The 140,000-nt window shown below is 42.5% G+C and overlaps 2 protein-coding genes and 2 long non-coding RNA genes across 5 annotated transcripts in view; 3 read left to right on the top strand and 1 right to left on the bottom strand.

Moving 5' to 3' along the window:
- Positions 1-10,467, top strand: part of LOC121306773 — a 17,392-nt gene extending 6,925 nt beyond the window's left edge. Inside the window, exons 2-3 of the long non-coding RNA XR_005948244.1 lie at positions 10,042-10,098; positions 10,339-10,467. This is a non-coding gene — a long non-coding RNA (uncharacterized LOC121306773). The remainder of the gene's footprint in view (positions 1-10,041; positions 10,099-10,338) is intronic.
- Positions 10,468-43,904: 33,437 nt separating this feature from the next.
- LOC121306759 (nuclear factor of activated T cells 2 interacting protein) lies at positions 43,905-49,244 on the top strand. Of its 2 annotated transcripts, XM_041238669.1 has the most exons (9): positions 43,905-43,946; positions 45,501-45,617; positions 45,773-45,821; positions 46,679-46,808; positions 47,016-47,096; positions 47,186-47,399; positions 47,583-47,727; positions 48,509-48,636; positions 48,733-49,244. In XM_041238669.1, exons 1-9 carry the CDS (start codon positions 43,935-43,937, stop codon positions 48,892-48,894), a joined length of 1,038 nt encoding a protein of 345 aa, XP_041094603.1. In that variant the 5' UTR covers positions 43,905-43,934; the 3' UTR covers positions 48,895-49,244. The 2 variants fall into 2 exon arrangements, with proteins under 2 accessions (XP_041094603.1, XP_041094602.1); XM_041238668.1 differs by lacking the exon at positions 43,905-43,946 and having other exon boundaries at positions 45,432-45,617.
- Positions 49,245-60,132: 10,888 nt separating this feature from the next.
- On the bottom strand, positions 60,133-61,370 carry LOC121306774. Its single transcript, XR_005948245.1, has 3 exons — positions 61,000-61,370; positions 60,347-60,488; positions 60,133-60,178 (listed from the first exon to the last, which is right to left on the bottom strand). It is a non-coding gene; the product is annotated as an uncharacterized LOC121306774 (long non-coding RNA).
- Positions 61,371-63,797: 2,427 nt separating this feature from the next.
- On the top strand, positions 63,798-113,071 carry spns1 (spinster homolog 1 (Drosophila)). Its single transcript, XM_041238694.1, has 13 exons — positions 63,798-64,006; positions 82,726-82,953; positions 83,181-83,246; positions 83,430-83,566; positions 84,054-84,205; positions 85,695-85,750; positions 86,007-86,175; positions 86,461-86,616; positions 87,004-87,193; positions 92,228-92,293; positions 107,810-107,908; positions 111,339-111,513; positions 112,825-113,071. The coding sequence occupies exons 2-13, from the start codon at positions 82,737-82,739 to the stop codon at positions 112,893-112,895; spliced, it is 1,554 nt and encodes a 517-aa protein (XP_041094628.1). The 5' UTR covers positions 63,798-64,006; positions 82,726-82,736; the 3' UTR covers positions 112,896-113,071.
- The last annotated feature ends 26,929 nt before the right edge of the window (positions 113,072-140,000 follow it).

Genomic DNA, 140,000 nt, shown 5'->3' with positions numbered 1-140,000 from the left:
GCATGGAGAAATGCTGGCTCTGTATGGCTTTATTGAGTTGTCTGGGGTCTAAGTAAATGTGTAAGTTCCCATTCAATTTATTTTCCGTGACGACTAGACTGTTAACCCATAGAGTGGGCTTGGTGACCTTGCGAATGACCCTGCGGGTTTCTAGTTTTGTCAAAGCTGCTCTGAGCCTGTCCAGCACAGCTAGCGATATCTTTCTGCAGCCGTTTACGACTGGGGCTACACTGGGGTCTACATAAATGTGACGAGTACCTGGGAACTGCCCAAGGTCATCAAAAATATCAGCGTATTCCTTAAGCATCTGTTCTTTAGTGATGTCAGACTGACTGGGGGTGCTGAAAACTCTGCGCACAAGATCTACAGCTGTGCATGCATCTCATCCTAGAATGGGGGTGTGTGACTCATTGGTGACAAAAAGTAATCATTTTAGCACAGTACCGTCCCATTTCATGACAGCCAGATGTGTGGTACCATGGGGTTTTACTTTAAGACCTTCATATGCTGTCAACATTACGATTGTGTGTTCCAAGGATTTGTTTGCAAAGCTTACTTCATATGATGCCAAGGGGAGAAGACTGGCATCAGCACTAGTGTCCTTGTTTTGGACTAGGAGTTGAATTTTCCATTGATCCTGTGGGCGTGTGTTTGTATCCTCTTGTGAGTCTGGCCAGGGTTCCAATAAAAACCTCACTGACCTGCCGTGTGAGAATTCTACCGTTATATGTCGCCCTACATACACTTCAACATGATTTCTTTTGTTACACTACCTGCATGTTAAACTATATGTGGGCCAAGCTCTGGGACTGTATTTGCCCCCTGTCTGATTTTCTGCGTTTTTGTGATAGTTGTCATGTATGTTTGTGTCCAGCAATGTGGTCTATAGCTGGGGCATCGACAGTGTCTGATGTTTGAGCCGCAGGCGTCATTACAGTCGGAGAGAAGAGGGCTCTCGCAAACATTTGTTTTGATTGTGCATGTGAGATTTCTTTGGCTCTGCATTTGTCTATCTCTTTCAATAAGGTTACATCGGAGACGGTTTTGTGATGAAAGGACTTATCTGCTTCACTTCTGACGCCATGTCGTGTTCATAAGGACATAAGAACATAAGAAAGTTTACAAACGAGAGGAGGCCATTCGGCCCATCTTGCTGGTTTGGTTGTTAGTAGCTTATTGATCCCAGAATCTCATCAAACAGCTTCTTGAAGGATCTCAGGGTGTCGGTTTCAACACCATTACTGGGGAGTTGGTTCCAGATTCTCTGTGTAAAAAAGTGCCTCCTATTTTCTGTTCTGAATGCCCCTTTGTCTAATCTCCATTTGTGACCCCTGGTCCTTGTTTCTTTTTTCAGGCTGAAAAAGTCCCTTGGGTCGACACTGTCAATACCTTTTAGTATTTTGAATGCTTGAATTAGGTCGCCGCGTAGTCTTCTTTGTTCAAGACTAAATAGATTCAATTCTTTTAGCCTGTCTGCATATGACATGCCTTTAAACCCGGAATAATTCTGGGCGCTCTTCTTTGCTCTCTTTCTAGAGTAGCAATATCCTTTTTGTAGCGAGGTGACCAGAACTGCATACAATATTCAAGATGAGGTCTTACTAGTGCATTAGTAATGCAAAAATACAGTTTTAACATTACTTCCCTTGATTTAAATTCAACACTTTTCACAATGTATCCAGGCTTATGGTTGGCCTTTTTTTATAGCTTCCCCACATTATCTAGATGAAAACATTTCTGAGTCAACAAAAACTCCTAGGTCTTTTTCAATTTTTCAATTTCAGTATCTCCCATATGATATTTATAATACACATTTTTATTTCCTGCGTGCAGTATTTTATACTTTTCTCTATTAAATGTCATTTGCCATGTGTCTGCCCAGTTCTGAATCTTGTCTAGATCATTTTGAATGACCTTTGTTGCTGCAACAGGGTTTGCTTGTAATACTGGAAAAACATTTTGGAATCGGTTTTAGCCCCCTTAGCAATGTTCATTTCTATTTTTCTCTTGGCCTTTCTAACTTCCTTTTTGACTTGCGTTTGCAGTTCTGTGTACTCTTTCTGCTTACTTTCTTTTTGGTCCTTTTTAAACGCTCTCTCTTTATCTCAGTAAAATGACAGAGGGAGAATAAAGTCACGGGGATAAAAAATTAAATCTGTCATTAATAAAAGCATATTGCGGCGTTGGTGCGCACAGGTTCAGCAAAGAAGGACGAGGCAAGCAAATGAAATTTCAATGTGTTGCTTTTTTATTTGCTCAGCAGTGGCGACTACAAACTAACAGTAGCGTTTATAAGCGCTGAACTGAGCCGAGAGTAAAGACGCAAACAAGGGAGAGGAGAGCACATTAAATCAAGAGCAACCGTATGTAACCGGTCTGTGTGTGCGTCTCTTTCCCTGGCTAGTAAGAGCCGAAGGCCGCGTCTCTCTTTGCCTGCCTGCCCGCACACTCCGGTTTTCTTACATCTTTGTGTTGATCTTACTGAACGGTTTGTTAAAAAGGACCACTGGAGATCAAACGCTGGAAGGCGGCGACGTTTATTTCTCTCTGTACAACAGAAAATGAAAGAAAATAAGCAAAAAGATGGCTCGGTTCAGACAGGGGGCAAATACTTTTTCTTTGCACTGTGTGTGTGTTCCTTCATGTGTGTGTATATTTCCCCCGTTTATGAAAAGAACGTGTATGTTTTTCATCCCCTATACTGCAAACTATTTCTTATATAGTCTGCCCCTGGTGAGATATGAACATTTTAAAAGGGGGGCTATTAATAATATTCCATCGCATGTGTATGTAAAAATTTTTAACTACACCCAAAAATTTACTTCAAAAAAAATATATATATATAATATAGATATATAATATATATATATACTACAGTGCAGAGCATCGACCTACATGCCTCTCATTAAACTTGAAGTGATATAGATATCAGTTTTGCATTTTTTTCATTCTATCAACCTTCATTCGTGTACACTGTAATATAACCTCTTCTAATATATATATATCACATTTCAATGAATTGTGTTTTGGATTTTTTTCATTCTATCAACCTTCATTCGTGTACACTGTAATGGTTGAACCTCTTCTAATATATAAATGTTTGTATAACAGTGCAGAGCATCGACCTACATGCCTCTCATTAAACTTGAACTGAAAAAAGCTATCTGGAGAGATCTACTGGCTTAAACCATCTACTGGCTTTTGGGGGGGGGGGGGGGGAAGGGGACAATGAAAGGAAGTAAGCATGTGACATTACCAACTTGGAGAAGATTATATTGATTTAACAATAAACATATATGTCACCATCGTAGTCTGGATTTCCGCGGAAAGTAATTTGAACGGTGGACACTTTTGTTTTTGATAGCCCTCTCTAGATGAAACATTTGACAACTTAGAATCAAGGTAGGTTCATTCGTGTACCATTGCACTGGTGGAGATGGGGGGAAAGCAATGAATAACATGGAATGACAGGAATTAGCAATTCCAACCTGTAGAAGCCAACTCCCATTGTTAGTTTTAAATAAATGGTACCCCAAACCAAGAAGAGCGAATTTTCAGCTGGCTCCTGTGAAAACAAAAACTATTCCACATCTATCTACCCTTTGGAAACAGTTGAATCGTAGTTCATCGCGTTTGCTGATCTGTTTTCGTCTTGTTTTCCTGGCAGGAAGGCAATCTACCTGTTCATATACATTTTGTTTTCACAGATTGACTCCTAAAGTATTGCTTCAATTTTCTGACAAAGTGAAAAAAAAAAAAAAATTAGTTTGGAAAAATGTTTAGCACAACACTTCTGAGTATAGAGACCAGTGTGAGCGCTTTGCCTCCTCGACCTGGGCGTGATGAAGGTTAAGCATTTAACTTGCAAACAGAGTATGGTGCATAGTGACATGTACAGTACTATTAAGTGTTATTTAGTGTGAAAATTGGAGCATTTATTATGAATCATTTTAGAACATTAGAACATAAGAAAGTTTACAAACGAGGGAAGGCCATTCGGCCCATCTTGCTCGTTTGGTTATCAGTAGCTTATTGATCCCAGAATCTCATCAAGCAGCTTCTTGAAGGATCCCAGGGTGTCGGCTTCAACAACATTACTGGAAAGTTGATTCCAGACCCTCACGATTCTCTGTGTAAAAAAGTGTCTCCTATTTTCTGTTCTGAATGCCCCTTTATCTAATCGCCTTTTGTGACTCTGCCCCTTGTTTCTTTTTTCAGGTCGAAAAAGTCCCTTGGGTCAACATTGTCAATACCTTTTTAGAATTTTGAATGCTTGAATTAGGTCGCTGCATAGTCTTCTTTGTTCAAGACTGAATAGATTCAATTATTTTAGCCTGTCTGCATATGACATGCCTTTTAAACCCGGAATAATTCTGGTCGCTCTTCTTTGCACTTTTTCTAGAGCAGCAATATCTTTTTTATAGCGAGGTGACCAGAACTGAACACAGTGTTCAAGATGAGGTCTTACTAGTGCATTGTACAGTTTTAACATTACTTCCCTTGATTTAAATTTAACACTTGTCACAATATATCCGAGCATCTTGTTGGCCTTTTTTATGGCTTCCCCACATTGTCTAGATGAAGACATTTCTGGGTCAAAATAAAATACTAGGTCTTTCTCATAGATTCCATCTTTAATTTCAGTATCTCACATATGATATTTATAATGTACATTTTTATTTTCTGCGTGCAGTACCTTACACTTTTCTCTATTAAATGTCATTTGCCATGTGTCTGCCCAGTTGTGAATCTTTTCTAGATCATTTTGAATGACCTTTGCTGCTGCAACAGTGTTTGCCACTCCTTCTATTTTGTGTCATCTGCAAATTTAACAAGTTTGCTTACTATACCAGAATCTAAATCATTAATGTAGATTAGGAATAGCAGAGGACCTAATACTGATCCCTGTGGTACACCGCTGGTTACCACACTCCATTCTGAGGTTTCTCCTCTAATCAGTACTTTCTGTTTTCTACATGTCAACCACTCCCTAATCCATGTACTTGTGTTTCCTTGAATCCCTCCTGTGTTCAGTTTGAGAATTATTCTTTTTTGCTCATATTGCAAAATGGAAAATATCAAACAAGCAAAGAACAAAACAATAAAGAAGAGACAGCAGAGGCAGAGACTAATTTAAAATCGCAGATTGAGCAGCACCTTCACAATCTCTTCTGGAACTGTACATTTGCTCAAGCACATTTTGCAATTTGATTATACTGCTTTACTCAGAGACTGAAGATGCTGTCTCTTTTCTGTTTCGTTCTTTGTTTGTTTGATATTTTCCGTTTCACCAAAATAATTTGCTCAAAAACCGAAATAACCTTTCCTTTGATTCTTTGATAATTTGTAAATGCTCAGATCGTGAAACGTCTTTTTTGTCGGCGATTAACTGAATCCTGACACACACTAATGTGGACTTTTCAGGCCCATAGCACAGGTTGTTTGGGCAGTAAATAATTAATAAATACAAAAATAATAACATTTTGCAATCTCACTGTATCATACTATAAAGGGACTTTTGACTGGACTCTTATGTTATGTTATGTTATTTTATTTATGTCTTTTTTCTGTGCTAGTATCAATAAAAGTAATACTATGAAACAAAATTTAATTTTAAAAAAAGACTGACATCTAAGATTCTTGAAACATTGATTTATGAATACTGTGACGTGTGAAAATGAAGACGGATGCTACAGGAATTGTGATTTTTTAATTCAATGGTTTATTTTTTACAGATACTATATTTATTTAATCACTGTCAGCCGTGACCCATGCTTCCAAAATAATAAATGGCTGGTTATTGATGTCTTTCTTTTAAGAACTATTGCATTTAACACTGTCTTTGGCTCCCCTCTCTCTCTCTCTCTCTCTCTCTCTCTCTCTCTCTCTCTCTCTCTCTCTCTCTCTCTCTCTCTCTCTCTCTCTCTCGCTCTCTCTCTCTCTCAAGCACCAAACCTTTCTGCCATTTTTACCGTTGTCAGCCTGAGCTCCCATATTTGAATCTTTAAGACTCTGGAGTGTTCGCCTGCCCCATGCTGCTTAACACTCTCCCTGTGTCCGAAGAGCAAACAAGTCCTTTGAGTTAGTGCAGACTGCTGGGTCGTTACACAGCTCCCCCCTCAGAGTCCCTTGTCCTGAGGGGACCAACAAAGTCCCGAAAACGACCCGGGAGTCTGCGCCAACCCTTGCCCTCTGGGAGGTAGTTGAAGCTGGTAGACCACCTCCCCGATTCTCTCCAGGACCCGGCATGGCCCAAGCCAGTCGCTGTCAAGTTTGGGACAGTGGCCCCTCTCCCACTCGGGACTGTAGACCCACACAAGCTCCCCGTCTTCAAAATGTTTCCACCGTGTCATAGTTCCACTTCTGCTGTCACTGCAGCCCTCACTTGGTCCCCTGCAAAAGCGTAAGCCATCTCCAGGCAGTCCTGTAGCCTGCTCGTGGACCAGGGGGCTCGACTGGGGCATCCAGCAGCAGGCCAAACGTGAATGCAATGGAGTCCAGAGCTCACATCCCAACATGAGCAAGGCAGGAGTGCAGGAGGTTGAATCTTGTTCTGCTGTACAGCAGAACCAGACACTCCCCTGTCCCCGTCACTCTGGTTACTAGTGGTGCTGATCATGATTTTGACTATAAGAGTATGGTTAAACTGCTCTAAGAGACCATCACTCTGAGGGTGGAGTGGAGTTGTGCAGGTTTTGTGGATGTTCAACTGCTCGAAATTACAGCCCTGGTAGCTGTGAATCTCCTTTGGGACCCCAAACCGGCTGAAAAAACCCTCCAGTAAGGCATTGACCACAGTATCAGCTTCCTGGTCAGGCAGGGGGTACGCCTCGAGCCTCTTTGTGAAGTAATACATGGCCACTAGTATGAACCAGTTTCCTCTGTCCGACCACAGGAATGGCCCCAGGATATCGATCCCATGGGCTCGCCATGGGCCCGCCGACAGGAAACTGCTGGAGGGGTGCATGGGACTGGTCTGTGGGTCCCTTGCAGACTACATCTTGTCTGCACCGCCCCCAGGGACGCAGGTCCTTGATGACCCCAAAGTGTCCCGTATCAGGAGCTCCATGGTGATCCCTCAGCACAGCTTCCTTCAGAGCTTGGGGGACCAACATTTGCCACCTTGCTTCGCCAGTAGCTGGCTCCTGCCCCTATATCATTGCGATGCTATACCAGATGTGTCTGTCCAACTCCCTCCTCAGTGAGGGCAAAGCTGCCCTTGTACTCTTGCAGCAGCTCCCACAGCTGATCCTGCTGTTCTGGGCTAAGCCCCTGACAGCTGCAGCACCAGACAGCGTTCACTGCTGCATGAGTTGCATCCCCTCGCTGGCTTGGCTGCTACTGTGAGGAGGCGGTTAACTGTGGGAATGGCTCAGGCTGGACTGGTGAGGGTTCACTGGTGGGGGATATTCTTGTTCGACGCTGACCCTGGGCATGGCTGGGATTCCCCGAGACGAGGCAATCTCTTTTTTTCACTAGTTTTTTTTTTAAATCTTTGTACAAACGTTTGTTTAATTCCTTCTACTCTCCATTAACGTAGATTAAAGACTACAACAAAATATATATTTTAATGTACTTCACACACACACACACACACACACACACACACACACAATGTGGTTCCCTGAAAGAGAAGATGACCACCAATGACATTATGTATGGGATATGCCTGCCCATTGGGTTGGTATCACTGAGCTCTCTATACCAGAGCTGCCGATAGGCCCCTTCCTGGGGTGACATCCTGAGGAAGCGATTTCTCTTTTTCTATCAAACCCATGAGGGCGACCAAGTGTTTGGTGGTCGTCTTCTCTTTTAGGGAACCAGGGTTACGGTAAGTCACCTGACATTCCCTTTCAATCGGAAGATGACCACCAACGACATTATGTATGGGACGATGTATACCAGAGCCGTCACGAGGAGGAAGGAACAGCAGCATATGAGAGAGGCATCAGAACCACATAACCCCAGGGTTAGCGGTTTGAGCTTACGTAAGAACATAAGAACATAAGAAAGTTTACAAACGAGAGGAGGCCATTCGGCCCATCTTGCTCGTTTGGTTGTTAGTAGCTTATTGATCCCAGAATCTTATCAAGCAGCTTCTTGAAGGATCCCAGGGTGTCAGCTTCAACAACATTATTGGGGAGTTGATTCCAGACCCTCATGATTCTCTGTGTAAAAAAATGCCTCCTATTTTCTGTTCTGTTCTGAATTACACCCTCAAGCCTAATGAAGACAGGGCAGGATCTACCACATTAAGGTGGTAGAACCTGGAGAAAGTATACGGCATAGCGCAGCTAGCCGCAGTACAAATATTGGACAGTGAGGCCCCTCTGAAGGGGGCCCAAGATGTAGCCAACTCTCTAGTGGAGTGTGCAGCTACCCTCCCAGGTGGGGGGCAAGCCAGCACCATCATTCACAGTCGAGACTGTGTCCACAGTCCAGTATAACAGACACTGCTTAGAGATGGGCAGTCCTAGGGTCCTTGTCTCATGTCAGATTGGCGCAGAGCGCTTGTCCTGCACGTAGCATCTCAATGCCCGCACTGGGCAGAGGAAATTCAATTTCTCATCCTCCATTGAAGAAAACGGGAGTGGATGGAAGAACTCCATTTCCACAGATTGATTAATGTGGAAGGCTGTGATCACCTTGGGGAGGAAAGCAGGGTTGGTGCAAAGAGACTCCCTGCTGTCATCCTCCCAGAGTCCCATGCAGGAGCTGTGCACAGACAGCACCTGCAGCTCACTGACCTGCTTAGCAGAGGTGATAGCCAGGAGGAAGGCTGTCATAGACAGGTGCTTCAAATCTATGGAGTGTATGGGCTCAAATGGGGCCTTCTTAGAGTCTCCAGTACAATATTAAACCTCTGCGGTCCTATGTCGGACCAGGTCCGACATGACAATTTATCCTTTCCGACCCTGTCCGACATCATCAAAAAGACGTAAAACACAGGTCTTTAGTCGTTTTTTCTCCGGAAAAAGTCGAAAAAACCTTTCAATAGCCAAGTGAGATCGATAGGAGCCGAATGAAGCCGAAAAAAGGGCGTATCTCATAGCCCCGTCCCCTACAGAGATAACACAGATATGACAAAGGAAATAGATTCTTCTGCTTTTTGAGGTGTTACAGTAATAAAATAATGACTTGGATCGCATTATTGAGGAGTTTGGTGATAAAAACAAGTGACCAGGAGAGGATTTTTCAGTATGCACATCTATAAAGAGCTATGTGAAAAATACAGTGAACAAGGGGTGGGGCTTGGCTGGAGATGCAGTACTGAGTGTCCTTTTGTGATTCAATGCCTTTTAAACCACGCGTGTGAAAATAAATTGACTCTGATGTGCCTGACAAGCATTGAATAAATGGACCACAAAGGGTTAAGGCTCTATTCAGGGAGAACAGTCCTCCTGGGAGGGCGAAATCGCTGATCGCTGAAACAGGTCCTGCAGAAATTGTACGATGACTGGCATAGGGAAGAGATTGGGTCATGGCTTCTAGCCAGACACCAAGCTTGAAAATACCTCCACTTGTAGGTGTACAAGGAATTAGTGGAGTCTGCCCTAGCGCTCTGCAACATACCCACAACCACATCAAATAGCCCTAGGGCTAGCCAGTGGTCCATTTCAGGGGCCAGACCCATAGCCAGAACCTGCCTGGTTCTGAGTACTGAGAGCCCTTCGCCTGACTGAAGAGATCCATGTGCAGTGGGATCTCCCAGGGCTGGCCAGACAGACAAACAGACAGAGCCCCTTTCAATCCTGTTCAGTTCACTACAATATAATCCCTTCTTGGTGTCTGTGTTAGTTTATTACATTCTTCCAGAGTTTAGTTTCATTAACGCTGCAGACAGACAGACAGATAGGCCGACAGACGGACAGACAGACAGGCAGACAGACATACCCAATCCTGTTCAGTTTGACGCTACAATATAATTCCTTCTTCTTGTCTGTGTTTCTTCTGGGTTTCAGCCTGTGCAGTTTCTGATTGAAGTCAGGGTTGAATTTAACCCCTTGTGTTACCTGCCTGATTTTCCCATTTTTCTTTCAGAAATGTCAACGATTTCAGAAGAGGATTCCACAACTCTGATAATACAGCAACAAAATGGTGAGAGACTCACAAACGCACACACACACACAAACAGGCAGGCAGTCAAAGAGACAGACAGACAATGGCATTACTATGTCAATAATGGTTCTGTATTACACTGAGGGGCAATAGCAGCACAACTGTATATTTGTATGTGTCTTTAAAGCATTTTGTATTTCTCTCCCCCATCTCTCCCCTCCTTCTCTCACTCTCCATCTCCATCTCCCTCTTTCTCTCCATCTCCCTCTCTCTCTCCAGCCTCCACTCAAATGGTACAGTCTCGCCCCCTGCTGTTAATGAAGCGCTATTGGATTCTGCTTGTGACCCCGTTCTGTGCTGTGGTTATCGGGGCGCTGCTATTCACCTTCACTCTGCACCTGCAACACAGGAGAGGTGAGTACAGACTAGAACACGAGGAAAGAGTACAGACTAGAACATAAAGAGCAGACTAGAACATGAGGAGAGAGTACAGGCTAGAACACGAGGGGAGAGTATAGGCTAGAACATAGAGAGCAGACTAGAACATGAGGAGGGAGTACAGGCTAGAACATAGAGAGCAGACTAGAACATGAGGAGAGAGTACAGACTAGAACATAGAGAGCAGACTAGAACATGAGGAGAGAGTATAGGCTAGAACACGAGGGAAGAGTATAGGCTAGAACATAGAGAGCAGACTAGAACATGAGGAGGGAGTATAGGCTAGAACACGAGGGAAGAGTATAGGCTAGAACATAGAGAGCAGACTAGAACATGAGGAGAGAGTACAGGCTAGAACATAGAGAGCAGACTAGAACATGAGGAGAGAGTACAGACTAGAACATAGAGAGCAGACTATAACATGAGGAGAGAGTACAGACTAGAACATGAGGAGAGAGTATAGGCTAGAACACGAGGGGAGAGTATAGGCTAGAACATAGAGAGCAGACTAGAACATGAGGAGAGAGTACAGACTAGAACATAGAGAGCAGACTAGAACATGAGGAGAGAGTACAGACTAGAAACGAGGAGAGAGTACAGATTAGAAACGAGGAGAGAGTACAGACTAGAACATAGAGAGCAGACTAGAACATGAGGAGAGAGTACAGACTAGAAACGAGGAGAGAGTACAGATTAGAAACGAGGAGAGAGTACAGACTAGAACATAGAGAGCAGACTAGAACATGAGGAGAGAGTACAGACTAGAACATAGACAGCAGACTAGAACATGAGGAGAGAGTACAATCTATGGTAACCCATGGTAGCCCTTGATAGCCATTGGTAAAGATCAGGTGTGTCTTATTAAACTCACATAATACCATGAATGGATCAAACTGCTATGCAACAGGAGTCTTATTTCCATCCCTGCATTGAAACTGTAATTTAATATTGATCTGATATTAATATAACATTGACGTCAATCTGACGTGATCTTAATCTGACGTACTTACCATTATTCTGAGGTCAGTGTGTCGTCACACTAGGTCAGGTCCAAAATGGTTGGTCCGACTTGAATCGGTGTCACACAGATCATTGTTCGAGTCCACAAGAATGATAATTTGAGTATCATTCTCAGAATAATCGTAGGGACATCGACTGTCAACAGATAGACACACACACAGAGTATGTCTCTAATTTATGTCTGATGTCCTCGTCTTCTTTGTCCTCTCTTACTTTTAGAAAAGCGTTTTATATATTGATTATATATATCTATATTAGTATTATATATATATATATATATATATATATATATATATATATAATATATTCTTTCAGTATATTATATTAAAGAAAGAGTAATCGAACTAATTGACTCCACAAATTAACTGGTTGAGGTCAAAATTATTGGAATGACAAACTCCAGTTTAAAATGGTTAAGGAAAATTACAACACTTAACCCTTTATTCAGACCTTTAAATGTTTTCTAATGAGCGGGACTTACCAAACAGTAAGATCTTCAATTAGATGTAGGCATAACCCTAACCCTAACCCTAACCCTAACCCTAACCCTAACCCTAACCCTAACTCCAAACCCCAAACCCCAACCCCAACCCTAACCCTAACCCTAACCCTAACCCTAACCCTAACCCTAACCCTAACCCTAACCCTAACCCTAAACCCTAACCCTAACCCCAAACCCCAAACCCCAACCCCAACCCCCAACCCTAACCCTAACCCAAACCCCAACCCTAACCCTAACCCTAAACCTAACCCCAACCCTAACCCTAACCCCAACCCAACCCCAACCCCAACCCAACCCTAACCCTAACCCTAACCCTAACCCTAACCCAAACCCTAACCCTAACCCTAACTCCAAGAACCCAAAACCTAACCCTAACCCTAACCCAAAACCCAAACCCTAACCCTAACCCTAACCCTAACTCCAACCCCAACCTTAAACCCAACCCCAACCCCAACCTAACCCTAAACCTAACCTAACCCTAACCCTAACCCTAACCCCAACCCTAACCCTAACCCCAACCCCAACCCTAACCCTAACTCCAACCCCAACCTTAAACCCAACCTCAACCCCAACCCCAACCTCAACCTCAACCCCAACCCCAACCCCAACCCCAACCCCAACCCCAACCCAACCCCCACCCCAACCCCAACCCCAACCCTAACCCCAACCCTAACCCTAACCCTAACCCCAACCCCAACCTTAACCCCAACCCCAACCCCTAACCCTAACCCTAACCCTAACCCTAACCCCAACCCCAAACCCCAACCCCAACCCCAACCCCAACCCAACCCTAACCCTAACCCAAACCCTAAACCCCAACCCCAACCCTAACCCCTAACCCCAACCCCAACCCTAACCCCAACCCCAACCCCAACCCCAACCCTAACTTCAGCTCCAACCCCAAACCCAACCGTAACCCTAACCCAACCCCAATACTAACACTAACGCCAACCCCAACCATTACTCCAACCACAACCCCAACCCTAACTCCAACCCCAACCTTAAACCCAACCCCAACCCCAACCCCAACCCTAACTCCAGACCCCAACCCAACCCCAACCCCAACCCCAACCCTCAATCCAACCCCAAACCCAACCGTAACCCTAACCCAACCCCAACCCCAATACTAACACTAACCCCAACCCCAACCCAAACCCTAACCCTAAACCCAACCCCAACCCCAACCCAACCCCAACCCCAACCCCAACCCCAACCCTCAACCCAACCCCAACCCCAACCCAACCCCAAACCCAACCCCAACCCCAACCCAACCCCAACCCCAACCCCAACCCCAACCCAAACCCCAACCCTAACCCCAACCCCAACCCCAACCCCAACCCCAACCCCAACCCCAACCCAACCCCAAACCCAAACCCAAAACCCAACCCCAACCCCAACCCTAACCCCAACCCCAACCCCAACCCTTACTCCAACCCCAACCCCAACCCTAACCCCAACCCCAACCCCAACCCCAACCCCAACCCCCAACCCTAACCCTAACCCCAAACCCCAACCCTAACCCCCAACCCTAAACCTAACTCCAACCCCAACCTTAAACCCAACCCCAACCCCAAGAACCCTAAACCTAACCCTAACCCTAACCCTAACCCCAACCCCAACCTTAAACCCAACCCCAACCCCAACCGTAACCCTAACTCCAACCCCAACCTTAAACCCAACCTCAACTCCAGCCCCAACCTCAACCTCAACCCCAACCCCAGCCCCAACCTCAACCCCAACCCCAACCCCATTGGGTTGGCATTGGGTTGAGGGTTGGATTTGGGATTGAGGTTGGGGGTGGAATTTGGGGTGGGGTTGGACTTTGGGTTGAGGTTGGGCTTGGGATTGAGGTTGGGTTGGAATTTGGGTTGGGGTTTGAATTGGGTGGGGTTGGGGTGGGGGGGTTGGGTCACCTGGGCTTTGGGATTGGGTGGGTTGGGTAACCCAAACCCTAACCCAACCCCAACCCCAACCCTAACCCCAACCCCAACCCCAACCCTAACCCAAAACCCCAAACCCAACCCCAACCCCAACCCTAACCCCAACCCCAACCCTAAACCCAACCCCAACCCCAACCCCAACCCTAACCCCAACTCCAACCCCAAACCCAACCCCAACCCTAACCCCAACCCCAACCCCAACCCCAACCCCAACCCCAACCCAACCCCAACCCCAACCCCAACCATGACAACCCCAACCCTACTCCTGTTTTGGGTTGGGACCCCAGGTTGGTTGGTGTTGGAATTACCCAACCCCAACCCCAACCCAACCCTAACCCTAACCCCAACCCCAACCCCAACCCCAACCCCAACCCCAACCCCAACCCCAACCCCAACCCCAACCCCCCCAACCCCAACCCCAACCCCAACCCCAACCCTAACCCCAACCCCAACCCCAACCCAACCCAAAACCCCAACCCCAACCCCAACCCCAACCCCAACCCCAACCCCAACCCCAACCCCAACCCTCAACCCAAACCCAAACCCAACCCCAACCCTAACCCCAACCCCAACCCCAACCCCAACCCCAACCCCAACCCCAACCCCAACCCCAACCCCAACCCCAACCCCAACCCCAACCCCAACCCCAACCCCAACCCCAACCCCAACCCTAACCCTAACCCCAACCCCAACCCCAACCCTAACCCAACCCCAACCCCAACCCAACCATTACTCCAACCACAACCCTAACTCTAACCCCAACCCCAACCCCAACCCCAACCCTAACTATGGTGGCATCTAAAAAAAGTAGGGGGGGAAGGAAGGAGCAGAGGTCAAATATCTGTCCCATTGTTGGTGTGGCAACAGAGCAGGGGCAGCAACTCTACCCCAGTTGGAGGCCAACCTTGTTGTCCATTGGGGTCGGCGGTCTAGGAGGTCTCAGACCTGGTGATGGTGGAGCGGAGAGAGGAGGTGGTGCTCGACTACTCCATTGTGCTGGAGCGGTGAGTAGGCCAACTTCTGCGCGACAACCCTCGGGCATGTATCCGGGGATCTCTGGCACTCCCAGATCCGTGCTCAGTGTGTTTCCACCCGTGATGTGGCGCAGAATGGCTTGCTTTACCAGGTCAAAGTGGGAGGCTACCAGCGCTGTGTATCTATTAGAAATAATAGTCGTGATATTGAAACACCCACACGTAACACAAACACTATCACAAGTCCACAGTGAGTGCTACAGTATAGTGCTCGTGGTGCAAATACAATTCATTGTGACACAAGTGAAATGTTGTCCAGGTTAGGTGCTGGTCTTTAGCGACAGCTCTAGATTGTGTTAACTGTCTGTGAGAAGGGAAGGATCTTGTAGGGGGTTCGGACACCCTGTTTATTCCCACGCTGTCAGGCAATGTCTTATTGACAGGAGTCAGCTGTGAAGGAATTGGCTGACTCCAGCGTGAGACAGACCCGGCGGTGCAAGCAAGCCACACAGCGGTTATTTTCTTTTCACTATCTTAGATAATTAGCGCAGCGGGACTGAGCCGTCCCACAGTGTATAAGAGAGGATACTGAGCAGGGCCTGTTTCTCTGGGCTTCCACCACTAGAGGGAGCAAGGAGCCGCAGTTAAAAACCTGCACATTTTATTTTGTAGTTTTTCCTTAAAGTGTTTTGTTTTCCTTTTTTCTTTTGCCTTTTGCTATTCAATTTGGTTTACACACCTGTGCGTTTGATTTATGAAGACGGGGCACAATACCATTGCTGGTAGAGTGCCACTGAACTGTCACGGAAGCACCTGCCAACTGAGCGCAGGCTAATAAATCTGGGCGTCTGCGCTGGCATTTCATATTCCAACTTTGTGTCTGCCTTGTGTTTTCCCACACCCTTCCACACCGTCTAATAACAAAAAACAAACAAAACACTCAACATTACAATACAGGTCCCCTTCTGGTTTAGCCTTAACCATAACAAGGAACAGAACACCTCGCTACGTCCCCTTATATATTGTCAATCATGAACCTGTGGTAAACAATTGCAACCGCTCCTCCAGTCCGTGTCTGCCACATCGTTTCCCTTCCAGGTCGATGATTTAGTGTACCGTAGCTCCACCCCCTTTCTAGATGGTAGACTTCTGCCTAACCCTGGGAATGAATTGTCTGTTCATCCAGTCCAGGGTACTCTGTTCCCTTTACACAGTGCCAAGTTGGAAGGGAGATTTATCACCAAGAATCACAATGTCTTAGTTGTTGTCCTTGTTTTGATGTGGTCTCCCTTCTGTTTTTTGTTGATTTCTCTCCCCTTCCTTTCTAGTTTAAATGCTTCCAGTATCATAGGAAAAAAAATTGCTCATTTACCCAAGGGAAAGGGTAAATTTCTACGTCAGGGGGAGCGGACGTCAAAGTTCGTCACGAAAGAACACTTATAATAAAACAAACGTACCCTTAAATTTTCGTTTAGGTACAGTTAACAGGTATTAAAAGGTCCGCAATCAAACGTGGAACCTTTTAATCCCAAAATTATTTGCTTTTGTCATATATGAGTGGAGTTGGTGGACTTTGTCTTTAATTATTAAACAGATCACAGCTGAAGGTGCAGAAAGGGAGAGTACAGGACCAGAGTTAATTTCTTACAGACAGCCTAGATAATTCAATATTTGTAGTTATGAAAATATTTTAGCCTTTTCTTTTCTTTTGGTTATGAAATACATTAATTCACTTGTTTTAAGCATTTGAAACCTTATGGAATGTTAGTTATATTGCTAAAATGACATACCATTATTTGCACAAAGTGTAATGTTCCTAGCAAGAAATTATCAATGCAGCTGTAGCCTGTTTGCTTTCTGCTTATGTGCATTATATGACAGCTGGCCTCTACTGTAGATTTTATTTGAATTACACAACTCAAATCTTGGTATAGAAAACAGCTTATTAGATATTACAATAAAGTTTGCTTAGGTGATGCGGATTTGCAAAAAGTCACAACTGTGTCTTATCCACACAAGAACGAAGAACAGGCATCAAGGACACAGCGATGCACTAGGAATGTGATTGAGATCATTGACATGGATTTTGCCTAAACGTATTTGCAATGTTGTCAGACTCTCTCTCCCCTCACCACACACACACACACACACACACACACACACACACACACACACACACACACACACACACACACACACACACACACACACACATTCATGTACAATGTACACTTTCACCTTCACACGTTTGTATGCATATACAATGTTCTTATAATACTGTAAGTGTTTGGTGGCTATTTCTAATCATGTTGAGTTTATTTATCGTGGAGGCGAGCAAAGAGTACCAGAGAAAATGCATGATTAGAAGATTCACCGAACAATTCATTATAAACAAACTGTGCATTGGATTAGGGAGTTCTATCATAATTTTAAAAGCTTAATAAATATATAATGAAGTGTTACACACATGGTATACATGTATAAAATCTAACAACTACAAACAGAAATGGCACTTCAAAGGTATTTATTTCTAGCCTAAAATCGTACCTAGTAAAATACAGACAAAAGAGAAAATGAGAAAATAAATACCATCCAATATATATAGATAGCTTACAGTGTTTCTTTTCAACCAAAGAAAGCTTGCAAAATTCACATTAAAACAGTTGTATATAGTAAGCTGTTGCAAACTATCCCCCCAAAATAGAGTAAATGACTAGTGGCGTTCAGTTTATTTATTTTTACCCACAGGCCAGATAATCACTTTTTTTTTTTTTTTTTTTTTAAATGAAGTTTACAAATTCTAAACATAGATGCCCGTTATTTTTCATTTCCATTTGGCCTCTGCTCGCTGGTGGGAGAGCCATCTCCCTGTACGCTAGCAGTTTCAATAACAGCAAATTATGCCTCCATTAATTGTTCTTAAACTCGTTAACATGCATTTTGATTAATGAGTTCCCCTTATGTAGTCATTGAGACAGGACGTGATGTAGGTGACCTGCGACAATTAAGCTTTTTAACGAGAAATGCGTTAATTAACGACCTCATCGGTTCAATTTCATAGCATTGACGGATTGATTTAATTAGCACATTTGACAGTCACTTGCTACTAAAGGTCTCGTTACTATGCCACGAGTTTGATACAATAACACTGTTTTTTGAAATGCCTGCCCATTGTGTATTTTTTGTAAAGACATGAATAGAGTCTTGTAAATATGTAAATATTGCGTTCAGGTTTCGAGTAGATGCAGCGACTGTGTTGTTTTTGCCACCTCTGAATTAATGACGTGCTTTGTTTGTGGTCGAGAGGGACACATTGCAAAGAATAGAAGCAGTCCCAGGGGGAGACAAGAGGTGACAGTGGAAACGAGGAAAGCAGCAGAATGCCAGCAAGCCAGGAAGCCGGTCCGTCGGGTGAGAGAGACAGAGTAGGTGGTAATGTGCACAGTGAAGTGGGGTGGAGAGCGGAGAGCCTGTGAATGAGACAGCAGGGGAGATCAGTGTCTGGGAGCAGGCAGGCACGGCAGCTGAAGAACAGGTGGCGGGTGAAATTAATATTAATAGTCAGGAATCACAAACAAAAACGCTTGAAATTGATAAGAGAGAAGAGCAGGTTAATGAAAAGCAGGCTGGTAATCAAGGAGAGAGGATTCCTACTGATTCAGAGTGGGGGAATATGGAAGAAGCGCACGTAGAAACTAATCTTAAAATCCCCAATTTAAAAAAATAATGAAGTAGCCTGGCGAAACGAAGCCTTCTTACAGACAGTAGCACTGCCGTTCCTACAGACACAAAGAATAATGGCACTGGTGAAAGTGTAGCGAGTCAGTCTATAAGGCTGAGTGAGGAAGCAAGCACACTGAAGACAGCAGTGAAGACAGTGAAGAGCGAGGTAGTGGTGCTGACTCATCCTTTAGCTGTGAGCTATCCGCTTGTCAGCTGCTGAGAGGGGGCTATAGCGCTGAAAGTTTCTGAGAGTTTTTAGAGTTTATTAAGGGAAAGGAGGGATCAGTGTAATAGAACACGATTTAAGTTCTGCTCAGCTGGTGATGCAAGACCGGGGATGGGGAAAAACAGAGCTGCCAAATTAAAGAATTTGCTCAGGAAGGTTCACAGTTCCCTTAAAAAGAAAAAAAAAAAAAATTTAGCTCTTGTTCTTTCCCTTTTCCTGTTAACTGGGTTTTCATTGTTTGTTTTTTTGTGTTTCTCTCGCTAGTAACGCACACAGATGAAAAAATAAAGCTGATTGGTTTTAATGAATGGAAGGGGGGGGGGTTTTCCAGCTAGGGTACCAATGTTGATGCAGGAGCTGCAGTTTTATTTACTCATCTTTTTGCTTTTATTTGTTGTTTTTTTTTGCAGAAAATAACCCAGAATAATATAACAGTTATACTGGTCATCGTAATAACATTTTGCAGTATGACAGAGAGAATCGCATTTACAAGAAATAGGTTCAACCTAGTAGAGGGTACCTTAAAGGAATTAAGCAATTACAGGAATGAAATAGACAATAAGAAAAATGAATAAGCAAATCGCAAAAGAAAGAAAGAAAGAAAGAAAGAAGGTGGGGAATACATGCTTTCTTTTACATTTCTTGCATATTTAGTATATTCATAGCTGGGGTCCATCTCTGATAGAACATTTCTTTCGGCAGTATCAACACACATGCAATTTTCTCCATTACAAACACGTCTCTAACTTTGTTCAACCACATCTCATATGTAACACAAAAGTAGGAGGAGTGGCAAACACTGTTGCAGCAGCAAAGGTCATTCCAAATGATCTAGACAAGATTCAGAACTGGGCAGACACATCGCTGTTATAATAACATTGCATACGCTCTTATTCATTCTTTCCTTGAAGTCTCTTCTTAATATTCCCACCGTACATCTTTCCATGCTCCGTTGAGTTGTTTGCAATTTTTGAGTCATTTTTGCACTGAGGGTCCAGGTTTCACATCAGTAAGTTAGCACTGGAAGCACACATTGGTCAAAGACTTTCCTCTTAATGCACGAGGGTAGTTTCCCATGCTTCATCTTCCAAGCGCACTCCAGCCCAGGTTTGCTCTTCTGTTGATTTTGCACGTTTGGTTCTCCGTTGCTGAAACTAACTGTCCTAAGTATATGTAGCTATGGACTTCTTCATTTATTCAGCATGACTTGAGTCTTCTTCAGGTCTTCAAACCCATAGTAGCCCCTCACTAAACCGGATAGGTTTAGGACATTAGGTCACCCACCCACATTTATAGTGTTCAATGTGTTTTAAGTGGATAAATCGTTGTGATGAACTAACACTAATGTGTTTTGCACAGACTACACATTACATTATATAAAAATATAACTCTGTACAGTAGGCCTATCCAGTTTACAATACAGTAGTAAAATCACATGCACACCAAGCGCACTTTCTTTTTACTTTAGCCTGTAGGCTACCGGTGTAGTGTTATAAAGTGGTACATCGTCACAATGTGATATGTGTACCAAAACTTTACCTGTTAGAAAGTGGTACGCTGTCACATTGACTGTTGCAAACTGTCACATTTTGGTACCAGTGCAATCAGTTTTGATCTGATGGGTATTTTCCTATTGTCAAACAGAGGAACATTTACCATTAATTATACATCATTTTTTTGCAAACTTAAACTGGAAACAGACAATCAATTTCTCCAAAAAGAAAGACGAACAAAATGAGAGGCCGCCGCAAAGTTGCAGAAGTAAAACAATGTACAAGACCCGATGTATTGCATATGATAAATATTTGCACGCTATTTTCTTAACGTTGGCAAAATATGATAAATTCAGTTAAAGATGAAAAAGACCAAAAACAGCATAATGTACCAGATTTGAATGGGCGCTTCCGTGCTTTCTTAGTGAAAGTTATTTATAAATTGTTTAGGAATCTGCAAATGAGGGAGTAAGCGAGTAACGACACCAGTAACACAAAATAAATCGTGCTTCTGCGTTGCACACATTGGTGAGTGATTTTAGGTTTTATTAACTAAAAATCGTTATTATTATTATTATTATTATTATTATTATTATTATTATTATTATTATTATTATTATTATTATTATTAACTGGCAGTCTGACAATTAACACAAAATCAATCATGGTGCCGCACTGACAAGTTATGATACTTGCAGGAGGACGGGTTAGTGGTACATGTGTGCAGCCTGTTGCTCCAGGTTTAGGGAAAAATAGATATTTGGGTGTTCGCCTCAAAATGCATTGAGCTCAACTAGTAATACACAAGAAAAGGAGGACTGGGAAATGCCAGCAACAATTGCAACTCTTTAAAACGTGCTTTCGAAAGTTCTTAACAAATTGATGCAATTGTCTGCAGCTTTCGTACCTCTCATTATAATATTTGAGAACACTCATCTGCACTCCTCTCTCTATCTCTCTCTCTCTTTCTCTTCTCTCTCTCTCTCTCTCTGCTGCTGCTGCAAAGCATTCCCTAAAAAGTTACAAATAGCAGTGTGCCTTTTAATACATTTTACCCAAAACTTCAGACTCGTTTGCAACTGGTTTGCGACTCTTGTGACAGGTGCAACCCAGGTAACCCCGCCCTGGGTGAGTGGGTGGGGTTGTGTGTATAATGGAGGAGGAAACACTCAAATTGTCTGTGTTTTTGTGATTGCAATGTGCTTTCTTACATTTTAGGATTATAGATCATTTAAATGCATTTTATATCTGATTTTTGGAATTATAATACAAGTGTGTTTTTGTTATTAAAAAGTATCTATCGATCTATCTATATCTATATCTATATATATATAGATATATCTATATCTATATCTATATCTATATCTATATCTATCTATCTATATATATCTATCTATATATATATATATATATCTATATATATATATATTTGAATATATATATTTGAAGCTGTTTAGTGTTTAATTTTATGAGAATAATTCCTTTCCATTTGGCTGCTTTTCCTCCTCAGTTTCTTTGCAGAGAAGTCCAATGTGAACGGCTTAGATTCACACAGCTTCCAGCATGGTGAGTGATCAACATTATATTGTTTCTGTACAGCCCTGGCTAAAACTACAGCTCCTAGCATGCTTTCTCACCTGCAGCAATGGTGAGGAATGCTGGGAGCTGTAGTTCTTTAACTCCAGTGAGCGACCATCTGGTCTGGTATCACAACAATACAGACCTCTGTTGCTGTACGATTCATCGACACAGTGACTCGGTACAGCCCTAAACCTTTTTATCAGTGATTGGCTGGTTTGTGTCATGTGGTTCATTCTGTTTTGTAGATGCTGTACACCCAGATCACGATGATGCTGTCTCTTATGAAAATGTGGAGAATGGCGGCTTGAATCTGATTCCAACCCTGCAGGCAGACTGCAACGTCTACATGAAGGAGGAAGAGGAGGGTAGGTTAAAACCACAGTTTTGTACAAAAATGTAACAGGAATTTCAATCATTCTTATAACAGGCACCTCAATCATTCTTATACTTGCAGTTTCAATCATTCCTATAACAGACTAGTCAATCATTCTTATAACAGGCCCCTCAATCATTCTTATAAGAGGCACCTCAACACTGCCCACTGTGGATTGAAGAAATACATCAGTAAGAAATACTACATATAACATAATATTTCTTTACATCCACTAGGAGGCAGAGTGTTGCAAGGTGGGGGGGGGGGGGGCAGGTTAATACTGGAATGGGTGAAACTGCTGTGCAATAAGAGTCTGATTCCCATCCCTGGCTACACCTATAGACTACATCATCCCCGACGACAGCGAGACTGAGGCTGAGGGAGAGGGGGAGCGCGAGATGGAGCGAGGGGAACAGAGGAATGTATTGCTTGGGGAGCAGGAACTGAGCTACCCAGAGTGCCAGAAGGAAAGCGGTACAAGAAGTGTGTGTGTGTGTATCATTGTGTAAATGTGTGTGTCAGTGTGTGTGTGGGTGTCTGTGAAACTATAGTAACTAAACCCTTCTCTCTCCTCTCTCTCAGATGGAGAGTCCTATGAGAATATGGAGAGTTCTGTGTATGCAGTCCCATTCAGTTGTGGCGCCCCCCACAGGACAGACCGGGTAACTCAACAGGAGGAGGAGGAGGAGGAAGGTATACTGAGCTATGCTATTGTGCTACATTGTATCAACAGCTGTGGCCAATAGTTTTGCATCACCTAGAATTTTAGGATTAAAATATAATTTTAAAAATGTATATGAAAATAAGTAAAATATCTAAGAGATACAAATTGCAAAATCATAGATGAAGAGAAAATGATAGCAAATATATTAAATGATTACTTTTCACAGTTTTACAAAGGAGGATACGGACAACATGCCCCACACGTCAACCTGTTTCTATCCAGTTTTAAATAACTTTAGCATAACTGAGGCAGAAGTGTTAAAGGGACTAGGAGCTCTTAAAATAAACAAATCCCCTGGGCCGGATGAGATCCTCCAAATAGTACTCAAAGAAATGAAAGAAGTTATTCACAAACTGCTAACCAAGATCATGCAGCAGTCTCTTGACACAGGGGTGGTACCGACAGACTGGAAAATTGCAAACGTAATACCGATCCACAAAAAGGGAATCAAAACTGAACCAGGTAACTACAGACCAATAAGCCTGACTTTAATTATATGTAAACTTATGGAGACTATAATAAGATCCAAAATTGAAAATTACCTATATGGTAACAGTATCCTGGGAGACAGTCAGCATGGTTTTAGGAAAGGGAGATCGTGTCTAACTAACCTACTTGATTTTTTTGAGGATGCAACATCGATAATGGATAATTACAAAGCATATGACATGGTTTATTTAGATTTCCAGAAAGCTTTTGACAAAGTCCCTCATAAAAGATGAATTCTCAAACTGAACGCATAGGGATTCAAGTAAATGCATGCATATGGATTAGGGAGTGGTTAACATGTAGAAAACAGAAAGCACTGATTAGAGGATAAACCTCAGAATGGAGTGTGGTAACCATTGGAGTACCACAGGGATCAATATTAGGTCCTCTGCTATTCCTAATCTACATTAACGGTTGTGGTATAGTAAGCTAACTTGTTAAATTTGCAGACAACACAAAAATATGAGGAGTGGCAAACACTGTTGCAGCAGCAAAGGTCATTCAAAATGATCTAGACAGCATTCAGAACTGGGCAGACACATGGCAAATGACATTTAATAGACAAAAGTGTAAAGTACTGCACGCAGGAAATAAAAATATGCATTATAAATATCATATGGGAGATACTGATATTGAAGAAGGAATCTATGAAAAAGACCTAGGAGTTTTTGTTGACTCAGAAATGTCTTCATCTAGACAATGTGGGGAAGCTATAAAAAAAAGGCCAACAAGATGCTCGGATACATTGTGAAAAGTGTTGAATTTAAATCAAGGGAAGTAATGTTAAAACTGTACAGTGCACTAGTAAGACCTTATCTTGAATATTGTGTTCAGTTCTGGTCACTTCACTACAAAAAGGATATTGCTGCTCTAGAAAGAGTGCAAAGAAGAGCGACCAGAATTATTCCTGGTTTAAAAGGCATGTCATATGCAGACAGGCTAAAAGAATTGAATCTATTCAGTCTTGAACAAAGAAGACTATGCAGAGATCTGATTCAAGCATTCACAATTCGAAAAGGTATTGACAGTGTCGACCCAAGGGACTTTTTCAACCTGAAAAAAGAAACAAGGACCAGGGGTCACAAATGAAGATTAGACAAAGGGGCATTCAAAACAGAAAATAGGAAGTACTTTCCTACACAGAGAATTGTGAGGGTCTGGAACCAACTCCCCAGTAATGTTGTTGAAGCCGACACCCTGGGATCCTTCAAGAAGCTGCTTGATGATATTCTGGGATCAATAAGCTGCTGACAACCAAACGAGCAAGATGGGCCGAATGGGCTCCTCTCGTTTGTAACCTTTCTTATATTATGTAATCAAAGAAACTACAAAATAATATTCTAAAAGTCTACCGGAAGGCGTAATAATAATACAGTATTAAATGTTTTTTAATTTTTCTCAGATTCCCGTTAAGTATATGGGAAACTACAAAGTGGTGTGTAATTCAATATGATGTAGGAAGCTATGTGGTCCAGTGATTAAACAAAAGGGCTTCAATACCCATCTATCTCACTGACTCGCTGTGTGTGACCCTGAGCAAGTCACTTCATCTCCTTGTTCTGCGTCTTTCGGGCGAGACGTTGTTGGAAGTGACTCTGCAGCTGATGCACTGTTCACACACCCTAGACTTTGTAAGTCACCTTGGATAAAGGCGTCTACCAAATAAATTAATAATAATAATGTAACATTATTTGGCAACTCTTGGCTGGAGCCATACATTGCACTGCACTGATGTTGTGATGCTTTGTCCATTCAGATGGGGAGTCCTATGAGAATATGGAGGGAGACAGCGCCACACACTGGACAAACAGGGGAGTTGAAACAGAGGAAGTGGGAGAAGGTGAGAGAGAGGGAGAGGAGGGAAGAAGGAAGGGAGATGATAAAGAATCCTGACACACTTCAGTTCTTTGTATTTTTCAGACGAAGATTCTTACGAGAACATGGCGCCCTCCCCTCCAGTTGGTAAGTCTACTGATTGCACTGTATGAAACTCGGCTATCCTGCACTACTGTAGTGCACTACACAGTGAGTGGGAGGGGTTCGAATGAGTGGGAGGGATAAGAACAGGGGTGTCAAACATACGGCCCATGGAGTGATGTCATGTGGTCCACAGAATATAATTTTTTTAAAAGTAGAACACAGGTAATAAATGTTGCAAAAACTATAATTGCTACAGATCATTTATTTATTTAACACTCAAAGAACATGAGTGACTGCTATGGCTGCTTCCTGACGCCTGGGACCTCTTTCTTGAACCAGCACATCAACATCTGGAGCAAATGACTGGGCTGAGGGTGTTTTGAGTATCGGCTTGAGGTGTGTGTCAGTTATTGAGAACGGAATTTAGATTTGTTGATATTCAGGACGGACAATATGTGTCACACACATTTGCACTTCCAAACAGGGAAGAACTTTTGTTGCAAAGGGTTTCAGTTTGGGATAATGTGGTCCCAGATATTATATCTATTCAGTCTTGAACAAAGAACTCTACGTGGCGATCTGATTCAAGCATTCAAAATTCTAAAAGGTTTTGAAAATGTCGAACCCAAGGGACTTTTTCGACCTGAAAAAAGAAACAAGGACCAGGGGTCACAAATGGAGATTAGACAAAGGGGCATTCAGAACAGAAAATAGGAGGCACTTTTTTACACAGAGAATTGTGAGGGTCTGGAACCAACTCCCCAGTAATGTTGTTGAAGCTGACACCCTGGGATCCTTCAAGAAGCTTCTTGATGAGATTCTGGGATCAATAAGCTGCTGACAACCAAACGAGCAAGATGGGCCGAATGGCCTCCTCTCGTTTGTAAACTGTCTTATGTTCTTATGCACATGAACAGGCAATGGTCTGCTGAAAACTGCTTCCACCTGGAAAAAAAGCTTCAAAAGAGCTCCCAAAACAGCAATGTACGATGCTCGTCACATTCTTCAGTGTAAAACAACAACCCACGATGCTCGATACATTCTTCACAACGCTGGCTAAATTTCCTGTGCTTGAGAAAAGTATTTACAATTTTAATATATTGTATATATATTCACATGATTAATTTTCCAAGTTTTACTACAAAGAGCTTCTTAATGTAAAACACAGTGGAAACCACTAAACTGCTGGTTTGGGTCAATAGATTATACTTGGTCACAACTCCAGCTTTCTTGCCCACCATTGTCCTGTCGCACTGTGGCTCTTGTCCAGTCCAGTTGACAGCTCCCATCAAGTTGTTGAAGATGTCGATTGCCATTATGTCTTTCATCTGCACTAATTCTACAAGCAGCTCTGTTCCATCCATGTTCTCATCAACTCCACGAATGAACTGCTAGCTGAGACACGTCACACCCATCTGTGCTTTCATCAAGTGCAAATGAGAAAGCAGCACATGGCTTTTCTTTGTTGTGGAATTGGCTGCTCAGATTCTAAGCTAAATCCCTGCTTCTTTCAGCAATTGTGTTGCTTGCGAGGCTGATATTTGCACAAGCTTGCCGCTTCTCAGGATACTATTTCAGCAGCTTTTAACAGCATTTCCTCAAAAACTGTCCATCAGAAACTGGTTTAGAAGAACAGCTGTTTTGTGGGCAGTCACTCAGCAGGATCGCTTATGTTACAAGCATTAGTAAACATTGATTGCTGCTTTTTCAGTGACTGGTTTGTTTCACAGTGTCTTCTGTGTTGTATTATTTCACAACAGCCACATGTTGCCTACAAATTAAACACGTTGGCTTTCCATTCAAGTCCACAAAGCAATACGAAATTCCCCATCTTGAAACACACAGCACTCTTGGTCCACATTTTCACTCCACAGATAAAGACATGATGACACTTCTCACTACAGAACCTAAAATTAACTGAAAACCTTTTTCTGGTATCACCGGTGCAACTCGAACTCGCTGAAGCACTGCCGTCTCGCCACGTGGTTACTGTTGTCAGCAATCACAGCAACATTACAATGTGTGTTGCTCTGGGAAGGAACTCGCTCCGAGGCATGTTCGCACACATACTAAGAGCGAAGTAATCAATATCTATTTTTATAACTGTTGCTTTGACTGCGCCAATATCAGATCAGGCCCTCCATACAAAACAAGTTTGACACCCCTGGGTTAGAATGAGTGGGAGGGGTTACAGTTCATTGAATGGGTGGTTTAGAATGAGCGGGAGGGGTTAGAATTCAGTGAGTGGTTGGTTTAGAATGAGCGGGAGGGGTTAGAATTCAGTGAGTGGTTGGTTTAGAATGAGCGGGAGGGGTTAGAATTCAGTGAGTGGTTGGTTTAGAATGAGTGGAGGGGTTAGAATTCAGTGAGTGGTTGGTTTAGAATGAGCGGGAGGGGTTAGAATTCAGTGAGTGGTTGGTTTAGAATGAGCGGGAGGGGTTAGAATTCAGTGAGTGGTTGGTTTAGAATGAGCGGGAGGGGTTAGAATTCAGTCAGTGGTTGGTTTAGAATGAGCGGGAGGGGTTAGAATTCAGTCAGTGGTTGGTTTAGAATGAGCGGGAGGGGTTAGAATTCAGTGAGTGGTTGGTTTAGAATGAGTGGAGGGGTTAGAATTCAGTGAGTGGTTGGTTTAGAATGAGTGGAGGGGTGTGTATTCTCATTGTTAATGCTTACTGGATTTTTTAAAAATATATATTTCCTTTTTTCAGATAAAAGTGTTTTTCAGAAATCAGAGAGTGGAAGCGTGCGCTACGAGAATTTCACACGGAAAAAACTGGAGCCACTGACATACAGACACTGATGTACAGACACTGGTACACTGAGACACAGACACTGAGACACAGACATACACTGGGACACAGACACTGACACACTGAGACACAGACACTGAGATGTACAGACACAGACACTGAGTCACACACACACACACACACACACACACACACACACACACACACACACACACACACACACACACACACACACACACACACGCTGGCCTTTTTTACTGACTTTTTTTTTTTTTTTTTTTTTACTGACAATTTAAAAAGATCTGAAACAATAAAATACATTATCAAATAGTCATTTTTATGCACCTACATTTCGTTAGGTCTTATTTCTTATGGTCACACAGGGACACATCTGCAGGCTGGATCATTTGCTTCCCTGGTCTGAAGCGAGTGTGTTTTCAACAGCAGCCTAATGGTCAGAATTCCATTGAGAACGTCTGCAGAGAGTCGATTTCTTACACCTGTTTTTACAAGGTTCATATGAGAAAAAACTTGTTCTAATTCTGCAGCGCTGCGTGGCAACATACTCAGGGCAAACTTGGCAAGTGTAGGAAAGCGTGGCTCTCCGCTAGTTGTAGACAAGAGTGCAATTCTGTGCCAGTTTTTATCAGCTACCAGATCCATCCAAAATCCGTCAAGTCGGTACTTGGTACTGCATACATTTTCTGGGCTATCCAGCATATTTCAATCTGTGATCTCGCTGTGCTTTGGCTACTTGGTTGAAGAACGCGTATACAGCACAGTTTTGTTAATTGGCATTCTTCTTTTGATACTTTTCACTGCCATCACATAAAGCCACAAAGAAATAAAAAATATACCATTATATTATATATTATTTACGGAAGTGTAACTATTTTATTGACTGTTTGTAAATTAACAGACTGTTGGCAACTCTAACACACACAGATACACACTCAGATACAGACACACACACTCTGAGATAGAAAGAAAAAGACTTGTTCAATTAACCTCAAAAAATGAAGAAAAAAATCACCTTATGCTTGTTGATTTTATTATTTTGCTTGTTTTTTTGTAAAGAAAGTGTAGCTTTGTTTTCAGTTTACTCTACTCTGGATGTAGTTCAAATCTGTATCATGCAGTTTACTCGCTCTTATATTCTTCTGCACTGTAAACTAAAACATTTTATCACACCTAAGTAAAAAATAAATACATATTCATATAAAACAATTCAAATGTGTTGTTTGTTTGTTTGTTTGTTTGTGAGTTTGAATCCGCTTTAGCTGTCCGTTTAGTTTTCTAAATAGACAGCTAATCACACCAGGTCAATTGCAACAAACTAAAAGTAGCGCACTAACGGGATGATCCCGTGGGTACAGAGGAGCGCACTAACGGGATGATCCCGTGGGTACAGAGGAGCGCACTAACGGGATGATCCCGTGGGTACAGAGGAGCGCACTAACGGGATGATCCCGTGGGTACAGAGGAGCGCACTAACGGGATGATCCCGTGGGTACAGAGGAGCGCACTAACGGGATGATCCCGTGGGTACAGAGGAGCGCACTAACGGGATGATCCCGTGGGTACAGAGGAGCGCACTAACGGGATGATCCCGTGGGTACAGAGGAGCGCACTAACGGGATGATCCTGTGGGTACAGAGGAGCGCACTAACGGGATGATCTCGTGGGTACAGAGGAGCGCACTAACGGGATGATCCCGTGGTTTCGGAGGAGCGCACTAACGGGATGATCCCGTGGGTACAGAGGAGCGCACTAACGGGATGATCCCGTGGGTACAGAGGAGCGCACTAACGGGATGATCCCATGGGTACAGAGGAGCGCACTAACGGGATGATCCCGTGGGTACAGAGGAGCGCACTAACGGGATGATCTCGTGGGTACAGAGGAGCGCACTAACGGGATGATCCTGTGGGTACAGAGGAGCGCACTAACGGGATGATCCCGTGGGTACAGAGGAGCGCACTAACGGGATGATCTCGTGGGTACAGAGGAGCGCACTAACGGGATGATCCCGTGGGTACAGAGGAGCGCACTAACGGGATGATCTCGTGGGTACAGAGGAGCGCACTAACGGGATGATCCCGTGGTTTCGGAGGAGCGCACTAACGGGATGATCCCGTGATAGGTAACCCCTAATCATCAATTTCTAAAGACTTGGAACAATTAAATTTGAGCTAGTCAAGCAGTCATTTTTTGAATTTAAGTAATTCAGAGATAATTTGGAACACAAACCCTAACACCCTGAACAGCTGAACAAATGAACTTGCTAAATTGATCAACAACTTACATTTTTCAGAAATGGATGATTAGGGGTTACCTCTAAAACCTGATGGATTGTGGCTCTCCAGGACCAGGGCTGGGAATCCCATCCCTGGTCCTGGGGGACCCCCTGTGTCTGCTGGTTTCATTCCAACTCTGAGCTCTCAATTACTTAACTATATCCTTAATTGAACTGATCATTTGCTTAATTAGACCTTTTTAATTGTTTTCAACTCTTTATCAGTTACAGAGTTCATTACTTGAAATATAACTGTTAAGAGCTGAAAACAGGCACAGGGGGTCCCAAGACCGGGGCTGGGAACCGCTGAGGATACTAAAACACAACACTAAGTTAGTCCTGCACTGTGTAGACTAAAAACTTGTGGTATCATACGAACTGGAACAAATATGAAATGTATTGCCAACTTTTATTAAACTATTCATAACCAAAAATTATATAAAATGATTTGGAATCTTCAGGGGATAAAACATATATTTATTAACTGTGCAACCTTCCAGGTTCAAATTTATTGTGCTGATTTGAAAGTAGCCTTTTTTTTTATTTCAAAATTTGAAAGTAAATGATGACTATAGTTGTCTGATGAGTAATGAGAGAATGCATGTAATCTTGTTGCTCTGTGCCTCGTGCTGTTTTGTCTGAATACACAAGTCTACAAATTATTATGCAATTATCTATACATGAGTGTGATTTGAAGTGTTGAGTCTATATAGAAGGAAACACCAGAGACTATTGCTGTTATGTCCATGTTACAAACCCAGACACTTTTGGTGTCCCTCAAGGATCAGTTCTTAGACCCCTTCTCTTCAATGTCTACATGCTTCCCTTGGGTCACCTCGTCCACCAACACAGTCTCATGTTTCACTCCTGTAAAGACGACACCCAGCTCTACCTAAAACTCGACCCATATTGGAGCCCTCTGACATGGTCCGGCTCTCTGACTGCATTCAAGACATCGAGGCCTGGATGTCTGCCAGTTTTCTTCAGCTGAACACTAGCAAATCTGAACTCCTTCTAACAGGATCTAAAGCTCAACTTAAGAATCTCAATATAGCTGCCCTGAACCTCGGAAACTGTCTGCTGCTGCCTTCCCCCACAGTACGAAGCCTTGATGTACTTCTGGGCAGAAACCTCTCCTTTGATGCCCACATCTCCTCCATGGTCAAGTCTTCCTTCTATCTTCGAAACATCTCCAAAGTTTGGCCATACCTGTTCCTCCCAGATGTGGAGATATTTTGTCATGCATTCGTCTCCTCTCGACTCGACTACTGCAACTCTCTATATGGTGGTCTCCCAGCATGCACCATAAATCGACTGCAGCTAGTTCAGAATGCTGCTGCCAGGATCCTTACCAGATGTAAAAAACCTGATCACATCACCCCCTCGTCTTGCCCAGCTGCACTGGCTACCTGTAAAAATCAGGACTATTTTCGAAAGTCTCCTGCACACCTACAATGCTCTCCATCACACAGGTGCTGAGCACCACCTCAACCTGAGGTCCTCCGACTCTGGACTGCTTGCTATCCCTAAGCAAAAGCGCACCACACTTGGACAGCACTCGTTTAGCTACATGGCCCTGACTCTCTGGAACTCTCTCCCAGCTTTGATGCGTGATACTCCCACCGTCGCTCGCTTTAAATCAAATTCAAGACCCACCTGTTCTCTCTTGCGTTCCATGCTCTTGAAGCCTGATATCTGCTATTAGCTGCTGTGTTGCTGCTGCTATTTCATGTATTATGCTACTAGCATGTATTCTGCACTTTCCACTGTATTTAAGGTATTATGTTTTTTTTTACTGTATATCATGTATTATGGATTTTCTTGTATTTACTGCATCTTGTAAAGTGCTTTGTGATGGTGCGCCGCTATGAAAGGCGCTATATAAAATAAACATTGATTGATGTTCAGTATATTCAAACAGCCAAGTCACAATATTCTAGATAACTCCCTTATTTACTGTTCCATTCTAAGCCTGTAATATTTCATATCGCCTAAGAACTGAGGCAGGGAAGCACTCATGAAATTCAGGCAGTATCTTTGTTTTAAGCTCAGAAGAACATAAACATGCTTTGAATGAAGTTAAGATCAGTAATTGTACGAAGACATAGGGGATATGGAATTGGATCGCTCATTCTAAGACTGCACTTTATATCCCCTAAGAATGAGGCAGTGAGGCTCTCTCACAAGAATAAAATGCACACAGTATATTTTGTTTTAACCCCAGAAACAGATTATCATGTATTGAATGATGATACATGTATTTACAAAAATAGACAGGAAACAGGATCAGAGTGCTATCTGACTCAGAAAGCCAATCTCACACTATTTTGGTAACATACGATTCAAATAGCTAGCTAGACAGGGTTTATATACCGGCAACACATATAGGGCCTGATCTTCAATCTTTGTGCAATCCCCTCGCTAAATTTGTGCCTCGCAAAAAAATTGTGCTTTGGCACAAAATGAGAGATATTCCAAAACGGCACAAAGCAGTTGCGAGACATTAGAATATAGCAGTTTTTTGAGCAATTCGCAAATCTGTTTGTGCCTCGCAAAACCGTCTGCATATTCACTACCAATATAGCAACTGCACACAGCAGCCAAGCGAGAATGCAGAGTGATGGACAGTCACCATTAGCAATGTGACAAGCTGCTATCATTGGTGTTGCCACAGTATGAACCGATGTGACAGCAGGCGAGACCACACAATATATCGAGCACACATACATACGGACCATTCAAATACACAATTGGCTCCATAGCTAGGCGCCGAGTTTTCAAATTACTGTACTGATAACGCCACTGTTTTATTGAATACGAACAGTATTGTATCACAAGGAAATATTATATAGGTTTCTTTAAAGACCAGCTGATTCGACATAGCTGTATGTTTTTTAAGAAAAATAAAAAAAAAAGGCTTTGGATACTGTCTTTTTTTCTGAATGATTTTTTTTATGTAAGTCGTGCTGTGACAAAGTCTACTGTGATTTGTAAATGTAATGAGTTCATTCACCTGCAAAGTAAACATCAATCAAGCATTTTTATAAACACTATACACAGAAATGCGTTTTGCTATTCATTCTACTCATTTGAACATCATGATTAAGCCCAGTTTGTAAGGATTTGAGTGTCGTCGGAATGTATTTTTTTCGTTATGCCATTTTTTTGTAAGAATCATAATTAATTCTAAATACGCTCCTAAAATGTTAATTGTAGCCTACTATGACTTCTCAATAAATGAACAGTCTCTGTACAATTAGCAACACTGACATTCAGCAAACTGGACAGAAATTACAGTTAACAGAACTGTTTGTCCCGCCTCAGCTAACTTATGATTGGACTGCTGCAGAGAAAATACAGTTCTTTGATTGGTTGATCGTCTGATTTTAGGAAAACGTTAACTGCAGCTGCCCAGCCCTCACCCGTAATGCACAGCAACCAATGGAATAGCCAAATAAAGCAATGGGCCACAAGATGGGTGTATGAAGTATTTGTACAATTAATTTACATATGTGTGGCAACAGCAAAGAGAACAGACAGGATCTCCCTCCCCTCTTCATCCTTCTCTCAATCTTCATTTCCATACTTTGATGGCACACGTTGGATGCCGATATGCCTATTGAGCAGTGAAGAACACATATAACTGTATATGTAAACACACTACTGCTGTCCATCATATCAATACACTGATAAAACTCATAACTGATCTGCCCATGTGTGCGGATGGGGGGGGGTTCTGTACTATTGTAACCAACTCCAGAGTGGACTGTTACCACACTATTGAGCCAGAGGTGAGCAGTTATTGGAACCAACGCATCCCAATTATCGCGCAGATATTGGTATATATCAGATGAATTCGGGCTTTCACCCAATTCAAATTTGATTGCGCCATGTGCATATTGAATGTCCCCCTAGAATACATTTGCATCACATTTCTAATTTCCGATGCATTACCATATGCTAATAGGACCGCACTAAAGGAACAGAAGGAAGGCAGTGTGCTGGACAGAGGCAAATGCATGTTTCCACACTCGTCTGTTGGGCATGGGAATACACTATAAACGTCACTATGATATGCACATGTTATATATGTTATGGAAACAAAAAAAAGAGCCTTATTGCTTGTATGTTTTTGCCGCAAATTGACTATGGTGATGCAAAATATATGTTTGCATCACCATCAACTTTAGGTAAACTGGACTCGCTATATCATGCAGCATTGAGGTACAATACAAATACAAGATTTAATACTCATCATTGTATATTACACGATTTGGTAGGCTGGACTCCTTTGGCTTTACGCAGGTTGAAGCACTGGTATATTCTGGTATATAAGGCTATTCAATGTAAAGTATATGAATAAACTTATTTAAATGAATACCTTATATCTTCCCATAGTAACCATAGCCTCAGATCTCATTCTTTTTTGCATTTTAAAATCCCAAATGTGCCTACTGAGGCTGGTAAAGGATCCTTTGCTTACTATGCCCCATGGTCCTGGAATGAGTTCCAGTCCAAACTAAAGCTGCAGACCAAGATATCTTTATTGCAATTTAAGAGTTAACTGCATGATTTTGTGACTGAGAGTTGTAATTGTTTTAAATAGTTGACTACTTTTGTGTATTTTGATTATTGTTTTAAATGTGATTTGCCTGTGTCTTAATTGTATTTTATTGTGTACTTTCTGTCCGATTGACTTGCTCCTACCTGCTTGGCTCGAGGTTTTAATCTCAATGTGACTACAAGGGTAATAAATTAGATAGATAGATAGATAGATAGATAGATAGATAGATAGATAGATAGATAGATAGATAGATAGATAGATAGATAGATAGATAGATAGATAGATAGATAGATAGATAGATAGATAGATAGATAGATAGATAGATAGATAGATAGATAGATAGATAGATAGATAGATAGATAGATAGATAGATAGATAGATAGATAGATAGATAGATAAAATAGGAAGAAATTACATAGTCGTTAACCAGTTTGGGGTCTGTGGAAGGGTGTGGGTAATTCACTGACACAGGAGACAGACAGATATACTTGACAACATCACACAGGTGCCCAGTTTTATTATTACCGACTCTTTGATTTGCTTTAGCCCGCAGAGGGCGCTGCTCTCCATGGCCTGACTATCACCGATGATAGACAGGACCACAGAAATATCGATACTGGTACGGAAATCAACTGCGGGCGCACTCACAGGTGCTCAAATAATAATGAAAACAAAAGGCGAAAGAAAAAGGGAAAATAAAACACGCTAATAAAACTACAAATAAAAGGTGCCGCACTTGGCAGCTTTACCCCGGTCGTCGTTACCCGCTTGACCTGGGTCACCAACCTACACTCCCCGCCTACTAGCCCAATACTTTGGGGTTTTGCCTAAGGTTTCTCCGCTACCACTATGTCTCTCTGTGGTTTCGTTTTGTTCCTTTTTCATTCCTCCCGGGTTGTTTTCTCCTGGCCGTTCTTAATCCTGGAACTGCGCTTCCGTACTCTCAGCTCGTCTAAAAGGGCAGACCTGAGGAAACAGTGGAGCGTTATCTTATAGGGCTAACAATCTCCCCAAGACCCGCCTCTCAACCATTCAGAGAGGGGAAAAGTCCACACACCCCCTTTCCCACCTCCGCGTGTCACTGCCGTGACTCACAGGCGGGTATTAGACAACTGTGCACTCTTCCTGCAGCACTATGAACACGCCAGCAGTCAGCACAGATCTCCCCCTGCTACAGGGTCATACAAGTACTAATATATTTGTGCACAGTTTTTGCAAAGGCTTTGTTGGGTACCCAAGCCATCGTCTTATATATTATTGATTGTAAACTGATGACTCGTGTGTCTAGAAAAAAAAAAAACTGGTTTTCTGAATAAGGTGTCTAGAAGGGCTAGTGTTCCGACAGTATCCTAATACTAAGTGGGTATTCGGTATCACATTTTTGGAATACTGGTATCCAGAATACGGACGGATTCATTCGGAATACCGTTTCCATGACATGGAATAGCTATTCAAATTTCTAACAATTCCAAACACAGCTGGAATCCTGATAGAACAGGACAACTGGAACAGGTACCCGGATAGCAATATGGGTGCAGTCAATTGCACCTACCACGCGCGCACGGCAAGTGCGCAACCTCATAAAAATCCTGCATTATCTCCTCCCTGTTTGCTCTGGTACTGGGGAATTTAATATGGTCCTTAGCACGTTGCAGCAACGCGGTTATGATCCGGTCGAGGTGGCGGAACATGGCTGACTGGGTGATCCCCACTGTATCACCTGCTACCTTCTGGAAGGTCCAGGTAGCCAGGACACACATACAGACAGACATTACCAATTGCTCAGACAAGGCATGACTGCGCAGGTTTGTTTCGGCGAGGTCATCATGCAGCATGTGGCATAGATGAGTCAAGACGATACCTGGGCAAGACTTGCTCATTGCTGAGCTCCTCATATGTGTGCCGAGGCCGGTGCATCTTTATACAGCATATCTTGCTGTTGCTGGGTGTGGCTTGCATCATTCACATCCACACATCGACGGACACGCTGCATGCTACCCACGTTTCCCATTGTTGCCTGTTTGTAGTCAGGGCTAGAATGGTAGTGTGTGCAGAGTTAACGCAGTCCTTTTACAATCCTTATTCTGCGCGTCACAAACCTGTTTTTTGTGCTTGATGCATACCTTCAAATATACCAGGATCATGCATATTGTCGGTCACTCCCCCCATATTGCGCGATACATATATTTTATTTCTGCACAGCGCAGAATGGATTGTGACGTGGAAAAGGACGTTTCGAATATGGCAACTTGGCACAATTTCAGCATAACGGCCATCTGCGACGCGCATACCCCTCCGAGCGGTGCGCAAACCTTTCGAATATCGGGCCCATACACTTTAGAAAATGTGTCTTTGCAGGGTTTTTCTATGTCTTCTTGTAGATAACATGGACGACAAAATAAGTTATCATGATAATGTTTCCATAAGAACTTGAACCTGAGGTAGTGAAAACAGCTTATTTTTTTTAACTGAAAGTAATTTGTGAAGTAGTATGTAGATTAATTGTATCGTTTCTTATGGTACTGAATTACAGTTGAGCCTTGTAGAGTGAATTAGTAAGTCACACAGTTACTAACTGAGGTGTGTGCTGATCCAGACCACAAGACAATGTCTGGTTGAAGGTTAGTGGTGGCAATCTCAGGTGGAAAAATAAGCCATTGACCAACATCTGCCAGCATTTTCCAGTTGTCCTGAGTGAGGCTTGGTTTTCACCTTTTCTTGGTGGTTGCTCTCCTGGACGGAGGAATATTGTCTTTTGTGTGTAATGCTTTGATGGAACTGGTGGCAACCTATTGGTCAGGTTACGCTTGTCTTCCAATGCTAAGGCCAAACATCACAGCACCTGGTCATGGCACCAAGTAAACTGTCCTTGGCTAGGACCCATCTTACATCCTGTGCCTTAATGTTGCAGGTGACGAACACAAAAGACATGAGGGATCCTCACCCACCCAGAGGTTTAGGTTCTGTGGTAATGGGAGAACATCATATGCTGATCTGATGAGGAAACTGATCCTACTCTGTTCCATTGTCCATAGGTCATGCCAGTTGATCTTGCGTTGTTCCACACTCTCCCATCTCATCCATTCTCCCTGCTTGGCCTGGGAAACGGCCTTTACACACCTGATCCTCTCCTCCTGCTTTTGCACCTCATTGACTACCAGCTTCCTCTGTTGAGATGGGGTTGCCTGATGCCATGTAGGAGGAGCTGAACTGAGACCAAAACCTCCTTTTCCATGCTGAACTTGCCCCATAACATCTCACATTCGAAGGGCAGTCTTTGCATCTTCCACAGCTTTCTTTGCCATCCATTTTCTTCCAGTTTTCAACACAGGTGTTGCATCCCTGTGGCAAGCTGACTTTAGTGGTGACATCAGAACAGAAATGAATACACAGCACATGTTGGCACTTCCAGCACGAAATAGCAATTGTTATATAATATAAATCTTTTCCTCTCTCTCTCACCCGTTCTCCACACACCGAACACACAACCCCAAGTGAGTGAAAACGTGCCTCTTATGCAGCTGAACCGAGACTCGATTGCTAATCATTCAATTTGAATCTTGGTACACCTGCATATGAATTAATGGTGCTGCCTGTAATTCAACACTAACTACCCATTTTAAAATGCACGTGGCGTGATTGTGCAATCCTCGTGCCCAAATACACATAAACACTTTAAACACTCAAGCTCAATACACCAACATTAACACACTACACGTAACATACAACACAGAAACACACACAGGGGCGGGGCAACATTGCCACACTCCCTTACGCATTTGTTGAGTAAATCTACTAATGTCATATCCAGTCAGACTTTGGCGCACTTAAACAACTCAGTTAGAGCGGAGACTGGTAGCTGCAGTATTCCTTTACCATAAAGTCCCACTCTGCTGAGGAAGCGAGGAACTCCCAACCATTTCCTGACGTATGAACTGATTAAAGCTTCCAGCTTCTCGACTGTTGTCAAGGAAACCTCGTACACAGTCAGTGGCCACAGCAGTCTTGGCAGTAGACCAAACTGAAAGCACCTTTCAGTTTGCCTGGTAAAGCGCTGCTGTCTATGCTCTTCAACCCTTCCACTGCTTGTTGTCTAACTTCTCCCACACGAACTGTGTCCTTTAGATCCCCGTTGTATATACAGTAACAGGAATGGCTTTGTGTTGACATCAGGCCAGACAGTCAAGGTACTGCAAGGCAAAAGGCACTGCAGGGCCGTTTTGTTTTTTTAAAAAAAAACAATAATAAATAAAATATTCAAATAAAAACACTTACTCATAGAGCAAAACAAATCTCGAACCCAAAACAAAACCCATACAGGCCAGGCTGGGCAATCGCCTTCACTGATCCTATCTTTCAGTAGTTTTGCTTTTACTTTTAAACTCCTTTCTCTCCTTGCTCGCTCTCGTTCCTCCTGTGAACACCCACACCGAACTGAGAGCACTGCAGGTTTATACACCGTTTAACTAGCTAGTAATTATTCCATTACCCCTCGGCCACAATCTGTTTATGAATTACGTGTGACTGCCGGCTAGTTTAACAACGCACTAGCCACAGCCACACAGTACCACAAGGTTCTTAAATACTCCTGTCAGAGGACGGGCTGCCAACCTCGCCTCTGCCAGAACACATGAAACAATAACAAAACATAGAGCTTTGCCGTCATATTTATAAATACATATATAACTAATAATAATAATAATAATAAATAAATACAAAACAGGGGCGGAGGGGTACTCCGTTCTAAAATAAATAAACAAATGTACAGGACTCCTCACCCCATTACATACATACATACATACATACTATATATATATATATATAATGTCACAAGGTGTGCTTGAGTGGCGTGTGTGGTGACGTCACAGACCAGGGAGTAATGTTCAGGAAACAGAGGTAGGGGCTGAAACTGCGTGGCAGTGCAGTTTATTTAACAACGATAAATTCACACAAACAAAATACTTTTAAACACAGAAAACAAACGGCACGTGAGCCAAAGTAAAACTGAACAAAACAAGCAATCTTTAAACTAGAACGAGTACCTAAAGGCCTCGCAGCTGGTAGCAAACATCCTCCTTACACTCCTCCTCTTAGCTTTCTCACCCCAGACAACGGCTCTCTCCTAACTTTTACAGTCTGTGGCTGGAGCCCAATTAATCAATAATTAACAATTACTCAATTAAGGATCCAGCCACGTTCTTACATGTATTTTGGCAGGGAGGAATTTAACACACAAATGCAAATTCATATTAATAATAAAAGGAACAAATACATATATACATAAAAACGGTAACAGAGCATAACAGCACAAAAATAACAAGTAAATGAATAAGATAATAACATTTGTATTATTTTCTCTCCCATTTCTCATTTTATATATATATATATATATATATATATATATATATATATATATATATATATATATATATATATATATATATATATCAGCCCCATTATTATACACGACTTTATAATCAACACAAAACATCTTGCATTAAAATATTAAATCCATTTACACAATTGTGCTGTATTTATTATTTACAGAAACACAAAAAATAATCTCCATAATAATTCAGAAAAAGTTACAGAGAGAAGTTGTAAAACTTCCATTGCACTCTTGACAGGAAACCTCTATCCCACAACATCTCTGGTTCAACCATGAAGCGGTTGAGTGCTTTAGGGAAATCTGATAGTCCGTATTCATATTGTTAGAATATTTGGAATGTATGGTACTTTCAATGGAGAGATACTGAGCACAGAGTTTAAGTGGGGTATCTTGAAATGCAGGGTCTGTCATAATAAATTGCAGATTGACTACAGGGAGAGCAAATATGACCATTTATGGGCATTTGTGAAGGGGGTTTACAGCTCTGCTCTGCTTGGTTACATGGGGGGATCTCCAAGATAACAGAATGTTTGTGAGGCTTGGAAACTTGCCACATACACAGGTATAGTGAGGGGGGGGTTCAGAAATGACATCATTAAAAGGGTGTGTTTTGGAATCTACAAAATGCATTGTCCGGGACTCAGTTCTATCAGTCTCACTGCATCCCAGAGTGAGAGACTCTGTTCAACACAATTGTCTATTCTAGGCTATACCAAAAAACATATATGGTTGACAAAAATAATATTGTTTATCAGTTTCATTATTTCTTACAGTGCCACAAACTCGCTTCACTGGTTCAGTGGACCCATGAAGCGTGCCACAAACTTGCTTCACTGGTTCAATGGACCCATGAAGCGTGCCACAAACTTGCTTCACTGGTTCAGTGGACCCATGAAGCGTGCCACAAACTTGCTTCACTGGTTCAGTGGACCCGTGACCATTAGATCCAGCAAATGCATCGTGAAAACACACAAGCAGATGACCTGATGACCAGTTCCTAGCGCCAAAACACACCTTTAATTACAGACAGTGTCCCTGTGTCTATGCTTGCAGGCAAAATAACCCTATTAAACACAAATACAATGCATCTATCACTACATGCAAGACAAACCTTTCTCAATTGGACAATGGCAATGGCAATCCTGCTTTAGGAATATTAAAATTGTCTAATTATGACTTCCTTCTTTCTCCTGTTTTCAGCTTTCTTTTCCTGCACGAACCTGGCTGGATGCTTCAATCTATACGGATGCACAATGCAAATGCAGCAGTCTAAGTTTTACATCAATAGCTCATTGGGCACATACATAAAGTTATTTAAATTTTAAATAGTGAGCAAATGGGTTTGTTGATTGTTTTGAGTAGTATTGTTCCTTGGGATAACAAAATACTGAGCTCAAGTCATGGGATTTCATAAAAACCCCAGGTGCTCAGTGTTTGGTATTTCAGTTGAATTAAAACTGCCAAAATAAGTTGATTAGGAATCTGTATAAATAGCCATTGGAAAAAATACATGACTTTTAATTAATGCAAGAACAGTGAAAGATATGACCGTACCCCACTTGAGTAATGAAGATCGCCTGGTTGCTATCGGCAAGGCGGCCTGTCTGTGAGAATGAGATGTTCTGCTTCAACAATCAGCAGACTAGTCCAGAGAAACCGGCTCTGTGAGGGACCAGCCACAGAACATCTGAGGTGGTGGCAGAGAGAGCGATGGAGTGTTTTATTCACTGAGGAATGCTGTTTTACCCTTGACAGACCTGACAGAAGTGTGGAGACGTCATGGTGACGTGGTGCTGACTGTTGCGTGGTGGGGCGGTGGAAGCGTGAAGGTTCCCAGACGCCTTTGTTGCAGATTGAGGGCAACCTTACTTCTCAGCGATACACTGACAATGTTCATGAGGCAACAGGTTTTTCTGTTCCTGCAAGCCAATCCAGAACAAGATGATGCAAGACCACACAGTGTAGGATTACAATTGCACGACTTCAAGAAAAGATTTTCAAGTTTCATTGCGTGCGTACCTAAATTCAACGGCACTGTTGAGCGCTGACTCAACAAACAGGTCACTATTGTCACACTTTCAGGTAATTAGGAACGCTTCATTGAATTCCTAAACTAAACAGTAACATTTTAAATGAGTGATTCTACATATCGGCTTGCAGCTTCAGAATCTAAAAAGAATATTACAAAATCTTAAATACAAGTTTGTATTAAATATGCTGCATTACTTCTTAAAATTATATATATATATATATATATATATATATATATATATATATATATATATATATATATATATATATAAGTAAACATTACGTCGTATAATATATATATTATATATACACTTCATTATAACGACACAACTTTTTGCTTAGGTTGCTGTGTTGAAAAACGAATCCATCAGATTAGTCCAGCTAATGCACTCGATATAAAATATATATTTTATCTATAATTAAGTTCTGTTAATTAATGCACTTAATTTAGTGATATAATCAACCAACTGATTTGACTAACAAAATCGACGCTGCGAGTATGCGACCGAGTAATATTTAAAAAAACAAAACTCCACAAAAGGAAGATCATAATGTTATTCCACAGATCTCATCTTTTAAATGTATTGCAGTGCTTGTGCAATACAAAAATACAAAGATCATAATGTTATTCCACAGATCTCATCTTTTAAATGTATTGCAGTGCTTGTGCAATACAAAAATACAAAGATCATAATGTTATTCCACAGATCTCATCTTTTAAATGTATTGCAGTGCTTGTGCAATACAAAAATACAAATCAGAAAAAAAAACAAAAAAAACAAGTTTATTAAGCATATGGTACGCTGCTAGCAGATAATAGCACCCTTAAAAACTATAACGCACACAAGGAATCGTGCCTTCCTGTCGAACAATGTTAGCAAAAGATTGCAAAATGCATCCGTGCACATCCCCCGTTACTCGCCTCAGAGCTGCAAGAGCAGAAGAGCCAGCCCAGTTTTAATGGAATGTGCTCTAAAACTACACCTCCCAGAAGACACCGCGGGTTCTGGGACGAGCGCTGTTCCGGAGGCGGGCGATGTTTATCGGAATTAAACTGCCTTTCCTCTCAGCAGTCAGGTTAAACCCGGTTTTATACGCGGATACAGTGTTTTAAAAAGCCCCGCATTTTTCCTATTTGAAATTAAAATACATATGTTTAAAAGTAGTTAAATTAAACTTTTGAACGTCGTTCCCAACCGTCACCGCTCATGAATCTATGACGCTCCCGCCGTTCTCCAATCAGATTCGAGACCTGACTGAGACGGACACGCAGTCTAGCCAATGGATGAACACCCGCTCTGGACCCAGCGTGCAGACTTTGTCTAACCAATAGCCGGGTACCAAGGAGTGGCTGTATTGATTGACTGGTGTTGAGCCAATAGCGAGAGGCGAAGCTCGAGGCGCGTGTGAGAAACCCCGCCCCCGCACCCCCTCAAATCGTCATGGCGGAAAAGGTGAGTGTTGTCTGAGTGAGAGATAGCTGAGTGAAGAGATAGCTGAGTGAAGAGATAGCTGAGTGAAGAGATAGCTGAGTGAAGAGATAGCTGAGTGAGAGATAGCTGAGTGAGAGATAGCTGAGTGAAGAGATAGCTGAGTGAGAGATAGCTGAGTGAGAGATAGCTGAGTGAGAGATAGCTGAGTGAGAGATAGCTGAGTGAAGAGATAGCTGAGTGAAGAGATAGCTGAGTGAAGAGATAGCTGAGTGAGAGATAGCTGAGTGAGAGATAGCTGAGTGAGAGATAGCTGAGTGAGAGATAGCTGAGTGAGAGATAGCTGAGTGAGAGATAGCTGAGTGAGAGATAGCTGAGTGAGAGATAGCTGAGTGAGAGATAGCTGAGTGAGAGATAGCTGAGTGAGAGATAGCTGAGTGAGAGATAGCTGAGTGAGAGATAGCTGAGTGAGAGATAGCTGAGTGAAGAGATAGCTGAGTGAAGAGATAGCTGAGTGAAGAGATAGCTGAGTGAGAGATAGCTGAGTGAAGAGATATTAATCAAAAGAGGAGAGAGAGAGAGAGAGAGAGAGAGAGAGAGAGAGAGAGAGAGAGAGAGAGAGCAGACAGCTCGCAGGGTTAATGTGCAAGCATTCCTGAAACCTAGTCACTGACAAACAAACAGCGCTGGTACTGTAATATCAAAACACTTCCGAAAACGAAACTAAATAAACTTTGTTTGCTGGTAGCAAAATCAGATACATTCATATATATATATATCGCTATATATATATATATATATTATAGATATATATACTATATATAGAGATATCATAGAAATCGTTAAAGCTAGTGTTAATATTAATTGCACGTTTGACTTCGTTGTCGTACACCGACGGGCTATAAAGATGGACCGACAAAATCTCCCTTTAGTCTTTTGCAATTTCGATCAATAATTTATTAAAATGATTATGACTTTAAATATATATATATATATATATATATATATGTCGCAAGCGATGTACCTACATGTGTGTCCCAAACACTAGTAAAACATAAATAAATAAAGTTCTGCAAAGCCTATTTTTGCAGGACTCCTATAGAAGATATATATATATATATAGAGAGAGAGACAGACAGACAGACAGACAGAGACAGACAGACACACACACACACACAGACACACACACACACACACACACACACACACACACACACACACAGAGTTTTGCATCACCTATAATTTTAGGGTTGAGACACAATAAAACAAACAAACAAAAAATGCCATCATTTGGATATTGTATTTAACATGATGATTCAACCAGAGAAACTGGAACATAGTATCGCTAAAGTAAATCGCAAGCCATAATGGGTTAGAGTGTTTCGTGTTAGATTTGGAAATGTCACATTTTCCTTTTTGGTCAGTTGTTTGTTAAGTATATGGGAAAACTACAAAGCTGTGTGCAGTTTAATAATATGTTAGCGTAACATTATTCAGCAGGCTTCACTTGCCTTTACAAAGTAAAATGAGTTCATTCTATTGCGTGGCCACTGCTGTATTTATATGTGTGTGTGTCAGTGTTCGGAGAGCAGTGACAGTGATGTGGAGATCACAGAGGCCCGGGCTCCTGTTCCCAAGCGCCGCAGAATCGTCGACCCAAGCTCCGTGTCCACAGTACCAGTGTACTCTGACCAGGTCAGTGTGTGCGAGTGACAGAATGTGTCTGTTTCTGTGCGTCACTGTGTGTGTGTGTGTGACTGTGTGAGTGTCTGTCTCTATCTGTATGTGTGTCTGTCTCTATGTGTGTGAGTCTCTCTCTCTGTGTCTCTGACTGTGTTTATTCTGTGCAGGTGAGTAGGAGTCTTCTTCTCTACCCTGCAGCAATCAGATACAACTCAGGTACCAGATTTGAAATACGCTTTGTGATAGTAATGCAGTCAGCACTCACATATCCTACCCTATCAATAAAATTGTGACTCCAGTGACGATTAAGCCCGTGTGACTCGTATCTGATTATTTCATTTTGGCCCATTCCAACCCATTTCAGTTTTTCAGGGAACGCAAAAATATTTTAATTTGGAACAATGTGATTAGGAAAATGTCACTTGCCAAAAGAAATGACACAGTACTGTTGTAAAATTCCCTGTTAACGACCCAGCAGCAAAATGAAATCCAAATCATGCTTCCCATGCACAGAACTGTATAAAATGTAAAAGGCAACGCGATTTCACAAAATATAAAAAAAAAAAAAATACAAATCTGTATTTAAAGTTGCAGAGCATAGTGCTCGATAAGGCCCTGATTTCATAGTTCACTAGCAAATGAAAATGCATGAAAACAGCCAAAGATGACAGATTTAAAAAAATACATCACAGTATCTAAAACTGTTTAATGATTAACTGTTAGTTGTCTCGTTCGCTTTGTTTTGGCTGCATTTTTGTCAGGTGAAACTGGAGGAAATGCTGTGTAACTAAAATAAAACGCGGGCTGTGGGCCGATATTCAAATAAATTGTAACACTGAAGAGATGGGCTTTGAGTCAGAAAACTGGTGACGGGTAACAGCATTAATATGTTACATATATATATATAATGGGGATTGGTTTTATTCTTAATACAAGGGCAGTAAAACGCGACTGACGTGTGTGTGGGTAACGGATATCTGAGTGCTGACTGTAATAATAATAATAATAATAATAATAATAATTTATTTTTAAAAATCATTTTTATTATCCATCATTTTATTGTTTTCTCATAGATGTTGAGCGGGAGGGGCATTTCTCCTGGGCCCAATCACAGAAGGACTTCCCGGCCACACCCTTAAAGAAGAAGAGCCAGACAACCACTTTGGAGATCTCAGACTCAGAGGAGGAGCCTAACAAAGAGCCGTGAGTCTGACCACATCCACTCTCTCTCATCTCCACTCCAACACCGGAGCTTGTTACCGAGACACACTGTAGCTAATCAAGCTGGTAGTAAAACCTGGGATGTGTGAAACTGCTGTGCAGCAGGAGTATTTCACTCCCTGCTCTTTCTGTATTATATTGTCTGTGTTATGTCACCGCCCCTCTGTGTGGCCCCGCTCTCTGTTTCAGGCCCTGGACTAGCTCGCCCTCCCCTCCCTCCACACCACACTGCCCCCAGAGACGGAAGGGGCGTGCCTTCAGAAAAATCAGGTGAGTTCTCCCCCACGATTCTCCACGGACCGCGCGCTTTGAGACGGTGTTTTCACACTCGGTACATGGCTGTGTTCTATGATTCTCAGGGAGGTGGACAGAAAACTGAATGAGGTGGGGGCCATGCTCTCTCCTGTCTCCCAGAATACCCGGCTGCGGGAAACTGCGGTCGGCAGGGATGACGACGACGATCTCATCCTGTTGACCACTCCCCCTTGGGAAACGCTGCAGTCTGATTCGCCAAGAGAGCTGGTGCTGAAAATACGCTGCAGAGCTGATCTGTACAGGATACCAGTGAAAACAGTGAGAGAGGAGGGAGGGGAGGAGGGGTTAGGTAATGAGGAGGAAGGGTTTAGAATTGTGGGAGAGGCTTTTAATGGGTGGCAGGGATTTAGAATGAGCAGGAGAGGGGTTAGAATGGGTGGGAGAGGTTAGAATTCAGATAGGGGTGTGTTCTAGTTGCTAACCCCTTCCTCTCCCTCTCAGACAGACCCTCTGAGCAGGGCAGTGGAACAGCTGTCAATCAAACTCAAGGTCCCGCCCTCCAGGATACTGCTGCTGCGGAAGGAGGCGGAGCTTCCTGTGGTCGCCACAGCAACAGAGCTGGGACTGGGCATCGCTGACATCATTGGTGAGAAAAAAAAAAAAACTTGGTTTAAAAGACAATGCATGGCAAAAGGACACTCAGCCAAGCCCCACCCTTGTTTGCTGTATTTGTCACATACCTCTTTATAGACGTGCATACTGATAAATCCTCTCCTGATCACTCGTTTTATCACCAAACTCCTCAATAGTGTGATCCAAGTCATTATTTTATTACAATAACATCTGAAAAAGCTTTGCAGATGTCTGTGATATTCTTTGAGCGCTGGGTGCGGAAGCAGCTCTCTCCTTTGTTTGTGTCCGTGTTATCTCTGTGGTGCAGGGGCTGTCTGTATTGCCCAGATACGCCCCCTTTTTTGTTTATGCCGTCTACGGAAAATCCCATTATACAACTTTGCCAAAAACAGCTTTGGAAAAATGCCAGCCAATTGGCGGACGGGGGGGGGGGGGGGGGGCATATGAACCCCAGGGGGCTCGCTTTCTTTAGCTGAGACTTTTGGACATCTAACGAGACCCCCTCGAGTTCGTTGCCGCAGGGGTGGTTGAGCTGCAGGGTAAAACAGGAGGTATCCCTGTTTCAGTGAGAATGTCTCGGCCCATCTCAGTGACGTCAGCGACACTTACGCTAAAAGCTGAACAGCATTTATTTTACAAAAACGATAAAATCTTAAAAACTACAAAAGATACAATTATGAATGCTTGTTCACCACTGCTACACCGCGTTAGAAAATTGACTTTCCTGCAGAGTTTCTAATACAAATATAGCTAAAAATAAAACAATAATATTTCTAACACATATCCTCTTGCAGACTGTGTTGTGATCTCTGAGGGGGACAGACAGGGGGACAGCGCACAGGGACAGGGGGACAAGGACACCATCACGCTGAGACTGCAGGGAAGGGACAAGGATTCTGTTCAACTCATCTCAGCCAAGAGGGTGGGTATTGTCTCTGTCTGTCCAACTGTCTGTGTGTCTGTCCAGCTCTGTGTGTGTGTATTAACCCCCCCCCCCCCCCGTCTCTGTCTCTCTCAGGATGCCCCCCTGCGCTCAGTCCTCCTGCAGTATCGCACACGCGCCGGTTTGGATCCCCAGCACAGCGTGCGCTTCCTGTTTGACGGAGAGAAGGTTCTGGAAGAGGCTTCGCCTACCAGCCTCGACATGGAGGATGGTGATGTCATCGAGGTGTGGCTGTGAACCCCTGCGCCCCAAAACCACAAACTGAGCGAGTCAAACAGCAGACGAGCATTTGGGCTCTAGCGCTTTTAACAGTGTAGTGTGTGTGTGTTCACAGACGCAGATACACACACACATACACAGGCACAAACGCATACACGCACGCACACACACATACAGACACAGACACACATTACACTGATGATGGCATTAGAGCCCAGATGCTTGCCTGCTTAACAAATACAGTATTGGACAGGGCTTTTCCACAGTGGTTTTGCTTGTTGAAATGACTATTTTTTTTTAATAATATAGCACTTTTGTCCTTGTACAGAATGATTGATAATAATAGTAATAAAGTTATTTAAAAAATATGTGTGAGCTTTTATATATATATATATATATATATATATATATATATATATATATATATATATATATATATATATAATAGATATAGGTTATCCAGCGGTAGTACAATCGCATTGCAGACAGACAACGGCACTACAATCAATCAATCACTTAATCAGTCATTCAATCTTTATCTTTATATAGCGCCTTTAACGAGGGCCAGCATGAAGCACTTCACATGAAGAAAAAACAGAAATAACAATAAATGAAATAATAACAAGAATACCCATAAAATAAATAAAACAGTCAAATAAAGCAAATAGAAATAGTAAACTATGCCATATAGAGACCAGAGAATATCATTTTAGATAACAATGCGCCAGACTATAAAAATGTGTTTTAATCGAGATTTAAAACCATCGGCTCAGGGAGCTTCCCTGACAGCACTGGGCAGTGAATTTCAGTGCAATAGAGCAGAGGCATCTATCACTTGAGTTGTGTACAGAAAATAACCTGGCATCCTCAGATCAGAGTGACGGATTGGGGACGTGAGGTGGGTAAAGATTTTTAAGTTCAGGTGGAGCAAGGCCATTAGAGGTTTATAGGTTAATAACAACACCTTAAAATCAGACAGGAAGCCAGTGTAGAGATGTTAGCACAGGACTGGTATGATCTTGTCTGTCCCAGCTAAAACTCTTGCAGCAGCATTTTGTACATGTTGTAGACGAGTGTATATTGTATTGTTCCTGAGGTCCCAGTAGCATCATTTCTGAATGTGAATTTAGCGTTAGGAAGTTTTTAACATCCAGTCAGCAAGACAAGTATTCAACATGTTAGTAGCAAATCCATCACCCTGCTTGAGGGCAGGTAAAGCTGAGTATCATCAGCATAACAGTGACATTGAACTCCATGTCAACAAGTAGTATAACCCAAGGGCAGCATGTAAAGAGGAAACAGAATTGGGACAAGAATGGTCCCTGGTGGACCCTATATCTAACCTGTGATAAAAAAAGAGGCGATGGTGGTTCTGTATTAGACTGAGGGACAATGGTAACACAAGTATAGGGCAGCTAAATGGCAAATTCACAATGGAATTGGAATTTGCATTGAAATAGAACATAAGAACATAAGAAAGTTTACAAACGAGAGGAGGCCATTCGGCCCATCTTGCTCGTTTGGTTGTCAGTAGCTTATTGATCCCAGAATCGCATCAAGCAGCTTCTTGAAGGATCCCAGGGTGTCAGCTTCAACAACATTATCGGGGAGTTGGTTCCAGACTCCCACAATTCTCTGTGCAAAAAAGTGCCTCCTATTTTCTGTTCTGAATGCCCCTTTGTCTAATGTCCGTTTGTGACCCATGGTCCTTGTTTCTTTTTTCAGGCTGAAAAAGTCCCTTGGGTCGACATTGTCAATAGCTTTTAGAATTTTGAATGCTTGAATCAGGTCGCTGCATCACCGTCTTTGTTCAAGACTGAACAGATTCGATTCTTTTAGCCTGTCTGCATATGACATGCCTTTTAAGCCCGGAATAATTCTGGTCGCTCTTATTTGCACTCTTTCTAGAGCAGCAATGTCTTTTTTGTAGCGAGGTGACCAGAACCAAACGCAATATTCTAGATGAGGTCTTATTAATGCATTGTACAGTTTTAACATTACTTCCCTTGATTTAAATTCACTATATATCCGAGCATCTTGTTGTCTAGATGAAGGTATTTCTGAGTCAACATAGATTCCTTTGTCAATTTTCTCCCATATGATATTTATAATGCACATTTTTATTGCCTGCATGTAGTACCTTACACTGTTCTCTATTAAATGTTTATTAAATGCTGTCTAGGTCATTTTGGATGACCTTTGCTGATACAGTGGGTTTTGCCACTCCTCCTATTTTTGTGTCGTCTGCAAATTTAACAAGTTTGCTTACTATACCAGAATCTAAGTCATTAATGTACAGTGCCTTTCATAAGTATTCACCCCCCTTTGGTCGTTTTCAGAGTTTGTTCTGTTACAACCATTTTTTTCCTTTGATTTACACAACCTACTCAACACTTTGAAGAGGCAACAGAATCTTTATTGTGCAAATAGTTAATGAAAATTAAAAACACTGAAATGTCTTGGTTTGATAAGTATTCACCCCCTGAGTCAATGCTTGGTAGAACCACCTTTGGCAGCAGTTACAGCTGTGAGTCTTTTGGGGTAAGTCTCTACCAGGTTTGCACATCTGGATCGTACAATGTTATCTCATTCTTGGCAAAATTGTTCAAGCTCTGTCAAGTTGGATGGGGATCGTTGGTGGACAGTAATCTTCAAGTCTTGCCACAGATTCTCAAATCAGATTCAAGTCCGGGCTTTGACTGGGCCACTCTAGGACATTCACTTTCTTGTTTTTAAGCCACTCCAGTGTTGCTTTGGCCGTGTGCTTAGGGTCATTGTCCTGCTGAAAGGTGAATCTCCGTCCCAGTCTTGGGTCTTTTGCTGACTGAAGCAAGTTTTCCTCAAGGATTTATCTGTATTTAGCTCCATCCATTGCCCTCAGTAGGGACGGTGTTACCTGGGTGATGTGTGTGTTGGGTTTGTGCCAGACACAATGCTTTGCATTTAGGCCAAATAATTCAATTTTTGTTTCATTGGACCGCAGAATCCTTTGCCACATATTTTCAGGGTTGTTATTCTGTCTTCGTTATTTGAAAGGACTAAATCAAGGCATGCTTCCCCTCTAGTCGGTGCCTTGACAAATTGTGTTAGGACACAGTCATTTGTCATTTCCACCATTTCAATTTTCGTTTGTCATGCTCCCTACCGGGTTCTTCCCATTTTATTTGGGGGAAGTTGAAATCCCCCATTAGTGTGGCTTCTTCTTTGCTACACGCATTTCTAATGTAATTGTATAACAGATTATTTGCTTGGCTTCTAAATTTGACCGTCTATAGCATGCTCTTATTATTATATATATTGATTCGGCTTTATTTTCTTTGTCCAGGTTTAACACTTTGGTTTCAAGACTGTTTCTTATGTATAGCGCTACCCCTCCACCTCTTCTGTCCTGCCTGTCTTTCCTATACAGTGTATACCCACAAATATTATATTCGTCCCCATCACTCTCAGACAACCAAGTTTCTGTAACACCTATCGCATCATAGTTACTTGTTAGTGCAGTAGCTTCAAGTTCTAGAATTTTGTTTCCGAGAATTTAGGAAGCTACATTTAATGGCTGTCTTACCTGAGTCATTGCCCTATGATGATACCTGTGTTAAGAATAATAAAGAAATATAAAGAAACACTTATCTCTTTTCAAGGAGGTTTTATTTATGGTATTAGTTTGCTGTGTTGCAGTACAGCTAGAAGAGTCTCAGCAAAATGCTTTACAGATTTTGACTCTGCTTCAGTTTTATTCTCGGTTCTCACTCCTCTTGGGTTCCGGGTTCCAGATCCCAGTCTGTGATTCCAAGTTCATTTAGCAGGATCTGTGCTTCTAGAACCCCTTGAGATGCTGCTTTCGACAGGAACCGTTCCACCTCCCTGTAGAAAGACAGACAGGCAGACAGAGAGACATGCACACACACACACACACAGACAGACAGACACACGCACACACACAGACAGAGACACAGACAGACAGAGACACACAGACAGACAGACACACACATACACACACACACACACACACAGACACACACACACACACACACACACACACACACACACACACAGACAACACAGACACAGAGACACACACAGACAGACAGACACACACACGGACTGTCTGTGTATGTACAGACACACACAGACACAGAGACAGACAGACACAGACACACACACACACACACACACACACACACACACACAGACACACACACACACACACACACACACACAGACACAAGACAGACACACACAGACACACAGACAGAGAGACACAGACAGACAGAGACACACACAAAGACAGACACACACAGACACACAGACAGAGAGACACAGACAGACAGACACACACAGTTGTTAAAACATCTGTGACATCACCCTTTGATCTCTTGATTGAGTAACTCTACGCATCTTCTAAGAAACTGGCTGCATGGTTTCGAAGAGCAGGGCAGTGTGAGGCAGATACATTGCTGATTAATGAATCTACAGTTTGTGCCATGAATCCACAGAAAACTGTTGATTTGTCAACGAAACCAGTCAGAAGAATTCAACAGAAAAGTGAATACCATTTTATTCCACAACAATCATTTCAACAATTAGTTAATTCTAGTATTACACATTTCAAACGTGACCCTTGGAAAAGGACTTGCGATTTCAACTGAGCATTTCATAGGGTTAAAGAAAATTCATACAATTACACATTAACATAATTAAAAAGTTCTCTCTCTCTCTCTCTCTCTCTCTCTCTCTCTCTCTCTCTCTCTCTCTCTCTCTCTTTCTCTCTCTGTGGGAGGGGCCTGTGAGCAAGGAGCAGTGAACTGTATTAGTAACTTTAAATTAGTTTAAGTAAATATATAAATAAATTTGTTTTCTATATAAGTTTGTTTTAATATCTGCAAATTTTTAGTCAGCGTGTGCACCCGGGGAGGGGGTTGACTCGGAGACACTGGTCGGGTTTGGTAATATTAAATCTGCCTCACGAATGAACAAAGCAATAGTTGTTTTCCTGAGTCAAGAAATTCTGGTCAGTAAAATTGTGCAAGAAGGGTTTGTTATAAATGGTTCATTTATTTCAGTCATGCCCCTGTCTACACCTTTGACTAAAGTTATTCTTTCAAATATCCCCCCGTTTATTGATAACGCCGTAGTTGCGAGAGAGCTCTCTCGACACGGCAAAATAATGTCGCCTTTTAAACAAATTCCACTCGGTTGCAAGACACCAGAAATTAAACATGTAACATCTTTCAGGAGGCAGGTTTTTGTGCTTCTGAATGTCCCTGATTTTGTTTTAAATGTTGCATGGTGTTTTAATATTGAAGGTGGGGACTATGTAGCGTTTGCAAGCACAGACGTAATGAAATGTTTTCGTTGTGGGGAACAGGGGCATCTCAAACACTCATGCCCACGGTCAAACGCAGAAGCAGGTCAGAGTGGTAATAGCAATGCTACCGGGGAGGGGGGCGAAGTGGATCAGAGAGCGCAGGTGGAAGAGACAGAGTGACCAGAACCAGGTGACTCAGCACAACAACACCCCGCCAGCAGCGAGTCTACAGCCGAGTCAAAGGCTGCTACAACGTTTGCTAATGCTGATCAGGAGAGTGAGTTCAAGGTGGTGGGGAAGAAACGGCAGCTGAAAGAGAGGAAGGCGTCCTCTGCTGCTGCCGGCGAGGCGGGCGGGGGGGAGTCAATTTGGGGACCGCTGGTTTCTCAGGGCAGTGGTGGAGGGTCTCAGCCCTGTGCTGCGGTGGAACAGAGTAGTCGGACAGAGGAGGGTGTGGATGGTGATTCCCGGCCCGCTGAGACCGCTTCTCAGGTTCAGGTATTGGGTGGGGTTAGCGGAGGTGAATCTCTGTTGGCCCCATGGCGGTACTTGGCTGTGAGGAGGAGGTCCGTGGTGCCGGAGTTCAAGCCGGCTCTGATGGGGATCCTGTCCCGGGCGGCTCCTCTTGGCCCGGGGGGTGGGCTGTGGAGGAGGAGATGTTGCTGTATGAGGAGGGTGAAGAGGATGATGGAAGTTTCTCCGATACCTCGCAGTTCTCTGACATTTCGGCCAGCCAAACCGGTAAGGGCAAATTATACACTATTAAAGAAATCAGCACTTTTCTTGATAGAAAAAAGGGTAAGAGGCGAGTAGAGGTAAAATCATTTTTCCCACTCTGCAAACGTTGTACTCAGGAAAGCAACTTTAGCTGAATTCGATCATAAAAAAAGATTCAGACTGAAAAAGCATATGAGTTCAGTGAGGAAAATGTTGAGATCTTCTAATCAATTTTAATGGCTAATTTTACCTAGAATATTTACATGTTTATGTCTTTATTCACTTTGTTGTTGAGCAATCTATTTTTACCAATGGAGGAAATTATTTTAGGCTCTTTTAACATAAATGGGGCTAGAGATTTTAATAAGAGAGCACAGCTATTTGATTTTTTAAATAGTAAACGAGCGAACATGATTTTATTGCAGGAGATGCATTCAGACTGCACTAGCCAGTCTCACTGGCAGTCTGAGTGGGGGGGGCGACTGTGTTTTAAGTCACGGCCCAAATGTTAGTGCAGGGGTGGCTGTTTTATTTTCTCCAGGTTTTAAGGTAGAAATTTTAGCAATAAATGAAATTGTTCAAGGAAGACTCTTAAAAGTAGAAGTAAAATATGGTGGTTTTTAAATTAGTTTTATTAATAATTATGCTCATAATGTTGCGGGGGAGCAAATTTTATTTTTTAAAAAGTTGAGTCAGGTGTTGGGACAATGTGACACTGGTCATGTCCTCATACTGGGAAGAGATTTTAACTGCACTATGGACTTTAACAATAATAGAAACCACAGGGAGCCCAATCCCCAATCTGTTAGAGAGCTGGCCACTGTATTAAACACTTCTGACCTGGTTGACATCTGGAGGAGCAAACAATACACATGGATTAAAGTCAATCAGAATCAGCTGTCAGGGGCACGTCTGGACTGGTTTTACACACCAAAGCATCACACAAATAAATTCATTAGATGCAGTATCTCACCCAACTCTATTTCTGATCATCACTTTGTATCTGCTACTATATCTTTACCCACCAAAACACATTCAAAGTCATACTGGCACTGTAACACAAAACTACTGTTAGACAAACAATTGACCAATTATTTTGGCAGAACTGGAGAAAAGTAAAAAATCAGTATGCCAGTTTGAGGCAGTGGTGGGATATCGGAAAGATCCAAATTAAAGTGTTTTGTCCGCAATACACCCAACGTGTCAGCAGGTCGGTAGATGCGGTGGTCAGTGAGTGAGATTGTGGAGTTTGAGAGGCAGTTGGATGTTCAACGCAGTGAGGGGCGTACCGGGGCCTGCAGGAGTAATCACTCTGATACCCAAGAAAGGAGACCTCTGTAACCTTAAGAACTGGTGCCCTGTCTCATTGTTGTGCTCAGACTACAAAATCTTTTCCAAGGCGGTGGCAAATCAGCTGCAGACACAAATAGGATCAGTAGTGCATAAGGATCAACCAGACCGATCCATTTTTGATAATCTGTTTTTAATAAGAGACCTTTTTAATGTGTCCAAACTTTTTAATATTGACGTTGGTTTAATTTCAATTGACCAGGAAAAAGTTTTTGACAGAGTTGACCATGAGTATTTGTTTCATACACTGAAGGCATTTGGTTTTGGCTCTGTTTTTATTTCTAATATTAGACTCCTCTATAAGACCGTTTTTAGCCTGGAGAAAGTAAACACTGATCTGAGTGTCCCTTTCCCTGTGCAGAGGGGGATACGGCAGGGCTGCTCCCTCTCAGGGATGCTCTACTCCCTCTCTATAGAGCCTTTCCTGCATCCACTGAGGGAGAAGCTAACCTGGCTGGCTGTTCCAGCTGCACCCAACAGAGCCCCCATCAGGCTATCTGAGTATGCTGATGACCTTAATGTTTTCATTACTAATGACAGGGACGTCACTGACCTGGGAAAACACTGGGGTTAAGATATTGGGGGTGTTTTTTTTTGGAAAAAAGCATTCATGCAACAGAACTGGGAGGGATTGCTGGATAAAGTGAAAGGGAGGCTGCAGAGCTGGTAGTGGCTCCTTTCACGACTCTCATTTAGGGGGAGGGTCCTCGTTATTAACAATCTAGTGGCATCTATGCTCTGGCATAGGCTGGCGTGTCTGGACCCTCCCCTGGGTCTGTTAAATGAGATTCAGAAGTGTCTGGTCTAGTTTTTCTGGAGTGGGCATCACTGGCAGCGTCCGGCTGTCCTGTACCTCCCCCGTGAGGAAGGGGGGCAGGGTCTGATTGATATACCCAGCAGGGTGGCAGTGTTCAGGCTACAGGCTGCCCAGAAACTGCTCTATGCCCCAGAGCTGAGCTAGAGAAGCCTGGCTCACTCACTCCTGCACAGAGCGGGAGGCTTGGGGCTCGACAAGCACCTGTTTTTAATATCCCCTGAACAGCTCAATGATAGCGGGCTGGTTAGTTTTTTTATAAAAACCTGCTTAACGCATGGAGGATTTTAAAAAACACTAGATCAGAAGAGTCACTGTGCACTAAATGGGTTTTTGAAGAGCCTCTGTTTTTTAATCCCATTTTTAAATGTGAAAGTTTTAATTCTGCACATATGTCTTCAGTGTTTTATAAAGCAGGTTTTATTAAGCTTGGCCAGCTTATTGATTTTAGTTTGTTTAAATGGAAAGCCAGTAGGGAGTTAGCTGCATCACTACAGATCAAATCAGTGCGGTTTGTAGAAAAGATCCTGAGTGATTTACAGGCCTCTCTTATTCCAGCTATGTCCCAATTCTTGACTAGTCTTTTATCAGAGCGCTTGGTTCCAGAGCAGGAGCCCCTGTTCCAACAGTGCTGGTCTCCCCCTCAGTGCCAGAGGAGGAGGAATCAACTGGGAAAATACTGCTGTTGAAGAAAGTGGCAGAGGTGGCTTTCCATACAGTAGAGAAAAACCAGCTGTATGAAATGTGCATTAAAAAACGTCATTATAATCAGCTGAAGGACCTGGGGGACACTAAGTGGAGAGCTCACCTCAGTGTTCCTGACGATCAATCCCCTGTCTGGAGAGTTTTATATAAACTACCCCTGCCCAAGCGCTCTGGAGACCTGCAGTGGAGAGTGCTACACGGAGTTATAGACACAAACCGGTACCTGAGCCCCGTGGAGCCGGGGGTCACTGATCAGTGTGGAGCCGTGTGGAGCCGAGGGTCAGTGATCAGTGTTGAGTCGCGTGGAGCCAGGGGTCAGTGATCAGTGTTGAGCCGTGTGGAGCCGGGGGTCAGTGATCAGTGTTGAGCCGTGTGGAGCCGGGGGTCAGTGATCAGTGTTGAGCCGTGTGGAGCCGGGGGTCAGTGATCAGTGTTGAGCCGTGTGGAGCCGGGGGTCAGTGATCAGTGTTGAGCCGTGTGGAGCCAGGGGTCAGTGATCAGTGTTGAGCCGTGTGGAGCCGGGGGTCAGTGATCAGTGTTGAGCCGTGTGGAGCCGGGGGTCAGTGATCAGTGTTGAGCCGTGTGGAGCCGGGGGTCAGTGATCAGTGTTGAGCCAGTGTGGAGCCGGGGGTCAGTGATCAGTGTTGAGCCGTGTGGAGCCAGGGGTCAGTGATCAGTGTTGAGCCGTGTGGAGCCGGGGGTCAGTGATCAGTGTTGAGCCGTGTGGAGCCGGGGGTCAGTGATCAGTGTTGAGCCGGGGGTCAGTGATCAGTGAGCCAGTGGGCCAGTGATCAGTGTTGAGCCATGTGGAGCCGTGTGGAGCCGGGGGTCACTGATCAGTGTTGAGCCGTGTGGAGCCGTGTGGAGCCGGGGGTCAGTGATCAGTGTTGAGCCGTGTGGAGCCGTGTGGAGCCGGGGGTCAGTGATCAGTGTTGAGCCATGTGGAGCCAGGGGTCAGTGATCAGCGTTGAGCCGTGTGGAGCCGGGGGTCAGTGATCAGTGTTGAGCCATGTGGAGCCGTGTGGAGCCGGGGGTCAGTGATCAGTGTTGAGCCGTGTGGAGCCGTGTGGAGCCGGGGGTCAGTGATCAGTGTTGAGCCATGTGGAGCCGGGGGTCAGTGATCAGTGTTGAGCCATGTGGAGCCGGGGGTCAGTGATCAGTGCCCTTTCTGTTCCGCAGTGGAGACAGTTTCCCATGTGTTTTCAGACTGCCCCCGGCTGCAGCCTTTTTTTTAGTTTTTTAGAAAACCCGCTGGCTTCCTCGGGAGTTGTTTTTACAAAACAGCCCTTTGCTTTTAACATTAAATATAGCTTTAAACAAAGAAACGAGTGCTCACTGGTCAACTCTGTACTTGGTCAGGCGAAATTGGCCATTTTAAAATCCCGCAATAGCAAGATTTTAGCCACTGGTTTTAGTAATGCTGTAAGCGTTTTGAGAGTCCTGATGCTCTCCAGGATTAAGACTGATTTTCATTATTATCAGATGGCGCAGGACAGTTTTAAAGAGCGTTGGTGCATTGGAGATTGGGTGTGCGAGGTGAGCGAGGAAGGGGGGAAATTGTGTTCCTATAAAGGTAAAAAAAAAAAAAAAACTTTAAAAGTGACCTGAATGGACCGTGATAGGGTTGCTATTGTTTTGAAATTGTTGCTTCATGGCTAGATGTATTTTTTGTTATTTTTTTGGATATAATAAAGGGATTTTAAAACCCAAACTGTCTCTCTTTCTCTCTGTTGTTAATGTAGATGTGCTGTGTGTGTCTCAGCCCTCTCTCTGCCACACGAGAGAGACATACTTTTTCTACAGAAACACCTCAGCGGGTCTCTCTCTCTCTCTCTCTCTCTCTCTCTCTCTCTCTCTCTCTCTCTCTCTCTCTCTCTCACTCTCACTCTCTCTCCATGTTAGGGCGATCAGAGCTTAGAGGAGTTTCGTAGATGCTGACGCGCTCAGAGTGTCGTGTCCAAAGTTTTACTGATGTATTTTAGGGGTATTGTAGGAGCGTTGGTTAATTGAAATGTTCCAGGACAGCTCAGCCCCATCTCCTAGTACGCGAGGGGGGAGACACCCCCAGGTCTCTGGCTGAATCCGTCAGGGAAACCTAGCGAGAGTAGAGAGAGTGTCTAGGACTCTTTAGTTGTGTGGATGACCTTGCTGGAGCGAGCCAGAGATTGACTGAGTGGAGAGGTGAGAGAAAGACACGAGGAGGACGGAGCTGTGAGTGTGAGGGTAGTAGAGACTTGATGTGTACTGTACATTGGCGTCTAAGGTGATGACACTCGACGAGGTGGCTAGTAGTTCATGTAAAAACACCACACACACACACACACACACACACACACACACACACACTGACAGTATTTCTCACCTAAACCACTCCATGGCTGTCTGTCCATCCTGCTCCACCCCCTCCCCTGAGAATCAGACAGATAGACAGACACTGGCATTATTATTATTATTATTATTATTATTATTATTATTATTATTATTATTATTATCTGTCTCCTTCTATTAACCCTGGTGTTATAATTATTACCACTCTCATTACTGTTCTTGTTAATGTTGTGAGTTTGCTCACTCACCAGTCAGGTATCTCTGTCCCAGTAAGTGCTGGGCAGTGGGGTGACCCAGACCAGCATACAGTCTGGTGACGTGCAGGTGAAAACTGTGAGAGTACAGAGAGATGTAGAGGAGAGAGAGGAGAGAGAGGAGCACTGCTAGTATCTGAGAGAGAGAGAGAGAGAGAGAGAGAGAGAGAGAGAGAGAGAGAGAGAGAGAGAGAGAGAGAGAGAGAGAGAGGAGAGAGAGGCAGTGGGGAGGGTGACCCAGACCAGATACAGTCTGGTGACGAGAGAGAGAGAGAGAGAGAGAGAGAGAGAGAGGAGAGGAGGAGGACAGGAGACAGGAAATGCCTGGAGCGTTGTCATGTAACAAAGTAATTGCGATATTTGTCTGTCTGGGTTGGAGAATCCGTCTGTGTGTGTCTTGTCTGTGTGTCTGTCAGTATGTCTGTCAGTCGCGAGATAGAGGACAGACTATCTGTGTCGACACACTGGACAGGACCACGACAGGGACTTAGTGGTGAGACAGGCAGACAGACAGATAGACACACAAACAGACAGCGAGGCAGACACACAGACAGCCAGTCAGGCAGACAGACAGGCAGACAGTTAGACAGACAGAATCCCACAATGTTATTCAGTTTGACTCCAGACAGACACACGCACAGGCTCACCTCATATTTGCTCCAGTATGTAGTTTGTTGTTTGATCCTCCTCTTCTGTGATCTTGGGTTTGAATCACTACTGTAGTCAGTCTCTCTCCCTCCATGGAGCCTTGCACGCTGCATATCTATCTACCTACCTGTCTGTCTGTCTGTCTACCTGTCTGTCTAGCTATCTCGCTGTCTGTCTATCTACCTGTCTGTCTCTCTATCTATCTCTGTCTGTCTGTCTATCTCTCTTGCTATGTATTTATCTATCTGTCAAAGCTTGAAAGAATAAAATCGAAGTTGAGGATGTTTCAGAAAAGGAGGTTTGTGTGTATCTCCCTGTCGCTCCCTCAGTGTGTGCGTGACTGCCACTGTATCTCACTGTATCACCTGCCCTCCTCCCCCCTCTCCACACTGACATGGAGGTGTGGGTTGGGTAGGGAGGAGGTAGGGAGGGGGTGGAGGGGTGAGGAGAGGAGGGGGGAGGGAATGTTCAGATCTCCATACCTCCTCTCCCTGTCACATCCCTGACTAGGCGAGGGAGGTTGGGGAGGGAGGGAGTCCCTCCTCCCTCCAACCCAGGGAGGAGGGGTGAGGTGAGGGGGAGGGAGGGTGAGGAACAACAGGAGGGGGGTGTGAGGAGAGGGCAGGTTGTCCTCCCCCCACACTCCTCTCCCCGTCCCTTCCTCCTCCTGTCCGTCCCACACTCCTCTCCCGGTCCCTCCTCCCCCACTCCAACCCCCTCCCTCCTTCTCGGGGAGGGACCTCTCCTCTCTCTCCCCCACTCCTCTCCCCCTCCCTCTCTGTCTCAGTGTGTGCGTGACTGCCTCTGTATCTTAGTGCCTATCACCTGCCCTCTCTCTCTCTCTAACTCTATCTGTGCTTCAGATAATGCAACCTGTACAATAGCGCCCATCGACATCAATACTATCTCACACACACAGGGCAACATAATATATTTACACAGCTTATGAACACAGAGACACACAGTAGCAGACAACAGAGGTCCACAAAATAACTCAGGTTCAACAGGGCAACATGACAAGACAACAAAGCCACAGAGCAGCTGGTGTTTCCAAGGTTACCAAAATAAACACTGCAGTACAATCCTGGGTTTAGACACCCCACTATTAGGGCCACTTTTTAAAAGTACTGATTTGCTGTTATTGACAGCATTGTAAATTCAATAGTAACTCCACCATCCTGTATTCTGTGTGTGTGTGTTGTCTGTCTGTCTGCAGCTTTAATAATAATAATAATAATAATAATAATAATAATAATAATAATAATAATAATAATATTAATAATACTCACACCAGGGTGTCTCAGGGTGCACGATATTAAAAAAACAACCAGGAACATTAAAAAATACATTTGAAACAAGTAAAATACAAATAAAAACCAATTCCTAATCCATAAAAACAGTAATTACAAAAAAAAAAAACATTAAAAGTTTTAATAACAAGCTCACAGGATCACTGTAAAAAATAGATGTAGAGAACAAATGTGTCTAAAGAGTCGATTTCAAATTCAGCACTGGTGTGGAGTCTCGAATGCAGCCGTAGAGAGTTCCAGAGAAAAGGGGCAACACAGATAAAACTACACCCACCAAGAGCAACACATCCTGGAGCCAAAGGCTTCAGAGGTCCAGAGTTTGACAATCTGAGCTGTCTTCCAGGGATGCAAGGGCTGAGAAAGTTCATAATGTAGCTGGGACCCTGACCATTCACAGCCTTGTAATGACACTAAACTTTGGAAGAATGTAGTCAACACAGACTCCAAGAAGAAGGGATTATATTGTAGTGTCAAACTGAACAGGATTGTGGGGCTCTGTCTGTCTGTCTGTCTGTCTGCATCTTTAATGAAACTAAACTCTCTTCAGAATGCAGTAAACCAACACAGACTCCAAGAAGACGGGATTATATTGTAGCGTCAAACTGAACAGGATTGTGGAGCTCTGTCTGTCTGTCTGTCTGCATCTTTAATGAAACTAAACTCTTTTCAGAATGCAATAAACTAACACAGACACCAAGAAGGAGGGATTATATTGTAGCGTCAAACTGAACAGGATTGTGGGGCTCTGTCTGTCTGCATATTTAATGAAACTAAACTCTTTTTCAGTATGTAGTAAACTAACACAGACACCAAGAAGAAGGGATTATATTGTAGCATCAAACTGAACAGGATTGTGGAGCTCTGTCTGTCTGTCTGTCTGCATCTTTAAGGAAACTAAACTATTTTCAGAATGCAATAAACTAACACAGACACCAAGAAGAACGGATTATATTGTAGCGTCAAACTGAACAGGATTGTGGAGCTCTGTCTGTCTGTCTGTCTGCATCTTTAATGAAACTAAACTCTTTTCAGAATGCAATAAACTAACACAGACACCAAGAAGGAGGGATTATATTGTAGCGTCAAACTGAACAGGATTGTGGGGCTCTGTCTGTCTGCATCTTTAATGAAACTAAACTCTTTTTCAGAATGTAGTAAACTAACACAGACACCAAGAAGAAGGGATTATATTGTAGCGTCAAACTGAACAGGATTGTGGGGCTCTGTCTGTCTGTCTGTCTGGAGCTTTAATGAAACTAAACTCTTTTTCAGAATGTAGTAAACTAACACAGACACCAAGAAGAAGGGATTATATTGTTGCATCAAACTGAAGAGGATTGTGGGGCTCTGCCTGTCTGGACTGCGATTAGCTCTTTATTAAAATGGCCGCCGGAAGCCTCACTCTACCCGCCGGCTCTTCACCAAGATGGCGCCGGAGGGCTGGGCGTCACGCGCGGATCAGGCGCTAGTTACTCACGTGACGCGGATGGACGCTTTCAAGATGGCGGTGAAGTGATCGAATGAAAACAAACAAGAGAAGAGAAGAGAATTAAAAAAAAAAACACACATTGAAATTAAAACAATAAAAATGGAAAAAAGTACGAAGAGAAGCAGCGACTGAGGAAAGAAAAGACAAGCAGACGCGCAGTTCGAGCGAAGACATTTATTCTGTACTGCGAGCCGAGACGCGAAGCGAGTAAGTACAGTTTACACGGTACAGCTGCCAATAATATAAATCATATTAATATCCAGTAATAATAATAATTCATATTAGTATTATCATCATTATCATCACCATCAGTAGCGGGTTGACGTAGGCTGGACAGATTTCCGAAGCTTATAGCCGAGATGCGTACATTCAAAATAATCAAATTACTTTTTCAAAATCAGATTAATAATAAAAAAAAAAAAAAAAAAACCGCAGTTAAGTTATCAGGATTCTGATTAACTGAGAGTGGAAACACGTGAATTGAGATCGCTGTTTGTTAGTCAATTAGATTGGCTTCAAATGAAAGCAGTTTAATAGTCACAATTATGAATTTTCCAGTTCTCACTTCCAGTTCCCGCTCAGTTCAGTGTTTATTTGACAGTGTTTATATAGATAGATAGATAGATAGATAGATCTTTTTTTCTAAGAGCTCCAACTTCCCAAATTTATTCATCTGCCATTGTCAAGGGAAAGTGTTTGAAAACAAACGCTGGAGGTACTCCTAGGCTTCTGATGCCATGGCCGGCTATATATATATATATAATATCTATATATATATATATATCTACATAAATCTTGCATCTTGAGCCATTCGAAAAAAAGGCATAATACAACAGTAGTGACGTCAAAAGGCATTAATTCCCAGAGGAAAATATATTTAAACTTTTGACGCGACCATCAGTTTCAATTGAAACACAGAGTTTCTAATTTTCAATCACTTGACAACATCCACAACACAGAAATGATCATTAATGATAAACAAAATGAGACTACGTTAAAAAAAAAAAAAAGATGTCAAGCTGGTACGTTCGTATCTTGGAGAAACTCGAGAGGAACGGGAAATTACAACAAGGTAAAGGTGAGCGTCCAAATAAAGCTGAATCACAAAGGATAACGGGACAGAACGTCTGTACAGCCCAGAAACACGACCACAAGGGTGTGCATGTATTATAAAAAATAACTACATAAAAATAGATGGGCCTCTGCAGTGAGTTAAAGGAAAAAACAAAATCCCAGGTTTCTGTGACAGTTTATCAATTACTGGACGTGCGGGCTCGTAATGTATGACGTCACAGAAACCCCAGCTGGTTTAAAAACCCAACGTTAGAAGCGATACTGAATAGGCATCGTCGATTGGGAACCCTTTTTAATTAAGAAGAGGAAGGCACCGTCAACATGAACGTTAAGTTATTAGGCTAATTGAATGAAGTAGTTGCCACTGTATATAAAGCAGTCCAGTTTTGTCAACTTTCCCAGACGATGATAGCTTCCGATCGCACATTGGAATAGTTTTTAAATGTTGTTTTTAGCATCGCTATGTTTAGGGCAATGTTATGCAAAGCTCTGTGGTTACTTTCCAGTGTTAAGCTGAAGATACACAGCTGTATTTATCCCTGAAACAGCTTGTCTTGCTGATGTGAATAAGTGGATGTGTGAAAACTTTTTAATGCTAAACTCAGATCAAACAGAAGTGAGGACTCTGGGATCTCAGCAGCTCAAAGTAATATGAGGGTCAGTCTCCAATACTTGGTACCAAAAGTTGGAACGCAAGGTCAGAGTGTTTAAATTGTATTTATTTCTTAGTTCTCAACTGTGCAAGGAATGTGTTTATATAACAAGTAAGTCTTAAGATAAAAAAGCCTGCCAAATTCAATTGACACAGAGTTTTATTCAGTGACCACTCTCTATTCATATACAACATTGACTCCAAACAGTGGGTGGTTTTTATATTTAGCATGATATATATATATATATATATATATATATATATATATATATATATATATATATATATATATATATATATTAAGCATAGATGGTAAAAAAAAACAAAAAAAAAACACTGCACCATTTATTTATTTTTTAATCTGATACCTGAAAGCCGCTGCATGCATTACTCGGTCTGTGATACTGTGCACTTCCCAGCTCACCGCCTGGAGACTGGCATAATCTCCACCTGAAGACTCCGTTGGCAAAGCCTGGCAGTCGTTGGGTGAAGCAGCGACTTGGTAATGTCAAGAAAGAAGGAATGGAGCAAATTTCAGACTAGGATCTGACCTAGGAAGTGCACACAAACCGAGAGATTTCTGGTACCAGATAGATTTTTTTTTTAAATGAAAAACATCCTTGCCACAACTTCTGCACATGTCAGAACTACAAACGAGAACAGAAGTGCAGCTTCCTCAATTATTTAATTAGTTTAGAACCCTTATAAAGTATTGAGAAACACAGTAAGTTCAGTGTGCAGTTTGATCCCCCTTACTACAACAGTGTGCTGCCTTCCAGGATCCTCTGTCAAGCACATCACAGAGAATGTGGACAGGCTCCTGGAACGAACAGGAGACGACCCGGTAGTAGTCATCCACATCGGTACAAACAACATTGAAGAGACAGACCAAAATCCCTGCAAAACAAATTCAGAGAGGAAGGAAATTAAAAGACAAGACCAAAACTGTGGTATTTTCTGGGATACTGCTGGCATTTTGCAAAGGACTATATGGACAGCTGGAAATAATTAATCTAAACGCATGGCTGAAGACGTGGTGCTCACGGGAAGGCTTCACCTATCTTGATCATTGGACCACATTCTACAACGAGGAGTATCTGTATAGACGGGACGGACTGCACTTAAATAAAAAGGGACCCAGTCTACTTGGAGAAAAGATCCTCGAGCAGGTTCAGAAGCATTTAAACCTAGTTTACTAGTGCTTTCTTCTGGGGTGGGAGGTGTTTCAACGGTGCAAGCTGGCTGAGCAAAAACAGCTCATCTTCATCCTGAACTGGTGTTTTTATTCTGTAAATATGCCATCAGGGATTCCCCAATGGGATCATCGTTATGTTTTCGTTGTGGAGACAGTGTGGTTTCATGTTCTCTTTCTGTCCCTTCAGCAGCTGGCTCCTCCGTCAAGTTGCTGAATGTTCTGATAGATGTAACAGTAGCTGTTTTAGTCCAGAGATGATAGACAAAGAGAAGGAGATGTGATCCCTTTTATTGGACTAACTAAGCAAGAATTAATCACAAGCTTTCAAGACTGAAAGGTCTCTTCTTCAGGTGAAAGTAGGAAAGAGAGATTGATACTTTCAGGGACCTTTGAGGTTTTGAAATTGTGTGATTAAATGTTAGCATAGCAGTTTGGAGGGCGTGGGGATCTCTAATTTCCTGTCAGATAGTCTCTAATTCCTTATCTATCCCTGATCACTTGAACCCTCACTGCTAGTGTTTTCGTTTTGTAGCAAAGGCTCAGACTCCTTCATTCGGGATAGACAGCACTTAAATAAAAAGGGAACCAATCTACTCGGAGAAAGGATCCTCGAGCGGGTTCAGAAGCATTTAAACAAGAAAACAAGGAGGGAGAAATCAACAAAAAAGCAGAAGGGAGACTACATCAAAACAAGGACAACAGCTCAGGTAAGATAGCCATTAAATGTATTTATCTAAATGCATCAGAAACAAAATGTTAGAACTTGAAGCTACTGCACTAACAAGTAACTATGATGCGATAGGTGTTACAGAAACTTGGTTGTCAGAGTGATGGGGATGAATATAATATTTGTGGGTATACACTGTGTAGGAAAGACAGGCAGGACAGAAGAGGTGGAGGGGTAGCACTATACATATGAAACAGTCTTGAAGCCCAGGTGATAAACCTGGACAAATAAAACAAAGCCGAATCAATCTGGGTCAGAATAACGGACAAAAATTCAAAGGGCATAATAATAGGAGCATGCTATAGACCGCCAGATTCAGACAGTGAGCAAAATAATCTGTTATACAATGACATTAGAAATGCGTGTAGCAAAGGAGAAGCCATACTAATGGGGATTTCAACTTCCCCCATATAAAATGGGAAAACCCGGTGGGTAGCACAAAGGATGAAATTGAAATGGTGGAAATGACAAATGACTGCTTCCTAACACAATTTGTCACGGCACCCACTAGAGGGGAGGCATGCCTTGATTTAGTCTTTCCAAATAACGAAGACAGAATAACTGAAACGGAGGTCAGAGAACCACTGGCAAACTCAGACCACAACATGGTCTCATTTGAAGTGCTTTTTTAAAACCCCAAAAGTAATGACTAAAGCTAAGGTTTACAATTTTAGAAAAGCAAACTATGAAGGTATGAAACAGAGACTAACAGAAGTAGATTGGAGTAAAATAGAGAAAACATCCACAGAAAAAGGATGGCTGTTCTTCAAAAATGTAGTACTAGAGGCGCAAAACAATTACATCCCTAAAGTAGACAAATCTAAATGTAAAACTAAATTGCCAAAATGGTTTAATACATACATTTATAAAAATAATTAGGTGAAAAAAGGCACTTTACAGAGCGTTAAAAAGGGACCAAAAACAAAGTACACAGAAAAAGTACACAGAACTGCAAACGCAAGTCAAAAAGGAAGTTAGAAAGGCCAAGAGAGAAATAGAAATGAACATTGCTAAGGGGGCTAAAACCAATTCCAAAATGTTTTTCCAATATTATAACAGCAAGAGAACATTCAAAGAGGAGGTTAAATGTCCAAGAGATACAAATGGCAAAATCATAGACGACGAAAAAAAAATAGCAAATATATTAAATGATTACTTTTCACAAGTTTTTACAAAGGAGGATACGGACAACGTGCCCCACATGTCAACCTGTTTCTATCCAGTTTTAAATAACTTTAGCATAACTGAGGCAGAAGTGTTAAAGGGACTAGGAGCTCTTAAAATAAACAAATCCCCTGGGCCGGATGAGATCCTCCCAGTAGTACTCAAAGAAATGAAAGAAGTAATTTACAAACCGCTAACCAAGATCATGCAACAGTCTCGAGACACGGGTTGTACCGACAGACTGGAAAATTGCAAACGTAATACCGATCCACAAAAAGGGAAACAAAACTGAACCAGGTAACTACAGACCAATTAGCATGACTTCTATTATATGCAAACCTATGGAAACCTATAATAAGATCCAAAATGGAAAATTATCTATATGGTGACAGTATCCTGGGAGACAGTCAACATGGTTTTAGGAAAGGGAGATCGTGTCTAACTAACCTGCTTGATTTTTTTGAGGCTGCAACATCGATAATGGATAATTACAAAGCATATGACATGGTTTATTTAGATTTTCAGAAAGCTTTTGACAAAGTCCCACATAAGAGATTAATTCACAAACTGAGTGCAGCTGGGAGAAAAGAAACAAGGACCAGGGGTCACAAATGGAGATTAGACAAAGGGGCATTCAGAACAGAAAACAGGAGGAACTTTTTTTTACATAGAGAATTGTGGGAGTCTGCAACCAACTCCCCAATAATGCTGTTGAAGCCGACATCCTGGGATCCTTCAAGAAGCTGCTTGATGAGATTCTGGGATCAATAAGCTGCTGACAACCAAACGAGCAAGATGGGCTGAATGGCCTCCTCATTTGTAAACTTTCTTAACTACCAAATGCAGCGTCAAAACCCTTGCAAAAAACTGGCATTATTAAACTGTTAGTCCTTTTTCTGAGCCTTGAATTCTTTCAATCTCAGTTTTAATTTCACCTGCGAATAAAAATGATTGCAAAATACATCCTTTAAATATACTTATACTGTTTTGAATCACACAATTTCTTTAGAACGCAGGCTTTGCTTATATTCCCGTTTGTTTATAGCTCCCAAATGTTTGTACAAGCTTTTGTGTGCATGCCTACACAAATGTGTAAAACTTTGGGACCAAATTACATTTGGGAGCTGTAAACAAATAGGAATATAAGCAAAGCCTGCATTCTAAAAAAAACTGAGCATGCAGAAGTGTTTTATCTTGTCTACCCCACAACTCATTTAGTTATAATGTATTTATTATAGTGGTTATTGACAAAATAAATCAGATACCCGATTTCTACCCCTGTCCGATGAAACGTCGTTTTTTTTAAAATTCCCTTACTAAACGGGATTTGCTTGAAAATGCTCCATTGTCACTTGGAGAGTGCAGTCCACAGGGAGAGAGCATAGCACATGGGCAACTGAGAGAGACGAGGAAAGGTATTTGAGAAACCACCTCGTCTGTTTCATGGCTTCGTTATTCGCTTTGATAGTTTGATATAGCTGAGACAACAAGTTAACAAAAGGTATTTTTTAATTGCACCTGCTACACAGGAAAAATTAATGTTGTGTCTGGACAGCTAATGTAGCTTAAACTGGTATTAACTCCATTCCATAATGGGCAGAAAACACAGCAGAACAGCATCCCTTCAATAGGTTACGCTACGTTCAAAGTCCAGAATGTAAAATGTCTGCAAAAGCACTACAGCATCAAATGGTTATCTATTTTAATGGGCATCTGTAGCCAAATGATTGTAGTGTTTTGTGTTGAATAACCAAAAAGACGATACAAATTGGTGGTAAAACCAGAACTTTCCAAGCTGCTAGACAGCTGTACTTTGTTGGGGTTAAGCATTTTTTAATCTCATACCTGAACAAAACCTGATTTCTACCCAAGAGTTTGTTACTTTTCTTGATTATATTTAGATAAATATACCCGATTTTTTTTTCAAATTATGTATTTGTTAAAAATGAATGTGGCTGTGTGGTCCAGTGGTTAAAGAAACAGGCTTGTAACCACGAGGTCCCGGGTTCAAATCCCAGCTCAGCCACTGACCCTGAGCGAGTCGCTGTGCTGCGTCTTTGGGGTGAGGCGTTGTTGTAAGTGACTCTGCAGCTGGTGCATAGTTCACACACTCTAGTCTCTGTAAGTCGCCTTGAATAAAGACGTCTGCTAAATAAACAAATAATATTAATGATAATAACAAAAATTATACCAGATTTAGCATAAAAAAATAAAATCACCCAAATATGAAAAGTTATTTTGGCCGAAAATCATAACCTAAAATCAATTTTTGCAACTGTGGTACCCTACCATTCAGCAGAATTGAAATTGTAAAGGGGTACTTCAGCTGAAACCCCTCAGACAGAAAGGGTACCATCTCGTGTCTTGTAAAGCGCTTTGTGATGGTGGTCCACTATGAAAGGCGCTATATAAAATAAAGATTATTATTATATTATTATTATTATTATTATTATTATTATTAAAAGCTGAAAACCACTGCCTTAAGTTATAAATAGAATATATTATTTATAATGTTATATGATATATTCAACACACAGTGTGTTATCTGAAGATGAACCACAAAAATGATACGAAACAGAGTTTTTGAAAAACATTTTTTATAATTATTGTGTCCCTTACGTGCTATTTTTATTTTAAAGCAAGCAAGTAGCCGAATCTGCTTCTGAACAAAATAAATCAATATTATAGTGTTAACAGTATAACACAATAAATCAATATTGTAGTGGTAACAGTGACACAATAAGAACATAGTCAAAGAAAAAACACATTTGATGTGCAACAACTAAACTGAGAACCCTGATAAATGACGTTACAAAGACTCCGTTCACACGTACTCAGCCGGCCTTGGGCTGTGTCTGGGCTGCCTCGAATTTCCGTTCACAGTTGAGGTTTTAGGGGTCCTGAGCGTTCACATATGTGACTGAAAAGCAAGCCTGAATTGCAGCGAAGTGCTTGTCGGGGATGTAAACATTGATGTGAACACCGCATTCCCGGAAATCAACATAAGAAATTGAGCTGGGAAATTTGCAAATGTAAATATGGCAGGCTTATTTTTTGCAACACTGTTGGTAGTGTACTTATTGCATAGGCGTGTGTTGACAGTGCAGTCAGTTACTGTGGAAAGAAGCGATCATGTTGGTTCATGCGTAAATGCAGCAAACAAGGACGTGTACATTACATTAGTCACAGTACAGATTATTATATTTCATCAAGCAGCTTCTTGAAGGATCCCAGGGTGTCAGCTTCAACAACATTACTAGGGAGTTGATTCCAGACCCTCACGATTCTCTGTGTAAAAAAAGTGCCTCCTATTTTCTGTTCATAAGAACATAAGAACATAAGAAAGTTTACAAACGAGAGGAGGCCATTCGGCCCATCTTGCTCGTTTGGTTGTTAGTAGCTTATTGATCCCAAAATCTCATCAAGCAGCTTCTTGAAGGATCCCAGGGTGTCAGCTTCAACAACATTACTAGGGAGTTGATTCCAGACCCTCACGATTCTCTGTGTAAAAAAGTGCCTCCTATTTTCTGTTCTGAATGCCCCTTTGTCTAATCTCCATTTGTGACCCCTGGTCCTTGTTTCTTTTTTCAGGTCAAAAAAGTCCCCTGGGTCGACATTGTCAATACCTTTTAGGATTTTGAATGCTTGACTAATATTATATTCGTCCCCCTCACTCTCAGACAGCCACGTTTCAGTAACACCTATCACATCGTAGTTAGTTGTTAGTGCAGTAGCTTCAAGTTCTAGAATTTTGTTTCTGATACTTCTAGCATTCAGATAAATACATTTAACCCTTTGCGGTCTATTTATTCAGCGCCTGTCAGGCACGTCAGGTCCAATTTATTTTCACACGCACTGTTTATTTTACACACTGTGTTGTTTAAAATGTTTTTTTCTGAGTAAAACTGGTTTAAAGGTACTGCATCTCCAGCCAAGACCCACCCCGTGTTCACTGTATTTGTCACATACCTCTTTATAGACGTGCATACTGATCAATCCTCTCCTGATCACTCGTTTTATCACCAAACTCCTCAGTAATGCGATCCAAGTCATAATTTTATTACTGTAACATCTGAGAACATAAGAACATAAGAACATAAGAAAGTTTACAAACGAGGGGAGGCCATTCGGCCCATCTTGCTCGTTTGGTTGTTAGTAGCTTATTGATCCCAAAATCTCATCAAGCAGCTTCTTGAAGGATCCCAGGGTGTCAGCTTCAACAACATTACTGGGGAGTTGATTCCAGACCCTCACAATTCTCTGTGTAAAAAAGTGTCTCCTATTTTCTGTTCTGAATGCCCCTTTTTCTAAACTCCATTTGTGACCCCTGGTCCTTGTTTCTTTTTTCAGGCTGAAAAAGTCCCTTGGGTCGACACTGTCAATACCTTTTAGTATTTTGAATGCTTGAATTAGGTCGCCACGTAGTCTTCTTTGTTCAAGACTGAACAGATTCAATTCTTTTAGCCTGTCTGCATATGACATGCCTTTTAAGCCCGGAATAATTCTGGTCGCTCTTCTTTGCACTTTTTCTAGAGCAGCAATATCTTTTTTATAGCGAGGTGACCAGAACTGAACACAATATTCAAGATGAGGTCTTACTAGTGCATTGTACAGTTTTAACATTACTTCCCTTGATTTAAATTCAACACTTTTCACAATGTATCCGAGCATCTTGTCTAGATGAAGACATTTCTGAGTCAACAAAAACTCCTAGGTCTTTTTCATAGATTCCTTCTCCAATTTCAATATCTCCCATATGATATTTATAATGTACATTTTTATTTCCTGCGTGCAGTACCTTACACTTTTCTCTATTAAATGTCATTTGCCATGTGTCTGCCCAGTTCTGAATCTTGTCTAGATCATTTTGAATGACCTTTGCTGCTGCAACAGTGTTTGCCACTCCTCCTACTTTTGTGTCGTCTGCAAATTTAACAAGTTTGCTTACTATACCAGAATCTAAATCATTAATGTAGATTAGGAATAGCAGAGGACCTAATACTGATCCCTGTGGTACACCACTGGTTACCACACTCCATTCTGAGGTTTTTCCTCTAATCAGTACTTTCTGTTTTCTACATGTTAACCACTCCCTAATCCATGCACATGTGTTTCCTTGAATCCCAACTGCGTTCAGTTTGAGAATTAATCTTTTGTGCGGGACTTTGTCAAAAGCTTTCTGGAAATCTAAATAAACCATGTCATATGCTTTGCAATTATCCATTATGGATGTTGCATCCTCAAAAAAATCAAGCAAGTTAGTTAGGCACGATCTCCCTTTCCTAAAACCATGTTGACTGTCTCCCAGTACCCTGTTACCATATAGGTAATTTTCCATTTTGGATCTTATTATAGTTTCCATAAGTTTGCATATAATAGAAGTCAGGCTTACTGGTCTGTAGTTACCTGGTTCAGTTTTGTTTCCCTTTTTGTGGATCGGTATTACGTTTGCAATTTTCCAGTCTGTCGGTACCACCCCTGTGTCAAGAGACTGCTGCATGATCTTGGTTAGCGGTTTGTAAATTACTTCTTTCATTTCTTTGAGTACTACTGGGAGGATCTCATCCGGCCCAGGGGATTTGTTTATTTTAAGAGCTCCTAGTCCCTTTAACACTTCTGCCTCAGTTATGCTAAAGTTATTTAAAACTGGATAGGAACTGGATGACATGTGGGGCATGTTGTCAGTATCTTCCTTTGTAAAAACTTGTGAAAAGTAATCATTTAACATATTTGCTATTTTTTTTTCTTCATCTACGATTTTGCCATTTGTATCTCTTAAACATTTAATCTCCTCTTTGAATGTTCTCTTGCTGTTGTAATATTGGAAAAACATTTTGGAATTGGTTTTAGCTCCCTTAGCAATGTTCATTTCTATTTCTCTCTTGGCCTTTCTAACTTCCTTTTTGACTTGCGTTTGCAGTTCTGTGTACTCTTTCTGCGTACTTTCTTTTTGGTCCTTTTTTAATGCTCTGTAAAGTGCCTTTTTTCGCTGAATATTTTTTTTTAATTGATCTATTAAACCATTTTGGCAATTTAGTTTTACATTTAGATTTGTCTACTTTAGGGATATAATTGTTTTGCGCCTCTAGTACTACATTTTTGAAGAACAACCATCCTTCTTCTGTGGGTGTTTTCTCTATTTTACTCCAATCTACTTCTGTTAGTCTCTGTTTCATACCTTCATAGTTTGCTTTTCTAAAATTGTAAACCTTAGCTTTAGTCATTACTTTTGGGGATTTAAAAAACACTTCAAATGAGACCATGTTGTGGTCTGAGTTTGCCAGTGGTTCTCTGACCTCTGTTTTAGTTATTCTATCTTCATTATTTGAAAAGACTAAACCAAGGCATGCCTCCCCTCTAGTGGGTGCCTTCACAAATTGTGTTAGGAAGCAGTCATTTGTCATTTCCACCATTTCTATTTCATCCTTCGCGCTACCCACCGGGTTTTCCCATTTTATTTGGGGGAAGTTGAAATCCCCCATTAGTATGGCTTCTCCTTTGCTACACACATTTCTAATGTCATTGTATAACAGATTATTGTGCTCACCGTCTGAATCTGGCGGTCTATAGCATGCTCCTATTATTATGCCTTTTGAATTTTTGTCTGTTATTCTGACCCATATTGATTCTGTTTTATTTTCTTTGTCCAGGTTTAACACCTGGGCTTCAAGACTGTTTCTTATGTATAGCGCTACCCCTCCTCCTCTTCTGTCCTGCCTGTCTTTCCTATACAGTGTATACCCACAAATATTATATTCGTCCCCATCACTCTCAGATAACCACGTTTCTGTAACACCTATCACATCATAGTTACCTGTTAGTGCAGTAGCTTCAAGTTCTAGAATTTTGTTTCTGATACTTCTAGCATTTAGATAAATACATTTAATGGTTGTCTTACCTGAGTTGTTGTTCTTGTTTTGATGCGGTCTCCCTTCTGTTTTTTTGTTGATTTCTCCCCCCTTCCTTTCTAGTTTAAATGCTTCCGAACCATGTCGGAAAAATACGACTACTGTATTGACAAATTTGGTTTTTCAGGGATGGAAATAAGACTCCTTGCCTAAGAGTTTGAACCATTTCATTTTTTACGAGATGTTTTTTTTTTTTTTTTTTTTTTTTTTTGCTGCATCAGTACAGTGTGTCCAGAGCCTGCAATTCGTGAAACCTGAAAAGGCTTATTTGAATTATGCAGATTTATTCTGGTATTATAAAGTACACGTGTTGAAACATGACATGTTGAGTCTATACTGCTTTCCTCTGTATTTGCAATGTAGCTCTCATTCTGTTATTTATTGACTGCATTTAGGGAAAAAAGCACTTCTGTCTTAGTACACATATATGTATATATATATATATATATATATATATATATATATATAAGTATTCACTGTCATGCATGCATGCATGCAGTGGTTTGCAGAAGTATTCAGCCCCCTGCAAAGTTTTCACATTATGTTGGCACGTGAGCGTACTCCACGACGTTTTCAAATTAGACTTTACATGTCAAATCTACACAAACTACTCCACATTTATAAAAAAACATGCATATAGAATATAAATAAAATTTACAGAGAAAAACTGATTAATCTCAGTTGCATAAGTATTCAATCCCTTTTGCTACTGCAGCCCTAAATCAGCTCAGGTGCAAATGATTTGTTTGAAAGGTCACAATATTTGTGAAATGGTTTCAGCCTGTGTGTACTCAAAGTGGTTTAACGTGTAGATAATTTCCCTCAGGTATATAAAGACGTTCAAGCTGCAACTCACAAAGTGATCCAACAAAGCAACCATGAAGACCAAGGAGCTTTCGAAACAAGTCAGGGATAAAGTGGTAGAGAGGCACAGAGCAGGAGAAGGGTACAAGAACATTTCAGAGGCGCTGATTATCCCGCTCGGCACAGTGAAGTCCATCATTAAGAAGTGGAAGATGCATCATGCCACTCAGACGCTACCCAGATCAGGTCGCCCTCCCAAACTGAGCAGCCGGGCAAACAGGAAAGCCAACAATGACCTTGAGAGAGCTTCTGTTTCTGAGATGGGAGTCAATGTTCACACATCAACAATAAGCTGGTCCCTACACAAAGCTGGCATGTATGGATGGGTGGCAAGAAAGAAGCCATTACTCAAAAAACATCATCTTAAAGCATGTATGGAGTTTGCAAAAAAGCATGTAGAGGATACTGCAACATGTGGTTTTGTGGTCAGACAAGAGAAAAATATAACTTTTCAGTCTAAATTCCAAGCGTTACATCTGGACAACATTGCACATCACCCAGTCAACACCTTCCCAACTGTCAAGCATGGTGGTGGCAGCATCATGTTATGGGGATGCTTCTCTTCAGCAGGGACTGGGAGGTTTGTCAGGATAGAGGGGATAATGGATGGTGCAAAGTACAGGCGAATCCTTGAGGAAAACCTGTTTGAGTCAGCCAAAACTCTGAAACTGGGGAGGAAATACACATTTCAGCAGGACAATGACCCGAAGCACAAAGCCACAAACTTCTTGGAACTGCAGCAGTTTTCCTGTGAATGGGGAAAAAATTTCAGCATCCTACTCTGCAACGCTAGTGGAGACCTATCCAAAAAGACTCCTAGCAGTAATTGCTGCAAAAGGTGCTTCTACCAAGTACTGACTTAAGGGGCTGAATACTTACGCAACCAGTACATTTCATTTTGTACATTTTCTTTGCAAGTTTTGCTGACCTTTAACCTCCTCCTCATATAACAGTGTTCAGTTTAACCACTACAGCTTTGAATAAAAAAAAAAAAGTTTGTTTGAAAAACTGTGCATATGTTTTTGTAATCCAACAAACTGAAAACTTTGCAGGGGGGCAAATACTTCTGCAAACCACTGTGGTGTATGTGTGATATATCACACATACACACATGACGTGATAGATGACAATGGCATTCTTGCATCATTTTAACAAGTCCATTTTTTTCGAAATAAAGTTTCCATCGTTTTTATATTATACGACATAACAAAATAATAACTACAAAGACTAATGTGAGATTAAAGTTTTGTTGCATTTTTGGGAGAAGACTCCAGCTTTTGTCAACGCTAAGCTTAATTATTCTAACAAGGTTTTAGGGTAGTTTTTATTCTCTTTTTGAGCTGATACAACTCTAAAAGTATACTTGCTATTACATATACTTGCATATTACTAACAGTCATCAAGGTAGTACGCACTCTTCCAGTAACCCCTGCAAGCAATGAGCGTCTGGTTTGTGTTTTAAGTTTGGTTAAAACCTGTTTACAAACTTGCATGAGCAATCCTCGTTTGAGTGATCTGCTTGTATGACAACTGAAAAATCACTGGTAAAAAAACTTGATTTTAATATCCTGGTTGACAACTGCAAAAATGAAGCTTAAACAGCACTGCTTCACTAGGTTTATTCATGCAATCCCAGAGTTTTTTTTTTTTTTTTTTGGTTTAGTTTATTTGTTTATTTGTTACTTTTATTATTATGGAGAGGGACCCCTAAATTCATTTTTTGGAAATTCGTGCCCGTGAAGCCAGGCCATCGTGCCCGCGGCAGCTGTTCTTCAATGATGGGTCGTGAACACATTTCTGGTGGGTCGTGCATAGGACAATTATAGAAACACGTTTTACAACAGAAGTGTCACAGCAGTCTGGTGACAGCGTTGCTCGCTTAAACTGTGCTCGTACGTACTCGACATATATTTTTTCTTGAAGGGCCTTTGAGATATGATCAACCCTGCACCGTCTCTGCGGTAGCCCAATTATAAGTTAGCTGGGTGGAACATAAACTGTGTCTTTCAGGTGCACTTATTGACAGTAAGTTTAACCATAGGAGAGTCAAATATTTGACAAGTTTTACGCAGCTGTCCAGTCATAAGCAAGCAGAGGTTCACGGTATTCTGCATGAAAATTGAAGGCGACTGAGTAGCCAATGGAAAAGTGAAAGATCTGACAGCTGTCCAATCACTCGTTAGCAGAGGCGGGTGTTAATATGCCAGGTAAACATTGAATTGTGCCGACTGTTATTGAGAAAAATAATACATTTTGGCATGTAGAATTTAATTTTCTCTTTTTTTAATTTCACCAGAGAAGGAAACACCATAGTAGATTTCGTTACAAATCCACTTTCTCTGAATAGTTGTACTGGAGATTTAAAAAAGTAACGTTAATAAATTTGCCAAATTTAAACAAAGCGAGACATTATCTACTCTCTTATTTTAGTTTATTCATGGTTATCTGTGTAAACGTGCTATTTAAAAATATTTGCATTGTGTATTTAATATTCATTATTTAAAGAATAAGCGTAGCACACACAATTACTGCCTGAGACTTGGCCTTATCAGAGTGAGCCAAGAATAACCCCACTAAAACTCTTCTCTCTCTCTCTCATATATATATATTATAATGTATTTTGACCTTTTCAGCCAGAGTCTGTGTTCTTTCAAATAGGTGTCTGTCTCTTTAATTACACACGATACAATGGAAGCCCTCGTCGTGGTGTATGTTTATTAGCAAACTGATATTTCAGACAAACAAAAACACAAACACACGTTATATACAATACTACACATGTGGGTTCCCATCATTAGAACAATGAAACAGTGTGACTGGAGTTGTTAGGATCTTAAGATCCTACACCAAGGGTAGAGTTCGCTCAAAGCAAAACTTAACGATTGCGGTGACTTTGACCGGGAGAGAGGGGAAAATTAATTTACGCCCGCCGCAATCCGGGCCCACCTACCCCTACAAAGTTAATATAAACTAAACGGGAGCGCCAGCGGGTGCCGCACCACATTACAATTAATATTTGGGTTTGTTGCCCCCCCCTGTGTACTGTGTGGTTGTGTGCATATAACTAAAGAGTTGTTAGGCATCGCCGACTACACCCTAGGGATAAGGTAATCTAAACTTGTGGCTCCTGGCCCAGTTACCCCTAAGGTGCAATAAACTAAAACAACGCCCGCCCCTCGCCCACCTACCCCTACAATTAATAACTTAAACATCGCCCCACCTACCATTCAATTATAAAACTAAACGCCCGGGGGGGGTGGATGGGGATGTTAATTATTTGATTTGCGGGTGGATGGGGATGTTAATTATTTGATTTGCGGGGGGGGAGCGGGTGGATGGGGATGTTAATTATTTGATTTGCGGGCGGGGGGGCGGGTGTACCCCTAAATTAATAAACCGACCCCCGCACCTACCACTTACCCCTACAATTAAATAAATCATCAACGCCCGCCCCGTCGCCCACCTACCCCTACAATTTATTAATAAAAATAACACGAGCCGATCGCACCTACCCCTACAATTAATAAACTAACGATTTAACCTTTTTGATTTGCGGGCGGGGAGCGGGTGGATGGGGATGTTAATTATTTGATTTGCGGGCGGGGGAGCGGGTGGATGGGGATGTTAATTATTTGATTTGCGGGCGGGGAGCGGGTGGATGGGGATGTTAATTATTTGATTTGCGGGCGGGGAGCGGGTGGATGGGGATGTTAATTATTTGATTTGCGGGCCGGGAGCGGGTGGATGGGGATGTTAATTATTTGATTTGCGGGCGGGGAGCGGGTGGATGGGGATGTTAATTATTTGATTTGCGGGCGGGGAGCGGGTGGATGGGGATGTTAATTATTTGATTTGCGGGCGGGGAGCGGGTGGATGGGGATGTTAATTATTTGATTTGCGGGCCGGGAGCGGGTGGATGGGGATGTTAATTATTTGATTTGCGGGCGGGGAGCGGGTGGATGGGGATGTTAATTATTTGATTTGCGGGCGGGGAGCGGGTGGATGGGGATGTTAATTATTTGATTTGCGGGCGGGGAGCGGGTGGATGGGGATGTTAATTATTTGATTTGCGGGGGGGGAGCGGGTGGATGGGGATGTTAATTATTTGATTTGCGGGCGGGGAGCGGGTGGATGGGGATGTTAATTATTTGATTTGCGGGCGGGGAGCGGGTGGATGGGGATGTTAATTATTTGATTTGCGGGCGGGGAGCGGGTGGATGGGGATGTTAATTATTTGATTTGCGGGCGGGGAGCGGGTGGATGGGGATGTTAATTATTTGATTTGCGGGCCGGGAGCGGGTGGATGGGGATGTTAATTATTTGATTTGCGGGCCGGGAGCGGGTGGATGGGGATGTTAATTATTTGATTTGCGGGCCGGGAGCGGGTGGATGGGGATGTTAATTATTTGATTTGCGGGCCGGGAGCGGGTGGATGGGGATGTTAATTATTTGATTTGCGGGCCGGGAGCGGGTGGATGGGGATGTTAATTATTTGATTTGCGGGCCGGGAGCGGGTGGATGGGGATGTTAATTATTTGATTTGCGGGCCGGGAGCGGGTGGATGGGGATGTTAATTATTTGATTTGCGGGCGGGGAGCGGGTGGATGGGGATGTTAATTATTTGATTTGCGGGCGGGGAGCGGGTGGATGGGGATGTTAATTATTTGATTTGCGGGCGGGGGGCGGGTGGATGGGGATGTTAATTATTTGATTTGCGGGCGGGGAGCGGGTGGATGGGGATGTTAATTATTTGATTTGCGGGCGGGGAGCGGGTGGATGGGGATGTTAATTATTTGATTTGCGGGCGGGGAGCGGGTGGATGGGGATGTTAATTATTTGATTTGCGGGCCGGGAGCGGGTGGATGGGGATGTTAATTATTTGATTTGCGGGCGGGGAGCGGGTGGATGGGGATGTTAATTATTTGATTTGCGGGCGGGGAGCGGGTGGATGGGGATGTTAATTATTTGATTTGCGGGCGGGGAGCGGGTGGATGGGGATGTTAATTATTTGATTTGCGGGGGGGGAGCGGGTGGATGGGGATGTTAATTATTTGATTTGCGGGCGGGGAGCGGGTGGATGGGGATGTTAATTATTTGATTTGCGGGCGGGGAGCGGGTGGATGGGGATGTTAATTATTTGATTTGCGGGCCGGGAGCGGGTGGATGGGGATGTTAATTATTTGATTTGCGGGGGGGGAGCGGGTGGATGGGGATGTTAATTATTTGATTTGCGGGCCGGGGAGTGGGTGGATGGGGATGTTAATTAGGTACCCACCTTATTTTCATAACATTCCTCATATTGTCGGAATTGGGTTTTGTGACGGTTCCAGTTTTTCTTTTTTTTTTTGCTCGGAACAGAAAAGCTTTGATATTCGGGGCCAAAGTGCTTACCAAGACTAAAAGATTAACCAAGAATGAGTGAATCACGTGGCAGTTCTGCACGTTCAAAAGAGGCTTCCCAGTGAAATAACGACAGTTCAGTTAGCGAACTGAACGGCGCCAAAATGTTTTTACTCTTTACTATGCAGGAAGTCCTCCATGCACTAAGTCATCGCCTCTTTCCTTGTGTAAACGCAAATCGTGAAGTTGGCTAGTATGCTTGATTATGCACCAATCTTATCTATGTTCTTCTGATCTGCTGGCTTTGTTATTTTGGTGTAGAAGTTGAGCTGTGTGCACTGTCCTGCCCGTAGACACACACAATAACAATAAGGTATGAAGTGGTCATGGTTTATTAAATGGTTTCTCAAATATCTGTTATAGTTTGAGAAACGATTTCATTTATAGTCCAAGTTCCAAAACATGACTGAAAGTCTTAACTACGGTTGTCTATATGCAGTTCACCATTATGATGTAACTTCTGCATGTTTTCATTATTTTTTTATTTGATTCGTCCACTTTGTATTCAGTTGGGGCTTTGTCATTTATTCTCTATGTATACAGTCCTATAGTAGAAACATTGTGCCATAGACAATGTGCAATATATATACACACAGAAATAAGAGCTCGTAAGCACACAGCACCGATAATTTTACATGAGGTAGGCGTTTTAGCCAATAGATATTGGGTTTACTGAAAATGTTACATTTGTTTAAGAACAAGGCTTTTAAAAGATTATTTTCCATTTTTCCTCCTAATCCCAAGTATTGGGTAGTCTGCCCCCTTGACTCCCGCTGCATAGCAGTCTGACCCATTCTTGGTTTCATTACGAGTTCAATAAAAAGAAACATCTGGTCTTGTTACCTATGCGCACGGGCTAACCAAGCTGGTAGTAAAACCTGGAATGGGTGACACTGCTCTGCAGCAGGAGTCTTATTTCCATCCCTGTATATTTTCTCCCAGGCTCCTTGGAAATGAGTTTTTCCCGCACCCAGCCTGACCCCATGGGTGAATCCGCCCCTTTCCTGAGCCTCCCGGAGGAGACCGCTGTGAGGGAGGAGCCTCAAGGGGAGGAGGAGGGGCAGGTGGAGGAGCCGGCCAGCAGGGTGTCCAATCGCAGAGCGGCGCTGACAGTTGTGGTTCTGTGTTATATCAACCTGCTCAACTACATGGACCGATTCACTGTGGCAGGTAAACACACCTACCTCTGTCTGTGCATGTGTGTGTGAGTGTCTGTGTGAGTGTGAGTGTCTGTGTCTGAACGTGTGTCTATTCTAGCAGTGGTAACTTAGGCTTCTTTAAAAACCATTTCCATCCACTTGCAGTATTATCACCGTTATTAACCTCTCTCTTTCACCTCTCTCTATACCTTTCTTCCCCCCCTCTTTCCATCCTTTCCATCCCTCTGTCTTTCTTAGGAGTGCTCCCAGAGATCGAGAATTTTTTCAATATCGGAGACAGCAATTCCGGGCTGCTGCAGACAGGTATACTGTGAAGGGGCATGCTGGGAGTCCTGGGGGATGCAGGAGTACTAGATAGTATTATCTAGAAACACTAAAATACACAATAAATTCAATGACAGTTTCCACTAGAAGTCTTTCTCCATGTCTTCAGTGTAAATTCAGTGACAAATGTTTCCCCACACTCTCTCCCTCTTTCTCTGTCAGTGTTTATTTGCAGCTACATGGTTTTGGCACCCATCTTTGGTTACCTTGGCGACCGCTACAACAGGAAATTAATCATGAGCGTTGGAATCTTTTTCTGGTCTGTAGTGACCCTGTGCAGCTCCTTCATCCCTAAAGAGGTGAGAGAGCAAGCGGTGTTGCATAGAACCACTTCCCCCAAGCGCGACGTTGTATTGAGCACTCCTTCCACCCCCCCCCCCCCCCACAGAATTGTAAAAAGAGCTTCTAGAAGGACTACAGTAATTTAAGTATTTTTTTTTTCCCTTTTCAGATTTATCATTCCTCTTTCCCAACACCTCTTGCTTCATTTAAATAATTTCTCTTAACGGATTTAATACATTTTTGCTTTTCATTTGAATGTGTAAGATTTCCCATTTCTCTGTGCCCCCCCCCCCCCCCCCCCCCCACACACACTTTCCAAGCATTTTTAGATAACCTTATCTCACTCATTTTAATGAATTTTGTTTTTTATTTAAATCATTTCAGATTTCTCATTTCTCTACCTCCCCCTCTCCTTTCCTAGCATTTCTGGCAGAACTCCGTAATTGTAATGATTTACTTTTGAAATTGAATAGCTTGCGATTTCTCATTCCCCTCTCTCCCCAGCACTTCTGGCTGCTGCTGCTGACCCGTGGTTTGGTCGGTGTGGGGGAGGCAAGCTACTCCACCATCGCCCCCACAATCATCGCTGACCTCTACATTGCTGACCGCAGATCCAGGATGCTGTCTGTCTTCTACTTCGCCATACCTGTGGGCAGGTGAGAGACACATGACCTCCACACTGCAAACACAGCTCAGAAACACAGCTCAGAAACACCTCCTCCACACTGCAAACACAGCTCAGAAACACCACCCTCCACACTGCAAACACAGCTCAGAAACACCACCCTCCACACTGCAAACACAGCTCAGAAACACCACCCTCCACACCACCTCCACACTGCAAACACAGCTCAGAAACACCACCCTCCACACTGCAAACACAGCTCAGAAACACCACCCTCCACACTGCAAACACAGCTCAGAAACACCACCCTCCACACTGCAAACACAGCTCAGAAACACCACCCACCTCCACACTGCAAACACAGCTCAGAAACACCACCCTCCACACTGCAAACACAGCTCAGAAACACCACCCTCCACACTGCAAACACAGCTCAGAAACACCACCCTCCACACTGCAAACACAGCTCAGAAACACCACCCTCCACACTGCAAACACAGCTCAGAAACACCACCCTCCACACTGCAAACACAGCTCAGAAACACCACCCTCCACACTGCAAACACAGCTCAGAAACACCACCCTCCACACTGCAAACACAGCTCAGAAACACCACCCTCCACACTGCAAACACAGCTCAGAAACACCACCCTCCACACTGCAAACACAGCTCAGAAACACCACCCTCCACACTGCAAACACAGCTCAGAAACACCACCCTCCACACTGCAAACACAGCTCAGAAACACCACCCTCCACACTGCAAACACAGCTCAGAAACACCACCCTCCACACTGCAAACACAGCTCAGAAACACCACCCTCCACACTGCAAACACAGCTCAGAAACACCACCCTCCACACTGCAAACACAGCTCAGAAACACCACCCTCCACACTGCAAACACAGCTCAGAAACACCACCCTCCACACTGCAAACACAGCTCAGAAACACCACCCTCCACACTGCAAACACAGCTCAGAAACACCACCCTCCACACTGCAAACACAGCTCAGAAACACCACCCTCCACACTGCAAACACAGCTCAGAAACACCACCCTCCACACTGCAAACACAGCTCAGAAACACCACCCTCCACACTGCAAACACAGCTCAGAAACACCACCCTCCACACTGCAAACACAGCTCAGAAACACCACCCTCCACACTGCAAACACAGCTCAGAAACACCACCCTCCACACTGCAAACACAGCTCAGAAACACCACCTCCACACTGCAAACACAGCTCAGAAACACCACCCTCCACACTGCAAACACAGCTCAGAAACACCACCCTCCACACTGCAAACACAGCTCAGAAACACCACCCTCCACACTGCAAACACAGCTCAGAAACACCACCCTCCACACTGCAAACACAGCTCAGAAACACCACCCTCCACACTGCAAACACAGCTCAGAAACACAGCTCAGAAACACCCAGAGATATCTCATGACTTCAACGACAAACACCTCTCTCTCTCTCTCTCTCTCTCTCTCTCTCTCTCGATTTCTGCAGTGGACTGGGCTACATTGTTGGGTCGAATGTGGAGCGCAGCACAGGGGACTGGCATTGTGGCACTAAGGACGGGGAGTTTACACCTCGCTCAGTGTCCACATGGACCGTAACCCGTGACTTCCCACAAAATGGACACACACAGAGATGGTTCACTACAGACTCCTATTGCCATATTGCACAGCAGTGTGATCCAGTCCAGGTTTTACTACCAGCTTGATCAGCCACAGTTTGTATAGGTAACAAGCTCAGGTGTGTCTTATTATTAAATTTATAATAAAACCAAGAATGATTCAAACTGCTGTGCAATAGGAGTCTTACTCACTCTCTCTCTCTCTCAGGTGACCCCAGCGCTCGGTCTTCTGGCTGTGGTTGCTCTCCTGCTTGTTGTGAAGGAGCCTCTGAGGGGCGCTGTGGAGTCCAGGCCGGAGCAGAGTCTCGTTCGCACCAGCTGGCTCTCTGACATTAGGGAGCTCAGCAAGAAGTGAGTTTATAGTGTATAACCCTCCTCCCCTCATCCTTCTCGCTTCTCTCCCTTCTCTCCCCTCTTTTGCCTCTCACCTCACTCCTCTCTGAGTTTTTATAGGTTTTATAACCCGCTTCCCCTCATGTCTCCTTTCCACACTTACCTTACCTCTCACCCCTCCACTCTCCCCCATTCTCACCTCCCGGCAAGAAATTAGTTTATGTTTTTATAATAGTTTACATTCTCCCCTCTCTCTTCTCTCTCCCCCTTTTATGTTAACCCCTCCCTCTCTCTCACTCTCAGCCGCAGTTTCCTGCTCTCCTCGTTTGGTTTCACAGCGGTCGCGTTTGTCACAGGGTCCCTGGCTCTGTGGGCCCCGCTGTTTCTGTATCGGGCTCGAGTCGTTCAGGGGGAGCAGCCCCCATGCCTGCCGAAGCAGAGCTGCGGCTCCCAGGAGAGGTGAGGTATCCCAAACACCAAACCCAGAACCCCCAAACACACCCCCGAGAACGCCCAAATATACTGAACTTTTTAGTAACATATGTAATAGTAATGCACTTATTACTAAGTTCATAATAGAAGTTTTTAATGGTCTTTTCATTCATCAAGAGGACTACTGACCGAATCAGAAATATCAACCCTGAGACACCCTCAACACTCAAACATAAACTCAGACACCACAATACACACCCCTCCATCCTCAGACAGTACGATAGTTGCAGCTGTAATTTGGTGCAGTCGGCAGGATCTGTATTAATGATGTTAGTGCAGACAGACACACACACACATATATATATACACTACTTTCTCCCTCTCCTCTAACTGCTGTCTCCCTGTCTCTACCAGTTTGATCTTCGGGATCATCACCTGTGTGACTGGTCTGCTAGGTGTGGGCTCGGGGGTGGAGATCAGCCGCAGACTGCGCCCCTCAAACCCACGCTCTGACCCCCTGGTGTGTGCGTTCGGGCTGCTCGTCTCCTCGCCCTTCCTCTACCTCGCCATCGTCACAGCGCAGGCTAGCATGCCCGCCACATACGTGAGGGACATCTTTAATACTGATGATGATGATGAGGATAATAATAACTAAAAGTTGTTCACTCAGTTGTAGACATCACTTACAAACTTCAAATTAATAGTAATAGCATGGGCTATTTTTACATTTGACTTTGAGAGGTCAAAGGTCACAATCCAGGTAATTTTTGAGTAGCACCTATATTGGTTCCTATCTGTGTTCCATAGTAACCATGACCCTATCTATACTCTGTAATGAGTTATAAGCTAGTTTTACATTTGACCTACCTTTAATTCCTATAGGCCTCCATTAGAGCAATGTTGAAATTTGATTGGCCCATGGCAGCCATGTTGTTTACTGTAGCAACTTCATTTGGGCAAACTTTTTAAAGAAAACCATACGTTGGATGATTAGCAGTTTCAGAGAAGACATTTGTGTGTTAATTAGGTTCCATTTCAAATTGGAAGGATTAACCATTACAAATGGGTGATGTCTCTAAGAGAACCCGAACCTGACAACTATACCAGCTCATCAGAGCTTGTGACACCACTAAGGGCCCGCCCCGAGCCTATAGAAGCAGAGTCATAGGACAAAAGACATTTATTTCTTCAAGAAATTCCTGAGCTTGTACTCGCAACTCCAGATAAGTGAAATATCCTTTCTCTTTATATATTTAAAATTAGTCTACCCACTTGATACATTATTGACTAAATCGCTGAAACAAATTGTAAAAATATTTTAAAATTGAAGCGATGTATATTAGTGTTTGTTTTATGTCCCAGTGTCCTACTGCTCTGCTGAAGCAGGCAGCTCAATTAGTTGCCCCTTCCCAGGTAAGTCGGCTGTAGTGTATCTTGTGCTTTTCGCTCTTTACAAGCATATATTTTAGCAGTACTGTTATATATTATATAGTCTCTTTTTAATTGATTTAATTGCTTTGCTCCTGTGAAGGCTTGAATAAGCAGACTGCCTTCAGCCTCGTTCTGTCCAGGTGGCTTGTTGAGTGTTACTAGTGATTCTCCTGGGTTCAGCTGTAGATCATCACTTGGTTCTTCTTCAGGCTTGCACTGAGTATTCCAGTAGCCTCTCAGATGTTGACACTAGTGGTTCGATCTCCCATTGTTCGGAGGTGATCATCACTTGGTTCGGTCCTGTGCTAGCACTGTGACGTTCCACCTTGGCACCGAGCCTCGGCACCGAGCTCAATCCTCGGCACCAAGTGCACAGCCATACAGTTTCATCACTGCGCTATTTGCAGGGCTAAGCTGCCTAGCACAGATGGTCATGACAAGTGTGCTACTTATCTAGGCTCAGAGCACGCCAAGGCAGTTCTAGAGGATGGGGCAGACTGTGTTTTGTGAACTTTGCACAAAATTAGCACTCTAGAGTCGAGCTTGCCGTTTAAGGGACCGCTCCCTCGCCCCGGCACAGAGCTTGCCCCAGAGGGAGCCTGTGTCGCCTCATGGCAAGCAGCGCACTAAATCTCCTTCTTCCACCTCCTCTTCCTCCTCCTCTTCACCACCAAGGAGAGCTAAGAGGGGAAAACATCTCTGTCATAGCCCTGATCAGATCAATAAGATCTGGGATGCAGTCTCGCGTCAACGGGAAATCTTGACAGAGATGATACATGGGTCACTGGCTTTGCCACCCCAAGCGCAGTCAGTTTCTTCGCTCCACGATGCCACCTGAGGTGCTGGATGATTTATAGGACTCTTTCTCCGTTGATGCCTCCGAATGGTAGGAGATCAAGCCTCATACCTGGAGGTGAGGGAATGAAATATAGCTCCACTGCAGCAACCATCGCTGGCAGCTGAGCTCATAAAGAAGAATCAGCCCTAGTGGTTTGCTGCCTCTGGCCCAGGGCCCCCATTTCAAAGGACCACCTGGTACACTGGGATACATGCACCATGGACACCTGAGTGCTCAGTACTGTCAAACAGGGCTACGCCCTTCAATTCCAACATGCCCCTCCTCCATTCTGGACTGTAATAAAAACATCTGTCACAGACCTGCAAGCAGCTGCTGTGGTGGCTCAGGGATAGCGTCTCTATTAGAGAAACGGGCGATTCGCATTGTAGACCCGTCAGACACCAACAACAGGTTCTGCTAGAAGTACTTTCTGGTGCCAAAGTGGGATGGAGGCCTAAGACCGATCCTATTTTTCAACTTGGCAGCAACCTCTCAGGTCCTCCCCCTTGGCTTGTTACACATGTGCCCCTTTTGAAGGACTATCTATATTGGCGGGTCGGACTGCACTTAAACAAAAAGGGAAACCAATCTACTCAGAGAAAGGATCCTCAAGGAGGTTCAGAAGCATTTAAACTAGAAAGGAAGGGGGGAGAAATCAACAAAAAAACTGAAGGGAGGCCACGTCAAAACAAGGGCAACAACTCAGGTAAGACAACCATTAAATGTATTTATCTGAATGCTAGAAGTATCAGAAACAAAATGTTAGAACTTGAAGCTACTGCACTAACAAGTAACTACGATGTGATAGGTGTTACAGAAACTTGGTTGTCTGAGAGTGATGGAGATGAATATAATATTTGTGGGTATGCACTGTATAGGAAAGACAGGCAGGACAGAAGAGGAGGAGGGGTAATGCTATACATAAGAAACAGTCTTGAAGCCCAGGTGTTAAATCTGGCAGACAGAAACAACACCGAATCATTATGGGTCAGAATAATGGACAAAAATTCAAAGGGCATAATAATAGGAGCATGCTATAGACCGCCAAATTCAGAAGCCAAGCAAAGTAATCTGTTATACAGTCACATTAGAAATGCGTGTAGCAAAGGAGAAGCCATACTAATGGGGGAAACTATAATAAGATCCAAAATGGAAAATTACCTATATGGTAACAGTATCCTGGGAGACAGTCAGCATGGTTTTAGGAAAGGGAGATCGTGTCTAACTAACCTGCTTGATTTTTTTGAGGCTGCAACATCGATAATGGATAATTGCAAAGCATATGACATGGTTTATTTAGATTTCCTGAAAGTTCTTGACAAAGTCCCACATAAAAGATTAATTCTCAAACTGAGTGCAGTAGGGATTCAAGGAAATGCATGGACATGGATTGGGGAGTGGTTAACATATGGAAAACAAAGTACTGATTAGAGGAGAAACCTCAAAATGGAGCAAGGTATCCAGTGGAGTACCACAGGGATCATTACTGGGGCCTCTGCTCTTCCCAATCTACATTTCATGATTTAGATTCTGGTATAGTAAGCAAACTTGTTAAATTTGCAGATGACACAAAAATAGGAGGAGTGGCAAGCACTGATTCAGCAGCAAAGGTCATTCAGAATGATCTAGACAAGATTCAGAACTGGGCAGACACATGGCAAGTGACATTTAATAGAGAAAAGTGTACATATCATATGGGAGATACTGAAATTGAAGAAGGAATCTATGAAAAAAGACCTAGGAGTTTATGTTGACTCAGAAATGTCTTCGTCAAGACCAGGGGTGCCCAGTCCTGGTCCTGGAGGGCCGGTGCCCTCCTGGTTTTTGTTCAGTCTGTACACTGAATTGGTTAATTGGACCAATTAAGCTTCTAATAAGCACTTGATTGGTCTATTTAAGTAATTTACAGCACAGTTGCAACAAAAGCCAGGAGGGACACCAGCCCTCCAAGACCAGGATTGGGCACCCCTGATTTAGACAGTGTGGGGAAGCTATAAAAAAGACCAACAAGATGTTCTGATATATTGTGAAAAATGTTGAATTTAAATCAAGGGAAGTAATGTTAAAACTGTACAATGCAATAGTAAGACCTCTTGTAGAATATTGTGTTCAGTTCTGGTTGCCTCACTACAAAAATGCTCTAGAAAGAGTGCAAAGAAGAGCGACCAGAATTATTCCGGGCTTAAAAGGCATGTCATATGCAGACAGGCTAAAAGAATTGAATCTGTTCAGTCTTGAACAAAGAAGACTACGCGGCGACCTAATTCAAGCATTCAGAATTCTAAAAGGTATTGACAATGTCGACTCAAGAGACTTTTTCGACCTGAAAAAAGAAACAAGGACCAGGGGTCACAAATGGAGAGTAGACAAAGGGGCATTCGGAACAGAAAATAGGAAGCACTTTTTTACACAGAGAATCATGATCGTCTGGAACTAACTCCCCAGTAATGTTGTTGAAGCCTGCACTCTGGGATCAGAAGCTGCTTGACGAGATTCTGGGATCAAAAAGCTACTAACAACCAAATGAGCAGGATGGGCTGAATGGCCTCCTCTCGTTTGTAAACTTTAAGTTCTTATGTTCTAAGGTTGGTTCAACCACCAAGTCCCCATACATAAACATCTCCTTCTCCATCAGGGCAGGTCACCTGCCTGAGAGATCAACTGGGCTGCAGATCTACTCTCCAGAGGGGTCCCAAGCGCTTCAGAGTAGAGACTTCTCCCAGAGGTAGTGGCTCTTATCTGGGAGAAATTTGGGAAGGCGAAGATAGACCTTTTCGCCTCCCAGGGAACAACCCACTGCCCTCAGTACTTCACCATGAAGCATGAGGACTTCCTAGGGATAGATACTGTAGCCCACCAGTGTCCGGACCAATATCGCCAATGGCATGTAAAAGAAATGGCATCTTTTGTCCTCGGCTTCTTTTAGGCTCAGGGGCAGGCCCTCAGCAGTGTCACAGGCTCTGACGAGCAGCGCTGGTATAGTTGTCAGGTTCGGGTGCTCTTAGAGACATTACCCATTTTAATGGTTAATATTTTTGTTTCAGGAAACCAGGGTTATGATAATAACCCAATGTTATCCAACATGGCTGCTATACCACTGAACCAGCAGGCTTCATTTTGAGCACTGCATCTTGGACAATCCCTAACCATGTATACCAAGTTTCAGAACTGCGAAAAGTGTTTATGACAAGATGTTTGTAAACTGTCCAAAATTTGTGGTAAAATCCAATATGGCTCCCAAACCACGTGACCAATTGCATGCGGTAAAGCATAGGGAATCATTGTGAAGCACAGAGAGGTCTGGTGAAGAGTATTAAAAAACATGGCGGACCACAATGCCCCTTTCAACTTTGCTGTTTCCTGTTTCAGGTGTTTATCTTCCTGGGTGAGACCTTCCTGTCGCTAAACTGGGCGATCGTAGCCGACATCTTACTGGTGAGGATCTGTGTGTGTCTGTCTGTCTGTGTGTGTCCATTCTCTAGTTTGGAGTTCCATAGAAATGTGAAAAAGAAATCCATCCGTCCTTTTGTTTCTCTACCATCTGGCAACGTTGCAGACCCTCCCCTCCTCAGATAAACCTGCTGCTTCAACTTCAGCTGATCCTGTCATACTTACCCCCTCTGCCTCAGCCATTCAGGCTCTCGTTCCTATACTCCCTTCACTCCATCACGCCCCTCCTCCTCCTTCCTGTCTCCCCAGCACTACTGATATTCTCTTGCATCTAATCTCAATCCTCTGTTGAGGCTGTTTTTCTCCTTTCAATGATTGTCATGGATCCTCTTTGGCATTTCTGCTGCCTTTTGATTTTCTCCTCTGTTCCGAATTTGCTTTCCCCTCTCCTTTCAGTTTTCCTTCCCTGGGCCTTTGTTCCTGCGACCTCTCTCTATTCCCTGATTCAGACTGTCTCAACTTTCTTGTATTTCCAAAACAGACCAGCTCCACCAGTGTCAATTCATTTGATATCATAACACAGAACTGTTTTTCTATTCATCTTTCCTCTTTCATTTCTCAATTCTATTCCCTCATTCCTTTCGTATAGGTACGGCATTCTCAGCAGCTAAAGTTAATGTTGAGCCAGTTTCTTATCAAACAATTGACGCGCTGGTCTTTCGTCATTTGTTCTTCAATCGGCGGTGTGAGATTAGTTAAATATTTTATAAAAAAGATTAAATAAAATATATATATATTGTCGGGGTCCATAATTAGGAGACTGCTCCTGTAGGTGAGCTCTGTGCAGAGATGCCATTGGTGCTGCTTGCATGTAATTACTGTATGCTGAGTAAGTATATATTGAACATTTATGCTGAAACACCTGCCCAGTTTAGTCAGTTTGCAATACTAAAACTAACTGTAACTTCACAGCAGCAAGGTGTGCTTGGTTTCTAGAGGAGTGGTTCCAAACCTCTTTCAATGTAGTGACCACGCTGGTGTGTTGAATTTTTCCCACACACCACTTGCCACACATTTTTTCCATACGGCATTTTAAAATGTATTTTTGTGTGTATATGAATAAGTACATGTAGAAAGTAAAGTATTTATATAATTTACCAAACTTAATGAGATCCCTGGGCTTGAACCGTCGCTACCAATTCAGTAAGCAACGTTGACCTTTTTTGCGCTTTGAAAGCTGCTGATGGCAAAGTTCTTGTTTCTTTTGTTTAAAAAGTTTAGTTTTTTTTTTTTTTCACATTTTGAATGCTTTGTAGATAAATGGCGTCTCAGTTTTGCAGGTTTAAGGGTTTTGTTTGACAAAACCTGACAAATGACTCAATGGGGCTTTGGGCCATCCTCGGATCCAGTACATGAAAATACCAGTGCTGGTCCCCGCTAGAGCCTTGCTACCCAAAGCGAGCACGACGTGATCTGACAAGAAGTGTCAGATCGGGTGTAGTTTGGATATTATGGCTTGGGTCGGGTCACTATATTATCAGTGAGTGGATTATGGCGTTTTTAATTTTAGGTTTTTTCCTGTTTTTTCCTATTCCTGTTTCACGATTTTTGAAAAACCACTCGCCATGCACTGTAGTTTCTTTGAGAAATTACCTCTCAATATGATCTCACAAACCCGCTTATTTTTTTTGTGCAGCCTGTCGAATGCTGTGTTGCTGGGCTTCATTAAGTAACCACAAGATATAATTAATTTCCAACACAACTAACACCTTGGCTGATAAACTGACATTTTGTGCACCCTGTCAAGAAATGCTGCGTGGGCAGTCTTAACGAGATACAGTTCAGTTGCAAAACACCAAAGTCACCAGATTTTAACATTGTTAGTCTTATACAAATGCACACAAAAAAAAACCCACCAAGTGCAACGCTTCATTGATAGCTCTCGTCAGTCTACAATTCATGCCTTTTTTAGATAGTGTGACACAAACTCTTTCGTTCCAGTTAGTGATACAAAACGTATTTGCCCTGTAGTAAACTGTATGCATTTGTTTAAATGTAAAGAACGACTAAATGTACAGTATTAAAACACTACTCTTTAATTCACTGTTAGTTTTTGTTCTGTTTTTTCTCACACTCGTAATGTGCTGTTATAGGCAAACGTGAAACCTGCTTTGTCATGACCTGCTTCGTATCATGATTGCAGTGCAGGCATCATTTGTCTGTGTAGGCTGATGGAGTAAATAAAAAAACTACCGAGGAGAATGTACAGCAGTGGAGCGTTCCGTTGCTGGAAAGGGTGTCTAAATCCACTGTAGATAAACAGACATCAATTTTTCACTCTCAACTGTGTATATACAGATGACCTGGTCTGTCAAGCACATTTCTTAGGGATTGCTGCCATCTGCCAGTAACAAATAAAACTGCAAACACTTTTACAATACAGTTTTCTTATTTTTTCATTGAAGCTTGTTGAAAAGACCTGTTAAACTTTGCCGATGCACTTATAAGCGCCTACATGCTATTGTCATGCTATCTGTCTGAACTGATAGCTAAAATGAGAAGTACTGCGTCTCCCCTTCTTCACTCTTGTTAAGGTTTGCTTTCCTGTCATCTGCCCTTTTATTCTTAATGTCATCAGTGAGCCCAGCTCTGTTCCATTGTCCATAGGTCTTGCCAGCTGATCTTGCGTTGTTCCACACTCTCCCATCTCGTCCATTCTCCCTGCTTGGCCTGGGAAACGGCCTTTACACACCTGATCCTCTCCTCCTGCTTTTGCACCTCGTTGACTACCAGATTCCTTCATTGAGCTGGGGTTGCCTTGTGCCATGTAAGAGGAGCTGAACTGAGACCAAAACCTCCTTTTCCATGCTGAACTTGCCCCATAACATCTCACATTCGAAGGGCAGCCTTAGCATCTTCCACAGCTTTCTTTGCCACCCATTTTCTTCCAGTTTTCAACACAGGTGTTGCCTTCCTTACGCATTTGTCACGTGAATCTACTAATGTCATTTCCAGTCAGATTTTGGCGCACTTAAACTCCTCGGTTCGAGCAGAGATTGGTAGCTGCAGTATTCCTTTACCGTGAAGTCTCACTCTGCTGAGGCAGCGAGGAACTCCCAACCATTTCCTGAAGTATGAACTGATTAAAGCTTCCAGCTTCTCGACTGTTGTCAAGGAAACCTCGTACACAGTCAGTGGCCACAGCAGTCTTGCCAGTAGACCAACCTGAAAGCACCAGAGTTTGTTTGCCCGAAAAAGCGCTGCTGTTTATGCCCTTCAACCCTTCCACTGCTTGTTGTCTAACTTCTCCCACACGAACGGTGTCCTTAAGATCCCTGTCGTACCATCTCCCTCGACTTTTCACTGGCTTCTCGGACACTGTTGGTTTGTCATCACTGTTAATGTAGAACCTTTTATCTACTACTTTACCTTTAATTATAGTGATGCTCCTTGATTTAGTGGGCTTGAATTACATTCGTGCCCATTCAATGTTATCGGTTAATTTGCCCAATAACCGATTAGTGCAGGCTACTGTTGTAGTCGTTGTTGTCATGTCATCCATGTATGCTCGAATTGTTGGTAGTCAATTCCAGAAGCCAAGCGCTCTCCTCCCACTACCCATTTTGATGCCCTTATAATTACTTCCATTGCCATGGTAAAAGCCAGTGGCGAAATGGTGCATCCTGCCATTATTCCAACTTCTAGGCATTGCCAAGTAGTGCTGAATTCTGAAGTTGAAAAACTAAATTGCAAATCTCCAAAGTAGGCTTTCACTAAATGTGTTATTGTCATTGGTATGCTAAAAAAAATCAAATGCTGCCCAAAGAAGCTCATGTCAGATTACGCTGATGTGTTCTAAGCATCCTGGGAAACCTAGAATGTCTGCTTTTTGTACTGAAGTGTCAATGAAGCAGTTCTTTAATAGGTAGGTTGACAATCTCTAAACAGTAATGCTGAAGAAAATCTTGCCTTCTGCATTTAGTAGGGAAATAGAACGAAACTAACTGATGCTTGTAGAATCTTTTTCTTTTGGTATAAAGACTCCACCTGTTCGGCGCCATGCTCTTGGTACAACCTGTTTTTCCCATGCCACTTTCGTCAATTTCCACAGGATTCTTGGAACTCCAGAAGCACTCTTGTATACTCTGTATGGAACTCCATTAGGCCCTGGAGATGATGATGCCCTTGCTTTCTTCACGGCTTGCTCTACTTCTTTCCACTTAGGTGCACAGTCCTTCATTTGGTATTCGGGTGGATTGATAGGTGGGATGTCTGAAGGAATTGATATAGGCTCCTGCCTTTTTGAATCTGTATGTGTTTCCTCCAAATCTCTCTCTAGCTCAAACTTAGATGATTTTAGTGCGCCATTTTTCTCATTGGTGAATATCTTTACAGATTTGAATGGATCTTTATAAAAGTTAGTTCTCGCGTGCTCTTTCGTTTTGTAGCGTTTCCGTAGGCACTCAGCTCTGCGCAATGTTGCAAGCTTATCTTTTATGACCCTTTGTAACAGATTGAGTCCCTCCTTCTGATTTTTGTTCTGCTTTTCTCCACTGCTTCCTCAGCTGCCTTCTTTCTCTAACTAAGCGTTCAATCTCCTGCTGCCGTCTAGACTTTCCAGGAATAGTTTGTCCTTCCTTCCTTCCTTTCTTGATATCCTGTGAACTGTGGTTTGTTTCCACAACCCCCTGACCATTGTCACCTTGCTCCAGCCGCAGACACAAACCTGGAGTTCCATGTCTTTAACTGCAGATCTTGATCTAGTCTTTTGTGAAGTGCTCTCCATTCTCATATCCGTTTCCGTTCCTAAGTCGTTATTAGTGTTGAGTCATCTTCCACCCCCGCTCTCACAGATCATGCTGATTTAAACTCGGCTCTCGCCAAGATAAGCACCAACTAAGACATAGCTTTACAGTAAACCAATGTGATGCATTTGCATCTCCATCCATTTGTGTTGTTTTCCATCTGATGATGTAGGTATCCTTCTGCCTGGTGTTGATGGCTGAAGTGTAATGCTGGCTCCAGGGATCAGCTCATTTTGACTTCCCAGCGCATCAGCCCACACACAACTGCTGCGATGCTGGCTCCGGGGATCAACCCAGTGCGGTCTCCCCAGCGCATCAGCATGACAACCGTCTGGATTGAGCCAAGTAGGGTACATCTTTGGGGTCTTCAAGATAAACTTCCCAGGGTTAAATTTATCTCCCTTTTTAAAAGTAGGGACAACATTGCCAGTTTACCAATTCAGTGGGATGGCTCCTTTATTTATATATAGGCCTCACCAGACTTTCTCCAAATGTAACGACTATCAGCGTGACCAAACAGCTTGATTTTTGTTTCATCATCTCACAAAACCTTTGACCAGAACTCATATCTATCATTCAAAAGCTGTTTTGCAAACTTTAAGCAATTGTCCTTGTCATGTTTTCCTAAGAGTGGCTTTTTTCCTTGGCCTGCGATCATTGAGACCTTCACCGTGCAATACTTGACCTATGGTTGAAATGGAAACCCCAGGCCCAACTGAAGCCAATTCACTTTGAATATCTTTGGCAGTCAATCTCAGATTGGTGTTAAGCTTCCTCACAATTCTTCTGCTTGTTCTTGCTGAAAGAACCTTCTTTTTTCCAGACCAAGGGAGCATTCTGACAGTACCAGGAGTCTTGTATTTTTTGATAATAGAAACAATAATTGAATTGGGCAACTCAAATGCTTGGAAATCTTCTTGTATCCTTCTCAAAGGTGCCGATCTCTACTGTAAGGTGTGTGTGTTTAGGAAAATAAGGCGTGACATCATGACACATTTTTCTAAACACAAATGGCAACTGAAACGATAATAGTGATAAGAAATGTTTTTAATGTGGATTTTAACTATAAACTAATCTGCTTTAGAAACGCCATGTTTAATCACATGGTAAGTTGATAAATTGGAGTGATTTATTAACTCTGGTATTTAGGAGGAAAAAAAAATAGTTTCGACAAATATATTTATGAAGGAATAAGGTCACTCACCTAATATTTTCCAAATAGGTCTTCTCTTATGTTTAATCTGGAACAGAATTCCTTTTCCAGTTCAGGCAGAATGATGTCATCCCGAGCGTCTCGGTGTGAGTGACAAACTGGGTGACAGTTCAGTCTGTTTTGTGTCATGCTGTTGTGTAGCCAGGACTTCAGGCACGCAGGCTGCTGATTTTGCACAATCTATAAACTCGAGATACTGTGGTCGTTAGTGTTCCAGTTCAGTTTCTGTAACAGCTCCAGTGTACCTTGCAGGTGTTTTGAGGCATCGTGGAATTGTTGTTGTAAGTCATACTGTTCAATTAGCTTGTTCACATCCTCAAACATTTCATTAAAATAGTGTTCACTGCGTACCACACCCAGTTGTACAGCATTTACTGCCTCCAGCATCCCAGCTGTACAAGTAGATGGATCTTGTAGACATTGGTTAACATTTTCTAGCAACCCTAAATCTGGCATAACCATGTGCAATGCCAATAGTTTGGTTCCCATTCGAAATCTTACCAGTAAGTCGTTGGCACGAGAAGTCTCTACCGCTTCCTCGAAACTGGACATTACCTTGGAGTACTGTATTAAAACAAGTTACACAACTGCACAACACGTCAACCATCTCGTTGGACATAGTAGCTTGATTGAGTGAAGCTTTGCACTTGCACTGCTAGCAACAGATGCAAATATGTTCCTATATATGCCTGATGCACTGTAAAATTTGTCAAGTTCTTGAAACCATTGAAGAGCATCTCTAATAACGGCAGATGCAGAGACAGAGTGTGATGCCACAAGATTAAGATTGCAGGAATGAGCACCACAGTGAACATAAAGTGCTAAAGGCTGCTTTGATTTGATTGCTGCCTGACACCCATAGTAGGCTCCACACATATTTGAAGCGTCATCGTACGTCTGACCGTGCAGGTAGGATATTGGTAACTGGAGTTGAAGTACAGCGTCCTGCACAATATTTGCAATCATTTTTCCACATGAATCAGGTGCCTAGTACAAGCCAAGAAAGGCCTCATGTGCATTAAGGTCTTCATAAATGTATCTAATACATATCGATTCTTGCTCCTTTCCACTGACTGCCTGTGTGCCATCTACAATAACTGAAAAAACTGGGAGCTAGTGTGAATGTATTGCAGAATGAGCTGCAACTTTAATATTTCATCTGAACACCGGTTGGGTCATGTTCGTTTTTCTCATTATCCATTGTTTTAGTTGTCCTTCATCTTCACATCGTAACGACAACAGCTGCTTATGGTTTCTTTCATTTGAGTCGTGACCACAAAAGGCAAGTCCTTGAGGAGACAAATACCAGACTGAAGTGAATATTTGTCAGAGACACTTTCACGCAATCTCTTGCTCGACAGTATCTGGTCACTGAGCAGTGCGTCGATTGGCTTTGATTGTTCGTGTTGTTTTGATGCCAGTCTATGAGTGAATGATTTTTCATGGCCTTTAAATTTCTCCAGTGCTTTCTTCCAATTGTGAATTGTGAAGGTGGCTTGCTAAAAAAATTTCGAATATCCATTTCTAAAATTAAACCCGTAACACTGCTATTGTACACATCGAAGAAAGCAATGATGTGTGTCACGCTCACAGGACCAGTTCATTGTGCAAAATAAGGAGGGGTGGAAAATCTGGTGTGTTCCAGTCCCAACAAAACAAGCTACCCATATTTAATTAATTAAAAAATTAATTAAATACTTAATTTTGAATCATAAATAGTTTAAGAAATATTGTTGTGGTCCTGAAATACATGTACTGCCCCCACCCCCCAGTGATCTGTGCCTATGATCCTTCTCCAGTTTTAAGACAATAAAAAATGTTCTGCCTAAGGTCTTCAGATAGCTCTTTACTTTTTCCCACTGTAACAAGGGAGATCTGTGCTGACTGTCTGGCGCATGCATGGTTCTGCAGGAAGGGGGCAGCAGCCTCGTAAGATCCACCTGTCAGTCATGGCAGTGACACAGAGAGGTGAGGAAGAGGGTGTGTGGCTTTCCCTCTCTCTGAGTGGCCGAGAGGAGGGAATTGGGGGATTGCTGACCCTCTAAGATGAAACGAGCCAGCTGGCAGAAACTCTGCTGCCGGACCGAGCAGGGCCGGAGAAGAACGAGCACTACGACAAATTAATTAAAAAAAAAAAGAAAAAGAAATTTTTAGTAGCGGGCAAAAACTTGGGCAGAACACCGAACGGTACATGCAGGTTGAGGTAATGGGTGAGCGTGTAGCGCCATGTGGATCGCGACAGTTGGGGTAACACTGCCGAGTGCAGCAAATTTATTTTGTAGTTTTACTACTGTGTTTTATTTTCCCTTTTTCTTTCGCCTTTTGTTTTCATTATTCTTTTGAGCACCTGTAAGTGCGTCGGTGTATACCTGTGTTGGTCCTGATTACCATTGCTGGTATCCAGGCCTCAGACAACAGTGCCCTCTGCAGGCTAAAGAGAAAATAAAGGAAAAAAAAGGAAAATAATAAAACTGGGTACCAGTGCAGTGTTTCAAAGAAACCTTCTGTCTCCCGTGTCTGTCAGTGAATTGATCACCACCCTTCCACACCCACATTGAGTTACGGGTAATGAAAGCAATCATCAATCAATCAAAGCAATCATCAACCCCCTGAACAATCCTGCAGTCCTGTAGTTATTCTGATAGAGGGGTCCCTGAATGATCCTGCAGTCCTGTAGTTATTCCAATAGAGGGGTCCCTGAACAATCCTGCAGTCCTGTAGTTATTCCAATAGAGGGGTCCCTGAATGACCCTGCAGTCCTGTAGTTATTCCAATAGAGGGGTCCCTGAACGATCCCGCAGTCCTGTAGTTATTCCGATAGAGGGGTCCCTGAAGGATCCTGCAGTCCTGTAGTTATTCTAATAGAGGGGTACCCCCTGAACGATTCTGCAGTCCTGTAGTTATTCCAATAGAGGGGTCCCTGAACGATCCTGCAGTCCTGTAGTTATTCCGATAGAGGGGTCCCTGAATGATCCTGCAGTCCTGTAGTTATTCCGATAGAGGGGTCCCTGAATGATCCTGCAGTCCTGTAGTTATTCCGATAGAGGGGTCCCTGAACGATCCTGCAGTCCTGTAGTTATTCCGATAGAGGGGTCCCTGAATGATCCTGCAGTCCTGTAATTATTCCAATAGAGTGGTCACTGAACGATCCTGCAGTCCTGTAGTTATTCTAATAGAGGGGTACCCCCTGAACGATTCTGCAGTCCTGTAGTTATTCCAATAGAGGGGTCCCTGAACGATCCTGCAGTCCTGTAGTTATTCCGATAGAGGGGTCCCTGAATGATCCTGCAGTCCTGTAGTTATTCCGATAGAGGGGTCCCTGAATGATCCTGCAGTCCTGTAGTTATTCCGATAGAGGGGTCCCTGAATGGTCCTACAGTCCTGTAATTATTCCAATAGAGTGGTCACTGAACGATCCTGCAGTCCTGTAGTTATTCCGATAGAGGGGTACCCCCTGAACGATTCTGCAGTTCTGTAGTTATTCCAATAGAGGGGTCCCTGGTGGGCAGTCATTGAGCGAGAGAACGATCCTCCTTCCACACAACCCGGACCTCTGTGTACACTGGGGATCACAGAGCCTGCACCACAGGGGTGCTCCTGAGGAGTCAAGGAGCCGAACTCCAGGACTGAGACAAACGAAAGGAGAGGAGGATGACATGAGACAAAAAACACTGGCGCAAAAGAGAAAAAGAAAAACATCAGGAAAGAGCTATAAAAATATGACAACAAAAGAAGCCAATAAAAGACAAATAGGAGAGAAATAGGAGATTTGATTTCCATTACATGACAGTAGGTGTGAAACTTAATGTTAATATTTTGCCTCCCCAGTGCATCAGCACACACAACAGCTGCAATGCTGGCTCCAGGGATCAACCACAGTGTGCCCTCCCCAGCACATCAGCATGACAACCGTCTCGATTGAGCTGAATAGAGTACATCTCTGGGGTCTTCAAGTGGGCACCTTCCACCATCCATGTTTTGTCGACTAGCCCACGACACCTCAAGAAGGCTAGACGGTGATTCTGGCGTCCTAATGATAATCCCAGAAACAATATACATTGAGTAATAAAAGCAAGTGTCGAGCCCCCACTGTAAGTAATGCAAAACACCCAATTAAGACATCTATTGGTGCAATAACTAGAGAAATCTGGTCAACCCAAAATAATGAAATACCTTGATTGTTAAAAGACCGTCAAAGTTGTTATCTTAAAGATTTAGCACGCAAACACAAAATACAGGTCACAACATTTTAAATGCAAAAATAGATCAACTATTTATTTATTTATTTATATCCAAGGTAAGGGAAACAGTGAAATCCTCTTCAGCTATCCCATGTGTGCAGGTAGTCTTAGCTGGGTTCTTTTCTTATGCAGGCTTAAAGTTGAATAAGCGTTACAAATAAATGATTTGATAGTCAAAGCACATAAAGACTTGAAGTTGTTCACCCAGGATCATTTCAGAGATTCTAAGTTAGCATTCAATTTTGAGTAATTTAAGGAGATTTCTCTGCTCAAAATGAATTGAGACCCAGAGTTCTCGCCAGCTTGCACATTCTTCTCAGTTTCACCTCCTTTCAGTGTCTCCCCTCTCTTCCACCGTCTCACGAATTTAAATTAAAATGACCCCTCCCACAAGTAGGTATAAAATAATCCCATTGGTGGAAAAATAACATATGCAAAAAACAAATCGTACATTGGACAAATAAGTATAGTGACATAATCAGTTACCAGGCAGAACTCAAGCACATGTTGAAACAGGGTGCTGCCATTTTTCTTTCTATCAAATGAAAGTTAGCAATGTATTACTTTGACTGGAGTAAACCTCCTTGACTTTAAAAAGAAACCAATGAGAAGCAGAACTCTTAATTCGGATTGATAAGCTCTCTTGAAAAACACTGCCCAGCCCGCCAGCTGCAAAGAACTAAAATACAGAGCTAGTAAAAAAAAAACACAAAATAAATAGGACACCAATTTAGTTTGTTTCTAGACAGGTGTTACCTATAGAAAATGTTGACTTGCGCCGTGAACCCTCCCCTTTTAATTTCAGAAATTCACGCATGCACAGTAAAGTCGATATCTTTTGTTCACGGTCTACTAATTTCCTGTGATAACAGACCCCACCCCACCCCTTTTTTAAATTGGGTGACAAATAACTGAGCGTTTGTGTGATTCCCAATTGTATTGAACACAGAGCTCCAGAAAAAAGGCTGGGGGTGACGTGGTCTACTATACAGGGCATATGATGACTATAAATCAAAAGGAATAGAAATCATAGAAATAGCCAAAAAAATAACCGACCCACCAAAGGCAATAACCGCCAGTAGAAGCTTCAAAACAATACAAAAAGGAAGGCAAACCAACAATCTGTCAGCACTGAGGCAGATCGTGAGACACACATGCGTTACTTATTAACTTACCACAGGTTCAATGTAGAAATAACACGTGAGTGTGTATAATTTGTGTTTAAGAAAATCACCTTGCTCCAGCCGCAGACACAAACCTGGAGTTCCATGTCTTTAACTGCAGATCTTGATCTAGTCTTTTGTGAAGTGCTCTCCATTCTCATATCCGTTTCCGTTCCTAAGTTATTAACCGTGTTATCCAATGTTGAGTTATCTTCCTCCCCTGCTCTCGCAGACTCTAGGGGTATTTTTCTCTTTAATTTCTTAGAAGCCTTGGGTGGGTGTCTCCAGCATCCTGTTTACCTTAAAGAAGCATGGGCTGGACCCTGATGTGTTAACCAATTATAGACCAATATCCAACTTGCCTTTTCTGGTAAAAATTACAATTCACAATTACAGAGCTGTATGACATCTAATGAGCTGTTTGAACCTTTCCAATCTGGGTTTAGAGTTAAGCACAGGGGCTGTTTCAGTACTGTGAAGGTAACAAATGATTTGTTGGTGGCTGCTAATTGAGGATCTCTCAGTATTCTTCTGCTGGATTTAAGTGCAACTTTTGATACTGTTACTCGTATTTTGCTGGAGCGCATGAAAAATGTTTCAGGTGTCACTGGCACATCTCTTTGTTGGTTCAGGTCATATCTGTCTAATAGGAAGCAATTTGTTATCCGGGACAACTATAAATCTGACACTGCCCCATTTACACAAGGTGTACCCCTGGGCTCTGTTCTGGGATCATTAGTATATACATGCTTCCACTTGGCCAGATTATTCAACGAGATGGTCTTGGCTTTCATTTTTGTGCTGATGACACCCAGATCTACCTACACGCTAAACCTAACACTGATGTGGCTAATACTCCTCTACTCAGGTGTCTGTCTGATATCAGGGAGTGGATGCAGCTTAATTTCTTAGTTAAATTGTGACAAGACTGAGGTTATGCTAATTGGCTCCCGACAACAGCACAAGGTCATTGATCTCAGTAAAGGCAGCATGAATGATTGATTTAATATTACTTGACTGTACGCTTAGGGTTCATCAAAGATATTGGTAGCTCAAGTTCAAATAGTATAGCCATATGGTCAGAAAAAGCCAAATCAACAGCCTGCAGATTATCAACTGGCAGGCCAGAGGTAATGACCAGATCCAAGATATGACCCCGATTATGGGTTGGGACAATCCAAGAGAGACACTAACTCACTGGCCAAAGAACAGTTCTGGGAGTCAACATGGATGTTGAAATCACCTAATATCAAAAGCTGGTTGTACTTTGAACACAGAAATGATAGTAAAGCAGACAGCTCATTCATAAATAATGAGTTATGTTTTGGAAGGTGATAGATGACCACCAACAGTAATGTAGCAATTAACTGAAATGCTAAACACTCAAATGAATTAAAAGCTGGGAAGGATATGGAATTAACAGTAATACCCAATCGATGGACAATGGCCAGTCCTTCACCACGACCCGACCAAATGAGCCTTGTCTAAAAAACCACAGCCAGAAGGGATTACCTGGTTTAACCAGAACCAATCATTCTGCTGCTGCCAAGTTTCCGTTAAGCATTAAGATTCTGATCTATGACAAGTTCACTCAATAGCAAGGCCTCGCCAGGGAGCGAGTATTAAATAATGCTACTTGGGCAGGCCCAGTAACACTTAATGGCCGGGTATGTCTAAAATCACAAGTTGTTTTTGGGATACTACGTAGATTGTCATGATCGACACTGGAGCAACTAGCAGGAGAACGTCGCTTTTGGGACCAGATGGAGCATATGTGTTCTGGAAGAGCATATTTGGTGGAGTGTGCATTTTTGTAGAATATGGTGCTATTTCTGACAGGATAGAGCAGTGGTCCTCAGAGTAATTTGGGCACAGGCATACATTGATCTTGGCTGTTTGAGGGCACACTGACTATTGCATAGGTTCTTATATTAAGAGTTTTAGCGTTCGTTATTCTTGGCTCACTCTGAGGCCAAATCTCAGGGAGTAATTGTGTGTGCTGCGTTTATTCTTTAAATTTTTTATAAATATTTTTAAATAGCACGTTTACACAGTTAACCATGAATAAACTAAATAGATAGCCTCTAGCTTTTGTTTCAATTTGGCAAATTCGTCAACACTACTGTTTTAAAGATCGCTCCTCTCCAGTACATTTATTCAGAGAAAGTGGATTTGTAACTAAATATACTTCGGTGTTTCCCTTCTGGTGAAATTAAAAAATAGAAAGAGAGAAAATTTAATTCAAAGTACTGAAATGTATTATTTTTCTCAATAACAGTCAGCGAAATTCAGTTTTTACCAGGCATATTAACACCCCGCCTCTGCTCACAAATGATTGGAGAGCTGTCAGATCTGTCACTTTCCCATTGGCTACTCACTCGCCTTCAATTTTCTTGAACGGCCTCTGCGTGCTTATTATTGGACAGTTGCGTAAAACTTGGCAGAAATTTGACTCTCCTATTGGTTAAAACTTACTGTCAGTACCTGCAACTGAAACAGACAGTGTTTATGTCCCACCCAGCTAACTTGTGATTGGGCTACCGCAGAGACAATGCAGATATTCAATTGGTTGATTGTATCACAGAGGCCCTTCAGGGGGGGAAAAAAAAAAAATGCCGCTGACGTACAAGCACAGCATAAGCAAGCAGCACTGTCAACAGACTACTGTGACTTGTTGGAAAACGTGTTTAAAGCTTTCTTTGTTTTCCCACGCTACGACCCGCCAGAAATGTGTTCAAAACCCATAATTTAAGAACAGCTGCCATGGGCACGATGGCCTGGCTTCGCAGGCACGAATTTGCCCGTTGGCACCACTTTGAGGACCACTGGTAGAGTGTCTTCAGTACACGTCTTAGTAATTATGCCATTACGTTTACATCATGAAGTCAGAAACGGCCCGCCCATGAAAATTTCGGGCCCAGCCAGGAATTAAATCCTGAAGGCATACCTGAATACCTGATGGCATATTTACAGAATGAAAACACCAGTTCAGGATGAAGATGAGCTGTTTTTGCTCAGCCAGTTTGCACCGCTGAAACACCTCCCATCCCAGAAGAAAGCGCTAGTAAACTAGGTATACAGCAGCTCATTTATGAAGCCCAGTTTTCTCCAGCAGCTCCTGTGCAATCCCTCCCACTCCCAATGTCCCCCCGAACCCACCATCACATAATTGTTATAGACAGAAATCAGATCATGAGATGAGTTACCATATCTGTGAAAATGAAATATCAAACTGCATAACTGCAAGGTTTTGTAAAGTGTCTAATAAATGTTTGTTTAACTTTATAGTACATTTTTTTTTTGTATAAGTTTTATGTGATTACCTTAAACAAACAACCAATCTCTCTCGAGGGCTGATGGCTTCTCATCAGTTGGTATTTTTTTATGCAGCTTTGGTCCCACCATATCAAGCACCTCCTCGAACTGACCACTGTTCATTCTGATGCTCTGGAAGAATCTTGCACTGTCCAGTTTCAGTTCTTGAATTAAACGATGGTACCCACTTTCTCCTTTTTAGTTTTCGTTTTCTATTCAAGAACATCAGAAATAAAGCCTCTTCCTCGTTGATCGTTTCCATTTTTCCGTGCTTCTGCAGTGTCTATAAACCCCCAAAAAATCGCTTGCCGTGTCTACCCCCGCCCCCCCACTCCCCCGTCAATGTTTGTGCCGCGTTCCGTGTGAGCACAGAAATTGGTCTTGCCGCCCCTGCCGCATCCATTGTAAACGACCCTTTAAGCAGAGATTGTGTATGAGTTTTAATAACATTTACATTATGTGAATTGGGCATACATGTAAAAGGTTTGAAAAACATCAAAAATATATAAAAAATATAGTTTAACGAGTCTCATATGTGGTTTTACCAGGTTGGTCCAGCTGGTAAAATTACAAGTTGTAAGTGAATTAATTTCTGAATTTGTTTTCTAGAAAGTCAAGTTCAAATCTGCTTCTGAAAGTGGTCCAGAATGGCTCAATGCATCTGAGAGCATGTACAACCCCAGACCCCTGAGCAAAATATCAGTTTTGCCTCAGGATTTTGCCAAAATGATCGTCGGCCACTTTCACCCGTCTCTCTCTCCTCTCTCTCTGTGATTCCCCCAGTGCTCCCAGTAACACTCTCTCTCTCTCTCATTGGTTCCCAGTATGTTGTGGTCCCGACCCGTCGCTCTACAGCCGAGGCGTTCCAGATTGCCCTGTCACACCTGCTGGGGGACGCAGGGAGCCCCTACCTCATTGGAGTGGTGAGTACACCTCAAAACTGAACTTGAGCCCTGCCCTCCCCTCTCCCCAGAATCTCTTGGGTGAAAAACTGGACCAAATTGGCTGAAATCCTTTTTGTTAATGTATAAAACAAGCAGATACTTTTTCCAGTTTCTGATGTGTTTAATTTGTTCCATAGTTCCCAAAAGGAGTTTTGGTCAATAGAATTGGAATTGTTTAGGTCAGTGTTTTTTAGATACAGGTCTGTTTGATAATGGTCTGATAGAGGGCTCTGTTGCCACACTACAAATGCATTACTAGACCCTGGGTCCATGTCTGTTTTGGCGTAGTCTACCACACTGTTTCCCAGAGCTGAGCTGCATGTGTATCTGCCCAGAGAATCCCCTGTGATCCTGCTATTAATAATGTACAGAGCCAGGCCTTTACAGAGATGCAGTGCCTGTTTCCCGCTCTTGTTCACTACACTGTCATAGCTGTTCCTCTGTGTAGTGATGGGAGTGTGGTACAAAGGGATCTGTCCAGTCATGTGGCTGTCACCCTCTCTGTGCTGATGTAGTCAATCTGTCTGCCAGTCCTGGCGCTGAGATCTCTACACAGCAGCACAGTGCCCCTAATCTGGAAGTGGGCGATCTCCGATTTGAAGGTTTTGAAAGCATCCCTCTTTCTGATCGGGGGAGTCAGTTGGTGGCATGTAAGCTGCACACAGATATGTGTCTGATTGGGATTGGAAGATTTATTTTTTAATTTTGAGTCAAACATGTCTCCCGTCTTTTATGGGGGGCGACAGAGTCTTTGAGATCCCCTTTGTACCACACACTGATGCGCCTGAGTCTCTGCCCCGTTTGGGTTGGGTGTTCTTTAGGGAGGGGAGATGAACTCGCTGTAGCCTGCGGGACAGTGGGTACACACATCTGCTCGGGTCCAGATTTCGAGCAGTATGAGTATATCCAGATTGTTGGTGCCATTTATAAAATCGGCAGTTTAATATATGCATAGTTTTTCAAACAAACTTTTTATTCAAAACTGTAGTGGTTAAACTGAACACTTTTATATGGAGGAGGTTAAATGTCAGCAAAACTTGCAAAGAAAATTGACAAAATGAAATTTACTGGTTGCATAAGTATTCAGCCCCTTAGGTACTTGGTAGAACAACATTTTGCAGCAATTACTGCTATGAGTCTTTGGATAGATCTCTACTAGCTGTGCAGAGTAGGATGGTGAATTTTTTGCACATTTTTCAAGAGAAAATTGCTCCAGTTCTAATAAGTTTGTCGGGGATTGTCGACGGACTGCAATCTTCAAGTCTTGCCATAAACTTTCGATTACTCAAGTCAGGACTTTGACTTGGCCACTCAAGAACACTAATTCTCTTCTTACAGTTCCTATCCAGTTTTAAATAACTTTAGCATAACTGAGGCAGAAGTGTTAAAGGAACTAGGAGCTCTTAAAATAAACAAATCCCCTGGGCCGGATGAGATCCTCCCAGTAGTACTCAAAGAAATGAAAGAAGTAATTTACAAACCGCTAACCAAGTTCATGCAGCGGTCTCTTGACACAGGGGTGGTACCGACAGACTGGAAAATTGCAAACGTAATACCGATCCACAAAAAGGGAAACAAAACTGAACCAGGTAACTACAGACCAGTAAGCCTGACTTCTATTATATGCAAACTTATGGAAACTATAATAAGATCCAAAATGGAAAATTACCTATATGGTAACAGTGTACTGGGAGACAGTCAACATGGTTTTAGGAAAGGGAGATCGTGCCTAACTAACTTGCTTGATTTTTTTGAGGATGCAACATCGATAATGGATAATTGCAAAGCATATGACATGGTTTATTTAGATTTCCAGAAAGCTTTTGACAAAGTCCCGCACAAAAGATTAATTCTCAAACTGAACGCAGTTGGGATTCAAGGAAACACATGTACATGGATTAGGGAGTGGTTAACATGTAGAAAACAGAAAGTACTGATTAGAGGAAAAACCTCAGAATGGAGTGTGGTAACCAGCGGTGTACCACAGGGATCAGTATTAGGTCCTCTGCTATTCCTAATCTACATTAATGATTTAGATTCTGGTATAGTAAGCAAACTTGTTAAATTTGCAGACGACACAAAAGTAGGAGGAGTGGCAAACACTGTTGCAGCAGCAAAGGTCATTCAAAATGATCTAGACAAGATTCAGAACTGGGCAGACACATGGCAAATGACATTTAATAGAGAAAAGTGTAAGGTACTGCACGCAGGAAATAAAAATGTACATTATAAATATCATATGGGAGATATTGAAATTGGAGAAGGAATCTATGAAAAAGACCTAGGAGTTTTTGTTGACTCAGAAATGTCTTCATCTAGGCAATGTGGGGAAGCTATAAAAAAGGCTAACAAGATGCTCGGATGCCCTGAATGGCCTCCTCTCGTTTGTAAACTTTCTTATGTTCTTATGTTCTTGTTCAACCACTCCAGTGTGGCTTTGGCTTTGTGCTTTGGGTCATTGTCCTGCGGAAATGTGAATTTTCTCCCCAGTTTTGGCTGACTCAAACGTGTTTTTCTCAAGGATTCGCCTGTACTTTGCACCATCCATTCTCCCCTCTATCCTGACAAGCTTCCCAGTCCCTGCTGAAGAGAAACATCTCCATAACATGATGCTGCCACCACCATGCTTGACAGTTGGATGGTGTTGACTGGGTGATGTGCCGTGTTGGGCTTGTGCCAGATGTAACGCTTGGAATTTAGACAGAAAAGTTCAATTTTTGTCTTGTTTGACCACAAAACCTTTTTCCACATGTCTGCAGTATCATCTACATCAGGGCTGTCAAACTCAATTCCTGGAGGGCCGCAATGTCTTCTGGCTTCTGTTCCACCCGAGCTCTCAGTTACTTAATTGGTGTAATTATTTGATTAACTGGACGCATTTAACACTTCTCTTCAGACTTCAAAATGTTTCATAGGTAGTGTATCTTGAATCAAGTGCATTTTTAAAACCATCAACTGTAAAATACCTTGAAAAATGTAAAATAATGTCAAATTGAACACATAATTGGATCAATTATGTTAATTGAGAGCTTAAGTTGGAATGAAAACCAGAAGACCTTGCGGCCCTCGAGGACTGGAGTCTGACACTCCTGCTGTACATGCTTTTTCGTACTTTAAGATGAGGCTTTGGCTTCTTTCTTGCCACCCGTCCGTACAGGTCCGCTTTATGTAGGGTCCAGCTTCATGTTGATGTGTGAACACTGACTCCCATCTCAGACACAGAACTTTGCAGATCTCTCAAGGTCATTGTTGGCAAACCACTGTGTGTGTGTGTGTGTGTGTGTGTGTGTGTGTGTAATCTTTTTTATATAGCGCCTTTCATAGTGGACCACCATCAGAAAACGCTTTACAAGATACACATATATATACTCCTGCTCTCACCCTTCCCTTCTCTCTCTCTCTCTCTCAGGTCTCCGATGCTATTCGTTCTCGTTCTCCGGACTCGTTCCTCTGGGAGTTTCGTTCTCTCCAGTTCTCTCTCCTGCTCTGCTCCTTCGTGGGTGTGGTTGGGGGCGGGTTCTTCCTAGCTACAGCCCTCTTCATCGAGAAGGACCGCCTGCGAGCCCAGAACTACGCCCCATCAGGTAAGAGACCAGGGACTTATATATAGACAGAAAATCAGAGCTGGGGTCAATTACTGTTTTTCAATAACGTTTCCAGTTCCCATTTCCTTTTAATCAATTCCAACATCAGTTTGAGCTGGGTTAGAAACTCATGCTAGCCCTGCTGATGCACTCAGTCCTGGGGTTCAGAACTCCCGTAAATGACGTCTTCTTCTTCTTCTTCTTATTATTATTATTATTATTATTATTATTATTATTATTATTATTATTATTAATATTATTAATTAAATCATCAGGAGCCAGGAGTTTGAGCAGGGGTTTACAGAACGTTTTAACAAAAACTCCCACGATGCACTGTCGCTCTCAGGTATCAGTCGACAATAAGCCCTGACATCTAGACCATCTCTGAACTGCTGGCGAATCGTATCATCTTGGAGGTGGACTACCTGGTGGACTCATCTTGGACTATTTCAAAGCCAGCCAATAAGATAAAGATTACCTTTCCAAAAAAAGACAAATTTCCAAGATTTTCAGTTCCAGTGGTTTCATTTCATACGCACAACTTCAGAAGCAATGGGGTGTTGTGATACATTTGCACACGACTGTATATACTGTGATGTTTTTACAAAATTGTGCTTTTGCTTTGTTTAGTGAAGGAAATGTTATTATATCACCCAGAACTGTGGAAAAGTGCTGAATTTAAAAACTCAATGACACATGTTTCCACTAGAAGTCTTTCTCGGTGTCTTCAGTGTAAATTCAATGGCAAACGTTTCCACTAGAAGTCTTTCTCAGCGTCTTCAGTGTAAATTCAATGGCAAAAGTTTCCACTAGAAGTCTTTCTCAGCGTCTTCAGTGTGAACTCAATGACAAACGTTTCCACTAGAAGTCTTTCTCAGCGTCTTCAGTGTAAATTCAATGACAAACGTTTCCACTAGAAGTCTTTCTCAGCGTCTTCAGTGTAAATTCAATGACAAACGTTTCCACTAGAAGTCTTTCTCAGTGTCTTCAGTGTAAATTCAATGGCAAACGTTTCTCAGTTATTTAGGTTTTTTTTTTTAGTTAGTGCTTAAAACACAAACTAACAAAAAAAAGAGATTTTTTTTTGAAAATTTGATTTAAAAATAAATATTTATTTTTTAATAAAAAAAAAAAAGATTTTTGAAAAATTAAACCAGATGAGCTCTGATGGGCTGAATGGCCTCCTCTCCATGTGGAATGTTCTGATGTATTAATTTCTTCTGACTGTGTTGGGTACAGGAAGGAAGGTGGAGAGTGATGGATTGATTCATTTAATTGCTCATGTATTCATGTTATTGTCATCTTTCTCAGACAATGAAAGGATCGTGGTGCCGAAGCGAGGGCGCTCCACAAAGGTCCCAGTATCCAGCGTCCTGATTTGACGAGAGCTGAGGAGGCGGAGCGAGACAGGGAGGATGCAGCTCTCCCACTGGCCAACTGACAGGGATTTCAAGCAAAGAGGACCAGTGTTACATGCGACCGGAGAGATTGAATCTTACTATTTTGTGTGCAAATTCTTTTTATTTAAGTTATATGAATAAACTGATAACTCAATACATAGCTGGTTTTGAATTCTTCATAACACTATGTAACACAATTTTTGTTCCTGGGTAGTAAGTGTTATTTCCTAATTGCTTATGCCTCAAAAGTATAGAAAATGGCTATTATTCCCCACAAACTTTGCTTTTGTGACCAGGACCGTGATATTTTGAAATTTACCTATTTCCAATGAGAAAACGGTCTTTTCGTTCACATAAAGTCAGAAAAAAACAACATATGAATCCAAATTAACATGATTTTATACTAAAGTAATACAAAAATGACTACAAAAGATTTAGAAGCGAGTAGTTTTTCGAGATTTACGATTATACTGTAAATCACTTTCACGATTCAGCCCCCAAAGGTAGTCTCCCATCATGTTCTCGTTATACTGTCCTTGGTAGCAGCGTTCAAAGTCCAGTATATCCTGGTGGAAGCGCTCGCCTTGCTCCTCCGAGTACGCTCCCATGTTCTCCTTGAATTTATCCAGATAAGCATCAAGGATATGGACTTTGAGGGACATCCTACAGCCCATTTTGCCATAGTTCTTCATCAGAGTCTCAACCAGCTCCACATAGTTTTCGACCTTGTGATTGCCCAGGAAGCCCCGAACCACTGCGACAAAGCTGTTCCAAGCCGCTTTCTCCTTACTAGTGAGCTTCTTGGGGAATTCATTGCACTCCAGGATCTTCTTTATCTGTGGTCCGACGAAGACACCGGCTTTGACCTTTGCCTCAGACAGCTTAGGGAAGAAGTCTTGAAGGTACTTGAAGCTGCTGACTCCTTATCTAGAGCTCTGACAAATTGTTTCATAAGGCCCAATTTGATGTGCAGTGGTGGCATCAGCACCTTCCGGGGGTCCACCAGTGGCTCCCACTTGACGTTGTTCCTCCCCACAGAGAACTGGGTCCGCTGTGGCCAGTCCCGCCTGTGGTAGTGTGCCTTGGTGTCCCTGCTGTCACAAAGGCAAAGATAGCAGGGAAACTTGGTAAAACCGCCTTGGAGACCCATCAGGAATGCCACCGTTGCAGCCTCTTGATGTCATCTCAGAAAAATGCAGATATGAATCCACTTAGGCAGCTGGAACTAAACTGAACTGGTGGGCTTAAGGCCTCTGTATTTATACTACTATTTATATTACTGGAAAGTTCTAGAAAGTTCTAGAAGTTACTCCAAGTTTACTCAGCACTGAATCTATCTGGAATGTTCTGGAAAATAGGTAAATTTCAAAATATCACGGTCCTGGTCACAAAAGCAAAGTCTGTGGGGAACAATAGCCATTTTCTATACTTTTGAGACATAAGCAATTAGGAAATAACACTTACTACCCAGGAACCAAAAAATAAATAAAAAAAAGAAATTGTTACACGGTGTAATATATATGTACTGTAAGTACTGGCAACTAATCATGAATTGTATCTCTTTCCATCCTCTCCTCTCCTCACTCTTCCCTTCCTCACTCTTCTCTCTCCCCCTCTTCTCGCTCACCTCTCTGTTCTGTAAATTAACCCTTTGCAGTCCATTTATTCTGCGCTTGTCAGACGTGTCAGGTCCAATTTATTTTCACACGCTCTGTTTATTTTACATGCGCTGTTTTAAAATGTATATATTTTTTTCAGAGTAAAACAGGTTTAAAAGGCATTGAATCGCAAAAGTACACCCAGTATCTTATCTCCAGCCAAGCCCCACCCGTTGTTCGCTGTATTTGTCACATACCTCTTTATAGACGTGCATACTGATAAATCCTCTCCTGATCACTCGTTTTATCACCAAACTCCTCAATAATGCGATCCAAGTCATTATTTTATTACTGTAACATCTCAAAAAGCTCTGCAAAAGTCTGATATTCTTTGAGCGCTGGATGTGGAAGCAGCTCTCTCCTTTATGTCTGTGTTACTATCTCTGTTGCATGGAGCTATCAGATATGTCCTTTTTTTTTTCGGCTCCTGTCGGTTTCACTTGGACATGGAAAGGTTTTCTCTGCTTTTTCTGGAGAAGAAACGACTAGAGTCCTGTGCTTTATGTCTTTTTGATGATATTGGACTGGAAAGGGAAAATTGTAATGTCGGACCTGGTCCGACACAGGACTGCAAAGGTTTAAGGATTGTTTAAAAACCTCGCCACTAACCCTGTGTTTCAGTTGATCTTTGTGTTTAGTTGAGTGTTTTGTTTGCGGTTCAAACTGAGAAGGACAGTGAAGCGCAGAGGAGTCGGGTTCAAGTAATACAGGAACACAAACATTTCTACTTAAAGAAAAAAAGATGTAAAATAAAAAGTTTTTTGAAAAATTGAAATCTGTCTTTCATTGTTGACAAGTAACAAATATTTGCACCTATATGGGGTTTGCAATGGTTCTGAGCAGTAGCAACTCCAGGATTCTGGAAGAGGGGAAGTGAAGTGGTGGCAGACAGATGGGTTTCAGGGGTGAAGTTTTTTTCTAATCCTAACCCAAACCCAGCATACACACATTATCATGAAAGAAACAGGTGGAAATTATTCTGAAAAACCCACCGGATTTCTGTTTGATACATAGATCTATTACTTACTGTAATGCATACAAGTACACAGAAAGAGTACTTGGAACCGCAAACGCAAGTCAAAAAGGAAGTTAGAATAGCCAAGAGAGAGATAGAAATGAACATTGCTAAGGGGGCTAAAACCAATTCCAAAATGTTTTTCCGGTATTATAACAGCAAGAGAAGATTCAAAGAGAAGGTTAAATTGTAGTTTTACAAAAGAGGATACTGACAACGTGCACCAGATGTCAACCTGTCCATATCCAGTTTTAAATAACTTTAGCATAACCGAGGCAGAAGTGTTAAAGGGACTAAGAGCTCTTAAAATAAACAAATCCCCTGGACCAGATGAGATCCTCCAGATAATACTCAAAGAAATGAAAGAAGTTATTTACAAACTGCTAACCAAGATCATGCAACAGTCTTGACACAGGTTGTACCGAGAGTACTGATTAGAGGAGAAACCTCAGAATGGAGTGTGGTAACCAGTGGTGTACCACAGGGATCAGTATTAGGTCCTCTGCTATTCCTAATCTACATTAATGACTTAGATTCTGGTATAGTAAGCAAACTTGTTAAATTTGCAGATGACAGAAAAATAGAAGCGGTGACAAACACTTGCAGCAGCAAAGGTGATTTAAAATGATCAAGATGAGATTCAGAACTGGGCAGACACATGGCAAGTGACATTTAATAAAGAAAAGTGTAAGGTACTGCACGCAGGAAATAAAAATGTGCATTATAAATATCATATGGGAGATACTGAAATTGGAGAAGGAATCTATGAAAAAGACCTAGGAGTTTATGTTGACTCAGAAATGTCTTCATCTAGACAATGTGGGGAAGCTATAAAAAAGGTCAACCAGATGCTCGGATATATTGTGAAAAGTGTTGAATTTAAATCAAGGGAAGCAATGTTAAAACTGTACAATGCATTAGTAAGACCTCACCTAGAATATTGTGTTCAGTTCTGGTCACCTCGCTACAAAAAGGATATTGCTGCTCTAGAGAAAGTACAACCAGAATTATTCTGGGTTTAAAAGACATGTCATATGCAGTCAGGATGAAATGACTGCATCTATTCAGTCTTGAACAAAGAAGATGACACGGCTACCTGATTCAAGCATTCAGAATTCTAAAAGCTATTGACAATGTCGACCCAGGGGATTTTTTCGACCTGAAAAAAGAAGCATGGACCAGGGGTCACAAATGAAGATTAGATAAAGGGGCATTCAGGACAGGAACAGGCACTTTTTTACATAGAGAATTGTAAAAGTCTGGAACCAATTCTCCAGTAATTTTGACACCCTGGGATCCTTCAAGAAGCTGCTTGATGAGATTTTGGGATCAATAAGCTACTAACGACCAAACAAGCAAGATGGGCCGAATCTACACATGAAGTGATTATGAGATCACCTGTGCTACATAACCCCACATTATATAACATGCACCAATACATATACACCAACATTAATACACCACACGCAACTCAAGCTCCACTTCTCCCCTTAGTGATGGAGTTAGGACTCGTCATGGTGATGGGGTTGGGGTTGGCCACTCTGGCAGTGGCTGCAGCAGTGCTTGCCCTCTCCGCGGTCACTGCGGACAGGCTGTTTTCCCCTGTGCTCCCCTCAGCAGCTTATGCAGTGACTGTTGAGGAATGCTAGCATCTTGCCCTGGTCCTTTCTCGTGGTGGAGGTAGGAGCTGCAGACAGTCTCCCTCGTGTGGTGGTTGTGGGAGCTGCAAGTAGTCTCCCTCTAGTGGTGGAGGGCCATCTCCCTTAGTCAGACTCAAGTCCAGCCAGTTGTCTCCCTTGTGTGGCAGAGATGGTTACTACAGTCTATCTCCTTCAGCATCCCCAGGTGCTCCTTCTTCACTCCAAGGGCGGTCTCCCTCAATCCGACTCCAGACCAGCCCATGACTTCTCTGGCAGTGGAGGTGGGAGCTGCAGGCTGTATGCCTCTAGCCTTATGAAGTTGCAGGCAGGAGTGGCTCCTCCTTCTCAGAAGTGAACCTGTTTGGGCAGTTCCAGGTGGGCAGCCAAGTAATTTATTACCAAAGCTGCCATGTTCACAAAGGACACTTGGTCGTGTTGTTGTTCTCAGCGATCCCAATGCTCCCCATCTCTGGCCCACAGCCGGTCACCCACCATTGGGAGTTCCTCCCCGTTCCACCCCGGGTCCACTACCCAGTCCAGCATCTCCTCAGATGGGAAAGGCTCTGTCTCCTCCCTCCTGGGTACGGGACACTCAGGCTCCACCCTTTTGGGCTGGATGCTCAGGCTTACCCTATCTGGGCTACGAACGCTTTGGCTTCCCACTCTTGGGTGCTGGACACATCTCTCTGCTGGACCTCTCTCCACCCCTCCTCCTCATAATGGCTGAAGGGACAGTTGGGGAAAGAATGCTTCCCCTCATAGAGGAGGCACATCAACGATGGCTGGCAATAAAGCCCTGGATTTCAGGCCTTTAGGTGACACTGACCCTCCAGCACGGTAGCAATTGTTATTTTACTTTTAATTATTTCTCCTCTATCTCTCCCACTCTCCAAGTGTGATAAACTTTTGCTTGGGTATAGCAAGCAAGTCTGAGTCAGAGGACCTCAGCTTACAGGCAGGGACATAGCTGGTCAGCAGGTTGGGGAGATAATCTGTACCTGTGTGATGAAAGGCCTTGTAGGCAAGCAGGAGAATTTTGAAAGTAAGCCTGAACTTTACAGGCAGCCAGTGCAGCTGGGCAAGACATGAGGCAACATGATCATTTTTTACATCTAGTAAGGATCCTAGCAGCTGCATTTTGAACATGCTACAATTGATTTATGGCACATAATGGAAGACCGCCATAGAGAGAGTTGCAGTAGTCGATTCGAGAGAAGAGGAATGCATGACTGAGTATCTCTGCATCTGGGAGGGAAAGGTAGGGATGGATCTTTAAGATGTTTCGGAGGTGGTAGAAGCAGGATTTGACTACTGGACATTAGTAAAGGAGAAGTTACCATCAAGAAGCACACCAAGGCTTCGTACACTGGGTGAAAGCAGCAGCAGAGAGTTTCCAAGGGTCAAGACAACAATATTGAGATTCTTGTGTTTAGTTTTCAATCCTACTAGAAGAAGTTCAGATTTGTTAGTGTTGAGCTGAAGAAAATTGGTAGACATCCAGGCCTCGATGTCTTGGATGCAAGCTGAAAGTCGGACCAACGCAGAGGGACATCTGCATAGGAGTAAAACATGAGGCTATGTTGGTGGATGAGGTGACCCAAGGGAAGCATGTAGATGTTGAATAGAAGAGGCCTAAGATCAGACCCTTGAGGGACACTGCAAGTGAACGAGTTTGTATCAGCACTGCTTCAGTCATAGAAAACAGACAGCATGTGTCCAGATAGGTAAGAGGACAGCCAGGAGAGACAGGGTCCAGAGATCCCAGCATACTTCTGAAGGCGGTCAAGAAGAATGCTATGATCTATGGTATCAAAAGCAGCAGTTAGGTCAAGGAGGACAAGGACAGAGGGAAAAACAGCATCAGCATTAAGCAGAATATCATTTACAATCTGGAGCAGAGATTCAAGCAGATTATTATCTGTGAGATGTTTTTCAGCTGGCTGGCTACAGCCCTTTCAAGAGTTTTGGAGAGAAAAGGAAGACTGGATATGGAACGAAAGTTAGATAAGACAAATCGGGTCAAGGGAGGGTTTTTTTGAATATTGGCATTACTCAGGCAGTCTTGAGGGCAGTAGGAACCTGACTTGAAGTTGAGAGGTTGAGAGTGTGCATAATGGAAGGAGCAAGGTCAGAAGCACAGAGACGGAAGAGATGTGTTGGCCAGGGGTCCAAGGGGCAGGTGACAGTAGTTGATTTCAACAGTAGGCTGGAGACATCAGTAATGGAGAGAGGAGAGAAGGAAGAGAGAGCAGGAGGGGCAATCGAAGGGGAGTCAGGATGGTCGAGTACTATACTGGGTTTATGGCAGGAGGGCATAGAATAAATGGTGTCAATTTTGTGCCGAAAGAAAGAGGAGAAATCATGGCAGGTAAGAGAGGAGGATGAATGGGAGATGGATTTATCGATGGCTGAATGCAGGATTTGATCAATGGTTTTGAAAAGAATATTTGGTTTACCATGTCCCATGGATATAATTTCAGAGAAGTACTTCACCCTGGCAGCAGTGAGCGCACACCTGTAGCTGTTGAGGTGATCGGTCCAAATCTCTCTGTGAACTGTTAGTCCAGACGACCTCCATGTGCGCTCAGACTTACGACAGGCAGACTTAAGCAGTTGAAGTTCGAGGGTATAAAGGGTGGCGTGTAGAGGGACACCGCAGCATTGAACGAAGATGGAAGAGTAACAGTTGGAGGGGAAGAAGAGACACATTCCGAGAGTATTCTAGGATTTAGCAGATTTTTGGGAAGGAAAGAAATAGCAGTATCAGTAGTAGCTGAAGGTGCAGGAAGATTAATATTAGTAGTGATTAAGAAATGGTCAGAGAGAGAGAGAGAGATCTGAGACTGAGAGATTGGAGATATCAAGACCCCTGGTGATGAGTCCACGGGTGTGAGTGGGAACGTTGACAGATTGAAAGAGTCCAAGACAGTCGGTCACTAGAGGGAAAGAAGGCAAATCGACTTGAATGTTGAAGTCACCTAGGAGTAGAATTTTGTCAGTTGAACTGGCCAATCTGCCCCTGCCCGAGAAGCTCACTGGTCATTCCACCAGGGGTCAGACGACTTCATGGGCTTTGTTCCAGAGTGCATCTATCCAGGAGATATGCAGTGCAGAGGATTTGGCTTCATCCATACGTTTGCTAGGTCCTATCGGCTGAATGTCGTGGACCCACAGAATCCTGGATTGACACAGGAGTACTGAGGGTGGCTTTCCAGTCCACTCTAATGTGAGTCCATCTTATTGTGTTCATTGGAACATTACTGTGACACAAGTGGTAACTAGCTTGCAATTGGGTTGTATGCCATTCCTTTCGACAGCTTGGATATACTCACCCATTTTTTAATGGTTAATATTCCCTACTTGAAAGGGAATGTTATGTTATTATCATAACCCCGGTTTACTGAAATAGGAATTGTGGCAGAGCAAAGCTCTGCCCTTTTTAAATTGGCAGGGATGGGGTTAATTTCCCCTACCTACCTGGGTTTATTATGCTCAGGTGGCTGGGGTTGATTAGTTGATTAGGTTAATTAATGATCAATCAGCGCCCATCCACCTGACATAAATGGAGGCCTCTGCTTTTATGTCAGGTGGCTGGGCGCTGATTGATCGCCACAGGAATATTAACCATTAACCTCGGGGTCGCGGCGTTCATGGTCAGTAATCTTTGAAGAAAATGACAATGCTGGTGGGGCACCCTGCTCTAGCCAGAGTCTTGGGTACAGAGTTTTCAGTTTGGGTGTCTGAAAGGGAAACAACCATTTGCAATGGTTAATATTTCTATTTCAGGGAGCCAGAGTTATGATAAAAACTTAACTTCCACTAAATAACGCCACGTTTCTGAACCGATCTATGGTGTGTTTTTGGGCTAGTATCACAATGATAGAGGAAAAAAGAATGTCCAAGGATACACAGGGGATCAAAAAAATGCTAAAATTGATTTGATTTTCACAATTGTAGTTCATTGCAATCTGATATATATTCGTTATATATATTATATATAATATATATATATTATATATCCGAATATATTAGATATCTGTCCGACCACATTTTACTGTAAAATTGATTTTTACCAACATAAAACATAAGAACGTAAGCTCTTCTTGATAAGAACATAAGAAAGTTTACGAACAAGAAGACGCCATTCGGCCCATCTTGCTCGTTGGTTGTTAGCAGCTTATTGATCCCAGAATCTCATCAAGCAGCTTCTTGAAGGATCCCAGGCTTCGACAACATTACAGGGGAGTTCTCTGTGTAATTCTCTTACACAATTCTCTGTGTAAAAAAAGTGCCTCCTCTTTTCTGTTATGAATGCCCCTTTATCTAATCTCCATTTGAGACCCCTGGTCTTTATTTCTTTTTTCATGTCGAAAAAGTCCCTTGGGTCGACAATGTCAATACCTTTTAGAATTTTGAATGCTTGAATCAGATCTCCTCGTCGTCTTATTTGTTCAAGACTGAATAGATTCAATTCTTTTACCCTGTCTGCATATGACATGCCTTATAATAATAATTCTGGTCGCTCTTCTTTGCACTCTTTCCAGAGCAGCAATATCCTTCTTGTAGCGAGGTGACCAGAACTGAACACAGTATTCTAGATGAGGTCTTACTAGTGCATTGTAAGGTTGTAAAATTACTTCCCTTGATTTAAATTCAACACTTTCACTGTACAACTGAGCATCTTGTTGGTCTTTTTTTTATAGCTTCCCCACATTGTTTAGATGAAGATATTTCTGAGTCAACATAAACTCCTAGGTCTTTATCAAGATACCTTGTTCAATTTAGTATCTCTCATATGATATTTATAATGCACATTTTTATTGCCTGCATGCAGTACCTTACAAGTTTCTATATTAAACGTCATTTGCCAAAAGTACCAGGTTAGTTAGACACGATCTCCCTTTCCTAAAACCATGCTGACTGTCTCCCAGGATACTGTTACCATACAAGTAATTTTCCATTTTGGATCTTATTATAGTTTCCATAAGTTTGCATGTAATAGAAGTCAGACTTATTGTTCTGTAGTTAACTGGTTCAGTTTTGTTTCCCTTTTTGTGGATCAGTATTATGTTTGCAATTCTCCAGTCTGTCGGTACAACCCCTGTGGGTCAAGGGATTGCATGATCTTGGTTAGCGGTTTGTAAATAACTTCTTTCATTTCTTTGAGTACGATTGGGAGGATTTTTCCACTTATCTACACACCATACCCCACACTGTTAAGGGGAAAAAAAGTTTTTATTGAGAAAGATCATAATTATATAAGTTTTCACCCCTGAGTTAATACTTGGTGGAAGCACCTGTGGCAGCAATTACAGCTGTGAGTCTGTTGGGATAGGTCTCTGCCAACTTTGCACACCTAGATTTGGTAATATTTGACCATTCTTCTTTACAAAATTGTTCAAGCTCTGTCAAGTTCCTTGGGGAGCGTTAATGGACAGCAATCTTCAAGTCATGCCACAAATTTTTGATTGGATTTAGGTCGGGGCTCTGACTGGGCCACTCAAGGACAGTTACCTTTTTGTTCCTTAGCCACTCCAGTGTAGCTTTGGCTGTGTGCTTTGGGTCATTGTCATGCTGAAAGGTGAACTTCCATCCCAGTTTCAGCTTTTTTGCTGAGGGCAGCAGGTTTTCCTCAAGGACTTCTCTGTACTTTGCTCCATTCAGTGATGCTCTTTGCTCAGTTATCCAGTTTGGAGGGACGGCCTGATCTAGGCAGGGTCTTGGGGGTGCCATACACCCTCCATTTCTTAATAATCATCTTGACCATGCTCCTAGGGATATTCAAGGCCTTTGATATTTATTATACCCATCCCCTGATCTGTGCCTTTCAACAACTTTGTCCCAGAGTTCTTTTGAAACTGGTTGAAAGCTAATGGTTGAGACTTTGCTTTGAAATGCACTACCGATGGGGAACCTTTAGGAACTGCTGAATTTATCCTGAAATCATGTGAATCACTACAATTTAACAGAGGTGGAGGCCACTTAACTTGGTGTGTGATTTTAAAGGCGATTGGTTACACCTGAGCTAATTTAGGATTGCTATTACATGGGGGGTGGACACTTATCCAACCAAGCTATTTCAGTTTTTATTTTTTATTAATTTTCTACAAATTTCTAGAATATTTTTTTCACTTGGAAGTTGTGGGGTAGAATGTGTAGACAAATAAAAAAAAAATGTTTTAATGCATTTTAATTCCAGGCTATAAGGCAACAAAAGGCGAACATTTTGAAAGGGGGTGTAGACTTTCTATAGGCGCTGTATATTCGTCAGCAGGAAATGGCTAATGGTGACATCAGACCAGAAGAAGAAAGCACACACAGGTCAGGTAACTTTTACAGGCGCGGTGTGCGCCATTTATTAAATAACACAAAATTAAACTAAATATTTAAACAAAAATAAACACTGCTCACAGAACGAAACAAAAGAGGTAAACAAAAATAAATCACGAACACACAATAGACCTAAAGTCTGGCTGGGCAGTAGCCTTCACAGATCCTTTAAGTTTCGGTTTTGTTTTTAAATCTGGGCTAGTAAAATTCAAAGATCCTTTAAAATTTACGGTTTTGGTTTTTTTGAATCTCTTTAAGAGAAGTCTCTTCTTCTCTTCTCTTCTCTTCTCTTCTCTTCTCTTCTCTTCTCTTCTCTTCTCTCCTCTTGCTCTCCTCTTGCTCTCCTCTGTACAGCCACCTAGAGCAGGGAGAGCTGCAGGCTTAAATACAGTGGTCGAGAGGTTTAACTAGTTTGTAATTATTCTATTACCCCTCTGCCACAATCTGCACAAGTTTATTAATTCGTGTGACTGCCGGCTAGTTTAACAACACACCTGCCAACAGCCACACGTTACCCCAAGGTTTTAAAAACAAATACACGGTGGTTCACCATCAGATATACACATATAAAAACAAATAAATACATCATACTACAAACACAAAATAACACAGGGGCAGAGGGGGAGACCCAGTTCTAAAAATAAACAACTAAATGTACAGGGCTGCTCACCCTGTTACAGTCTCCATCACTAAAGTTTCTGTAACACCTATCACATCGTAGTTACTTATTAGTGCAGTAGCTTCAAGTTCTAACATTTACTTTCTGATACTTCTAGCATTCAGATAAATACATTTAATGGCTATCTTACCTGAGTTGTTGCCCTTGTTTTGATGTAGTCTCCCTTCTATTTTTTTTGTTGATTTCTCCCCCCTTTCTTGTTTAAATGCTTCTGAACCCGCTCGAGGATCCTTTCTCCGAGTAGATTGGTTCCCTTTTTATTTAAGTGCTGTCTATCCCGAATGAAGGAGTCTGAGCGTTTGCTACAAAACGAAAACACTAGCAGTGAGGGTTCAAGTGATCAGGGCTAGATAAGGAATTAGAGACTATCTGACAGGAAATTAGAGATCCCCACGCCCTCCAAACTGCTATGCTAACATTTAATCACACGATTTCAAAACCTCAAAGGTCTCTGAAAGTATCAATCTCTCTTTCCTACTTTCACCTGAAGAAGAGACCTTTCAGTCTTGAAAGCTTGTGATTAATTCTTGCTTAGTTAGTCCAATAAAAGGGATCACATCTCCTTCTCTTTGTCTATCATCTCTGGACTATCAGATCTATCAGAACATTCAGCAACTTGACGGAGGAGCCAGCTGCTGAAGGGACAGAAAGAGAACATGAAACCACACTGTCTCCATCCACTTGCACTCCACAACGAAAACATAACGATGATCCCATTGGGGAATCCCTGATGGCATATCTACAGAATAAAAACACCAGTTCAGGATGAAGATGAGCTGTTTTTGCTCAGCCAGTTTGCACCTCCCATCCCAGAAGAAAGCACTAGTAAACTAGGTATACAGCAGCTCATTTATGAAGCTCAGTTTTCTCCAGCAGCTCCTGTGCAATCCCTCCCACTCCCAATGTCCCCCTGAACCCACATCACATAATTGTTATAGACAGAAATCAGATCATGAGATGAGTTACCATATCTGTGAAAATGAAATATCAAACTGCATAACTGCAAGGTTTGATAAAATGTATCTGGGGCAATATTGCACCGCCCCTGTGTATTTCTGTGTTGTGTGTTAATGTTGGTGTACAGTCATTGGTACATGGGATATAAATGGGTCTGTGTAAAACGAATGTTTAAAATGTATATTTATATTTAGGCACGAGGATTGCACAGCACTTCACGTGCAGGTAAAATATAATATGTGAGCACGGGGAATTGCACTTGTATTAATTCACGTGCAGTTGTACTGTGACTCCAATTGAATGATTGATTAGCAATCGACTCTCAGTACAGCTACATAAAAGCAGCATGTTTTCACTCACTCGGGGTTGTGTGTTCGGTGAGTAGAGAACAGGACTGGAGACGGAGGTAATAACCATAGTAATAGTTAAAATAATAGCAGCTCACCATGTTTGTCTGTGTAGTTCATTTTTGTTTGTCTCTTTGTTTTGGCTGCCAGTGGCATGTCCTGTCTATAGTTTGTCTTTACAACCTTTAATTTTCTGTCTGTTCAATTATTATATGCTGAGCACAGCTCAGCTTCACCAAAACTCCACCTCTCTGTCTACTTTGTGTGGTTCCTGTTTCTGGTCTGAAGTCACCCACTGCAGCCGTCTTTGTGACACATGGTGTCAGAACCGGGATTACCAGCGCCTCCTAGAGGCTGACCAGAGCGGGAGTCTGCAAGTGAGGGAGAGCCACACTAGTCTCCTGCAAGTGACGGAGAGCCACACCAGTCTCCTGCAAATGAGGGAGAGCCACACCAGTCTCCTGCAAGTGAGGGAGTGCCACATCAGTCTCCTGCAAGTGAGGGAGAGCCACACCAGTCTCCTGCAAGTGAGGGAGAGCCGCAACAGTCCCCTGTAACAAGGGTAGACTACAAGCCGCTCCCACCTCCAGGGGCAGAGCAGCAGGAGCTGCCTCTGCCGCCGCCACCTCCACCTCCACCGCCAGGAGCAGAGCAGCAGGAATTGCCTCTGTCTCCTCCACCTCCACTGGCAGAGGGTGAATACCTTCTGGGTCCCCGTCCACCAGCAGAGGGTGAATACCTTCTGGGTCCCCGTCCACCAGCAGAGGGTGAATACCTGCTGGGTCTCTTTCCACCAGCAGAGGGTGAATGACTGCTGGTATCACTTCCGCCACCATCACGAGGAGAGGAGCTGGAGCTGCCTCTCCCTTCACCAGAAGGACCAAGACTGGATGCTGGCGGTCCTCAGCAGCCCTTGCATAGGCTGCTGAAGGAAGCATGGGGAAGAACCGCCCGGCCGCAGTGGCCAAGAAGAGGGCCAAAACCCCCACCCCAGCGTGTACTGACTCCCTGCACATCATTGTTCGAGGATGCTTGCCTCGCATTGCACAAGGATGTCTGCCTCGCTTCATCCAAGGATGCCTGCCCCATATCGCCCTGGGTTGCCAGCCGCTTCGCATCGTCTGGGGTTGCCTGCTGCTCCACATTGCTGGGGTTGCCTGCTGCTCTGCTTCGCCTGGGGTTGCCGGCTCTGCTTCTCCTTGGGTCACCGGAACTGCTTCGCCAGGGGTCGCCGTCAGCTCTGCTTGGCCGCAGGGGTCAGTGTGGCCGGAGCCCCACCAGAGGAGGATGAAGGGGGGGAGAGGTCGAGAAAGGTCAGGAGACCACCTTCCCCCGCAGCAATTTTGCTGCAGGAGTTCTGGGAGTTCTGTTCTTGAGGCCATGTGTGCTACGCACAAGGGGGGGGGGGGGGGGGGGGGGGGATATATGGCAATGTTGCCCTGCCCCTGTGTATTTCCGTGTTGCATGTTACTTATTGTGTGTTAATGTGGGTGTATAGTCATTGGTACACGGGATATAAATGGGTCTATGTAACACGAGATTTTAAAATGTATATTTAGATTTAGGCACGAGGATTGCACAGCACTTCACATGCAGGTAAAATATAATATGTGAGCACAGGGAATTGCACTTTTATTAATTCAAGTGCAGTTGTACCGAGACTCCAATTGAATGATTGATTAGCAATCAAGTCTCAGTACAGCTGCATAAAAGCAGCATGTTTTCACTCACTCTGTGTTGTGTGTTCGGTGAGCAGAGAACGAGATTGGAGACGGAGGTAATAATCACAGTAATAGTTAAAATAATAGCAGCTCACCATGTTTGTCTGTGTAGTTTATTTTTGTTTGTCTCTTTGTTTTGGCTGCCAGTGCCGTGTCCTGTGTTTAGTTCGTCTTTCCAACATTTTATTTTCTGCATAGCTCAGCTTCACCAAAACTCCACCTCCCTGTTTACTTTGTGTCTTTTCCGGTTTCTGGTTACTGCAGCCGTCTTTGTGACAGTGTCTAATAAATATTTGTTTAACTTACTTTAAATTGAATCAGTTTAGTTTTTTTTTTGTACAAGTTTGTGACAGAAAGAAAGTAACATTCTTGGTGGCAAATCTCCCTCTCGACCTGTGAGGGCACCAAGTAATGGGAACAAAATACTCTGACTACGTGACCTGACACTTCGTTCCGAGCGTTAAAAGGAAGTCGGTCATGTAGAAAAGAGACTGAGCTTCGGTACACTAACTCATTGACCCAGAGAACAAATGACATGGCAGCTGCAGATCGTAAAAAGCAGCTGCAATCGTTTACCAAGGGGTCATGGGTAGGAGTCGAGGCAATGTTATCTGTTCCTTCGTTTTTTGGTTGTGTTATTGACCTGGGAGGAATAGTAAGTGTTTGTTTGTACAGTCTATTGTTGAGTGTAATCACTAGACAGCTAACACATTCTGGAGCTGTCACCAGCGGCCAGCACAAACCTGGAACAACACTTCATTTGTGCCACTGTATTGCACCACAATCACTAATTTACACACTAACCGGACTTGCGTATGTGTTTTGTGTTTAATGTGGGGATACAAGAACGGAACTATTATTTCGGGACCAGCTTGGGAGGTTATAAATGTAAGTAACACTCACCGCTGTATTACTTACCAGCATTATTATTTACTGTTTGTTTTGCCGTCAGGCACTGGACTTAAAAATACATTTTCTTTAATCACCAGCACCTGCACACTATCAACCACTTTGCCAAACGTGGTGTTAGAACACAGGACAATGGATCACTCAGCAGGAGGATGACGCTGATGGAGGTTGATGTTGGCATCCAGCAGGGGTAAAGCTGCTACCCCGGCCTCATTGTCATACAAGCACAGAGACAAATGTGTAACCAATGTTCCCTCCTTTTCCTCTATCTATTTTAGATGCAACCAACAGGGGCACCGGGTCAGGTCATGCCCAGCGGCAATTGGGCATCTGGAGCGGGTAAGCGCAGGGAAAATGGTCGGGAGGGGCCTTGTATTGTGAATGCAGTCTTAGGCAAGGTGACAACCCATGCATCAGTGGACATCGGGTGTGAGCAGACCTTAATTAAAGCAGCTGTTTTGGGCAGTGTGTTGTAGCAGCCATGAGGCCAGGTGGCGATCTCCTGTGTCCATGGAGATACAGTAACATACCCTACCCTAAAAGTATATTTATCGGTAGGACCAATAAAACGCCATTTAGTAGTTGGGGTGGCGGAAAGGCTACCACACCCCAAAATTCTGGGTCGAGACAAGCCAAATTATAAAGAATTGATCAAATTAATGGCAATCTCGACCACACACGTAAACGTGGCAGAAAAAAAGAAAAAGGAACTAATTGGTGATGTGTTTCCTTTTCAGGTTGAAATGTTTTCTCCTATTTTTCGTCCTAGAAAAATGAATAAAGAGAGAAGGACTGCAAAATGGGAGGGAGCCTCACTAAGACAAGGCTGGGGTCTGGTGGGAGAGCGCTCGAATGGTAACAAACGACAGTCAAAAGGGGTCAGAATGCAATGTGACCGAGAGGGCGAGGTTACTGGGCCATCCGGGGCAGAGGTTACTCCAGCCCCTCTGAATATACCGGACATGTGGTACTCAAGCGTGGACATAGTGTGGGGCCAACATAATGACTCGTCACTAGTGCACGCTTTAGGGCAGGTCCGGTCTGTTGAAGGTCAGTATGTTGGTGGCGCTGGGGCGCTAGTATATCCACACTTCAGTGTCAAGGGGCAATTACTATATAGGGTAAACCTAGCCTCCGGTTCCCCTGTCTTGTCGGACCAAGGTCATGAGGCAGGCACATGATATCCCTTTTGTGGAGCACCTCGGACCTGACAAGAAAAGGGAGTGGATATTGGTTTGATTCTATTGGGTAGGTCTTCATACTGATGTGTCAAAATATGTAGCCACATGCCCAGACTGCCAGAGAGTAGCACCGGGTTGAGTGCTCCTTGCTCCTTTGGTTCCAATCCCAAATATTTCCACTCCTTTTGAACGCATTGCAAAGGACATAGTGGGCCTTTTGCTACCTTCTGACTCTGGGTATATGCATATATTAGTAGTGGTAGATTATGCAATGCGATACCTGGAGGCAGTTCTATTGAGGTCCAGTAGTGCTGCTGCAATGGCCCCAGAGTTAGTACAGATTAATGCTAGAGTAGGGATCCCCAAGGAGATCTTGACTGATCATGGAACTAACTTTTTGTTCAATACGTTACAGTAAGTATACAAAACACTAAAAATAAGTTCCATCAGACGTCTGTTTATCATCCACAGACAGACCGTTTGGTGAAACGCTTTAATCATACTTTGAAGTCGATGCTGAGATGGTTTGTAAATCAGGAGCAAAATCATTGGGCATCGCTTCTTCCCTACCTCCTTTTTGCAGTGAGAGAAGTGCCACAGAGTTCGACAGGGTTCTCCCCCTTCGAGCTCTTGTACGGCCGAAAGCCTCGTGGCATCCTCGATCTGTTGAGAGAGGGGTAGGAGGAGTACAAAGGCTCATCCAAAAATGTAGTGAAGCATGTGCTCCTACTAAGAGATCGCCTGGATTTGGTCGGTCATTTCGCCCAGGGCAACCTCAAATCGGTTCAGCACCGGCAAAAGCAACATTACAATAAAAATGCACGAATCTGAGCCTTTCGACCTGGAGATAAGGTAATGCTGGTGCTTCCCTCCTCAGAATCTAAATGATGTGCTTAATGGCAGGGGCCGTATGAAGTGATTTGGGCCATAATGAATTTGAAATTTATCATGTAACTTTATTAAAGCTCTGGCAGGCAAGGGAGGCATTATTTAGCCCCAGGCAATGTAGAAGATGATTTAGATCCCAGTCCAGAGACTCCTAGCATTAAAATCATTTTGATGGGGGAACAATTGGTTCCCGATCAGCAACGGGAGCTGCGTAAGCTTATTGTGGAGTTCAGAAAAGTTTTTTCTGACTTGCCTGGCAGGACTAGCTTAGTTGAATTTGACATTATGTTGCAGGACCCACTAATAAGAATTTCCAACTACGCCACAGGGGATTCGCACCCCAGAATTATATTTTAGAACATAAGAACAAAAGAAAGTACAAATGAGAGGAGGCCATTTGGCCCATCTTGCTCGTTTGGTTGTTAGTAGCTTATTGACCCCAAAATCTCATCAAGCAGCTTCTTGAAGGATCCCAGGGTGTCAGCTTCAACAACATTACTGGGGAGTTGGTTCCAGACCCTCACTATTCTCTGTGTAAAAAAGTGCCTCCTATTTTCTGTTCTGAATGCCCCTTTGTCTAATCTCCATTTGTGACCCCTGGTCCTTGTTTCTTTTTGCAGGCTGAAAAAGTCCCTTGGGTCGACACTGTCAATACCTTTTAGAATTTTGAATGCTTGAATTAGGTAGCCACGTAGTCTTCTTTGTTCAGACTGAACAGATTCAATTCTTTTAGCCTGTCTGCATATGACATGCCTTTTAAGCCCGGAATAATTCTGGTCGCTCTTCTTTGCACTCTTTCTAGAGCAGCAATATCTTTTTTATAGCGAGGTGACCAGAACTGAACACAATATTCAAGATGAGGTCTTACTAGTACATTGTACAGTTTTAACATTACTTCCCTTGATTTAAATTCAACACTTTTCACAATGTATCCGAGCATCTTATTAGCCTTTTTTATAGCTTCCCCATATATATGTACGCAACAGAGCATGGGATGGGAAAAATTCTGGTGGGACAGGATGGGAACAAAAATTACACTGAACATTTTATTACAGAATGGGATGGGACAGGATGGTACAGATCATGTTTCATTCCTGTGTCGCTCTCTAGCTCAGACCACAGCAAAATAAAATAAGGAAATACATCAATTAAAAAATCCATATGTCATACAACAGTTTTGTTTTTCTCAAGTGAGTCTAAACTCTTCAACCAAATGTCGTCAGCACTCAGCACTGACAGTGACTCTGAGTAGGTTTCAGATTTTCTTAATTCTTGCTCTGATTTGCTGTTATGAGGTTTGCAATGGCTCTGAGTGATTCTGTTATGAGGTTTGCAATGGCTCTGAGTGATTCTGTTATGAGGTTTGCAATGGTTCTGAGTGATTCTGTTATGAGGTTTGCAATGGTTCTGAGTGATTCTGTTATGAGGTTTGCAATGGTTCTGAGTGATTCTGTTATGAGGTTTGCAATGGTTCTGAGTGATTCTGTTATGAGGTTTGCAATGGTTCTGAGTGATTCTGTTATGAGGTTTGCAATGGTTCTGAGTGATTCTGTTATGAGGTTTGCAATGGTTCTGAGTGATTCTGTTATGAGGTTTGCAATGGTTCTGAGTGATTCTGTTATGAGGTTTGCAATGGTTCTGAGTGATTCTGTTATGAGGTTTGCAATGGTTCTGAGTGATTCTGTTATGAGGTTTGCAATGGTTCTGAGTGATTCTGTTATGAGGTTTGCAATGGTTCTGAGTGATTCTGTTATGAGGTTTGCAATGGCTCTGAGTGATTCTGTTATGAGGTTTGCAATGGTTCTGAGTGATTCTGTTATGAAGTTTGCAATGGTTCTGAGTGATTCTGTTATGAGGTTTGCAATGGTTCTGAGTGATTCTGTTATGAGGTTTGCAATGGTTCTGAGTGATTCTGTTATGAGGTTTGCAATGGCTCTGAGTGATTCTGTTATGAGGTTTGCAATGGCTCTGAGTGATTCTGTTATGAGGTTTGCAATGGTTCTGAGTGATTCTGTTATGAGGTTTGCAATGGTTCTGAGTGATTCTGTTATGAGGTTTGCAATGGTTCTGAGTGATTCTGTTATGAGGTTTGCAATGGCTCTGAGTGATTCTGTTATGAGGTTTGCAATGGTTCTGAGTGATTCTGTTATGAGGTTTGCAATGGTTCTGAGTGATTCTGTTATGAGGTTTGCAATGGCTCTGAGTGATTCTGTTATGGGGTTTGCAATGGTTCTGAGTGATTCTGTTATGAGGTTTGCAATGGCTCTGAGTGATTCTGTTATGAGGTTTGCAATGGCTCTGAGTGATTCTGTTATGGGGTTTGCAATGGTTCTGAGTGATTCTGTTATGGGGTTTGCAATGGTTCTGAGTGATTCTGTTATGAGGTTTGCAATGGTTCTGAGTGATTCTGTTATGAGGTTTGCAATGGCTCTGAGTGATTCTGTTATGAGGTTTGCAATGGCTCTGAGTGATTCTGTTATGGGGTTTGCAATGGCTCTGAGTGATTCTGTTATGAGGTTTGCAAGCATTTTGTCAAGACACTACGACAATGTCTGGTAAAGAACATAAGAACATAAGAACATAAGAAAGTTTACAAACGAGAGGAGGCCATTCGGCCCATCTTGCTCGTTTGGTTGTTAGTAGCTTATTGATCCCAAAATCTCATCAAGCACCTTCTTGAAGGATCCCAGGGTGTCAGCTTCAACAACATTACTGGGGAGTTGATTCCAGACCCTCACAATTCTCTGTGTAAAAAAGTGTCTCCTATTTTCTATTCTGAATGCCCCTTTTTCTAAACTCCATTTGTGACCCCTGGTCCTTGTTTCTTTTTTCAGGCTGAAAAAGTCCCTTGGGTCGACACTGTCAATACCTTTTAGAATTTTGAATGCTTGAATTAGGTCGCCACGTAGTCTTCTTTGTTCTAGACTGAACAGATTCAATTCTTTTAGCCTGTCTGCATATGACATGCCTTTTAAGCCCGGAATAATTCTGGTCGCTCTTCTTTGCACTCTTTCTAGAGCAGCAATATCTTTTTTATAGCGAGGTGACCAGAACTGAACACAATATTCAAGATGAGGTCTTACAAGTGCATTGTACAGTTTTAACATTACTTCCCTTGATTTAAATTCAACACTTTTCACAATGTATCCGAGCATCTTGTTAGCCTTTTTTATAGCTTCCCCACATTGCCTAGATGAAGACATTTCTGAGTCAACAAAAACTCCTAGGTCTTTTTCATAGATTCCTTCTCCAATTTCAATATCTCCCATATGATATTTATAATGTACATTTTTATTTCCTGCGTGCAGTACCTTACACTTTTCTCTATTAAATGTCATTTGCCATGTGTCTGCCCAGTTCTGAATGCTGTCTAGATCATTTTGAATGACCTTTGCTGCTGCAACAGTGTTTGCCACTCCTCCTACTTTTGTGTCGTCTGCAAATTTAACAAGTTTGCTTACTATACCAGAATCTAAATCATTAATGTAGATTAGGAATAGCAGAGGACCTAATACTGATCCCTGTGGTACACCGCTGGTTACCACACTCCATTCTGAGGTTTTTCCTCTAATCAGTACTTTCTGTTTTCTACATGTTAACCACTCCCTAATCCATGTACATGTGTTTCCTTGAATCCCAACTGCGTTCAGTTTGAGAATTAATCTTTTGTGCGGGACTTTGTCAAAAGCTTTCTGGAAATCTAAATAAACCATGTCATATGCTTTGCAATTATCCATTATCGATGTTGCATCCTCAAAAAAATCAAGCAAGTTAGTTAGGCACGATCTCCCTTTCCTAAAACCATGTTGAACTAAAAACCCTTTCCTAAAACCATACTGTCTCCCAGTACCCTGTTACCATATAGGTAATTTTCCATTTTGGATCTTATTATAGTTTCCACAAGTTTGCATATAATAGAAGTCAGGCTTACTGGTCTGTAGTTACCTGGTTCAGTTTTGTTTCCCTTTTTGTGGATCGGTATTACGTTTGCAATTTTCCAGTCTGTCTGTACCACCCCTGTGTCAAGAGACTGCTGCATGATCTTGGTTAGCGGTTTGTAAATTACTTCTTTCATTTCTTTGAGTACTACTGGGAGGATCTCATCCGGCCCAGGGGATTTGTTTATTTTAAGAGCTCCTAGTCCCTTTAACACTTCTGCCTCAGTTATGCTAAAGTTATTTAAAACTGGATAGGAACTGGATGACATGTGGGGCATGTTGTCAGTATCTTCCTTTGTAAAAACTTGTGAAAAGTAATCATTTAACATATTTGCTATTTTTTTTTCTTCCTCTACGATTTTGCCATTTGTATCTCTTAAACATTTAATCTCCTCTTTGAATGTTCTCTTGCTGTTGTAATATTGGAAAAACATTTTGGAATTGGTTTTAGCTCCCTTAGCAATGTTCATTTCTATTTCTCTCTTGGCCTTTCTAACTTCCTTTTTGACTTGCGTTTGCAGTTCCGTGTACTCTTTCTGCGTACTTTCTTTTCGGTCCTTTTTTAATGCTCTGTAAAGTGCCTTTTTTCGCTGAATATTTTTTTTAATTGATCTATTAAACCATTTTGGCAATTTAGTTTTACATTTAGATTTGTCTACTTTAGGGATGTAATTGTTTTGCGCCTCTAGTACTACGTTTTTGAAGAACAACCATCCTTCTTCTGTGGGTGTTTTCTCTATTTTACTCCAATCTACTTCTGTTAGTCTCTGTTTCATACCTTCATAGTTTGCTTTTCTAAAATTGTAAACCTTAACTTTAGTCTTTACTTTTGGGGATTTAAAAAACACTTCAAATGAGACCATGTTATGGTCTGAGTTTGCCAGTGGTTCTCTGACCTCTGTTTTAGTTATTCTATCTTCGTTATTTGAAAAGACTAAATCAAGGCATGCCTCCCCTCTAGTGGGTGCCTTCACAAATTGTGTTAGGAAGCAGTCATTTGTCATTTCCACCATTTCTATTTCATCCTTCGTGCTACCCACCGGGTTTTCCCATTTTATTTGGGGGAAGTTGAAATCCCCCATTAGTATGGCTTCTCCTTTGCTACACACATTTCTAATGTCATTGTATAACAGATTATTGTGCTCACCGTCTGAATCTGGCGGTCTATAGCATGCTCCTATTATTATGCCTTTTGAATTTTTGTCTGTTATTCTGACCCATATTGATTCGGTTTTATTTTCTTTGTCCAGGTTTAACACCTGGGCTTCAAGACTGTTTCTTATGTATAGCGCTACCCCTCCTCCTCTTCTGTCCTGCCTGTCTTTCCTATACAGTGTATACCCACAAATATTATATTCGTCCCCATCACTCTCAGACAACCAAGTTTCTGTAACACCTATCACATCATAGTTACCTGTTAGTGCAGTAGCTTCAAGTTCTAGAATTTTGTTTCTGATACTTCTAGCATTTAGATAAATACATTTAATGGTTGTCTTACCTGAGTTGTTGTTCTTGTTTTGATGCGGTCTCCCTTCTGTTTTTTTGTTGATTTCTCCCCCCTTCCTTTCTAGTTTAAATGCTTCCGAACCTGCTCGAGGATCTTTTCTCCGAGTAGACTAGTTCCCTTGTTATTTAAATGCAGTCCATCCCGTCTATACAGATAGTCCTCGTTGTAGAATGTGGTCCAATGATCAAGATAGGTGAAGCCTTCCCGTTTGCACCACGTCTTCAGCCATGCGTTTTGATTAATTATTTCCAGCTGTCCATATGGTCCTTTGCAAGGTGCAGGTAGTATACCAGAAAATACCACAGTTTTGGTTTTCTCTTTTAATTTCCTTCCTAGCTCTCTGAATTTATTTTGCAGGGATTTTGGTCTGTCTCTTCCAATGTTGTTTGTACCGATGTGGACGACTACTACCGGGTCATCTCCTGTTCGTTCTAGGAGCCTGTCCACATTCTCAGTGATGTGCTTGACCGAGGCTCCCGGAAGGCAGCACACTGTTGTAGTAAGGGGGTCCAAACTGCGAATTGAACTTGCTGTGTTTCTCAATATGGAGTCCCCAACAATCATGACCTCCCTTCAATGAAGGTTTGCAATGGTTTGAGTGTTCTTTATGAGGTTTGCAATGGTTCTGAGTGATTCTGTTATGAGGTTTGCAATGGTTCTGAGTGATTCTGTTATGAGGTTTGCAATGGTTCTGAGTGATTCTGTTATGGGGTTTGCAATGGTTCTGAGTGATTCTGTTATGAGGTTTGCAATGGTTCTGAGTGATTCTGTTATGAGGTTTGCAATGGTTCTGAGTGATTCTGTTATGAGGTTTGCAATGGTTCTGAGTGATTCTGTTATGGGGTTTGCAATGGTTCTGAGTGATTCTGTTATGAGGTTTGCAATGGTTCTGAGTGATTCTGTTATGAGGTTTGCAATGGCTCTGAGTGATTCTGTTATGAAGTTTGCAATGGCTCTGAGTGATTCTGTTATGAGGTTTGCAATGGCTCTGAGTGATTCTGTTATGAGGTTTGCAATGGCTCTGAGTGATTCTGTTATGAGGTTTGCAATGGTTCTGAGTGATTCTGTTATGAGGTTTGCAATGGCTCTGAGTGATTCTGTTATGAGGTTTGCAATGGTTCTGAGTGATTCTGTTATGAGGTTTGCAATGGCTCTGAGTGATTCTGTTATGAGGTTTGCAATGGTTCTGAGTGATTCTGTTATGAGGTTTGCAATGGCTCTGAGTGATTCTGTTATGAGGTTTGCAATGGTTCTGAGTGATTCTGTTATGAGGTTTGCAATGGCTCTGAGTGATTCTGTTATGAGGTTTGCAATGGTTCTGAGTGATTCTGTTATGGGGTTTGCAATGGTTCTGAGTGATTCTGTTATGAGGTTTGCAATGGCTCTGAGTGATTCTGTTATGGGGTTTGCAATGGTTCTGAGTGATTCTGTTATGAGGTTTGCAATGGTTCTGAGTGATTCTGTTATGAGGTTTGCAATGGTTCTGAGTGATTCTGTTATGAGGTTTGCAATGGTTCTGAGTGATTCTGTTATGGGGTTTGCAATGGTTCTGAGTGATTCTGTTATGGGGTTTGCAATGGCTCTGAGTGATTCTGTTATGGGGTTTGCAATGGTTCTGAGTGATTCTGTTATGAGGTTTGCAATGGCTCTGAGTGATTCTGTTATGAGGTTTGCAATGGTTCTGAGTGATTCTGTTATGGGGTTTGCAGTGGTTCTGAGTGATTCTGTTATGGGGTTTGCAGTGGTTCTGAGTGATTCTGTTATGGGGTTTGCAGTGGTTCTGAGTGATTCTGTTATGAGGTTTGCAATGGTTCTGAGTGATTCTGTTATGAGGTTTGCAATGGTTCTGAGTGATTCTGTTATGAGGTTTGCAATGGCTCTGAGTGATTCTGTTATGAAGTTTGCAATGGCTCTGAGTGATTCTGTTATGAGGTTTGCAATGGCTCTGAGTGATTCTGTTATGAGGTTTGCAATGGCTCTGAGTGATTCTGTTATGAGGTTTGCAATGGCTCTGAGTGATTCTGTTATGGGGTTTGCAATGGTTCTGAGTGATTCTGTTATGAGGTTTGCAATGGTTCTGAGTGATTCTGTTATGAGGTTTGCAATGGCTCTGAGTGATTCTGTTATGGGGTTTGCAATGGTTCTGAGTGATTCTGTTATGAGGTTTGCAATGGTTCTGAGTGATTCTGTTATGGGGTTTGCAATGGTTCTGTACAGTTTGCAGATATACAATTACTGTGTCAATTGTGGCTTGTACCCCCCCCCCCCCCCCCCCATGGATTCCAGGACCTCCAGTTCAAACTCAGAATTCTATAACGGATTCAGTAAAATTACAGTGTGACATAAATGTCTTAAGCTGTCTGAGGTAAGTCCCTTTGTAAAAACTATTCGACAAAGATGTTGAATGTTTTAGCTAAGAAGATCCTTAACTAGTTTTTGCGGTGAGTGCTTTTTATAAAATACTGTCTTACAGACACAGCGGGCTTGAAAGTGCATTCATCTGAAAATAAATAATAACAATAATATCACAACTAATAATATAAACTATACAGGGAATATAATGGTAGATGGAACCAACACAGCTTTATTTATTACAGCTGTATCTATTATTTTGTAATACCGTAATATTATTATAAAGAGTATGCAGATTATTTAACAGCAACTTTGGTGCTAACTGAAAATACATTTAAAACAATTAGGTATTTATTTATGGCTGAGTTATAAATGTCTGTTTTCGTTCTTCTAATAAATGGAAAACTTCAATTAAAGATACTTTTATTATGTGTTTTTCTTTTCTTTTTTTTTTTTTTATTAAACATCAACGTTTAAACCAATAAATATAAATATAGTTATTGGCCTCAACCTGTGTCGGACCAGGTCTGACACTGCATATTAACCCTTTCCAGTCCTGTGTCAGACCCTGTCTGACATCAAAAGGATGTCAAGCACAGGTCTCAAGTCATTTTTTTTATCCAGAAAATGCTTTCCCCGTATAGACTCGGGCATACTCTGAGCCGTACACCAGGTGGTCCAGTGGTTTCTTTTGACTGAAAATTGGTTCTCTAAGGACCAATGGTTCAAATCCCAACTCGGCCACTGACTCACTGTGTGACCCTGAGCAAGTCATTTCACATTCTTTCAGGTGAGACATTATTTTAAGTGACTCTGCAGCTGTTTTAAAGAGAGTGTGTGAAAATAAATTGGACCCTATGCTCCTGACAAGCACTGAATAAATGGACAGCTAAGGGTTAAACATAATATTTTAAATAAATTTGAATGATATAAAAAGACTTTTGACTTAAGTACAGAGATCAGGTTGAAAGTACTGTTGAATAATAAACAAAGCTTTCAGTGACATGCTTCTATATGATTTGCATGGAAGGATCCACCACCATCATCTTGCTCTGTCTGTCATATACAGTATTTCCTTTAGACATGCTTTTGAGTGACAGTGGCCAAGGTACATAAAGTGTTGGATCCTCAGCAGCCTGGGACGTCAAGTCAGACAGACTGGGACAAACGTGATTCAAGATGTGATACAGAGGGAGCAGGTTACAACACCCTAGCTGACCCTAGCCTTCGGCTCAGGGCGCATAACTCCAGTCGCAGTCATCTATCACACTGCAAAGCCTTCATCAACGGGCTCTATCGCTTACATAGATCAGCTGTATTAGCTTGTATGATCCTTGGTGAGCATTATAAATATAATTAAGTTTAAATGATACATCTGAGAGGAGCCCATTCGGCCCATCTTGCTCGTTTGGTTGTCAGTATCTTATTAATCCCAGAATCTCACATTGCTATTGTCTAGATGAAGACATGAGGGAGACAGGAGACTGGAGAGGAGTGATGATATTTTATTCTGGGTGAGGGAGAGAGGAGAGTAGAGAGGAGTGATGGTATTCTATTCTGGGTGAGGGAGAGAGGAGAGTGGAGAGGAGTGATGGTATTCTATTCTGGGTGAGGGAGAGAGGAGAGTGGAGAGGAGTGATGATATTTTATTCTGGGTGAGGGAGAGAGGAGAGTAGAGAGGAGTGATGGTATTCTATTCTGGGTGAGGGAGAGAGGAGAGTGGAGAGGAGTGATGGTATTCTATTCTGGGTGAGGGAGAGAGGAGAGTGGAGAGGAGTGATGGTATTCTATTCTGGGTGAGGGAGAGAGGAGAGTAGAGAGGAGTGATGGTATTCTATTCTGGGTGAGGGAGAGAGGAGAGTGGAGAGGAGTGATGGTATTCTATTCTGGGTGAGGGAGAGAGGAGAGTGGAGAGGAGTGATGGTATTCTATTCTGGGTGAGGGAGAGAGGAGAGTGGAGAGGAG

The sequence above is a fragment of the Polyodon spathula genome, chromosome 50, assembly GCF_017654505.1.
Source record: "Polyodon spathula isolate WHYD16114869_AA chromosome 50, ASM1765450v1, whole genome shotgun sequence".
NCBI lineage: Eukaryota > Metazoa > Chordata > Actinopteri > Acipenseriformes > Polyodontidae > Polyodon > Polyodon spathula.
The sequence above is the reverse complement of the archived record's forward strand: the minus strand, read 5'-3'. Positions and strand labels throughout refer to the sequence as shown.

What these genes read in the sequence shown, in the direction of transcription:
- LOC121306759 (XM_041238668.1), top strand. Translation starts at nt 45,486, where the DNA reads ATGTGTGTGTGTCAGTGTTCGGAGAGCAGTGACAGTGATGTGGAGATC. An exon ending in TACCAGTGTACTCTGACCAG is followed by an intron (nt 45,618 to 45,772) that starts GTCAGTGTGTGC and finishes TATTCTGTGCAG; the next exon opens with GTGAGTAGGAGTCTTCTTCT. An exon ending in GAGGAGCCTAACAAAGAGCC is followed by an intron (nt 46,809 to 47,015) that starts GTGAGTCTGACC and finishes TCTCTGTTTCAG; the next exon opens with GCCCTGGACTAGCTCGCCCT.
- spns1 (XM_041238694.1), top strand. Translation starts at nt 82,737, where the DNA reads ATGAGTTTTTCCCGCACCCAGCCTGACCCCATGGGTGAATCCGCCCCT. An exon ending in GGACCGATTCACTGTGGCAG is followed by an intron (nt 82,954 to 83,180) that starts GTAAACACACCT and finishes TGTCTTTCTTAG; the next exon opens with GAGTGCTCCCAGAGATCGAG. An exon ending in TTCGCCATACCTGTGGGCAG is followed by an intron (nt 84,206 to 85,694) that starts GTGAGAGACACA and finishes CGATTTCTGCAG; the next exon opens with TGGACTGGGCTACATTGTTG.